The sequence below is a fragment of the Chelonoidis abingdonii genome, chromosome 11, assembly GCF_003597395.2.
Source record: "Chelonoidis abingdonii isolate Lonesome George chromosome 11, CheloAbing_2.0, whole genome shotgun sequence".
In the NCBI taxonomy this organism is placed as follows: Eukaryota; Metazoa; Chordata; order Testudines; family Testudinidae; genus Chelonoidis; species Chelonoidis abingdonii.
In genome coordinates, this window is record NC_133779.1 from 34,048,748 (window position 1) to 34,170,643 (window position 121,896).

The 121,896-nt window shown below is 44.1% G+C and overlaps 3 protein-coding genes across 5 annotated transcripts in view; 2 read left to right on the forward strand and 1 right to left on the reverse strand.

Moving 5' to 3' along the window:
* The window catches only part of ACER1 (alkaline ceramidase 1), a 26,734-nt gene extending 14,652 nt beyond the window's left edge, over nt 1-12,082 (forward strand). Inside the window, exons 4-6 of the mRNA XM_032806062.2 lie at nt 5,088-5,225; nt 9,359-9,496; nt 11,914-12,082. Coding sequence (XP_032661953.1) covers nt 5,088-5,225; nt 9,359-9,496; nt 11,914-12,082 — 445 coding nt within the window. The remainder of the gene's footprint in view (nt 1-5,087; nt 5,226-9,358; nt 9,497-11,913) is intronic.
* Nucleotides 12,083-35,133: 23,051 nt separating this feature from the next.
* On the forward strand, nt 35,134-89,590 carry MLLT1 (MLLT1 super elongation complex subunit). 3 transcript variants are annotated; one of them, XM_032783080.2, is made up of 13 exons: nt 35,150-35,268; nt 39,838-40,018; nt 43,680-43,762; nt 60,443-60,586; nt 62,883-63,008; nt 65,272-65,817; nt 74,870-74,957; nt 76,533-76,644; nt 79,108-79,207; nt 81,808-81,879; nt 82,723-82,785; nt 84,586-84,657; nt 85,151-89,590. In XM_032783080.2, the coding sequence occupies exons 1-13, from the start codon at nt 35,257-35,259 to the stop codon at nt 85,277-85,279; spliced, it is 1,728 nt and encodes a 575-aa protein (XP_032638971.1). In that variant the 5' UTR covers nt 35,150-35,256; the 3' UTR covers nt 85,280-89,590. The 3 variants fall into 3 exon arrangements, with proteins under 3 accessions (XP_032640571.1, XP_032638971.1, XP_074926966.1); XM_032784680.2 differs by lacking the exon at nt 82,723-82,785 and having other exon boundaries at nt 35,134-35,268; XM_075070865.1 differs by lacking the exons at nt 60,443-60,586; nt 62,883-63,008.
* A 5,201-nt stretch (nt 89,591-94,791) lies between these two features.
* On the reverse strand, nt 94,792-121,011 carry ACSBG2 (acyl-CoA synthetase bubblegum family member 2). The gene is made up of 15 exons (XM_032786656.1): nt 120,921-121,011; nt 120,444-120,561; nt 114,177-114,253; nt 113,404-113,642; nt 111,807-111,895; nt 110,824-110,944; nt 109,898-109,978; nt 108,897-109,046; nt 104,916-105,092; nt 103,839-104,020; nt 103,392-103,625; nt 101,387-101,604; nt 99,275-99,414; nt 97,926-98,172; nt 94,792-96,708 (listed from the first exon to the last, which is right to left on the reverse strand). Exons 1-15 carry the CDS (start codon nt 121,009-121,011, stop codon nt 96,599-96,601), a joined length of 2,274 nt encoding a protein of 757 aa, XP_032642547.1. The 3' UTR covers nt 94,792-96,598.
* Nucleotides 121,012-121,896: the final 885 nt, after the last annotated feature.

Below are 121,896 nucleotides of genomic sequence, written 5' to 3' on the forward strand. Positions count from 1 at the left end.
ATGGTCACTCTGATCGGCTGAGGGACATGGATGGAGCTTGGTATGCAAGAGGATGCTCTGCCTATCCCTGGGCCCTGTCCCCAAGAGCAGAGACTAGGGCCAAATCTGCCCCCAATCTCAGGCTTTTTGTCTGAGCCTCAGGTTTTGGGAGGCTTTCTTGGGGCTGCCACCAAAATCTCAGGACTGTTGGTTGGAGCTGGGTCACTGCATATAGATGCTCCCATTGCAGCAAGTGAGAAAGGGTCTCCAAATACTACGGTTGCCACCTTTCTAATTCCTGGTAACCGGATCCCTGAGGCCCCATTCCTGCCACACCTCTTCCTCCAAGGCCCCACCTCTTCCCTCAGGCCCCACCCCTTCTTCACCTCTTCCCCCAAGACCCTGCCCTCATTGCTTGCTCCTCTCACCCCCCACCCTGGGTCGCTTGTTGGATTGTCTCAAGGAGCCTGCTTGCAGATAGGAGGCGGTAATGACCTGTCACCTCCCACCGCCCTGCAGTAACTTTTGGTTCGGGTGTCATTTGAGGTTGCCAGATCCCTGAATCAGGCACCTGGCACCCTAAATGGCATCCAGAAGCCGAAAACCAGACTGTCCGGGTAAAAACTGTACAGGTGGCAAATAGAGCAGGGGAGGAAGGGTGCAGACCAACCACAAAGGAGCCCTGCGATTCTCCTGGTTCACTCACAGGGAGCAATTATTTTTCTCATGGCTTATTTTAGTACTATTTATTCTGGTTTTGCAGCACCCCCCCGAGTCCCAACCAGGACCAGTGGGCCCCATTGTGCGGGGCATTTCCGAGTCAGACTAGCACTATTGCTGCTTGTCAGTAATAAACGAATGGCAAACAAGTGGCAATAAAATCCATGAGCAGGCCCAGAAGGGCGGCTTAGGGCAGCCTCATGGCGGCAGCTCGGGATTTTTCATTGTGGGGTGAGAGAAGGGTTTAGGGGGACAGTCTGTCTTCCCTCTTCAGGCCAGTGAGACGGCCCTGATTGCGTTGCTGTGACTGCGCCTGGTGCTTTGCTCTCCAGGCTGGGCTTGGTGACACTTGGAGTTTGTCATTTCCAGGCACAAGACGAGGTCATCGGGAGTTCACCGCAGAGCCGTGGGCGGGAGGAGCTGGGGAGAGACCTTGCAAGGGATTTGCATGTGAATGCCCCCATGCGAGAGCTCTATTGTTGTTCAGCAACAGGCAAAATCTGAATGGGCTTGCAGGAGAAATCAAGGGCTGTCATTGGTGACAGACTCCTGGCACTGGGCTCAGTCCTGCAGGCCTAATGCAAGCAAAACTCCCACTGACTTTGCATCCGTCCTGCCCCTCCGGCCCTGAAGTTCCCACAAAGCAGAAGCAGGCCGTGCTTGCAGCTTCTTGTGGTCGTTTCCACTTTCTTTTCCTTTCGGAATCCCCAACTCTTCCGTGCCCACCCCAGGAGCCAAACAACCCAGCCTTACTCTCAAGGAGCCTTTTGGAAAATCCCTTCTCTCTCCCTCAGTCATGTGCCTGCTTTCTGGGAAGCTTCCCTTGGAGAACAGACATTCTGGGGAGACTCTGTTCTTGGTCTTGCTCTCCTGGGCTCCGCTCTGTTGCTGTCTCAGTCCAGCTGTCGCTCAGGTGACTCCTGCCCTCTGCCAGGCACAGCTCTGGGCCTCTCCAGGTGGATAAAGCATACCTAGGGCTCCATGCTGGGAGACCTCAAGGCAGGAGCCGGGTGCAAAGTCCTAGTCATCTACTGGTTTGGGCTCTGCCAAGGCATTCTGATAGCATGGGCCCGTAGGAGCATTTGGTTCTTTGGGACATTTCTCATGGGCCCGTCCTGGACATAAACCTGCCTCGAGTTTCTGAAAGTGAAAAGGCCTGGGGAAGGAGGAGGGCAATAGAGCATGGGACTGTGCCACAAGGATCATTCACTCAAAGCCAGTTGCAGCAGGCCAGCCTTGTCCAGGGCAGTGAGCTGGCTATCCTATCCCAGCAGCCTAAAGGGAAGATTTTGGCCACTCGTTCTCATCTCCCTTCCTGCGGAAGATCCCAGAGATTCAGGTGGGGCAGCTACCAGAGAACAAAATGTTGTTTGCCAACATTTAAACACAGGGGTTCCTTCCAAGAGTGATTCAGTTAATAAAACACACAAGGCTTCCTAGCCAAAGGAAGGCATGTGCCGTGTATAAAGGACAGAAAGACGGAACCACAACCAGACAAACTGGCAAAAGCAGGTGTCCAACACAAGGGGATACCTCTTGCCTGGTTGTAACCCTGCTTATGCCATTCTGGTGGTTCAAAACTGCCCTAAGCTGACAGCTGAGGATTCCCCCTGAAATATTGAACTCCCAGGAAGCTGGTGCAGCCAGATCCATGCTGGTTCTCTTAGCCCTCCTCCACGGCATGATGGAGGCACAGCCAGAGTGCATTGTGCTCCAGCAACCACAACTGGCACAATGGTCCCTTGGGGACCATTACAAGCTGCTGTCAGAACAGCTTTGAGGGACTGGATTCAACACTTCCTGACCCCGGCAGACTTGGGAACTGGAGCAGATGTACAGTTAACTTGCTCCCACCCACGCTCCTGTTATGCCCTCCAGGGTGTCTCCTTTGGAAGTGTCTGTAATCCCTGTGCAGTGCCAGGGCTGGTCTACACTACAGGGGAAAATCGATCTTAGATATGCAACTTCAGCTATGTGAATAACGTAGCTGAAGTTGAAGTATCTAAGATCAAATTACTCACCGTCCTCACGGTGTGGGATCGATGTCCGCGGCTCCCCCTGTCGATTCCGCAACTCCGTTCGGGTTGGTGGAGTTCCGGAATCTATATAAGCGCGTTCAGGGATCGATATATCGCGTCTACATGAGACGCGATATATCGATCCCCGTGCAATCAATTGCTACCCGCCAATACGGCGGGTAGTGAAGACGTAGCCCCAGTCACCTGCCCTCGCTGAGATGCCGTTGCTGTGTAGTCCTCGCCACCCCCTAACCTCCCCACCCCCAAGCTATGACTGCAGAAAGATCTAGGGAGAGACTGCTATGGTGATGGTAGCCCAGGGCAGACTTGCTAACCTGCTGGGCACTGTCCCTGTGAACGTGCACCTCGGTCAGTTTGTGCCTGGGGTGACAGTTAGCCAATTTCAGCTAAGCTCTGCCATGGAGTCCCTCTGAGGCCTTGGCCAAGTCACTTCCCCTCTCTGTACCTCAGTTTCCCCATATGTACCATGGGAATAAAACACCAACACCAAGCCCATGGGGAAGGGTGGGGTCAGGCTTAGCTCATTCATGTGTGCAAAACACTGAAAGGTGCTAGAGAAGGGCAACGATTCATTAATATTAACTAGGGCTGTCGAGTGATTAAAAAAATTAATCACCATTAATCATGCTGTTAAACAATAATGGAATACTGTTTATTTAAATATTTTTGGATGTTTCCTACATTTTCAAATACATTGATTTCAATTACAACACAGAATACAAAGTGTACAGTGCTCACTTTGTATTTATTTTTATTACAAATATGTGCACTGTAAAAAACAAAAGAAATAGTACTTCTTAATTCACCTAATTCAAGTACTGTCATGCAATCTCTTTATCATGAAAGTCGAACTTACAAATGTAGAATTATGCACAAAAAACCTGCGTTCAAAAATTAAACAATGTAAAATTTTAGACCCCACAAGTCAATTCAGTCCTACTTCTTGTTCAGCCAATCGCTCAGACCAACAAGTTTGGTTACATTTGCAGGAGATAATGCTGCCTGCTTTTTGTTTACAATGTCAACTGAAAGTGAAAACAGGCATTCGCATGGCACTGTTGTAGCTGGTGTCGCAAGTTATTTATGTGCTCGATGTGCTTGAGATTCATATGTCTCTTTGTGCTTCAACCACCATATTCCAGAGGATATTCCATGCTGATTACAGGTTCTGCGCGAAAGCAGTACAGTGCTGACTGACGCATATTCATTTTCATTCTCTGAGTCGGATGCCACCAGCAAAGGGTTGATTTTCTTTTTGTTGATGGTTTGGGTTCTGTAGTTTCTGCATCAACGTGTTGCTCTTTTAAGACTTCTGAAAGCAAGCGCCACACCTCGTCCCTCTCAGATTTTGGAAGGCACTTCAGATTCTTAAACCTTGGGTCAAGCGCTGTAGCTCTCTTTAGAAATCTCACATTGGTACCTTCTTTGTGTTTTGTCAAATCTGCAGTGAAAGTGTTCTTAAAATGACCATGTGCTGGGTCATCATGTGAGACTGCTATAACATGAAATATATGGCAGAATGCAGGTAAAACAGAGCAGGGGACATAAAATTCTCCCCTGAGAAGTTCAGTCACAAATTAATTTACACATCGTTTTTTTAATGAGCATCATCAGCATGGAAACATGTCCTCTGGAATGGTGGCCAAAGCATGAAGGGGTATACGCATGTTTAGCATATCTGGCATGTGAATACCTTGCATCACTGGCTACAAAAGTGCCATGCAAACGCTTGATCTCACTTTCAGGTGACACTGTAAATAAGAAGCAGGTAGCATTATCTCCTGTAAATGTAAACAAACTTGTTTGTCTGACCAATTGGCTGAACAAGAAGTAAGACTGAGTGGACTTGTAGGCTCTAAACTTTTACATTGTTTTGTTTTTGACTGCAGTTATGTACCAAAAAGAAAATCTACATTTGTAAGTTGCACTTTCATGATAAAGAGATTGCACTGCAATGCTTCTGTTAGGTGAATTGAAAAATACTACTTCGTTTGTCATTTTTACAGTGTAAATATTTGTAATAAAAAATAATATAAAGTAAGCACTGTATATTTTGTATACTGTGTTGTAATAGAAATCAATATATTTAAAATGTAGAAAAATATCCAGAAATATTTAATACATTTCAATTGGTATTCTATTATTGTTAACAGTGCGATTAATGCTGATTAATTTTTTTAATCATGATTAATTTTTTGAGTTAATTGTGTGAATTAACTACGATTAATCAGCAGCCCTAATAATAAGCCTTTCAGCAATTGACTGGGAACTTTCTCATCCCTGCATTGCTGTGAAATGTACAACCCCATGATACTCACCCCCATCTGTCTGTCTCCCCTTTCTCATTAGGACTCAGTTTGTCTGTCTGATGGTCATTGCCACCGTTGTCTGCACCCTGATGTCATTCATCAAACCAGCCTTCAATGGTTATCTGCTCAACAGCATTTCCCTCCATCTCCTGTACTTAACATGTCAAGAGCTGAAAAAGTAAGATGTGGGTTTTCTTTGTAGGAAAGTTTGTTTGCACTTTTATTGCATGCTTCTCCAGGGAAGAGTGCAGGGGAAAGCCAACACACACAGACACAAAGAAGTACCCACAAACGTTTACGTGCACACAAGCAAAGACGCACACACATGTACACAAATGTGCCCACACAGGCACATATACGGACACAAACACACACACAAGTGTATGCACACCCACATGCACACTAAAGCACACGCACACAAGCATGCCAGCACACACATGCAAAGGTACCTGTGCACGTACAAACATCCTCACACATGTGTGCACCAACAAAGAGGCATATACACCGCATCATCAGCTCTGCAATAAATCAAGATTTCCCAAGAAGCCACCATAAGAATACGCGAACACTTTGGATAGATGTACATCTGTCCATTCAGATTTCTTTTGCTTATTTGCTTTGTGCCTCAATCTGACTTTTAATAATCAATAGTACCTGTGGATGACAGTGGTGAAATTAAACTGGAAATCAAATTGGGGCTTTCTCCTACATTCTGTGAGGACCCTAAACCATGTATGAAATTAACAGAAGTCAAGCTGTACAAGTTTGTATAACCTCTGTGCGAAGGGCTTTGCAAGCCTGCAGTTTAGATCTGTTATTTCAACAAACATAAGCCAATATATAAGAGCCTGCCATGCAACAATTTGTTAGTTTAGAGCCGAGTAGGCAGAATTAGCAACAACTCAGTCATTAAGTCAAGCAAATGCCTTGAATCAATTACAGTATTTAGAAACTGGAACTAGTTTATTTACCAGGTTAGTGTTGTGGGAAGCCAACCAAGCATCAAGTTACAGCATGATAGTGGGTGCTGAATAGCACCCATTGCTGATAAGGTTGCAAAAGGTATTCCATTAAACCTCCTCTTTTCACTTACTCAGAACTGACCTCAATATTCACCCATTAGTGTCTGCCCCATGGGGAATTTTTTTAAAGCTTGCACTAAGCTCCTTCAGCTATTAGGGTGCCAAAAGGAAAACAAAAAAAAGCGCACTTTTCTCATCTGACAATTCTAACCACAAAATGAAAGGAAACTGGATATTGAAACCTACTTTAAATACCGTTAGCGGGAAAACAGTAATGACTGAATCCCACTCATAAGGAGACACTCACACAGGCACAGAAGAACCTAGGCGTAACTCAAAGACACAAATCTCATTTTGGTTCTGCCCATTAGGGGAAGGATGGCCCAGTGGTTAGAGTGCTAGCCTGGAACTTGGGAGGTCTGGGAACTCCCTGTTCTGCCACTGTTCCCCTTCTTTAGAAGGGAAATAAATAGCACTCCCCTACCTCACTGTGTGTTTGTGAGGATAAAGACATTAAAGACTGTAAGATGCTCAGATGGGGTAATGAGGATTGTATAAACAGCTAAGATAACATCTGAGTAAGTCTATCTCTACTCTAAATGATTGTATCCTAATTCTATTCTCCATGAGCCTGATCCAAAACCTGTTGATGTCAATGGAAAGACTGACTCCAAGAGGCTTTAGAACAGGCCATCAGTTCCGATTCAGGTGTCCCTAGAAAGATACAGGGCCAGTGCCTGCATTAAGGCCCCAGTTCAGCAAGGCATTCAGGTACCTGCTTAAGTACATCCCTATTCAGGGAAGTAATTGAGCATTTGCTTAAGTGCTCTGGTGAATAGGGATGGAGTGCTGTACTGAAGTGGGACTTACATGACACAAAAACCTCAGACACAAGGGGGGGTGAGATAATATCTTTTACTGAACCAGCTTCTGTTGGTGAGAGATACAAGCTTTCGAGCTGACAAAGAGCTCTTCTTCAGGTCTGGGAAACCTACTCAGGGTATGTCTACACTATAGGGTGACAAGATGTCCCGATTTTATAGGGACAGTCCCGATTTTGGGGGCTTTTTCTTATATAGGCTCCTATTACCCCCCACCTCCTGTCCCAATTTTTCACACTTGCTGTCTGGTCATCCTACTACACTAGTGCTTTGGTCGTTATAACTTGGATGTTGCTCAGGGGTGTGAAAACAACACCCCACTGAACAACGTAAGTTACACCGACAAAAGCACCGGTGTGGACAGCGTTATGTCGGCAGGAGATGCTCTTCCATCTACATAGCTACCACTGCTTGTAGGAGGTGGTTTAATTATGTCGACAGGAGAGTTCTCTCCCACCGGCATAGAGCAACTACCGGTGAGAGCCTACAGTGGGGCAGCTGTATCAGTACGACCTTGCTGCTATAAGCTTGCTAGACATGAATGTAGGGCTTGTCTACACTGGCAATTTACAGCGCTGCAACTTTCTCTCTCAGGGGTGTGAAAAAACACCCCCAATTGCAGGTGTTTTTTTCTCTCCCAGCACTGTGCCACGACCACACAAGCCACATTAAAGCGGTGCCAGTATAGACAAGCCCATAAATGTTACAGCTCAATACCAGGTGGAACGGATTGTTTAGCATAAGGAGTTAACACATATTTCAAAGTGAAGTGGCCCAGTAACACCTCTCCAGGCATAGTGGGAAAGGAGAGAAATAAGCTGTGGGGAGTGAGGGGGGAATTAGTGGGGATTGTTGTAATAAGCCATAAAGGCAGTGTCTCTATTTGGTCCGTGATTTTTAGTGTCTAGCAAAGTTATGAATTTAAGCTCCCAGGCTCGTTCAGCTCAAATGAGGGATGTAACTAGCGATGCTTCAAGGTGACAAGGGGCCGTCTAAACCTAACTGTCAAAACCCCAAGGAAATAAGAAATCATACTGAAAATGGAGAGGGAACCCACAGAACTGTGAACAAAGACAACTTGCCTTTATTTTACGGACCAGGCTGGACAGCTGGACCCCACTGACATTTGGGATTGACCCTCAGCCTCTCAGAGTGAGCTCATATATGCTTCGCTGCCCCAGAATCAGTAAGTTCAGGCTCACTAACCTGAGAAAGAATGGATAAATTATTGTTCCTTTGCAGATGCTCAGAATCTAGTGAGCCGGGGAAGGGAATCTCCATCTGTAGATCAGTGGCTCAAATCAAGCTTCTGTCAGTGTTCCCAGTTTGAAGCTGTTTGATGGCTTCTGTAGTGTGGTTTCAGTTCCTAATGGGCAAAAGCCCAAGCACATGAAACCACCTGCACAACTGGTATGAATGCACCCTCCTGTTGACAGCCTAAGGAGTATGTCTACATGGCAATCCGGTGTTGCAACTGCAGCACGTGGATACGTACCTGAGCTTTGTTCTACTTAGATCACAGCTAGCTTAAGTAACAACAGCAGTAAAGGCACAGCAGCACAGCACAGGTTAGCCTGGCCTACCTTCCTAAGGCTACCACAACTTTACTGCTACCTGAGCCACCTTTGGGCTAGATAGATCAAAGGGAGTTTCATATACCTCCTTCTCCTCATGCTGCAATCACTCCCCCTGACTTCTGTGCAGAAGTTTCCTCTGCCACTCCCCCCGCTGTACTTGTTCTGGGGACAGAGGCTGGTATTTTCAAAGGAGCCTAAGTGATAATAGTCCAATTGGAGTTAGGTTTCAGTGGTAGCCATGTTAGTCTGTATCAGTAAAAAAAAAAAAAAAAAAAACGAGGAGTCCTTGTAGCACCTTACAGACTAACAAATTTATTTGGGCGTAAGCTTTCTCTAAGGTGCCACAGGGACTCCTAGCTTTTTTTTTTCAGTTGGAGTTAGGTGCCTTACTCCCCTAGGCTCTTTTGAAAATCCCATCTGAAGGTTTCCAGGATTGTTAATATTGCACATTTCATCATCACCAAACCTGTGCTTAATTTGTAATGAAAAAGATGCTGGGGCTCAAGCAATTTTTTTACTTTCACAACTGACGCCGCAAGCCCAGACTAGCTGGACTATGAACTGCCAAGCCTAGAAGTGCCCGGGCTCAGCTCTGGTGAAAATTAAGCACTGCACACTGCCAGTTACATAAATAAAATCATGTCTGGAACAGCAGGAAAATGTGGTTTGTCCATTTCCAATGGGAAGCAACCAAGTCTTGCTCTGATCTGATATATCAAGGTTGGCAAATTAAATCTAAAACTCTTGCTTTTTAAAAATGTATTCTACACTGAAAGGACAATTTTCTCCTAACCTCAAGAAATCAATCTTTCTCTGATTCCTGTCTCCCAGGTGCAGTAACCCCCGTGTTCACCGCATAGCTGCGTTCATGGTCATGTGGTGGATGCTAGCCATTAGCTGCTGGTTAAGCGACAAGTGGTTCTGTGGATTTTGGCAGAGGATCAACTTCTGTTACCTTCACAGTTTCTGGTAAGAGTGGCTGCTTCTTCTCCAGTGCTGCTTTGACTCAGTGGGGAAGTCGCTATGGGGTTACTCCACAAGGGGAAAATCCATCTTGCTGGTTTCAGAATGGAATGCCCAGAGACAGCCTAGGGGCTCAGGAGAGCAGAAAGCACTGGGTGGAGGGAGAGAGGGGCATGAGAAGCTCCATGGTGATGTGAAATCAATATTAGGGTTGACAAATGATCCCTTAAAGTTATATTCTTCATCTTTTAATTCTTTTAGGCTGGGATTTCCAAAGGAACCTAAGGAAGTCAGGTCCCTAAATCCCACTGGATTTGTGTGCCTAACTCCCTTTGTCTGCTTTGAAAATCCCAGCCTTTACTTCTCGAATTGGTTGAAATTTTTCTGAAGGAGCAGTTGTCTGTTGGGAAAAACCTGATTCTGTTCAAACTTTCTATGGAAACCAGAGAGACAAGGTGGGTGAGGGAATATCTTTTATTGGACCAACTTCTGTTGGTGAAAAGAGATAAGCTTTTGAGCTACACAGATCTCACCTTCCGATCTGGGAAAGCCCCTGTCTACACTTAAAACGCTGCATCAGCGCAGCTGCTGCGCCATACCAGTTCAGTGAAGACACAATCTACACCAACAGGAAGTGTTCTCCTATTGGCGTGGGTATTCAACCTCCCCGAGAGGCAGTGTGGTAGCTAGGTCAATGGGAGAATTCTCCTGTCACCCTAGCGCTGTCTACACCGGGGCCTAGGTTGGTTTAAGTGTGTTCCTCAGAGGCGTGGGTTTTTCACACCCTTGAGCAAGAAGTATACCAACCTCATTTGCTCAAGCCTCAGAAGTGTCACATGTAAATACAAGGTGAAACAGATTGTTTAGTATTTGTATTTAACACATATTGTAAAAGACCATTCAAATTGAAGTGCCTAGTTAACACTGCAGACTGCCTGGATGGCTTTCTGGCGGCTCACCCACCTCCCAGTCTCCCTAGACAGCTGGGTCCCTGCGTCCCCGGTCTGCCATCTTCCTGGGAAGCTTCGTCCTTGGGCTTGGCCCAGAGTGTTTTAAAACATTCCCTCACAGTTCTTCCAAAATGGACTTTCTCAGCCATTTCCGTTCTGCAGAAACACTCACACTTCTGACTTTTTGTTCCAGTTTGTGTCTGAAGTGTGAAACTTCCTGCAGGATGGAAATTCCGGTTCCTGCACAGCTCTATTTATTTGACACTTTCTCCAATAAGGGCTGCATCCTGAGGTCCTGATTCAGTTTTTACTCAGGGTCTGTCTATACTATAGCCTATGTCGGCATAATTTGTGTCATTCAGAAGTGTGAATATTCCAACCCCCCAAGCGACCTAAGTTACACTGACATAAGCACTTGTGTGCACTGCACTATGCTGGCAGGAGAGCTTCTGCCACCAACATAGCTTCTGCCATTCACTGAGGTGTTTTTTATGCTGACAAGGACAGCTTTTTCCTGTTGGCACAGAGCTTTTTCACCAGATGCTGCAGCAGCGCAGCTGCATCGGTACAACTGTGCTGCTGCCGCGCTGTATGTACAGACATGGCCTCAGTCTTTACTTATGCAAAACTCAGTGAATGTGTCACACCACTCAAGATTTGGCCCTAACAATTGATTAAACACCGCTTAAGCCCTTGGCACTAGCCAAATGCATTCTTACCAAGCAGACCTTTACTGACACTGTTCTGATTAAATAGCAGTCTATGCCTTTTGCTTTCCATATGCTGGATCTCTTCTCGGGGAGCTGTATCAATTGTAATGTTTTCTGGATTCTCTGAATAACCAACAGTGAAGGAGAAGGATAATAATTTGCTTCCACAGGATTTATAGCTGCCTGAGTGGGTCAGTCAGTTTGTTCAAAAACTCTATGCTTAGGGAGCATCTCCAAATCTCCTCCCTCCACGCACCCACACACAAAGCTAAATATTATGAGACCTGAGATCCAAATGATCAGGCCCTGAAATCCAGAACATACAAGGCCAGACAGTATATGATTTCTTGATAATTTGGTTTTGATCTAACTGTGTAGCTGTAGCCACACTGTGGCTGGAATTATTCTAGCATCCTCCACATTATCAGGGCTCTAGCATGATTTCCCTCAGTATGGACTGAGTTTTGGTTTGAGAATCGGGAGAGGGTAATGACTGGGCCAAGACCTCCGATAGTATTAATTGGCCACTGCTTCAATGGAGCCACATGGATTTACACCAGAATCTGGCCTGGTTTGTGTCCAGCAAGGTGGTCTAGTGTGTTCTTCATACAAACCCACACCACACTATCCTGACAACTACCGTGTGGGTGGAATACCTTCCACCATCATACGGACGGGGCTGTGTCATTGCAGAGAGCAAGATTTACTGGCTTTGGTGTTGCCACTTGCTTTATCTCACCCCCATTCTTTGTTTCTTTGCCAGGCATGTACTGATATCCATCGCTCTCCTCTATTGCTGTCCCTTGTTTATCTACTTCGATTCTCGGTACGAGATACCTGCCTTTGAACCAGAGCTGGAGTACTGGCCTAGTGACTCCTGGCCAATTGCACTGCCCTATCTTGCTCTGAGGACACCTTACAAACGGTGTTAGGGCGAGGTGCTGCAGTTCAGATCCCTGGTGTATATTGGGACGGGGAGGGGGAGGAGTGCCAGAACACAGCCATTTCCTGCTAAAATACCAAAATCTCTCTGTGTGTTGCTTTGAATGGCTATTTGGGTGCCACTATGGTGATTGGGGTGCAGCATCTGATGCTGGAGACTGACTGTGAATGTTTTACTGAGGTCATACTGTGCACTGATCCCCAGCAAGAGGGGGTGACCCCTGCTGGAGGAATCACACTAATAAAACAGAAGCCAAAGTGCTGGCAACTGGCTATGGGGCAGATACGATTAACATTATTGTTATTTATTGATGTATATGCTACCTCTCAGGAGTGTTGTGTATTAAAGCTATAGACACTGATGACTGCCGGAACACATCTCTGTACCTAACTTCACATCCCTTGTCTGCGAGTCTCTTGCCTCTGTCTGCCATCTGATCCTGAGAGGGCTAGATTTTCCAAGAACTAGATGATGACTGGGTGCCCAAAGAGGGGCAAGGCACAAGAGGCCATTCCCTCTTACTGACCCTAGGTAAGAGCAGTCCTAGCAGCTCTCCGGAGCACAGGTGCTGCTCCCTTCTACTGTTACCTCTAGCTCTGCTAACCCTATAGGGGGCATCCTTGGCGAAGCTGCTAACACGAAAGGCTTAACTGGACATGCAGTCATGCTGTACTCTCTAAGTGCATTCTCCCAGCATGCCGTGTTTCTGCAGGAGGGATGGAGATGCAATCTCTTCTCGAGTCCCTCCTATGGAGGGTGCAGTTGAGCAGCACATCCATCACGGGCCCAGATCCTACCAGACACAATGTGGCCCTAAACCAACAGCACAGCTAGCCATAAAGTGCTCTGTACAATTACAAACCATACACGCACAGGAAAAAGTCCTTTCACTCCCTGCAGAAATGCAGCCATCTCTGTGGTGGGATGCCACAGCAACATTACACAGTGGCTGGGATCAGAAGGAAAGACAGTGCAACTATGGGCACAATTCTGATCTTACTCAGACTAATATTACACTGATGTACTTCCACTGGGTTACTCTGGCTTTCCACTGGTGTAAATGAGATCAGAATTTGACCCAATAAGTGGGTTGGGAAGGTGATTCTGTCTTCCTCTCTAAACCCTACAGTTCATTGTCCAGTACCAAGTCAGGAATCTGGGAGAGAATGGATCAAAAACACAGTATCCGCCACCCAGCTATACTTAGAGCACTTTAGGTTTATCCTTCTGTAGATATGTTCACTTGGTTTCCCAGATGTAACCTCCCCAGCTCCATGCCCCCACCCCAGCTAAAAGACCTTCTCAGATTACACAGAGCTATTTTAAGACCCATTTCTCTGCTCTCCATGGGGGAGCCAATTCTAACCACACAAAATCTACCATAAGCTATCACCCCAACTTCCAATCAACCCAACATCCAAGAAGATTCTGTCCACTTTCACAAGGTGTTCCCAGAACAACGAGGAGCTGATCTAGCAGCAGGTATGAACCAACCCAAACCAGAGAATCACAGGTGAGCAAAAGCTTCACACATTCCCAAACCAAAGACATTCTCATAAATTCTGAACTTTGGAATCTCTCCAGCTTCCTGCCCCTCACTCCCTCTCCCTGTGTTACATGCACACCAAAGCTGATGGTTTTTGATAAGGCACATCAAAATTATAGGTGACAAAGGGATCAGTCTCTCTGCCCAGCTGGGAGGTTGGATTAAGTACAGGACTTGGAGCCAGAAATTACTGAGAGACAGTGATTCCACCTATGGCTTGGGGTGAGTTACTTCACCTGTCTATATTCTGGGTAATGGGGGTAATACTGCTGACTCACCTCCAGGCGGTTGTTAAGATTAATTAATGTTTGCACAGGGCTTTGGCACAAAATTAATTACAGCACTGGGTAATTGCTCAGGATGGTAATCATGCCTCAGGTGTTTGGGAAGTCAGATACACAAACCAGGATTTGTTTTGATCTGATATGAAGCACTCTGTAAGTGCTAGGTATTATTATTATTAAATGAAGTGAGTTGACCCAGGCCTGGGAAACTTGAGTGATGACAGCATCTTCCTTTCCATGGCCCTCCCTACCAAAGGGAAAGATTTAGCAACAGTCAAATTCCCTTGCATCCCTAAGGAGCGGGGGGAGTCTGAGCTCAACCATAGGCAGCTACATGATTTAAAAAGTGTTACATCCTGTCTACACTAGTGGTCAAGCATGTGTTGCCTGACATGTTTTGAAAAGTGAGCTATTTTCCTAGTCTAGACAGGGACTTAGCTAGCTAGGTGTCAGAATTACTGTGCATGCACTGTCCACCTTGTGCACCTCAGCACCTGTTACCATTCATGAGACAGTTGCCCACTTTGACATAAGACGTACCCCTCTACCACACCCCTTTGACACAAGCCCTCTCTAGTCCCCTCCAACACAAGCCCCTCCAGACACACAATACAAGCCTCCAACCCACCTCTGGCAGAAACCTTACCGAATATGAACTGAGCCACTTGATACACACCCCTACACACCCCCATGAGAGGAGTCACTGTCACTCTCTTTGTTTCACAGATGGTGAAACTGAGGCACAGAGCAGCCCTGCCCCAAGTCAAGCAGCATGTCTGTGACAGCTGGCTCTCCTGACACCAATCCATTGCTGGAACCCCTAGGCCCCACTCCCCCCGCACTCCCCAGCATGCGCACACTCTCCCACCCGCTCTGCCAACTCCTGCGCTCCAACCCCCTGTCAGCAGGGAAGGGCTGGCTCTCAAGGATTAGATTTCACAAAGGGACAGCGCCCAGTTTCTTTGCCTTTCCTTGGAAGCGAGAAGCAGCCTGGCTTTGACTGGGCAGCAGGATCCTCTTCTCTAGCAGGATGCTGCCAGCAAGGAAGGGGAGGCAGAGCACCAACAGCCAGCCCCCTAGAGCCCTGCTCATCCTCCACTTACCCAGCACCACTGAGAGGATGAGGAAGAGCAGCGTGAGGAAGAGGAGAGTGATGGCCCAGAAGAGGCTGTGGCTGCTGACCAGCATGGCGGAGAAACGCGAGAAGAGAGAGCACAAGAGCCATGGAGTTGGCAGCCTGGGAAAGAGAAATCCACCTAGCACTCAGAGAACACGTCACAGCCAAAACAGGGACTATGCTAGCCCTGAGGGCTATGTCGGGGGTCATGGCAGCCCCTGGAGCAGCCCAGAATCAGGGAGGGGCAAGGGTGGCTCAGAGACACCCGCTTTCTCTCCTCCCACTCCTGGTCTGCAGCTCGGTACCTGGATTTATACCTCTCCAGCTCTTTCGCTACACTTCCCTCTCTCCTTCCCTTTCTGTCTCCTTCCATCCCCTTTTCTCCCACCCCGCCCGCCAATCTCCACATGGCCCTCCTGGGCACTATCCCTTACTGTGACACTCTCTGGCCGTGACCCAGCAGAGGATAGGGCAGCCACATGCTAGCCGTTGCCATCTGGGAGGGACAAGGCATTAACATAAGAACCTACGAATGGTCCTACTGGGTCAGACCAAAGGTCCATCTAGCCCAGTGTCCTGTCTTCCGACAGTGGCCAATGCCAGATGCCCCAGAGGGAATGAACAGAACAGGGAATCATCAAGTGATCCATCCCCTGTCACCCATTCCCGGCTTCTGGCAAACAGAGGCTAGGGACACCTTCCCTGCCCATCCTGGCTAATCGCCATTGATGGATCTATCTTCCGTGAACTTATCTAGTTCTTTTTTGAACCTTGTTATGGTTTTGGCCTTCACAACATCCTCTGGCAAGGAGTCCCACTGGTTGACTGTGTGTTGTATGAAGAAATACTTCCTTTTATTTGTTTTAAACCTGCTGCCTATTAGTTTCATTTGGTGACCCCTAGTTCTTGTGTTATGAGAAGTAGGAAACAACACTTCCTTATCTACTTTCTCTACACCAGTCATGATTTTATAGATCTTGATCTTATCTCCTCTTAGCCGTTTCTTTTCCAAGCTGAACTCAGGCACTGGTGTAAAGCACTTTGGGCCCCTTGGATGGTAGGAGCCAGAGCAGATTTAAAGCCCCAGCAGAGGGAGCTGCATTGTGCCAGGCCACAGCCACTTCGCAGCCTTTTCTGGCTGCCTACACAACAATGGTGTTGAAGATGGAGCTGGGCACGGCCGTGTCCCTGGGCCTTTCTGGGTGATGACAGTGCTGGTGATGAGGTCAGGCAGAGATGTGCCGGCCGCCAGGATCATCAGCCCCATGACCTCACTGATGCCAAAGGCTTCACTCGATTACAGCGAAATAGACACATGCTGAGGACTCGGTGGAGTTGTTCAGGCTGAGAAGAGGACACAGTTATTGGTCCCATCTCTCCATGTCCTCTCTGTGGGCTGGGAACGGCCTTGCCTCGCAGGGGCCACACTGCCTGGGGAGTCTGTGTCCCTGCACAAGCAGCAGGAGAGGATCTCTGCAGACAGCTTAAAAGGTGGCTCTGAATGGGGACCAGCTGCTGCAGTGGCTCACTCCCCACAATGTTACATGCCTCCCAGAGTCAGGTAACTGTGGGTGCACTTGCACTGAGAATGGTCAGGTCTTTCCGCACCTGTGGTCTCCCACAACTGAAGTAACAACCGAAACACGACATGGCAGACAGTGCTTCAGTGTGGTCACCACAGCACCGTGTCATCTCAATGTGCTTTGAATGGGGTTAGACAACAAAGCTCTAAGAACACCAGTGCCCTGGTGACGCTAGCTCCAGGAGAGCTGCATCGGTGCCAGGATCACTATGCGGAAGTGCCAGGAGAGCTCCCCTGAACACCAGACCTTTCAGCCCAACCCTGCTGGTTCCCTTTACCACCTCCTCTGCCACCACTAGATGTCAGCACTGCATGTAAAAATAGGTAAACATTTATGGCTCCAGAGAGAGAGACAAAGGTGCGAGAAATGAAACAGTGGGCCGGATGCTCCGTTGCCCTGTGCAGACGTATACACCAATACAAAGGAGGACGCTGTGGTATTTTACACCCACTGTGCACTCACTTTACCCTAGTCAAATGAGTGCACAAGCTGGAAAACGGAGCATCAGATCCCCTGTCTTTGTCTGCCTGGCTCGCTGCTCTCTTTCTCTTCCAGTGTGTCTCTGTCTCTCCCTCTCTTTGTCTCTCATATTCCATCACTGTCTGTCTTTCCCTCTCCCTTTCACTTTTCCTCCCCATTTAACTCTCTCTCTCTTGCTCACCCGCTCGCTCTGTCGCTCGCCCCCTCCCCCTCCCATTGCATTCTTCTGCTGCCTATTAATAACTTCTGCTCAATTGCACAGGTTGCCTGCTGGGCGCCCTCCCCGCCAATAGAGCGATCCAGCCCCAGCCACTCAGCATTCTGGCACCAAGTTCAAAAGTGCAGTGGGGCTTTTATCCCCCTCCCCCCTGCTCAAAGAAATGACTCTGTTGCCAGGTAACTTGGCACAGGAACAGCTGGTCACCTATGCTCCCCGAGCCTCTTCCAGGGGCTGCCTGGTAGGGCTGTGGTGGCGGGCATTTCCAAAGGTCCCTAGAGACACACAGAGGCCATACAGGGAAGCAACAATCCCCAGACTCAGCGAGTTGCTGTGCTGGCAGCTTCTGCTGCAGACAAACCCAGAGGCACAACCCCTGCATCCGACTGTAACAAGGGATGTGTTCTAAGCGCATTTACATTAAAAATTAAGTTACTGCGCTTGAGTGGGTGCCCCAGGCCTCAGTCACAACTAGGGGTGTGACCAAAATGCCCAGTCAAGTGAGAATGGCCTTGTGGCATCTGAAATCTTCATGGGTTTTTGGATGAAGCCAGATGCTGTTGCCAAGGCTGTGTGCTGACTCCCTGACCCTAGACACCTGTAAGAAAACACAAGGCTGCTTTAACGGGGCTGCAGGGTGTGCCCCCACTGGCATCCTCTTGCAAGCTAGCTTGGGAACAGCAGTGAACATGGGCTAAGCAGGGGAGTGGGTTCTGCAGGATGAATGTGACAGACACGGGGTGCAGATCAAACTGTCGTGCTTATGAACACATTATTAGAAAATGGATGGGATCGCCAAAGGGACAGTTCAGGACATCCTTCTCTGAATCAGAATGGATTTGTGATTTGGACCATGCATGGGGAGCAGCACCACCTCCAGCCCCTCCTCTCTGCTCAGCTCCTTTTCCAGGCCACAAGGTCACCTGATCCCTTTGTCTCCAACACCTTCAATTGGCACCTTTGCAGGGGAGGGGCCCAGGCCATCAGTTGCTAGGAGACAGAGTGCCAGGCATTTAGGTGCACTGGCCCTTTGCTCTGCAGCAATTACACACCCTTATCCCACCACCTAGATACTTAAGAACTGCACAGGGGACACTGAGGCACCAACACAGTATTCAGAGCAAACATTAAGAACAGTCCCAGTTCGTCACACTGGGTACTGAAGTTAAGCTGACTGGTCTATTATTCCCCTTTTTCCAGATCAGTACTATACTTGCGCTTTTCCAGTTCTCTGGGAAATCTCTCATCCTCCAAAAGTCCTCAAAGATAATCGCTAACGGCTCAGAGATCTCTTCAGCCAGTTTCTTAAGTATTCTAGGATGTATTGCACCAGGCCCTGCCAACTTGAAGACATCTAACTTGTCAAAGTAATTCTTAACTTGTTCTTTCCCTATTTTAGCCTCAGCTCTTACCCCATTTTCACAGACGTTCACTACATTAGTCATCTGATCACTGCTATCTTTTTGGTGAGAACTGAAACAAAAATATGGGCCCCAGGGTCACTTGGGTACCTCTACCCTGCCCCTATCTCAGCCCTTCACATGGGATTTCCTCCCCCTTACTCCCTGACTCCTCCTTCTAGGTCTGGGGTCACACTACAGGAAGATGACAGGCAGAAACATTTGATGGAATCTGGAAGATAATTTCAGACTCCGAACCCAGCTCCCCTGTGAGGGGCAGGACACAGGGAGAAAAATAATTTAGGAACAAGGGATGATGCAGAGGCAGACAGTTAATTAAAATTCCCCCCATCTACCCTCCACCTGGGGCCCTTGAGAGCAGAAGGAAAGCTCTAGCATCAGATCTGCCCTGGTGAGATGGGGGGCAGGTTTGCACTCACTGACTCCCAATGTCAGGAAGAGTGGTGCAGTATCATTTCAACCATACGCTGGCGTAAACAAGAGAAAAAACTCTCTCTTAAAATTCATTTTCACAGACTTTATACAACTAGGTATATGGGCCTCCTTTTTAGATTAGGTTCACTTCTTATGATCAATATTTTATATTGATCCAAAAGCAACATGCCATAAGGAGAATTCTCACCCCTGGCGTTTCTGTTGCTCATTTTCAGGCAGCGATTTGTATGGACCCCAAGATCTGCAGCCTAATGAGGAACCAAAGTAAAAAAAGAGGATAGATCATAATCTGTAAACATTAAATAATCTAGCTGTTAGTTGCTAAAATCACTTTGTTCACTGCTGACCAATAGATGCAGTGGCTTTTTGTGGCCATGCACCTTGATGTCCCTATTATGGCATCATTATATTGCAGCATACACACAATTATATGCAAATACTCACCACTTCTGAGCTGTTGACAAGTGATCCAGTGGACTGGCCATACAGTACAGTAATATATTTTCCCTATATGTCAGATGTTTCATGACACATTTCGCACATATATTTAAATGATATGTGACTGCATATAAAAATAAAGGGGCAACAGAATGAATCTGGCCAGCATTTGTGATGTTTACAGAATGTATTTTAAAGGCATGAAATGTGGCCAAATTGATCTTATCCTCCATCTATATCAAATATTTGTGATGTATAAGAAATACATACACCCCAGTGGTAAGTGTGTTTTACACTTGGGTGTTATAGCTCGAAGTAGGGAGAGCTGGCTCAGTAGTTCAAATAGCAGCCATGTTTATATCTTTAGAGGCCCCTGGTTCAACCCCTGGTATGGCAGCCATCACATATGTCCTACACTTTATGGCCCACCAACACCTAGAGAGCTGTGGTTCTGTGCTGCTGCACCGGATTCCAAGGCACCAGAGACAGCAGTCGCCGTTAGAAGCACAAGCACTAAGATGCCGTTATTTGGGTCTGTAACATTGGAAGCACCAGTTACAGTCAGAGCTACCAGCACCTAGCTGCCATACTGGGATTCAGGCATCCCAGAAATTCCAGTAATTCTGAGGTCTGTGGTCACTGCAATGCTGCCCTGACATCTGGGAACCTCATAAGTTCAGGCCTCTGTGAGGGCTGAGAGTATCCAATTGCCATGCTGGCTCTCCAAAGGTATCAGAAATGACAGTCACTATGAGGACCCTTGATAAATCAGACCCCACCACCACCATCCCAGTCCATCCCCCTTCCCCCCAGCAACTCGGACACTAAGGCTTGGGGCATCAGAAACATCAGCCAGCGTGAGGACCACCAACACCAAGCTGTCTGAGACCTTCTGAAACACCAGCAAGCATGTATGCCATGGTCAGCTATACTCCAGGGTACAGGGAAACACCAGTCACCATAAGTGCAATAGCCATGGAGATGCAGGGCCGCCCAGAGGATTCAGGGGGCCTGGGTCTTTGGCGGCGGGGGGCCCCCACTGCCGAATTGCTGCTGAAGACCCAGCACTTTGGGGGCGGGCCCTGGGGCGGAAGGACCCCTGCCGCGGGGCTTTGGGTCACTTCAGTGGCGGGTCCCAGAGCGAAAGGATCCCCCGCCGCCGAATTGCTGCCGAAGACCCGGAGTGGAAGAAGCTCCAAGGGCCCGGGCCCCGCGAGAGTTTTCCAGGGCCCCCGGAGTGACTGAAGGACCCCGCTCCGGGGGCCCCAAAAAACTCTCATGGGGGCCTCTGCAGGGCCCGGGGCAAATTGCCCCACTTGCCGCTCCCCCCCGGGTGGCCCTGTGGAGATGCTATACTCCAAGGCAGTATATTTTTGTATTGGCTTTTTTCAGGGGCTGATTCAAAAGGGGTGAAATAAACCTCCTCTTTTGGACACTGTTTGATCCATGTGAGCAGTTCACCATGGGCAGAGTTCTCAGCACTAGTCTGATTCCTCTGTTCGAAACTGCTGGTCACTGCCTTTAGGAGGTAGGGTAGTATGCTCTCCATAGAAAACAATATCCTACTTTCTGTGACCTTGTTTTTCTGTTAAAATGTTTAATTGGCTTATAAGTTATCAGGAAAAGCCTTTTTTTAGGTGAATTGTCAGCAGCAAACATACTGCTTAAAGGTTGCATCAGTCTGATATTGCAACTGAGCAGCTTCCAGTGAGACTGTCATCAGAGCTAGCCCGTGGATCAGCCAGAAGGAGGCACCTGTAAAGCAGACGGTGGTTTCTTCAGTACACTATCACCCTCCCATTGCATCAGAACTGCATAAGCTGCCAAGTGCAAGTCATGTGATTAGGCCTTTCCATGGCAGGATTTGCTGTCTATCATGCAGTCCTGCCAAGATATCTCACATTCAGTATTAGATGCGTACGTCAAGTAAAATGTTCGTTGTGGAGGATCTGGCTGGCTCAAGGGACTGATAATAGAAGGAGCCTTTCCATCACTAATTTAAATCCAGCATAAATCTGTAGAGTGTGACCAAAAGTGATTACCATCGGAGGCTGTTCAACAGTCTGTGCAACGGGAGTTGGGAGGGTCTCGGTTTAGATCCCAATGGACTAATGGTCACATTATAAAACCAGCCTCACCTTCGGTCTTAATTAGACCTCTCACGAGCAGTCTCAAGCAGAGAGGTGAAGGACTGAACAGAAGTGGAAAACGGATGGTATGCCTTTCCTGGCCATAAAGCTGGTCCCTCTAATTCAAGCACGTTAGCAGGGCAGCCTGGGGACACTCGCACTGCCTGTGCTGCATCTGCTAGAGACATGTTGTATTCATGACTGTTCATCTGGTTCTTTTCATCAGCACTAAATATACTGAAAGAAGAAAATAAATTCCATAGTGTTCCTAGTTACTCAGAAAAATTTCTCTCATCCTTCTGGCAAGGAGGGTGATTGCGCTTTTAACGTCTTTTGCATTTTTCAGTTGATATACACTATAATTTAGATTTTTCTCTACCACAAAAGAACTTAGTTAAGCTAACTATCTGACAGTGGGGTTTTTTCCTACTGAGTCCCTCACTAATCAAGGTTCTAGAAGAATTTTCAAGCTGTCAGTAATTTTTCCCAGATGCAGCTCATAGTTGCTAAGATATCTTTTTGGCAATCCAATTTCTTGGCTATTAACAATCTGGGCCTTCACTATCCTGTGTGCTGGAGTTAAATATGTGCTGTGAATAATGGGGGGTGAAGAAGAGGCATTGCACTTCATTTTAAACAGTAATTCCTGAGAGAAGAAAAAATATATTGCTGGGAATAAGCAGCTGATTAGTTTTTAAGAACTAACATGCTCATAAGATATCATGCATTGTCGGGATCACGACATACATCAACATACGGGAGTCCCTGAGTATTAGTACTCTAATAGGGGATATGGATCAGTGCTCACGTCACACTCTCCATCAGGACCTGGCCTGGGCCAGGGAAGCTAATGATCAAATCAGTGGACCAAATTCAGTGACGAATCCTGGTCACATGTCACCTGATGCACATTGCGCATACACTAAGAAGTACTAGAACATCAGAAGGATATATGGCTGCAGAACCAAAATTTCTCAGAACAAAGGGTAGTAACAATCTTTTCTCTGGCAACCAACATCGAAGTGTTCCTTGGAGATAGTGTCCTTCACCGAAGACTGTGGCATGAACCAAAGCAGCACACAGCCCCTCACTCTGCCCACAGTAACTGAATAATTTCTTGACCTGGGGGTCAAAATATTTGCTAAGTGTGTAAGAGGAGGATGTGATATAATTACTAGCAATATCACCCAGCAATTACATGTGCCAGGAGAAGAATGTTGAGTCCTTGTTAGTTACTGTGTTCGGGAAATCGATATCTATATCTATAAATATACAAACCAGAATCTCTCTGGTTCAGATGCAATTCTGCTATTTTTGAAGTTCTTCATCAATAATACCTAGCTGTTAAATAGCACTTTACATCAGTAGATTTCAAAGTGCTGTAAAAAGGACGTAAGCATCATTATACCCACTTTATAGATGGGAAACTGAAGCACAAAAAGGTGAAGTGACTTGCCTAAGGTGACCCTTTGGGGGGAAGGATAACTCAGTGGTTTGAGCACTAGCCTGCTTAAACCCAGGGTTCTGAGTTCAATCCTGGAGGGGGCCATTTAGGGAACTCAGGTAAAAATTTGTCTGGGGATTGGTCCTGCTTTGAGCAGGGGGTTGGACTAGATGGCCTCCTTAAGTCCCTTCCAACCCTGATAGTCTATGGTTCTATGACTCATCAGACCAGTGGCAGAGCCAGGAACAAAATCCAGATCTTCTGAGCCCCAGATCAGTGTTCTATCCACTAGGCTGCACCGCATGAGGAACAAAATGGCTCCCCAGTGAATACCAAGTTAGATGCAAAGTGTCTTAATCTTCAAAGCTCTTGCAGGGAACTGGTTCAAGCTATTAAACAGCATCCTCTTCAGGGTCACTACTTTCCATACCAGCCATGTTCTACAGAAACTGCAAATGTTATCTGACACTTGTGAGTACAGGAGATAGTTTTTCTTGCAGGCCAGACCACAATGACAGAACTCTCACTCACCAAAGCACAGAATGACAATGAAGTCTGGCACCTTCAGCTCAGAGCATAAAACACACTCCTCTTAGCGTTTCGTGCCCATCCTCAAAGAATCAGATAAAGTAATAATACACCAGTAATACTGATAATGATCAATATATCTCCATGGGTGTGACAAAGAGAAGAGGGATTAGACGGATGGCTGGATTTTATATAGGTCTCAAAATCAGTCACTCCAAAGTTTGGAAATACCAGAATTAAGGTTTCCCATATTGGGGCCTGAAGGTATTATGGTAGTTGGGGGGCGGGTTGGAGTGTGGGGAGTGTGAAGAACCTCTTGGACTCAGCTTTGGCATCTGCTCTCCCATTTCCTCTTTCAAACAGATCCAGGCACATGCTCTCAAAGGGCTCAGGTAAAGAAGCCTTTGAGCTGAGTGAGGGGGTGACGGAAGTGAGAGGTTCAGTGCCTGATGGCCAGTTGGCTGCCCAGAAGAGTGGGGTAACTGAGCATAGCTTGCACTCTGCTAGCCTGATACTCCCAGACTCTCCACCAACGCATCTGGACGCACTTCCCCCTTCGACATAGAAGAGTTTCCCCACCACTGGCATCAGACACAAGCCTGAAAGCTCCCAGGATAGCAAGACTTAGCTGATGCTACAGGGGTATATCTGGTCCAGGCTAGTGCATCTGTAGTGGTCAGAGAGGGTTTGTTTGATGTCCCTTTTGCACCCTCCCAGGAAGGGCGGAGATTAGTCTGTCCTTGGTATCTCTCCACTTGCATCGAACAAAGTGATCCAGTTGCTCTTCTCCATCCGGTTACCTAGGGAGGTGGTGGAATCTCTTTCTTTAGGGGTTTTTAAGGTCAAGCTTGACAAAGCCTTGGTGGGGATGATTTAGTTGGGGATTGGTCCTGCTTTGAGCTGGGCGCTGGACTAGACCTCCTGAGGTCCCTTCCAACTCTGATATTCTATGATTCCCTTTTCCACTTACACATGAACATTGAGAAAGTGTTTACATGAGAGATTTTTTCAAAAAATATCCCTCCTGGACTAGTCCTAACACCAGTTTATCTGATGGTAGTACCAATGAGAACCATAGTGACTTGCTTGGCTACATAATCACCCACCAGTTTTAACCCTGGTGGTAGAACCAGTGGGGATTATTTTGTAAAATTCTCTATTGTGGGCAAGGCCCAAGTCAAGGATTTCAGAAACAGAATCTCAGAAAGAAAAAACCTAAACAGGAATAAAGGAGATCTACCACACTGAATCTGCATATATAAATATGCAAATTAGGCCCATTTCTTATCCATGGGCACTGGATCTGCTGTAGATGACAGCAAAATAGCAACTCTCTGCCAGAATACAGCCCCCAAAAGAAAGAAGCTAATTGGATTTGCATCACCCACTGCAAAACCCAGAAGTTGCTGGAATGAATATAAAGAAACAGGAGCTCAGCCCATGGTTGTCTTGGAAGCTGAGACATTCAGCTGACAGCTCATTAATGTGGGACATCCCCATAAATTTAGAATCATTGAGAGGTCTGATTTGTCTACTAGCTATGCCTTCCCCAATGCTTTGTGCACATTAAATTCCTTATGCACTCCCATTTACTCATGTAAGCATTCCACCTTTGTGATCTTTTCAAATCTCATAAAGCACGAAGGGATAAGCACATCAATGAAGACCTCCAAAGAGCAGGCAGGTATCAGAGGAACTAATGTTGATAATGCTGTTCTCTCTGAGGCTATATCTACACTACAGATTTAAATGTTTATTAGAAAATATTAAAGAAAGGTGATACAAAGGGTTTGATGTGTCAGTCGTTGGTCATCGGGGGAAACATACAGAGCATGGGGGGACGCTGGCAACTGGTTACGGTTCAGCATATAGTACACACAGCCTGTAATGTCCCCAATGCGGGGTGTACGGTGGTTGGGGTCAAGATATAGTAGGGGGGCAGTGAGGGTACATCGCTCATAGAGTGGGCTACACACAGTCATGGGTATGAGTAAGCGGGCCGGGTAATGGGGACAGGGTGACCCTCACGTGGTGGGATCCAGATTGGTAAGTTCAGGACTCAGGGGATATGGTTTGGTAGGGGGGTTGTAAGGGTTTCCCCCTCCCCCCCGTGGGTGCGTGGAGCCACATCGGCTCACTCCTGGTATTGGCGGTGGCCGGTGATGTGTTCGATGTAAATGTCTCTAGACCACCGGATAGTGTCCGAGACCATCAGGCGTCTCATGAGTCGCGCATAGCGACGGCCCACCCCACAGGCCCTGAGCACACGTTCGTTCCAGGGGTCCCAGGCGCCCAGCGCCCCGACGATCAGAGCGTCGTACTACAACGTCCCCTGAGCAATGTAGCTTGGTGATCTAAGTTTTAGGTATAAATCCAGCCTGAGTCAGTGCTGATCTAATGCCTCAGGAACAGCGCTAAGGGATGTTAAATCGGGGCTGTCTTTCAGGTAATGTACTAAGTATGTTTTTAACAATACAGGTCTTGTCTATATTACAAAAATCATCTGGTTTAACCTCATGAGCAGAGAACAAACAACATTTGGCAGATGTTGGTTGTATTGCTTAATGCACTGCTGGCAGGCACTCAGGGTCTGTCTTCACTGCAATAGCTAGCTCGAGTTAGGCCAGGTCTACACTACAGACCTATATTTGTGTAACTACATCACTCAGGGGTGTGAGAAATCCACACCCCTGAGCGACATAGTTATACCAACCTTACCCCCCTTGTACACAGCCCTATGTTGACAGGAGAGCTCCTCTCATCGACATACCTATCGCCTCTTGGGGAGGTGCCTTAATTATGTCATTTATGCACTGTATATGAAGACAAGTCCTTAGTGTTCAAAACAACACTGGATTTACACAGTGATTTGATTAGCAGCACAGAGTGATTGAATTAGGCACTGATAAATTGTTGCATCCCCATAGCATTACTAGCTTCCTCATTTCAGCTTCGACCTCCTCCCTGACCCCTACTTCAATAGGGTACCTAGCTCAAGCTTAACACGCCACTTAACTTGAGTGAGAATTTTGTGTGCATAGGTGAGAGTTGAATTAGGGGTAACACTTGCGTTACAACTTGAGCTAACTAAGCTGTGAAGAGACACTCTTAGATATGATGGTGATAAGTGTGGTATAAATCCTATAAAGAATACTTAAAAGCTTAAATTCCAGTTGAGTTATTTACATTCTTAGTCATGCATCCACACTAGCACTGGGCTACCCTGATCGTGGTACGTTGCTCTCTGGGTCTGTATCCCAGAATTCCTGGCACTGTTCACTAGCATGGTGCTATGCCTTCTAACTTCTGGGCAATTTGTGCTCAGTATTGTGAGACAGAACCAGGGCTACTCAAAGGAACTCTGTGGGGAGCAGGAGTTAAGGAATTTCCATAAATTCTTGTTGCAAAAAACAGCTCTGTATCCAGAAGTTGCTCACTATGATATGGCTCACAAATGAACTGCATACAGTGTTCAGCACTACTGGTATGATAGATGACTTCCAGCCAAACTGATCCCTGGACAGTAGCGTGCAGAAAGGTGACCAAGCCATTTTTGCAGTCGCTGGTGTACTGTGGGACAGCAGTGGGAGGACTATTTCTATTTTATTCTGTTAGCACAGTAGTGAGATGGATTCACACAAGCAAACAGTTGATTGAGCTAATTCCAGTTAAGGTTAACCCCTACAAGAAATCGGGATAACTTGAACAGACTTGATAACAAGTGAAAAGTCAACTGTAGCAAATTAGTATGTGTGACGGGCACACCCTACTGGATGAAGAACAGTTCAATTGAGCTCTCCAGTCTAGACAAGGCCTAAGCGTTCACGTTGTTCTATATTATGAACATGTAATGAGTTCGCATATTACGTAGATTTGTTATGGGTTTCAGATGTCACTACATGTAAGTGGTAGAGCAAGTTTTGCAATAAGAACAACAATGAATAACAAACACATTTTGAAAGCTCAATTTAGTATAAACTTTGGGCTAAATTCTGCCCTCTTCCACCATGTAATTCTGTGATAAACCTGGAATTAGTCCAGATTTACAACCCTTTAACTGAGGGTAGAATTTGTCCCTTTTCCATACACACCTACCTAATTTGTGATACTAATTTATAAGTGATTTATATTATACAGTGAGCCAACAGACACATTCTATAGTTCATTTGGTGTACCTGCCTCTATCTACAGTATGGCCACAGTGGAAAGTTCCAGCATTAAGATATCAATTCAACTGATGCCAGTTCAAGGCCTTGGTCCTAATATTCAACATGATTCCTGGATCAAGCACATTATTGATCAAATTTTGATCTTTGGACTACTGAGACAGTTACACTCTCCTGGGACAATGGGGATCACAGACCCAAGGACGAAGTACATGAGAGCAAAGGACAGTCAAGGGGATGAGGCTGTGGAGCAAACTTCCAGAAATCAAGCGAATATGGAGGTTAACCACTGTTAGGAAATGCCATAAAACCTTCATCTTGAAAAACACATTTCCACCATAGCAAAACTGTCACTCACAATGCTGACGTCCCACAACGCCCCCTCTCCAGAAAAACCCTATAACAACCAAACAAAAAACCAAAACAAAATAAAACAAAAGCACCCATCACAAACCACTTCAAGCAGTGTTTTTACCTCAAAAAGGCAGGAGAAGCTACAGAGTCCATGAAGTCCACTAGGGACTTTTCTACTGCTATTGATTTTACATGGAAGATGCTCAGATACTATGATGATAGGAGGTCGTATAAAACTCTAAGACAGATAGATAGATATGTTGTCAGTTCATTTATGTGGCCATAACTGAAGCATACAATCATTTAGAATCCCGCTTTCTTTTTGTAACGAAATAATGAAGATGCATTCAAAGGACAGCTTCCTTTGTGGTCATTTAACATCCTCAGATATTTTTCACAAAAGTAACAGGGGTTAATCATATTGTCCTGGCCAAATTCTAATTTGGGTAACTGCTTTCAACCTCCTAAACTCCCCTACAGTTTCAACAAAATGAAGTATTCTCTTGCTCTTCATAAATGAAACTGCTGTATAATGGTATATCTCAAACTGACTGTGAAACCTCTGCAAAGACTACAGCTGATACAAATGCAGTTGCCCACCTCCTTTGTGGCTTAGGCTGAACACAGTAAGCCTTTGCTCCAGCTCCATGAACTCATTTAGCCTTTGCTCCAGTCCTACCACTAGCTCCTTCTGCTGCTGCCAGTTTAAATCCTAATCTCCAAAACAATTAATGGATCAGGTTCAAGCTTCATTAGAGACCATATTTCAATCTATGAATCATCAAGGCAGTTATGCTTCTCTGAGACAATGCAGAATGAAACACTGAGGACTTGACCTGGTCAGGAATGTCCTGGTGAAATGGTTTTATATCAGAAAATGTCAACTTGTTGGAAACAAAAATGTTTAAGAGAAGGGGTCAGTTTTGACGAATCTCTCAAACTGAACAGTTTTTGAAGAAAAAAAAAAGTCAAGATTGTTGAAACATCACATTCTGACATTTTAGGGGGATGGGAAATCATTTTTTTATTTCAAATGACTTTTTGTTTTGAAATCTTAATTTATATTTTAAAAGGTACAAATAAAATTTTTCAATAATTTACCAAAAGAAATGTTTTGATTGATCAGTTCCAACATTTTTCAGATTATTGGTTTATTGATATTTTTGAGATTTGGACATTTTGTCCTATTTTGAGACACGAAACATTTCAAAATCTTGAAAACTCTCACAGGATGGAAAATTGTTTCCCACCCAACTCTACAAAGTATTCTTGGTTGAGGGAATCCAGCTATGGAATGAACTTCCAGAGGAGATCAGATTAAACCAGAATCTGACCACCTGAACGAAATGCCGGACAATTTTCCTTTTTGATAAAGTTTTTCTATCATAACCAGAATGGTATTTACAACATCAGCCACCTCACTTCCCCCACCAGAAATCTCCAATCTTCCCTCCCCATGCAGAAAGATTTCTATAATCCATAATTGGTGTGCCAGAGACTCCAAGAAGGCCACACTGGATTTTGCTATTGCCAATCTATTTTATGTGGGAGGTGCTCATAAGCTACAGTGGTAGGTAGATGTACAGAACCTAAAAACAGATAGACTGATAGATTCTCTACTAGTCCTAGCCACATGCTTTATCATTCGACTGCAACATAAGGGTGAATGTACCTCAGAAAGGCAAATAATTCCTCCTAATCAGGAGAAATGTCAGCAAAAACTGAGGAAAATCTCTGCAAAATCCCCATAATTTTCTTCATATTTTCCATTCTCTCCCACTTCTGCAATGTACTCCTGTCCCTTGTGACATTGTGCTGCTGTAACCATGGGTATATCTACATTGCAACTGAAAGTGTGATTGGCTTGAGCAGGCATACTCAGGCTAGCTTTCATCTAGCTAGAACAGCTAAAAATAGCAGTGAAGGCATGGTTACACCCTTTGCAGCCTAGCAATGCAAATAAGTACCCAGGGTCCTGGATAGGCTTGTACTGCCCATGCGGAAGCCTGGGCTGTTGCATCTTCATGCTAGTTTCAGCAATGCTAGCTAGATTAAAGCTAGTACAGGTATGGCAAGTTGTAGTCGCACTTCTGACTGTAGTGTAAACTTACCCCACGTGTTGCAGGAGAAACATGGTGAACCTCATGCTCTGCAGCTTCTGTTGAGGGAGATTATGCACATTAGTTACACTGAAGGAGTAAGGTTAGATTTTTGCAGGCATATTTTGGAACCTAAACATGTTGACAATGCTCCTTTAAATAAACAACTGCAGGGAAAATGTTGTGTTCCCACTGTCATACTGGGATTATTTTAGAGACTATAGGTAAATAAAGAGGATCGCTAGCTCCTTTTCTTTCATACTCGGCTATGATTTTTGTCTTTTCCTGCCCTCTGATCCATTTTGTCATTCCCATGGCATGAGCATTATGTGAGCATTACTTGATGTCAGATCATTCTAGCTATCCTCAAATGATGTGTATTTTCCTTCTTCAGCATGCAGTTTTTGGACTTGATCCCACATTAAAAATTGGTTGGTCTTGGCAAGGATCCTTTCCTCTCTTACGCTCCTCCAAAAGGGCCTGAGCGAATCCCCTGGAAGTTAAGGGAAAGACTGTCAAATTAATTTCAGTGGGAGTTGGATCAGGACCTAGGTGAGAAGGGTCTCTCATACCTTTCTTAGCACTATCTTATCAAAATACTCATGCATTTTCCAATCTACAAAGATTCTAGAAAGCGTAATTAATTTGAATTTGTGTAGCAAATTGTTCTGCCCACTTCCCTTGTTCAATGATGTAGAATGTAATTCTACATGCACCACAAAATTTCCCCAAAGGGAATTTTTAAAGGTTTCCCTTGAAATGTAGTTCTACTCTGAAAAGTTACGCGGACTCTGGCTTCATGGGGTTCTGTGACTCCAGATCACAAGAAAGTTAGTTCACAAGAAAGTAGCCATACCTACATGAGGAAAAAAGGTGTATTTTAACGTGTCAGCTAACACAAGTTAGCCAACTGGTTTTAAATGCCTAGTATAGACAAGAAAGACAAGGTGGGTGAGGTAATCTTTTATTGGACCAACTGCTGGTGGTGAGAGAGACAAGTTTTCAAGTTTACATGGTGCTCTTCTTCAGGCTAGGGAACTAACTTAGGGGAAGTCTACACAACAAACTTAAGTCGACCTAAAGTAACGTTGACATACAACCACCACAGTAATTACATCGCTTTTGCATGTCCACACTACACTCCTCATGTCGGCGGTGCATGTCCTCACCAGGGGCGCTTGCACCAATTTAACTGTAAGTGCGGGGTAGCTTCTGAAAGGCAGCAACAGTTGATGTAAGCAATGCAGTGTCTACACTGACCCTGCATCGACCTAACTACATCAACCTAAGTGCTATGCCTCTCGCAGAGGTCGAGTTATTAAGCTGGCATAGTGGGCAGTGGGAACTACATTTTAGTGTAGACACAGTCAGGTCAACGTAAGCTGCCTTATGTCGACCTACCTCTGCAGTGTAGACCAGGCTTCAGAGTGTCACAGCTAAATACAGGGTAGAACAGATTGTTTAGCATAAGTAGTTTTATCATATATTTCAATGGACCAGTCAAGGTGAAGTGGCCCATTAATACGCCTCCAGTCATAGGGAGGAAAGGAAGGAAGGGAAAAGCAGCTGGTGGGAGCAGGTTATAGATTGTTGTAAAAAGCCACAAATTCAGATTCTTTATTCAGTTCATAATTTTTAGTGTTTAGCAAAGTCATTCATTTTAGCTCACAGGTTCATGTTTTGAGAGTGTGATGCAAGTTTCCTTTGAGGATGAGGACTGATTGAGTGATCGCTTTGTGAAAAGTGTTCACCCACAGGTGATATGGTTTTTGTCTTTTATCATTTTCCTATGCAAGTTCATTCTAGAGCGAAGTGATTGTCTGGTTTCACCCAGACAGTTGCTATCAGGGCTTTTAGTGAACTGGATGAGGTACACAACATGTTGTGACAGGCATGAGTAGGACCCTTGGATCTTCAAGAGTGCATTGTGGGGGTGCTGATCACTGTAGCAGTGGAAAGATGTCTGCAGGAACCTAGAGTTTACCTTGACCAGCTAAGACATATTCAAACTACAACTTGTTTTAAATACACAAGGATTTTAATTGGCGAGTTAATACACGTTAGCCACTCCATGTTAAAAGAATACAAGATCCTAGCTACAATGATCGTGTAGAGCTATCTGGAGTAAAAATCAATAAAACCTTATTTTAATCACTAAAGCCACAAATACAAATCGGAAGTACAAGCTCTATGGAGTAACACAGTGCCATTTTTACATAGATTAGAACCATACTTTAAGAAGAAATTTTCTCTCTCAAAAGTTAACTATTATAACCCAACCTGTGCATCTCTCTAACATTAGCTTTCATGTTCTGGTATGAATTTATTCAAAACACCATCATTTTGCACACAAACTTTACCAGGGAGAAGACTGGATGCAATTTATTACCCCCAGACCTGGCTTTGAAGCATAGATTTCTGACTAGTATGGGAGCAAAGCATCGGAGTATGTCAAAAATCCAAAATTTATTGAGAACCACCCCACTCATTAATTTATCACCTCCTTAGACCTCACTTCAGATGTGGGAATGTTCATGTTGTACGTGCTACATACATTTTCTCTGCTGAAATCTTCCTCATTCTCCAGTAATTTCAGATGGCAATAGTTTTAACTATGCTAGCTAGATTGGCTCTGTACTGAGTCATTGATCTATATTTTTTTAAAATTCAAAATGGCCTGGGGCAGAGTACAGAGAGGTCTTTAATAAAATGAGCCAGAGAGGTCCCGGGCAAAAGGTCAGAAGAGAAAATGGCTGAGTTGTAGTGAGCACTGAGTCCAGGAACAACTGAAAGCCAGAAGGGAAACTCATATTCAAAGTCGATGCAGGTGGTCAAAGACAGGAGAGTTACAATCCCTCCCACATTCTGAAGTGAGAGAATAGTCTGGCCATTGCATTGTGGGCTCCCTGGAGTTTAGAGGGTGGTAATTTAGGAAAAGTGTTAAAGAAAGAATGGCAATATTTGAGATAAAGAAAGATTAAGGAATTAAAATATTTTTGATGGGAGGAGGCTCAAAGAAAAGAAGTATCCTGATAATATTCACATACAGATAAAATGAGAAGTTGACAATTTACAGAGAAGGAAGATGTAGGATGAACAGTTCCAGAGGAAGAATGACACAAATGACTTGTTTTGGGAGCAAAGTTTAAGAAATCAATAGTGGAGCCTGAGACAAGGGAAAAAGAATACTCTGTTCCAAAATGGACTTCAGTCCTTGCAGCATGTAGATACTAAGGCCCTTATGATGACACTAGGAACTAACGGTCAGGACAGGGGGCTAGATGAAAAAGAAAAGTGTAGAGCTGGGAGTTATCTGCATGGAAGTGACGTTCACAATCAAAGCTATCAATGATACCGCCCATAAAAAGCAGCTCTATGGAGAAGAACAGAGAGACAGTCTTCAGACCCAGTTCCTAGAAGAGGGGTACATGGAAAACTAAGAGTAGCAGTTAGCAGTAAATTCAAACCAGGGGACAGTGATGGAGTCATTACTGTTACTTTGACAACGGAAATTAAACACTTCTAGTCCATTTTGCTCTGCAAACATCTGACATCAGGCTAATGAAACTGTTTCTGTGTCTAGAATAATTTAGGATCTTGGTTAATTTTTTGCAGATGTCACTAACTTACCCTCATTTTCATCCCTGCCTCTTCCCTGAGTTGGCTACACATACTATGTTAATGGATGACATGTATTTTTGTATGTTCCCCTACAGACTTCAACAAACTTTCAAAATGTGATGATAGTCAGGGGCTTATTTGGAGCCTTACACAACTGAGGAAAATAACTTGTCTTCAAGGCTTTAAAAAATTAAAAACTTTTGGTTTTTTGGTTGTAAACATGACACTCAAACTCACCAGCTGCAATGAGAACCACATCTGAGGAGCTTTTCTCAGTGAATTGCACGCCACAGACAACAGTTCCTTTCAGGAGCCTCAACCACAGCTGGGCTGGTGGCTAGTAACTGCTGCATCTAGCGCAGCTGGGCCTGTGGCTAATTTGCAGGAGTCACTTCGTATGATGTTGCATTGCCAAGGCTTCTTGATGTACAACTGAAAAGTGCAATCAACTTTTCTATGCCATTTTTCTCATGCACGCTAATCAGCAGCACATTGCCCTGTCTCACACTGGACTCATCCTCTCCATGGAAGATGAAGGGCAGGTTAGCTCAAGATGACACACTCCATGCTGAGACCAGCCTGTGGGGCAGGCAGGGAGCTGTGCTGTGCCTGGGGCACTGTGTTCTGGAGATCCTCTGCCTCCAGCTGGTTGAACTGGGGTGATTCATTTTGGGAGCTGTTGCTCTTGCCCTGGTGTGATGGGACCAGGGGCCCTGCAAGGCTGGTGGAGGCGGGGAAGGAGGGGGGGGGACAATGGGTGCAGTGGGGGGGGGCTGAGAACCATTAAATCACTGTCCACCCTGCACAGGATGGAAACCACTTCAAGCCCCAGGGTGCAACAGCCCCCCCCGACCCAGCACCTGTGGTGCGATGGGGCCCGCTGGGAGCCGCGGGTGGGAGCACAGGCCCCCCCCGAGTGAGTCTCCGCCCCAGGCCCCACGAGAGCGGCCGCCCTCGCGCCCCGCTCCACGCCGCCTCCAGTCCCCCTCCTGCCTGACCCCGGCAACGCGCCGGATGGCCACGCCCCCACCCGCCTCCTATTGGCCGCAGCGCCGGCCAGTCAGCTGGCGCCGGAGGGGGGCTGGCGATTCCCGACGGAAGCTCCGCCTCCTGAGAGCGAGCTGAGCTGCCATTGGCGGCGGAGGCTGTCCGTCCCGGGCGCGTCTGTTTCCGGTTCCGTGGGGCGGGCTGGAGGGGGGAGAGGCAGGGACTCTGCCTGTGAGTGACACACAATGAGGCGAGGGGCCGCGGCGGGGCCGTGAGGGGCCGGGACCGAGCGGGGGGAAGCAGCGGGCCCAGCCATGGACAATCAGGTGAGGAGGAGGAAGTCCGGCTTCCCAGACACGGGGAGAGTGAAGGGGCGATAGGCCTCTCGCCCCCTCAGCGGCATGGGGGGAGGGGCCGCAGCCGGGCTGTTCCCCCCCCCAGAGTCATAATTGGGGGGAGGGGCCGCAGCCGGGCTGTTGCCCCCCCCATCCCTTCAGAGTCGTAATTGGGGGGGAGGGGCAGAAGCGAGGCTGTTGCCCCCCCCCCCATCCCGTCAGAGTTATATTTAGGGGGAGGGGAAGCAGCGGGGGGGGGTTGCCCCCCCATTCTCTCAGAGTCATAATTGGGGGAGGGGCAGGAGTGGGGCAGCAGTGGCGTTGTTGCCCCTCCCGTTCAGAATCATAAAGGGGGAGGGGCTGCAGTGGGTTGTTACCCCTCTCATCTAGTGCTTAATTTGTTCCAGGGCTAAGGCCTGGCACTTTTCGGCTTGGCAGTTCAGAGCCCCGGCACCTCTGGGCTTGCTGCATCAGTTATGAATGTAATAATATGGCTTGAGGCCTGGCACCTCTTTCATTACAAATTAAGCTCTGGTTGCCCCGTCAGAGGCATAAAGAGAAGGGCAGCAGCAGGGCTGTTCTCCTCCTGACTGTCCCCTCAGAGCCGTAATGGGAGGATGGAGGAATGGCAGTAGGGCTGTTACCTGTTCTAGAGGAGTAATGGGATGAACAGTAGCAGAGCTATTGCCACCCCCCTTCTCCTACCCAGTGGCATAATGGGGGGGTAGGAGCGACAGCAGTGCTTTTGTGGGCCCCTCCCCCTGTGGCATAATGGGAGTGAGGAGCAGGAGCCCTCCCATCCCCTCTGAGTTATAATGGGGGGCAGCAGTGGGACTGTTTACTTCCTGCCTCCGCAGAAGCATAAGGGGGAGCACACAGAGGGGCTGTTCCACCCCTTCAAAGGCATAAGGGGACAAAAAAGGCCAGTGGGGTTATTGTCTTCTCCCATCCCCTCAGAGGCGTAATGGGTGGGGCAGGGGCAACAGTGGGGGGCTATTGCCTTCCTCTGCTCTCTCAGGCATAATTGGGGAAAGGGAAGCAGTGGGGCTGTTGCCCCTCTGCCCCTTCAGAGACATGGGGGGGATGATACAGCTGGCCTGTAGCCAGCTCACAAGGTACCCACACCCCCAGACATGGGAAGGGGAGTATGATGGATTGCAGCAGACCTGTTGCTCCCTCACTCACACATGAGCAAAGAAGGACAATATTAGTAGCAGGACTCTGTATATTGCCCCCTCCCACAATGAATGAGCAGAGCGACTGCATTGCCTTCTCTAGGCATTAGTCTGGGGGAGGACCAGTGTCAGCATTAAGGTTATTGTCCTGCGACTCTCCTTCACTCAGGCCTGCTTGAGGGGAAGTCATATCAGCAATAGTGCTGTTGCCCCTTGTCAGACACCGGGAGGAGAGGGAGAAGAGGTTGTGTTATCAACAGGGCTGTTGCTGGCCCTGGACATGGGGGGAGGCCCTGCATTCTCAGAACAGGTATTACTTTGCTTGGTCAAATAGGAGGTCAGGGCTAGAAGTTTATTTCAGATCAACTTTTTTCCCTAGTCTTTTTCTGTGTGTCCATGTATGTCTTTTGCCTGGAGTGTAACATATCCTCACAAGTACAGGCTTATGAAGTCATATGGGAGGCTCAGTTAGTGCTTGATTGATAATCCATAAGGAGGAGAGAATAGGTAGAGTTGATGACTTAAAAACAATTGGTACATCAAAAGAAAACTAGAGGGGAGGACTGAAGACTTTCAGTAAAATATTGTAGTGTATATTCATCCCCACCGTCACCAGTTGAACAGGGCTTTTTGTTTCCTGGGGGCATGAGAGGAATCTCTTCCTCCATAATTTCAAATGGGGCAAATTCAAATATTTTAGATGGGGAGGTTTTATTTGGATTTCCTTTCAGCTATTAACTGGACCTGAAGAGAATGTTGAGAATAATTCCCACTTGAAGCAGTTACTTTCTATATTTAATTTTCCCCTCATCCATATAGTTTTAGCTGACAACTGCATGGGACTTCTTCCTTACTGAAACTGAGGAACCTCCATAGGGTTGATAGCCATTTATACTTCCCTGAAAAGTAGAGCGTGTTGAATGAAGTAGCAAAATTTAAGGTGTAGTTGAAGCTACAGAGTAAAATGAATCTGCTGAAAAGAATTCCTGTTTGAACATCCTGGGAAATAAACTTGCTTTCAAGAGATTTCCCCCATGGACGTCAGAATTTAGGTAGACTATCTACACAACGGTGCATCACCATGTACTAGGTTTCCGTGTGTTGATTAAAACTCAGTTTGCCTTTTTCCTTGGACCTTCATGATTTTTAAGCCTAAAGAAAGGGAAGCATTTGTTAGGAAACAGAAATATCTGACAACAGAGCACCTTCATCTTTAATACTGAGGTGCAGCCCATGGAAATAACAGGTCCCAACGTGCAGAAGAAGAGAATGACCGAGCAAGATAACTTTAAGAGGAAGGTGACTCAAGAGACAGACGTTGGTAGAATGGATTAAGCAGTTAATTAGAAGAGCTGGTTCCTGGGTTTTATGGTTGTTGCATGAACTGTTGATCTCTGAAAGTATTTGATGGTGCAGATGATAGCTTGCAAGAAAAATGTAAAAATCTTTTTGCCTTAGAGAAACAATTTTGAAGGTTGGTTTTCTGGTTGAGCTACTGGACTGGGACTCAGGAGATCAGAATTAAATTCTTGGCTCTGCTATTGATTTCCTGTGTGATCTTCAGCAAGTAGCTTAGGCCAAGATTTCAGAAAACTCTCTGATTTTTGTCTGCTCTAATTAAGACTCCTTAAAGGGTCTAGCTCAGGGGTGGTGAAGCTTACTGACCCACTGAGCTGCATATGACAATCTTCAGAAGTTCGAGAGCCGGGGTGCAGAAGCTTTAGCCCCACCACTGCACTGCAAGGAGGAGGTCCTGAAGTGCCCCTCCCCACAAGTCTGGTAGGTGGAGAATGAGTGGGAGCATGGGGGGCTCTGCGAGCCGCACTTCAACAATGAAAGAGCTGCATGTGGCCCGTGAGCCACAATTTGGCCACCCCGATCTAGATTATCAGCAATTTCTGATAAAACACCTTCTGAAAACCAAGCCCCTTCAAAATGTGTCAAGTTTGGACACTCTAAATCACTATTGTCATACACTCAGATCACCATTTCACATATGGAAAAAATACCCTGATCTCATTTGGGGCCCCCGCATGCAGCTGTGATACAAATAATAACGTTCTCTTTAAAAATGCCCATCTGAGACTTGACTAGTAAGTTACACCCACAATTTATAAGTGAAATCAAATCCCTTATTCCTCCTAAATCTTAGTTGAGTGGGGATCAGAACCAAGCACTGCCAACCTTCATGTGGATCTGAACTTCTACTTGGTTAATCGTACACTAAATTTAATAAAATGATCAGATGGTCTTGGCAACTACATTAGTTTGTATAGGACGTGTATTCTCAGGTGAGTCTCTGGCTCTTCAAATCTCTCTTGAACCCTTTTGATGTGTTTTAGTTTTTGTGTAATTAACACTTACCTTCTCTCTCCTTCATCAACCTACCTCCTTTCACTGTCTCAGCTATAACTTGTCTGCAGTAATCTATGCATCTTAATTTAATTTCAGCTGTTTTTTTACTCTATGTAGTGGGCTTTTTTCCTGCTTGTATGGGGCACTATACCCATTTTTTTTCTAGTGTTATCTGTTTAATATTATTTAGACTAGACTTCAGAAACTTTAATGAGGACTAGGTCCCCATAGTGCTGGGTGTTTTACAAATACATGCAAAAACACAGTTCCTGCCCTTAAAGAGTCTTGTGATCCTTTCTCTGAAAGAGGTTACATAAATTATTTGGTAAATACACAGAACATTATAGTTACATTTTTTGGTAAATTACACGATTCTTCTACTAGCAAACACACAATAGTGTATTGTCTGCATAAGTCCATGTACATGTAGGACATGTAAATCAACGAATGTATGAAACTTATAATGCTACTAAATTCTAGTTCCTATGAAAATACATGATACTTGTGTCCTGGAACTTTACTAACCCAAGTGCTGTCAAAAAGCAGTACTGTAAAATTTTTGTGGGCTTTCATAATATTCTAACCCAGTGAGCAAATGCCTAATATTCTTTTAAAGATTATTTTACTAACTGCAAATGCTGTAAACTGTTGGGATCTGAGAGTCCAGTTGTTCTGCCTCTGTCTTCCTGAATGATCAATATTGTGGAGTCAGAACTTAGCTTACAGCTTAGTTGATATATCTGTCTTCTATAGCTGTATTGACTCTGCAGAGTTAGATGTGACTCAGGCACACGCAATAGATTTATGATGTTAGAAACCATTTTCACGGTCACTTTTTTTACTGACCACAATTTAGTTTTAAAGAATCACCATGATCTTCTGTGGCAACTTAATTTCATTGTGATACACTTAATTTTCCTCTTGTCCTTTTGATAATTAGCACCTTCTGTCTGTAGATCTCAAAGCTCTGTAATACAATGGCATGTGGCCTGTGTTGACCAGTGTCCCACATCTCTCTCTCTCTTTCCAGTGCACGGTGCAAGTGAAGCTGGAGCTGGGGCACCGAGCCCAACTCCGGAAAAAGCCCACCACTGAAGGGTTTACTCATGACTGGATGGTATTTGTCCGTGGTCCAGAACAATGCGACATCCAGCACTTTGTGGAGAAGGTGGTCTTTCGGCTACATGAGAGCTTCCCTAAACCCAAACGTGGTGAGTGTGCATGTTAACAATCATGCAGTCTCTTTTCTCTGGGGAATAGTCATGTAGTCTGGATCTGGCATTGCACTGTTGTTTCTGTGGAACATTTTCTTAAGGAGAAACAAAACACACATTGCATACACTTGAGTCTTGAGCTTTGCCACTTTTGTTTGAGGAAGTTTAGAGAGAATGTGACCTTTCCTCTAATGAAAGGGTCAAAGGTGAAATGCTTCCTCCCTCTCTATTTTTGTTACTGAAGCATTAGTATATGTTTGTTTTCAGAGCACTTAATGCCAAGAGAATGGGGACAAATGACTGTCATGTTACATGGTGGGAAGTGCCACTGGTGGTTATGCAGCTGTCTTAAGGGTATATACTTGTCATGGTTATTTGTGATACTCTCATCCTGTGAAAAACAGCTTGAAAGGTTATTGTTCTGTCTTAAACCTGTGCAGGTAATACATATAATGATGATGTCTGTCACTGGTTGGTGGCAATAAAATTGATGAATGGTAGGAAACTGGACTGCTGAACTAGAAACAAATTTGTAGAAAGACTTGAATAAAAGTTGCAGTTTGCTATGCTGGGATCCTTGTCAGCCAGCATAATTACCTTATAACAAACATCTTTATGATGACTATACATCTTTCCTAACCAGATTACTGTGTCACCCAGCACAAAAAATGGTAGGTTGTTTGTTTTCCCTTTTCACACTTACATTAAGGTTCACCATCATACCAACCTACTTTTCATCAAAGAGGGGTTGGAATAGAGGGATTTTGCAGTCCATCTATGCTATTCTTAGTAGGGCTCTGGAGCTGGGCCCCGCTCCAGCTCCAGGCAAAAACCTGCAGCTCCACTGCTCTGGAGCTGCTCTATGCTCCAGCTCCGGGCTCCGCTCCAAAGCCCTGATTTCCAGATTGGCCTGAAGGGTTGTTGCAAATGACTTTCTCTAACCTGGAGAACGAGATAGCAGTGCATGCCAGACCTTGCCAGCAAACAGGTTATTTTAACAACTTTAAAATATTGTAGAAACAGTTTAGTAAAATAATCTAAAAATCTGAAATCATTTCACGGTAGGATTTTAATCTGAAACCAGAGTTAAAACAAAGTCTATTGACCCTTATTTCAAACTGGCTTTTTAATTGTTGGGAATGCAGGGAATTATTGGGTTACATCTATCGGCACCCTTACTATAAAGTAAGAGTTTAGAAGTGGAAATGGTGTTAGGTTTGAGGAAATTGCCATTTCCTAATCAAGCTAATAATTTTAAATTCTTTGAGTGATGGGCACTATATGTATTCCACATGTGGGTGCACATGGGTGGCATGCGCCTGAGTTTGGAAGTGTTTGGTAGCAGTGTCCTTTGAACTCCACGTGCATAGTGTTTCCCCTCCTACTTGGCAGTTTAGGGTAGAATAGGTTGTCTGGGTTGACCTCTCTCCAGTTCCCTCTTACTGCTGCATGGCCTGAGTCAGAACCCCTGTTCCTTTGTGCTCTTAGTTTTTGCAAAAAGAGTTACTTCTGTCTATTTGTTGTAGATAATTGTGTATAGTTGTAGATTGTAGTTTTAGAGTAGATAATTTAGTTAGTAACGTTTTTCCCCTATTTGGGGAGTGTCCTCCCCCTCCTAGGACTATGCCCTGGATTCTGAGTTTTAAAAACTGTCTCTCTTGCCCTCGCCCAATCTCTGTGAGCGGCAAGCACCAGAGATGCCTTTGTTGCCTTGGCGAGGCTCACATCGTGGCTTGCTGCTCCATTCTTAAGTTCTTCCTGCCCCAAACTTGGGAAGCTTCGGAGCTCCGCCTTCATAAGTTCCTAATGGAGTAGGCTGTGCGACCACATGCACACACGGATCTGGGACCATTGGACCCCCTGAACAGTGGCTGTCACCAGCGGTGAGTGCCCCTACGAGCACCTTGCAAGCCCTTGGTCCAGCGATATCGAAGATGAACAAGCTCCAACATGAGACTCTCTCATGGGCACAAGAGAAGATCTTAGCTGCAGCCTGTTCCCACGCACAGCTTTTCCTACCTGAGCTGGGCAAGGTTGGATGAGATGTCGCGCGCGAATCTGGCTGGACCAGCACAAAGGCTTCCCTGGATGGAGGTTAAAGCTCAGTGCAAACAGGATTCAATGGTGACCCTGGTACCCATGTATCCGGAGTGCTCACTGGCATATGCACCTCCTATCCTACCATTGTCCCTGTGGCTCCTGGAGAAGCTGGCCCCACTGGTGTCTGCCTCATGCTTTGTGCCAGAATCTTCTCTGCTCTCAGTTGTCTGCTGGACTTATTTAATGAATCCAATTTTCTTTAATTTTTAAGGTTCATCTCACCGCAATATCAGGATTTTATTTCCCACAAGAAGGGTTTTCTCTTTTTACTCACCCTATGTCATTGAGATTAAGGGTCTGGGGAACCTTTACCCAAGGGTTAAGAATCCTACTCCAACATGGGATCTCAACCTTGTACACAGATATGGGAGCCGCATAAGGTTTGACCAGCTTCTTACTTGACTTATCTATGAAGATCGCCTTTCTAGTAGCTATATTTTTTCAAGAACAAGATGTCCCTGTGACTGCACCCAAAGTTCTTACCTAAAGTGCTGTCAGATGTCCATTTTAACCACTCTATCCACCAATATTTTTTCCTAAACCATATAAATCTCAGTGGGAAACTTCCCTTCCCATAGACGTATGACAGGCATTGATCTTTTATCTGGATAGGACCAAGCAGTTTTGGAAATCACTTAGACTGTTCTCTCTATCGCAAAAAGATCAAAGAGATCCATGATCTCTTAACACAGACTGTCAAGCTGGATCTCTGGGTGTATTACTGCTTTCTGTGATGCAGCTGATGTTTTGCCTCCCCAAAGAACTATGGCACACTTTATCAAATCACAGGCAATTTCCATGGTGTTACTCAAAAACATTCCAGTATCTGAGATATGAGGAGCTCCTACTTGGGGTTCGGTGCATACCTTTTCTAAATATTATGCCTTAGTCCATGCTGCCAGATCTAGTGAGCCTGTTCTGGTGTACTGTCTTCAGTCTTTTATACTTAATTCCAAAGCTCGCTTCTCCCTGTGAGGATACTGCTCGGGTGTCAACTGAAGTGGAGAAGCCCCTACAGACACTGCTTGAAGAAGAAGAAGAGGTTACTCACTTTGTGTAGTAACTGTGGTTCTTTGAGATGTGTGTGCTTGTGGGTGGTCCATTACCTGCCCTCCTACTTCTGTGCTTCTGACTTCTTATTGGACGCTCAGCTAGAGAAGGAAGTGAGTGTGGTTTCCCCCATGCAACCCTATATACCTTCATAGCTCAGCATGAGGTTGTATAGGGCGCACGTGCAGGCCGAACAAACACTACTAACAGAAAATCTCTGATTTGAGGGCTCAAGAGACCCACTTGCACCTGAAGTGGAGCACCCATAGGGCGCACATCTTGAAGAACCACAGTGACTGCACAAGGTGAGTAACCTTTTATTTTTCAGGGTAGCGGGCGAGCAGTTTTCCTACCCCTAATTAAGCATATGATCTTATTCTGTATTGTTATAAGGGTCAGAGCTTTGCCCTGTGTTGTCAGAGGCTCATTTCTCTTCCTTGTAATTGCTCTGATCTAGGATATTGTTACATTATGTCTGAAGCTAATGTTTGTTTTGCTTTTTTCTTAGTGTGCAAGGAGCCTCCTTACAAAGTGGAGGAGTCTGGCTATGCTGGTTTCATTATGCCCATTGAAGTATACTTCAAAAATAAGGTAGAGTCCTATTTGCCTCATTGTTTTGATTGCTTTGAACGGCACCAGACAGTTAAACTGCTTGGCAAAAATGTGCTAAATTATGTGACCATTTTGTGTGGTTTTTATTGCTCTGATAGACAGAAATTGACTCTGATTGTTGGAAGTTACAGCAAGCTTTCTGCCAGACTTTGAAAGGAAACACTCCTGTCTGGTAGAGAGAATGTTATATAGAAAGATAATATAAGGATAGTGTAGGAAGTTGTGCACTTGTCTAAACACAAGTTGGTATAGTTGTACAGATTCCCAAGTGGGGGTGCAGTTATATTGATATAAAGGTGTGTAAACCAGAATAATTTATTTGTCTTGCTGTACAGGAGTGAACTATAAGCACCTTTTTTTTATATTAGTATAATGTCTTCCATACTAAGGATTGTACTATTAATTTTTTTTAAATCACATCCTTAACCTAAAAAGTTATACCACTATTAATATGGTGTGTAGACACAAACCTAAGATTTGTGTGTCTTGAACATTGTAATTCACAATAGATACTATAGGTCTGCGTTTATGTTCATCCCAAAAGAAAATGCTAACAACTTTAAATCTTAAGATTCAACAATAACAATATGAAAGTTAAAATGTGGTACAATATTAGCTGCATACCGTGAAGATAAAGTTTAGTCCTGTCTTAAAAGTCCTATGTCACATGACTTAAAGAAGGTTAGAGAAGGGATTTGTCAAACCCAACTTTGCACTCTCTGGTTGTATATTCAATTTCAAATTAACTCTCTGTTGTGATTGAGTACTGAGCGTTCCCTTCTTTTGGTTACTACACACAAAATTTAGTGTGTATCAGTTGTTTATGTATAATATAGTTGACAGAAACCCAGAAAAGCTAGGAAATGAAACCATTAAGCCACCTAACAGTACATAACCTCTATTTCCTAACCCATGGGCAGATACCTTACCATTACCACAACTACTGTATACCACACACCAATACCGTAACTCTATCTGCTTTCCAGCACCTCCTTTACTGAACATATTAGGCTATCTCCATCCTTGCCTTCTGCACCTCTCTTCACCACACTACCTCCTCCCAACACTATTAGATGTGAATGTTTGGTGTGTTTGTCTGCTTTCCATTTGTAGCGTGTGGAGCTCTGATCTTTATTACTGAAGCAGTAATGAGCTGGTGAGCAAGTCCAATAAATCTCCCATGTTTTGCCACAGAAGGAGCACCTCTGACATAGCATTGGAAGCTTTTTTTGCCCAAGACTGCCGTTGTTCAGAGGCTGGGACATGGGGAAGCCCAAGGCATGTAAAGAAAAGTGGGGATTGCAGTGCCTGGGGCAGGAGGGTGGGTGATGGAAGCAGCTTTTCGCAGACCCACAAAAGTAATGAGATTTTAAATAGACAAAGTTTGACTTTTTTCCTTCTGAATTTTTTGAAAGCTTTTAGATGAAAGCCACACCTCCCACTCCCTGCACTCACTTTAGGTTCAGAATTCGCCTTTGAATACCCAAACAAAAAATGAGATCCTCTCCCCTTTGGCAGCTGGGAGGGAACTCTCCTAATCCCTGGTGTGGGTGAACAGTCATTCACTTGCTCTTCACTTCTCTCCCCTATCACTATCTTTTCCTCTCTTCCATTTTCCTCCCATTTTTTTGCCCCACTTGCATTCTCCCTCCATGTTACCTTATGATCACCTGTCTTTCACATGCCCTCAATCTCCCATTTCCCCACATTCTTTCTCCTTCACCCACACTCGATTGTCCTTCTTGCCCTCCATATTCTCTTGCTTTCCTTGTCTTCCTCCCCTATTCACATGCCGTCAGTGTCCCCTCTTTGCCACCTAATGGTATATAGGGCTGCCACCTTTCCTGAATATAGCTTGGTTTCACCTTTTTGGGAAACAGTGGGAGGTGGTGGTCATCATTGCAAAAGACTACTTAAATCTCTTCCTTCGCAGATATTAGGGACCTGGTGTCCATCTTAACTGATAAAAAGCAGGGGTGCTCTCTTTCCCACTGGGAACAATGGGAGATAGTAGCCATTTTGAGAGTCTTTGCAGAGAAGGAAATGCGAAGAGAGGAAGAGGAGAAGAGAGGAAAATCCCAAAGTTCTGGAAGTGGAGGAGAAACAGGAAAGAAGATTGGTAATCCTGCCCTCTCTTCCATGAGTCCTGCAAATCGGTGGATATCTGCTTTATATCCATGGACCATGTGTGCAGATCGGATGCAAATACAAATTTTGGCTTATAGGGAAGCATGCTTTCTTGCTGAGTGATGAAAGTGATATTAAGGCACTGAACAAACAAATAACTAAATCTTTATTACATAAAGACTGTATCCTCCCCAAGATCTCTGTGCAAACTTACTGATAGCAGCAGCAGGTCTGCTATATATTGTGGGCACATATAGTCCTGAATTTATACCACAGTTCATGGCTCATAATTAAATATGGAATTTGGCCCTCACTTCCAAATGAGTTTGATGCCCCTGCTTTAGCTTAGTTAGAAGTTTTGGATTTGATACAACAATCAGTTAGTGAAATGCTCTGTAGCCTGTATCTGTGCAGGAGGTCAGACTAGATGATCACGCTGATCCCCTCCGGTCTTAAAATCTCTGAATTTTGACAGTTTTGGTGAATGGTTGAAATGTGTCCACTTGGTGACTCGGAGGTGTTTGTCAGTTTTGACCCTCATATTGTGTTCGTGGTGAATTGAGAATTAAGACGAGTGTATTGAGGGGTAGGAGAGTGGAAACAAACAGGAGAGGCAGTGGACTTCTAATCCATGAGGGTACATCTTTTTTCATAGGTTGCTTAAATTTATTTTTAATTCCAAGGTTTTAGTTTCTCCTCTAACTCTTCCACTTTTCCATTTGGTTAGTTTCTGAATCATTGTTAAGATGGGAAGTAGTGGTTGTTGGAGCCAAGGTACTCTTTACCTTTTGCATAATGAAGCATGCTGCCATCTAGTACTATTGGAGAATCTTACTTTGAGAGTATCTTCAATGAGCTTCATCGGGTTCTTCTGGGCAGCCTGGTATAAAGCTGCCAGTAAACTCTGTCCTCTGCATTTTCTCGCTGGCCAGTTGGAGTTGGGAGAGTCAGCAGCCCCAGCATCACTATAGCTGGAGCATGTTTAATTCTGGTACCTCTCTGAGAAGGCAGAGATAGCAGGGTACTGAAGGTGTTGTTGGAAGCTGTTCTTACCCCCCACCCCATGTGGCCCTGCCTTGACTGTCTGTGTTCACCTTTCACTATACTGTAATTTGGTTCATCATAGGTGGGTGAATGATTACATTCTTGCCCATTTGATTTGGAAAAATATCCTATTGATCTGAAGGCAAATGATTTGAGTCCTCCACAATGTCAGAGTAGGCTCTGTGGGCAATAAGATTTTCATACCGTAAAGGTGGGGGGATCCTTTCATGGCTAATCTAGTGCTGGTGGCCAGCTAGAGCTCCTACCTCTTGAATCAAGCCTGAAAATAACATGGAAGGTTCTCAGCAGATCATGTGAAAGGCAGTTTTGTGAAAGTGAAATTGACTAATAGTAACTACCAATTCATTTGAGACTGTTTGACTGAAAATGTTAGCTTGCCCACTTCTATTTTTAAACCCTTTCTGTTTCTTCCTGGAATTGGATCAGTATGAACTGGTTACAGTAAAGGCATTGCAGTCTTCCTCCTACTCCTTCCCCTGAAATCTGGTGGTACTGAAATTTCTAACAGGCTGCTGCTTGTTTCCAAATACATATATCAGAACAGCACTCACTTAAATCTACAACATAAAATATAGGTACGGTTTGTGGTTTTCAACCACTTACAGTGTGGACACTGTCCAAATGATTATAAACTATCAAAACTAAAGAACCAAATACAGTTTCATCTTCTACCAAGATCGGACTGAAGATTTTAATGTGATAGGTATCAAAAACCATTGCATTAAGACCCAAATAAAGTTTTCCATCTTCAAACTGCAGTGTTAAAAAGAGAGATGATTTTCAATATTTGTATAATGGAATACATACTAAGAAGGGAGATGGGTGGGGAAGGAGAGATATCAATTTAGTTCTTATCCAACATTTTGCTTTTATTTAAGAGGTTTTTTACTTTGTCTAATATTTGTTTTGGAAGAAAACTTCTTTTGCATCAGCAAGTCTCCTTTAGGGTTTGAGTTAATTGTTTATGATCCAAAAGAGCATAACTAGGAGAAAAGGGATAGAATGAGTAAAGGAAAATTTTAGGCTAAATAGCAGGAATCTTCCTTTCAGTGAGATGTTTTAATTTTGTAGAATCGTCTTCCAGGGAAACTGCGGAGAACCCATTTTACCTGAGACACTTAAAACTTTACTGAAGAAAGTACTTTTAAGGTGCCGTAGGGGGAAATTCCTGCACAGATTGGGGGTGAGAAGGACTAGATTTGACCTCTTTCGTCTCTTATTTAATTGTAGCATGCTGAAAAAAACAAGAGTTTAGTTTACTATTTTATTTTGTTTGTGCTTTAAATCAGAACATCACGCTATGATCTTGCATTTTTCAATAGCATTCCTTATCTGTTTCTTAATCAGCCCTGCAACATTTTCTAGTGGGCTGCTGATGAACGGAGCAATATTTGTATTTCATCTTAAATTCATATTTGTTGCTGTGTTTTAGCCATTTTCCTTTTGGATGGACTGAAGTTTGTTCAGTATGGATATGTCTACACTACGAAATTAGTTCGATTTAATAGAAGTCAATTTTTTTAGAAATCGATTTGATACTGTCGTTTGTGTGTGTCCCCACTAAGTGCATTAAGTCGGTGGTGTGCATCCACAGTACCGAGGCTAACGTCGACTTTTGGAGCATTGCATTGTGGTAGCTTTCCCACAGTCTCCACCCCCCATTGGAATTCTGGGTTGTGCTCCCTGCTCAATGCACCAGATGGGCGAAAAAATTACGTTGCAGTGGTTCTGGTAAAATCGATTCAATCAAGGCAAGTCCACATCCCGGTGAGAGCAAAACCCAGGCAAAAATGTTTCTTCAACTTTTTTTTCCCTGATTACCTGTTCGATGACCTTACCAATGAGCTGACATGAGCACCGCTCCAGACACTATTAATCGTACGTACTCCCTGGGTGCTGCTGACAGACCGGTACTGGCTGCAGTGCTATTATGCAACAGCAGCTCCTTTGCTTTTGCAAGTTGGCAAAGACAGGTTACGAGCCTAACCTGTGCATTAGCTGCTGTTCATGGGTCGGCCCAATGGCTGGCTTCGGTGAGGTCGGTCGGGGGCGCCTGACAAGAATATGGATGGACATCCCAGGTCATTCTTTCTTTAAGGTTTTCTGTCTATAATGAAGCGTCAGTCCTGCTTAGTAATATGCTAGGCCAAGCCTACTAAAGCCGGCGGCAACATGGCGCTCCAGTGTCAGACGCCCAAGACATCCCGGGAATGATGAGTATATGCATTTATGGGGTGCCCCTTTAACAACACCCACCTGTTTTGAATTTAATTTCCTGTTTGGCCGGCGTGGTGAGCTCAGAGGTGACCATGCAGATCTCATCAGAAGTGGTGACCATGGAGTCCCAGAATCACAGAAGAGCTCCAGCATGGACCAAACGGAAGGAACTGGATCTGATAACTGTATGGGGAGAAGAATCTGTGCTATCAGAACTCCACTCCACCCCAGAGGACTGCCCAAGCAACAGGAAGCTGGCATTCAATAAGTTTTGAAGTGCAGGGTGGCCTTGTCCTTCCCTCCTCCACTTCCCCACCCAGTGCTTCCCTCACCCCTCCCGGGCTACCTTGGCAGTTATCCCCCCATTTGTGTGATGAAGTAATAAAGAATGCATGAATTTGAAACAACACTGACATTATTGCCTCTGCAAGCAGAGATCAAAGTGGGGAGGGGAGGGCGGTTGGATTACAGGGAAGTAGAGTGAACCACCATTCTGCATTTGCTCATCCTGTAGTTGGACTGCTCCTTACTACTGTCTAGGCCAGGGGTAGGCAACCTACGGCACGGGTGCCGAAGGCGGTGCGTGAGCTGATTTTCAGTGGCACTCACACTGCCTGGGTCCTGGCCACTGGTCCAGGGGGCTCTGCATTTTATTTAATTTTAAATGAAGCTTCTTAAACATTTTAAAAACTTATTTATTTTACATACAACAATAGTTTAGTTATATATTATAGATTTATAGAAAGAACCCTTCTAAGAGCGTTAAAATGTGTTACTGGCACGCGAAACCTTAAATCAGAATGAATAAATGAAGACTCGGCACATCACTTCTGAAAGGTTGGCGACCCCTCATCTAGGTTTCATGAGCCATGGGCACAAGGAGTAGGCTAGAATAGGTGCAACCGTGCGATGCTGCCGACTGGGAGAACAGCCTGAGGCAGAAGCCTCCAGCTGGCATGATATTCCAGGCAGGATTGAATCTCCATTACACAAAACTTAAAGAGAGAATGACCTGAAGTCATTCCCATTTTTGTCCAGGTGCCCTCGACCAACCTCACTGAGGCTGGGCAGGAGCACCCATGTCTGCCCAGGTGCCTCCGACCGACCTTGCTGAGGCCAGCCAGGAGCACCCATGGGACGATAATGATGGCTACCAGTCATACTGGACTGTTTGCTGTCCGCATGGCAAGTGGATGCTGCTGTGTAGCGCTGCAGTACTGCATCTGCCAGCAGCACCCAGGAGACATACGGTGACAGTGAAAAAAGGCGAGAAATTATTTTTTCCTGTTGCTTTCACATGGAGGGATGGGAAATTGAGGCAAATCGCCTGGCTGCTGATTATGTGCAGCCAGACACCAGGGCTACTAGAAGAGCACAGTAGTGTGCATCAGAGAAGCTTTGAAAAGTTCTGTTTTTCTTCTTGATTAAAAACCTGCCCCCTTGGTTCACTCCACTTCCCTGTAAATAAACCGCCCTCCCTTCTCCCCTTTGATTACCGCTTGCAGAGGCAATAAAGTCGTTGTTCAAAATTCATGGATTCTTTATTACTTTGTCACACAAATGGGGGGATAACTGCCAAGGTAGCCCGGGAGAGGTGGGGGAGGAGGGAAGCACTGGATGGAGTGGTAGAGAAGGGAAAGACAAGGCCACACTGCACTTCCAAACTTATTGAATGCCAGCTTTCTGTTGCTTGGGCAGTTCTCTGGGGTGGAGTGGGTGGCCGGAGCCCGCCCCACCGTGTTCTTGGGCCTTTGGGTGAGGCGGCTATGGAACTTGGGGAGGAGGGCTGTTGGTCACACAAGCTGCAGTGGCGCTCTGTGCTCCTGTTGCTGCTGGTCCTGCTCAACAATATGCTGGAGAATCAGAGTTTGATCCTCGAGTAGCCTGGGCATTGCTTCATGTCTCCTTTTATCATGCTGACATCACATCTCCTCTTGCATCCCTCCCCTTCTGTCCTCTCGTGTTCATTTTGTGCTTTCCTGCACTCTGACATTGTCTGTCTGCCTCCACACATTCTGCTGGGCTCTTTCAGTGTGGGAGGACTGCATGAGCTTAGAGAACATGTCATCGTGAGTGCATTTTTTTTGCTTTATAATCTTCGCTAGCCTCTGGGATGGAGATGATAGGGGGAGCGTTAAAACATTTGCAGCTGCAGGAGGGGGAAAAAAAAGAATAGTATTTAAAGAGACACATTTTAGAGAACAATGGGTACACTCTTCCACGGTGAACCAAGCTGTTAACATTACATAGCACGTATGCTTTCTTTACAAGGTCGCATTTTAACTCTTATATTGAGGGCCTGCCGTTTGGTGTGAGAGATCATGTACCTTTGTCAATATTGTACACTCACCAGAAGTGCCTTCGCTGCCTTCAAGGTCCATGAGCCTGCCTTGGGTGGGTTGGGAGGGTACTGGCTCCAGGGTAATAAACAGTTACCGGCTGTTGGGGAAAACATTTTCTCTGCTTCCTTGTTGTGCGCTAACTTCAGCCTCCTCCTCCTCGTTCCCTAAATCTGCATCCCTATTGCAGGAGAGTCCATTGATGGAGTCAAAGCACAGGGGTGGGGGAGTTGTAGGGGCACCCCCTAGAATGGCATGCAGCTCATCATAGTAGTGGCATGTCTGGGGCTCTGCCCCGGAGCGGGCGTTTGCCTCTCTGGTTTTTTGGTAGGCTTGCCTGAGCTCCTTAAGTTTCACACGGCACTGCTGCGGGTCCCTGTTATGGCCTCAGTCCTTCATGCCCTTTGAGATTTTTTTTTCAAATATTCCGGCATTTTGTCTTTTGGAACAGAGTTCAGATAGCACGGATTTGTCTCCTCATACAGCGATCAGATCCAGTACCTCCTGTTCGGTCCATGCTGGAGCTCTTTTGCCATTCTGGGACTCCATGGGCACCTTTGCTGATGAGCTCTCCACTCTGGGCAAACAGGAAATGAAATTCAAAAGTTTGCGAGGCTTTTCTCTCTACCTGGCCAGTGCATTGGAGTTGAGAGTGCTGTCCAGAGCGGTCACAGTGGAGCACTCTGGGGTAGCTCCCGGAAGCCAATACCATCGAATTGTGTCCACACTACCCCAAATTTGACTCGGCGAGGTCGATTTCAGCGCAAATTCCCTCATCGGGTAGGAGTACAGAAATCGATTTTAAGAGCCCTTTATGTTGACACAAGTGGCTGCGTCGTGTGGATGGGTGCAGGGTAAAATTGATCTAACGCTGCTAAATTTAACCTAAATTTGTAGTGTAGACCAAGCCTATGTTTCTTCAGCCTAAGTTTTCTTGTGCATCTTACTGCCTTTCAAGTATCAGAGGGGTAGCCGTCGATGTTGTAGGTTCTTAATCTGTAAACAGCAGCGAGAATTCTGTGGCACCTCTCTCGACTAACCGACGTTTTTGGGCGGTAGCTTTCGTGGGTGACATATTCCACTTCGTCAGACGCAGTGATAGTGGGAATTTCCAAGGGTTAGGTATTATATATATGCTAGCAAGACAAGCTAGAGTTAACGAGGTTAGTTCAATCAGGAGGCTGAGGACCCTATCCTAGCAGTTAGAGGCATGTTGCAACCAAGAGGAGGAGAAACTGGCTTCGTATGATTGGCAAGCCATTTCACGCCAGTCATATATAGTTTAGTCCACGAGCTGATTGTGGTCAAATTTTGCAGATTGAACTGAAAGTCAAGCAGTTTCTCTTGAAGTGGTGGTCCTGAAGTTTTTTTATGTTGCTTGCAGAGAATGGCCACCTTTAAGGTCTGATGCGGTATAGTTGTGGTGCCGGATGGAGGTTGAAGTTGCTCTCCTACAGGTTGTTATGCTAATATTGCCATTCCTTGATATCTGATTTGTGTCGTCATTATAATCCTTTTCCGTAGGTGGTTACTGTCCAGTTTGGTCCGATGGATATCATAGTCAGAGCGGGCATTTGACTTGGCAATTTCGATGGCGTATATTTTCATTTGGTTGGACGTGCAGGTGAATGAAACCAGTGGTGGTATGGCTGATCTGGTTAAGGTACCTGTGATTGGTGTGCGTGTGTAAATATGTCCGGGTCAGAGTTGCAGCATCAGAGGTTTGTATGCATGGATTGGTTCCTGAGGTAGAGTTTACTATGTACTGGTGTGCAGTGCTAGGGTGGGAGACATATGTTTTCACGTGACAGGTTGTCTCAGCTGCGGTAAGGATTGGAGCCTGCCACCAAGACCATGTTGAGAAGTGTGGGATCATTGATCCAGATGTTTTGTTAGTCTCCTGATGTATGCGTTTGTTGGAGGGTTTAGTGGGGTCTGTATGTGATGGCAGTGTGGAGTCTCGTGGTTGGTTTCTTTCTTGGGTTTTTTGCAGTTAGGAGCTTCTGAGGTACGTATGTCTGCTCTGTGATCTGTTTCCTATTTCTCACTGGGTATTGTAGTTTTTTGAGACTCTTGTGGGTGGAGATTTTGTAGTTTCGCTGGTCTCTGTGCTGAGGGGTTAGAGGCAGTGCGGTTTTACCCTCAGTGCTTCGCTGTACTCAGACAATGGACATGTGATGGCCGGGATGACCGCTGGCAGGCATGAAGGTAGGCAGTATCGCGCTGCCTTCGGGATAGGTTTTCGATAATAGGGTGGGTTTTATGTGCCCATTCAACTTCATGTTGCCGTCGGTGTTAGAAGTGACCTTCCTTGTAGATTGGTCCAGGCTGGGTTGATAGGTGGGGTGGAGTTTTGACAATGTCGGTTGATTTTATCTAGAGTCTCACTTCCCATGGTCCAATGATGAAGATGTCATCATGTGGTGTAGGTAGAAGAAGGGGCGTGGAGTGACGAGAGCTGAAGTAGGTAGCGTTGTCCCGGTCAGCCTAAAAATATTGGCGTTATTGTGGGCCATGCGGAGTCGCCCATAGCAAGTTCCTCGTCTGAGAGTCTATTTGTCATCAAACTTGAAATAGTTGTGGTGGAGTCATAAACGGACAGAGGTCAGCAGCAGTCTGTTGCGCTGTCGGATATCAGGGATATTCTGTCGCTTGTATTCTCATCTGTGTGTGGGATGCTTTGTGTAGAGAGCCTTTCACATCCATGGATGGCTAGGATGGTGTTTTTGGAGGTGACCATGCATGTTGTAGTTTCCTCAGGAAAATATATCTACACCAGCGACCCATCACAGGATACCTAACCGATCAGCCATACCATCACTGTATATTTTCTCCGTGCCGTCTACCCAATGGTAATTATGCGCCAATCATATCGCAGCAACACTGGCCCTGTATGTACATCGCCAAACTGGGGACAGTCACTACGAAAGGATAAATGGCACACAATCAAATATCAGGATGGCATATACAAAAACTGTGGCGAGCATATTCAACCTCCCTGCCACACTATAGCATACCTTTAAGGCGGCCATCCTGCGAGCAAAAAATCAGGACCAGACTTCAACGAGAAACTGCTGAGCTTCAGTTCATCTGCAAATTGACACCATCAGCTCTGGACTAAACAAAGACTGTGATGCTTGCCAATTACAGAACCAGTTTCTCCTTGGTTTTACCCTCTACTGCTAGAACAGAGGCCTCATCCTCCCCTGATTGAACTAACTCGTTATCAACAGGGCCTCATCCTCCCTGATTGAACTAACCTCGTTATCTCTAGCTTGCTTGCTAGCATATATATACCTGCTCCTGGAAATTTCCACTACCTGCGTCTGACGAAGTGGGTATTCACCCACGAAAGCTCACGCTCTAAAACGTCTGTTAGTCTATAAGGTGCCACAGGATTCTCTGCTGCTTTTGCTGCCGTTCATAGGTCTTCCAGTTTGATGCTCAAGGAGTTATGTGGTGCCTAGCCCAACCCGAGGGAAGGGAAATTTTGACTGAGGACATATAAAACTGTCACAAGAACATTAACCCTTTATTAAAATTTTAAAATGTCAGTAACTAATGAGGAGTAAGTGGCGGTAATTGACGGGGTGCAAATGAATGCTAGAATAGCGAGGAATCAAGCAGAATGCAATCCGATACGTGACAGGTGAGGGGAGTAGAGGTGTCCATTGAATGGGACTCAAAGTGGTTGCAGATTGGTTAGGACATGTCTTAAGCTTTGCAGTAGGCTGTTCCTGGTCTGCTTCTTTAATGGTGTGTCAGGATTAAGGAATTATTGTCCACGTGGAGTGGACAGAACCTCAGTTTCCAAGGCCTCTAATTGAAAAGATCCATACAAGATTAACAGCATGAAGGGCTGAGTTAACCCTTAGACTTGAACTTGAGTTCTAGCAAGTTTTAGCATTGCAGAGACACTGTTGAAACATCCCCACTAACTGCCTTCTTGGAGAGTTAGATCTGTCCCTTTAAGAAGGGACTTGGACTCTGCAAATGTTTTTCCATTTCTCTTATGCATCTGTTTGTCACTTCTTATAAATTAATCTTGCCACATATCTGTTTGAATGTGCTGAGTTGGCTCTTCCTTTCTTGGCACACTTATCAGCATCAGAGGTTGGGCTCTATATAGTGAGATCATTTGAGCCTACAACGGTTACCAGCCCTTATCTCAACAACTCAGGTAAATAACTCTGCTGAGTCCTCATGCCACATGTAGATGAGGCCTGGGAGAAGAGCAACAGTGCATGCAACTGTGCACCTAAGGCAGTTTCAGACAGGAAGAATGGAAAGCCTAGTTTTTTACTGAGAATGGCTATGAAGTCTGGCCTTGTAGACATACTGGGACTTTCATTTTACAATTGAAGGGTGAGTATCCTGTAATAAATCATGTTGTGGAGGTGCTCCTGGGCTTTCCTAGGTGTTTGGAGAGTCCTGGGAGAGAAACTGGATGATCTTAACATTTTGGGACCCAAAGGGTTCTAAGCTCTAGTGGTCAGTGAACACAGCACTGAAGAAATAAATACTTGCTAGCAGCTCTCTAGTTTAAGGCTGCTTGCAGTCATTTCTCTGGTACGATACCTTTTTTATTTAAAAATGCTTGTTTTCTAGAGTTGAGAACCTGTGAGGTACCAGGGTAGCAGCAGTGTTAGTCTGTATCTGCAAAAAGAACAGGAATACTTGTGGCACCTTAGAGACTAACAAATATATTTGAGCATAAGCTTTCGTGGGCCACAGCCCACTTCTTCAGATTCATAGAATGGAACATATAATAAGGAGAGAGAGAGACATACAAAACATGAAGAGGTGAAAGTAGCCATATCAACTCTAAGAGGCTAATTAATTAAGATGTACCAGTGGCTCTTTAACATAGCACTGAGAAACTAGATTTTCCAAAACTTACCTTAGGGGTTCCTTAGATAAAGATAGGGTCTTTAAAATCTATGTTATCTGTATGCAGTATGTTCACACTCTGTTTACCTGAGAGCCCCAAAACCTTTGTGCTCTAGCACAATCACCTGCAAGTTAGTCCTCTTCTGGCCTGGGAAGCTAGAGACTAAAAACTTGATTCCCAAGTGCTCTCATGGGTACTACTTCTGATGAAAGGCCAGCTGCAGTGACAGATGCTTGTTTTAAGGTTAACAGTGTCTTAGCTCTTACGGGGAGTGGCTTCCATATATTCTCTCTCTCTCTCACACACACTCACTCACTCTAGTATCTCCATGGCAAACTTCCAGAATCTGTGTGGTCTGAGAATTGCCGGCACTTCATTAGATCTGCTGAAAATAGGTTGACTTGGGCTAGAAGCCCAGGGCTTCTGTTCTTGTATAACATCAGCACTATACTGGGAAATGAAATTGCAGGACGTGATCTGTAGTAAGACAGACTGCTGTGAAGTTGCTGAATGTTATGGACTGAATGTGACATGCATGGAATGCATGCATGCAAGTATGGGATCTTCTGAAAGGCTTCGCACAGCTTCAGAAGAGTCCCCTTTGCTATGCTCAGTAGCATTTCTTGAAGCATTGCTTTCTGGGATGGTCCTAGGAAATGGAGTATCAATATACAGGATGATGGACAAATGTGTACAATGGTGAAATGGATTGGTGCTGTCCTGATATGGACAAGAATGCGTCTGAAGAAGCTTATGCCCAAATAAATCCATTAGTCTTTAAAGGGTCACCATACTCCTTGTTGTTTTTGAAGAATGCTTGGGTAGCTGTAGGGCAATCTCTGTGGCATACTCACTAATGAAATCTGGCATAATGGAAATGCAGCTTCCAGCCTACCAAGCCTTGTCTTGTGACCAAACAGTTCATTGTTACATAGGAGAAGATCAGGAAGTTTCTTACGGTCAGAAACATCAGAGAGCGTCTGCTTGGCCTTCAAGAGTGTCAGGTATGATGCTATAGCTGAGTCACTGGCAAATGTCATCCTGTGGCCATGTTCAGCAGCATTCATTTTGAAGGGATCTCTGAAAGGGATTTGAGTAGTAAGAGCTTATCAGGGTGATGACTGTAGTACCTAAACAAAGGGGTAGGGTAAAACAAAAGGACTAGGGAGAAGAGGACCCAAGCATGCCTCTCTCTAGGACAGAGATGGGCAAACTGGCCCACATCCAGCCCCTGAGCTCCTGACCTGGGAGGCTAGCCCCCGGTCCCTCTCTTGCTGTCCCCCTTTCCCTGCAGCCTCAGCTCACTCACTCTGTTGTTGGCGCAATGCTCTGGGTGGCAGGGCTGTGAGCTCCTGGGGCAGCCCAGCTGCAGAGCCCTGCCTGACCTAGTCTCTGTGCTGCGTGGTGGTGGCAGTGGCGTGGCCCGGCTCTCCACCAGCCACTGGTGCTCTAGGCAGTGCGTAAGGGAGCATGGGGAATTGGATAGAGGTCAGGGGAATTCGGGGTGGTGGTCAGGGGGCGAGGGTGTGGATAAGGGTCGTGGGGGGGAACAGGGTTGAATGGGGGCAGGGGTCCCGGGTGGGCCATCAGGAAGGACGGGGGGTTGGATAGGGTGGCAGGGGGCAGTCAGGGCAGAGGTTCTGGGGGCAATCAGGGGACAGGGAGAAAGGGTGGCTGGATGGGGCAGGGATCCCGGGCGGGTCGTCAGGAATGAGAGGAGGGGTAGGATGGGGTGGCGGAGGTCCGGGGGCGGTCAGGGAGCAGGGGTGTGTGGATAGGGCAAGAGTCTGGGTGGGTGCAGATAGGAGGTGCAGGCTGGGCCACGACTCCCTCCCCTAACCAGCCCTCCATACAATTTACAAAACCCGATGCGGCCCTCTGGCCAAAAAGTTTGTCTGCCTCTCGTCTAAGGAGCCAAAATCTCCCTTCCCTCCTTCAAGTAGGAACAGACTGTTGGTCTGAAGCAGGCTTCTCTGCTCCCTGTGTTTGTAAGAAAGAAGGCTCAGCCTGGTCCTTGAGGCTTTTCCCTGTTGTAATAAAAAGGACGTGTCTAATTTCAGTGGTGTCATGGGGACTCTTGGGCAGCAAATCCCCAGAAAGGAGAAAAGCACTTGAGATTATAGTTTAAAGGTGATACATAGCCTTAAATAGGCAAATGGAGGAAGGTTCTCTTCCTAGAGGCCATTATCCATGCAGTTTGCCAACTAAAACAGTTCTTTCACTTATTACCCCTGCCTGGGGTGCAAATTGGGCCGGATGGGCATTCCATTCTATTTTTCTAGCGAAATCTGTTATCATTTTACACCTCCCTAGTAGTGCTATATGCTACTTTAAGCATCATCATCTGAGTTAGGAGAACTTCCTGCTACCTCACTCAGGGTTGTGAAACATTTCACGCCCTATGTGATGTAGTTAGGCTGACCTAACCCATGCTGTAGATGCAGCTATGTTGACAGAAGAGGGAGTGGTGCATTAACTGCATTGACAGAAAAACCCTTTCTGTTACTGTAGTGATGTCTATACTACAGCAGCATATGTGCAGCACTGCATCTGTTCCCAGCAGTGAGTGTATTGTAGACATACCCTTACACTTATCTGTGTGTGTAATGTGATACTCCTGCAGCAAGCTGAGTCCTTCCATTAGCAGTAGAACTAGACACTGCCCTGACATATGCTTAGAGACTGATAAAGCATCACAGTGGCTGAGAATTCCCCTCTCTCTAATGGCTGCACTTATGTTAGTAGCAGCCAGTGATACGTGAAAGGGATGCAGTCAGCATAAAACTCGTATATAAAACCCTTATTTCTGTTACTAGCCTCACCTTGGATTACTGACTCCGTTTTAAACACCTGGTTTGTTTTATACCACTTACATAGTTTATTTTCTCCAATTGCATTATGATTGGATGACAAAAAGAAACTTTTGTGTACATCTTCATTTTCTGGTTCTCCTGACCTAGTACAAGGAATCAATTGCAGGAGACAGGTTTTTGTTGGTTTTCATAGCACTGAAGACAAACAATATTCGTATTGTCTTTTGTAAAACCTTTAACAATATAAACCTGGGAATTAAAACAAGTAAGTGTTTTACCATTTGCTAACCTAGTATTATCGACTCTCTAGTTCCTTGATATTACAAGGATGAGTGACTGAGGAGATGTCACTCCTGCTTTTTCTGAAGAAGATTAAGGAATTATCTACCTGTGTGGAAAGAGTTCCAGCAGTGCTCTGCCCCATACTGCCTGTCCATCCCGCACAGCAAATGCATGAGAAATCTCTTCACTGATGCAGCAGGTGGAACAAAATCAATTGGCCACAAATAGGAAAACAGTCTGACTTGTGTACAAATCCCAGACTTCATCAGATAAAGATGGTGCATTTACAGTACTTGGAAAGCTGAAAGGACTAGGGCATCTGCCCATTCATCAGCTTCCACCCAACTCATTCTGTTTTTATTTCAAAAGGGATTTTGTATATCTAGCATTCCTTCCCTCACAGTGGCTAATCTTTCTAGAACCTGCACTCCTTTGGAGTCCAGGACTTGTCCTTTCCCTAAATAATAAAGCAAAATATGTTTCTAATGGTGGTAACTATAGCTCCGTTATTCTCCAAAGAGGCTGAATAGACAGACTGTGTGTTTGTACCAAAGAGTGGAATGGATAAAATTTGCACCTTCTTTCTTGGACCTTGGATGCCTTACAAGACCAGCATCCCTGTCAACAATCGATTTTAGCAGGTGTCAGTCAATATCCTTATCTATAGATTGTCACTCTAGAGGAAATTCATGTCTGAGTGTTTTGGTGTGAGGTATTGGCAACTGTAATCATTGCAGGCATTTTAGAAAATGAGGTATTTGTACCTAGGTTTTGAGAAAACTTCGATCCGAAGATGAAAAACTCTGTTAAGAATGTGACATTCATTCAAGAGTTTATTCAGTATTCCTAGGACTGACCAGTTGAAACCTCTAACCTAGCACACTTGCTAAAACCCTTCATGAGTCTTCTGCTTTCTTGGTTTTAGGAGGAACCGAAGAAAGTTTGCTTCACATATGACCTTTTCCTGAATCTGGAGGGAAACCCACCCGTGAACCATCTTCGCTGCGAGAAACTGACATTCAACAACCCCACCAAGGAATTCAGACACAAACTTATTAAGGCTGGAGGGGTGAGTGCCGGAAGAACCAGGGATGCGAAGAGACTTTTAGTGAAAAGGTGTAGCCTACTAATTCTATTCTGGGGGTTCTCCCTGTACTTGAGACCCATCTGTTTTCTGATTAACTTAGCTATTTAGATACCCTTATTGTAAACAATCTCAACAGGACACTTGCTGCATTTGTCTTGGGGCCATCCCAGATTCAGGTTCTGGTGACCTAACTGAAATGCTTGTGTGGCTCACTGATGCACTTGTATTTTCAGTATAAATTTATCTGCACACTGTGCCAATGCCATAAACTTGCGGCTGCAGGTACCAGTCCATGGATGGTGACTTTTTTTTGTCCATCTGGCTGTTTTCAGATTGTGTGAGCTCCTTTTGTGAACTGGTTTGTGTCAATAACTTCCTCCAGATGTACCAATATACAGAAGGAGGCTCAAGAGAAAAGATATCTTACAGTGTTGCTATTCCTCTTTCCCACAAGTAGGCTTAATTGTTGGCATTTCTGGCCAGTAAGTGTCCCCTATTCCTGGCATCAGCTGCCTATTACATAGGAAGCAGAACCAGGGAGAAGTTCTGGGTGCCAGATTGTTTAAAGCAGGCTCAGAGGAGAACACGCCTCTGCATGTGAGAAAACATTCTCTCTCTGCACATGCTGGTGGGGGCACCAGTTGCAGAGGAGAGAGGAACCATTTCATCATGTCTGCTTTTTTAAAGCTGGTATGTCTGCGGAGAGATTAGAAACATGAAGTTGGAGAAATAGAGACTCAATTAAAATGAAAGGAAAAGAGGAGGAGGAAATGGAGAGAGACACTAAATGCCAGGAGAAGCAAAAAATGAAGGAAACTGAGTTGAAGGAGAATAGGAAATATGGAGGATCAAGATTGTGTGATGGAGAACGGAGGCAAATAGTGGTAAAAAGAAGTGAAAGCAGGTGAGAAAGGAAAAAGTGAAAGTAAATAGTAAAAGTAAAGTTATGAAGAAAAGGCTAGATAGATCCTTGAAAAGCTGCAATAATGAAGACATGGGCATCCATAGTGGGTACATTACTGCTTCTGTGGAAATTGGTACTGAGGAATCATTCACTGGATATTGCCAAATAGTTGTATACGGTCTAAGCAAGTTACTGTGACCCACGTTCCCTGTGAGATCTGGCAAATTTGCAGTCAGGGTTTGAATATTTGACAGTGAGTCTTTCCCTTAGTCTTTTTCAGCTGAGGTTGTAATGTGACAGGGTTTTAGGCAACACCTGATACATGACTCCAGTTCAGTCAAGAATCTCACTATTCCAGGTATTCCTAAATTAATTGCAAAAAAGTTGTCTACCTAAAACCATCTTTGTGACCTGGGGTGGTAGAAATAATCTTGTTCCATGAGGAAGTTTGTAAGCAGAAGATTCCAGAAGTGGAACTATTAATTTACTTGACTAAATTCTAAATCAGTCTACCCAGGAGTTCCCCACAAGTCCCACATCCTCTTGAAATGAGGATGAAGAGGAAGAGGCTTATTTCAGCCATAGGATAGTCTGAACACTATTTGTTTTTTGACACTTGTACTTTATAGGATTTTAGTCATGCATTTTTCTCGCACATCTCTAGGATCATCAGATATCCGAGTAACATCGTATCTGGCCATTATTTAGAAACTGGGTGGATCAACTATGAGTCACGTCTGATATGACACATCAAAAATCATATTGGTCCCATAGCTCATTGGCAAAAAAAATGTGGAAGAAATTTCTTTCGGCCCCAAATTCTCAGGGGAATTACTTTAGCCACATAGAGAGGAACCTAGGGACATTCTGGCCACTCATGGCTGTCCATATGTTGTGCTTCTGATCTTGCCAATAAATTGTTTTTCATGGACGTTTTTTTGCTGAAAGAATCCAATTATTTCATATTCTGTGAAATCTTGCTCTCCGCTGGCCCCCAGTTTGCGTCTAAACTGTTTAGGGCATAAGAGAGGCTGGTGCATTTTACTCTCTGTGGCTCCAGACTCTCTTGGTCATAGCCACAGTTATGCATCCTGCTTGTACAGAGGGTGCTGAAGTTCCCCTTAGTGGAACTGAAACTTGGCATTGCATCTTGCTCCCAAACTCATCTGTTTGAATGTTCTCTATTTAGACATTGTCATTGGAGCTGGGAATCTTAACTGGAATTATTCAGGAGATCTCTTACCTCTTTAAAGGGAAAAAAGACCTGAATAATAATAGCCAGAAATGATCAAAAGGCACTTGCTGAAGAGTACTCATGTTAAAATAGTCAACCTTTCTCCTTACTTATATATCATTTCTCTTCTTTATTACTAGGTGATGGTAATGCCAGAAGGAGCAGAAACGGTCTCCAGGCCAAGTCCTGACTACCCTATGTTACCCACAATACCGCTCTCTGCCTTCTCTGATCCCAAGAAGACCAAACCATCCCATGGGTCAAAGGTCAGTGAGGCATGCTGTATTTATTTTTGAGCATGGGAGTACAGGGGTCTGTTGCTGGAAATGCACCCAAAAGTGAAGTTTCCTCTGTAGTAACTAATTCTGATTACTTACTCTGAGCACCTAGGATTTCTTCTTCTTTAGACTCTAGTGTCCCAGGCAATTTGTGTTGTATTTGCTCGGTAGGATTCTCTTCCAAGCAACAGCATTGCGATTTCCTCAGCTTTTAATGGAGGAGGTACAGCAATCTGTAACCACTGTTGTCATCCTCTGTACCTGACATGTTTAAGAACCCTTTAAATGCCTCAGAGGAGCCTCGGTTTCCTTTCTAGTAGCTCACCTACACAGGCTATTATTTAATCCCTACCTAGTATAGTGACAAGTGCTTTGGAAATTCATAGATGAACATGTCCCTAGTGGAGTCCCGTTGAGTCCACTGCTCCTGTTTCTCTCTCGCACGCGCGCCCAGAATGCCTTTAGAATTCTTGTGACTTCCTTGCCTCTCTGAAGAGATTTTGAAAAATTAAAGCTGGCAGGATTTGTGAATATTTGTGAGCTAAGCCTACGTGCTCAACTGCTAGAGCTCATATCTTTAACTGAGGCTAGTAAAGCTTCCTTTTAAAGTCATTTCCAGTTGTTATAACTTGTTTCCATATGACTGGATATAGGGTAATTGAATTCAGCTTTTGCCCCCTGTCTCATGCAATAGCTGTGGTCAGAGTCCCTGAGGAATTCAACCTCCCAGCAGGAAGGAGAGGTTGACTAGAGAGTCAAACTTACTCTAGCAGTGTGAATGCTTGGGATAGCCATGTAAAGAGCACAAGATGTGCTGTACCTGATCAAGCCAGTGGTTTGAAGATTTTGATATGCTGCCTGCAGCAATAGCTAGTTCCCAGAGGCTCTAATAGAAGGTGAAATTCACCTTCAGCCCGAACCAGCCTAATGCAGCTGATCTTGTGTAGGTTTTTGTACATAGCAAGGGCAATTCTCTCATGATCCCCACAGGCAATGTGCCTTCAGGCAGATTTCATGTATTCTGTCAGTCTCCATAGCTACAAAAATGAATGGCCAAACAGAATGCTCAAATGACCTGAAGAAGAGCTCTGTCTAAGCTCGAAAGCGTGTATCTTTCATCAACAGAAGTTGGTCCAATAAAAGGTATTACCTCATCCACCTTGTCTCTCTAGTGACTAAAGAGTTTATTCCATGCTGTAATCCAGTCCTACTATATTTTCTCCATTCTTCTAAAGTTATTGTATTTTGGCTGTGTCCTTCTTCTTATAGACTGCAGCAGGAAAAATGACTTTGAATCATGTATTGCTTGTCTAATAGTGGCTGGTTTGATTTTTGGACTGGTATTAGATAGAAAATGCTGAATCGGAAAGAATGACTCTGACCATGTCCACACTAACAAGCATAGAGTGGTGCAGATGTCCTAATACACTGTGCCGCTGTAAGATTGCTCATATAGCCGCTCTATGCCGATAAGAGAGCTCTCCCTTCGACATAATAAAACCACCTAAATGAGCAGCGGTAGCTGTGTCAGCAAGAGAGTGTCTTCCACTGACGTAGTGCTGTGCACACGAGCACTTATGCTGGCGAAATGTACGTCGCTCAGATGGGTGGGTTTTTTTCACACCCCTGAGTGACATAAGTTTTGCCAACATAAAGGGTAATGTAGACATGGCCTAAATTAGAAATGCTTTCTCTACTGTCTCATTCCATGCAGTCATTCCATACATTCCTCTCTCTCCTGCTTCCATGATGGCAGAGCAGCATGTGCGCACTAATTGGGGCCTGTCATCCAAAAGTGGCAAAGGAAAATGATTCCTCATTATGCATTTCTATCCCCTGAGATAGGCGGGTCCCTACTGAGGTTTTTTTTTGGACTGCTTGTTAAGCTAAAGATCTGCTGTGGCAGGAAGCCTTGGATGTGATACAAGTGTCAGAGACCTCAGTCATTTTCCTAAGATTCAATATAGTATTAGTTTCATGCTTGATAGGTAAGGCATTTCTGGAGGGGGATGGGTGTGATCACAGCTTACTCTGGCAGGGTAAAAGATCTAATAAGTCTCTTCCATTGAATTGTTTTGTTCCTGAAATGTGTCTGTTTTAAAAGGACAGCTTGGTATAAAAGTTTACCTTATGTTTAACACTTACGTGAAGTAATATAGTCTTCATCATAGTCTGTGCAAATTTGGATTATAGTGCTGTACTGAGTTTCAGGTTTTTACGTAGCTTCTGTATTTCTGTCCCTAAATTTTAGGATGCAAACAAAGACAGTAGTAAAGCATCCAAACCACACAAAGTAACCAAGGAGCATAGAGAGAGGCCAAGGAAAGACTCTGAGAGCAAAAACTCCTCCAAAGACCTCGAACGAGAACAAAGCAAGCCTTTGAAAGATTCCTCTAGAAAACCAGCTGAGAACAAACTGCCTAAGGACGAGAAAGCACCTCCTAAAGCTGCTTTCAAGGAACCAAAACTGGCCCTAAAGGAGACCAAACTGGAGAACACTTCTCCAAAGGGTGGACCACAGCCGGAGCCAAAATCTTCCAGCAAGAGGCCCTCCAATGTGGAGTCACCAAAGCCTAGCGCCAAAAAGCAAAAAAAGAGCAGCTCCAAAGGGGTGAAGAACATCCCAGGAACTTCTCCCCGAACCGCGTCTTCCTCATATCCAGAGAAGAAACAAACCAAGGAGAAGATGAATGCCAAAGTGGAGAAAGTAAAATCTGAAAGTGAAGCCAAGGAGATCAAAAAACCTGTGGAGATGGAGGAGTCAAATTCAGAAGATGAAACTTCTTTTAAATCAGAGGTGAGAGAGGGTTTTTCTCCTACCTGGCCTGGTGGGCATGTTGCTTGGGTTTCATCATGAAAAAATGCAAACAAGATATAGTCTTTGATCTAGTCCTATTTCAAAGAGGACTAGATGAAAGTAAGATAATGAACTGTTAATGTGTGATAGTGGGGCCTCAGATGGAAGGGGTGAGCTGGGCCGGGGGCTAGCCTCCCCGAGCCCATGGTTCACCCACCGCCCATGTGTCTAAGTTATGGTCTGTCATTCAGATTTAGTTTCTTTGCAGTGACATTTATGGTACATGGTGTAGACCTGAATATACCTTCAACTTCTTTGGTGATAACATCATGATTTTGTACCCTGGTCCCAGTTAAAGAACTGAGTAAATAATTTTTCTTTTGGAAAAGCATCATAAATGTAAAAATAGAATGTAGTGATTTGTCTGAGGCTGATGGCAAGAACAGAGAATATAGTACCATTAGACAGACCTCAGAAACACTATCTGATGCTTGCTAGCCTAGCTAGAGGACCAAACTTACTAAGCGAAGGGGGGTTCTACAGATAGGCACCTGCAGTGGCTCCAGGATCATCACAAGGCCTCGTAATAAAATTAATGTATGGCCCCAATAATGGCTGAGTAGGTTTAGTTCTGTGGTGTAGATGTCTGGTGCTGGGATAAGCTCTACACCAGTGGTTCCAAAACTGTGGGGCACACCCTAGCTGGGGGGTGCAATGGAGGAACAGGGGGGGTGGCAGGGCCTGGGTCAGCTCCCATGATGGGCGTGGAGGGGGACCTCCGAGCCCTGCTCTGCCCCAGCTCCAGTCTGGCCCAGCCTCTGGCCCCCTCTCTTGGCTGCCGGCCTACAGCCCCCACTTCGGTCTGCGGCTCCACTCTCTAGCTGTGGCCCCCTGCCTGGCCACAACTCTGCTACCGGCCAGGGCGGGCCCAGACACACTCCATTACTGGTAAGGTGGGGGGAGTGGGGGGACACAAGGAAAAGTTTGGGTACAGCTGCTCTACTCTCTCTCTCTCTCTCTCTCTCTCTCTCTCTCTCTCTGAGCTAAGGTGTGAGTCCCTGCTCATGTAGACATATTCGTGCTAGGTCTCATCTGAGCTAATGTGCCAAAAATAGCTGGGGAAGCGTGGGTGCAGCAGCACATGCTAGCAGTACTGAATACAAACCAGTCTGAATCCCATAGGTACATACTTGGCACACTTAGCTCAGACTGCTGCTGCCTGTGCCAGCTCAGCTACATTACTATTTTTAGCATGCTAGCTCCGATGAGAGGTAGAATGAGTGAGTATATCTGTGTGAACTGGGAATCACACCACTAGCTCAGAGCGTAGATGTAGCCTTGGTAAACTGAGAGTTCCATTCATTCGTTATCTCTCTCTGTCTTTGATGGCTGCTGGGAGAGGCGAAAAGCCACTTTCACCCTCAAAGATGGTGGTTTACCTGTTCTGCATTGAATTACAGGAGCCTTTGGAGTGCTCCATTGGTGTATTCTGTGATTTGCTTTTCTGCCTGTGTATTTCAAGCAGAGAGCTGTAGAGGACTGGCCCATGGATAGTACATCACGTACCCTCATGCCAATTTGGCTGGCTATGGCAGAGGGCATTTTTTCGACGCCTGGCCCTTTGAATGACTTTTCCTCAATATTTAGATTCAGCATTAAACTCAGGAAGGGCCTTGGATGCCTTGGTGAGAACTGCATGGCATTTGGAAAATTGAAACAAGTGTGCAGAGAGCAGCATTCTGATTGTCCACTCGGTTTCATGGTAGAATGTCCATGCACCCTGCCGCTCAGGATGAAGCTGGTCGCGAACGAACTCCCTTCTTCCTGTTTAGAATGGAGTATAAAATGGCTTAGCTTCCCTCACTGTGGCACGGCGGTGGTCTTACCCACAGCAGTACGTAATACAGTGCTTAGATCTAAATAAGAGTTATGATTTTAAATTCCGTTGTTTTTATAACAGCCTCAATGAGAGGTGATACTTAAAAATAAACTGCTGGAGAGGCTTGCTGCTAAGGTAGCATTGGTGTTGCCAGTGGTCTGTAAAATAATCTGAGCCCAAATTTTGGTCAGCTTCTGGACACTTGCCAGAAGACTAAGGGCTACACCAGGGGTGGGCAACCTTTCAGAAGTGCTGTGCCGAGTCTTCATTTATTCACTCTGATTTAAGGTTTTGCATAACTAATACATTTTAATGTTTTTAGAAGGTCTCTTTCTATAAGTCTATAATATATAACGAAACTATTGTTGTATGTAATGTAAATAAGGTTTTTAAAATGTTTAAGAAGCTTCATTTAAAATTAAATTAAAATGCAGAGCCCCCCTGGACGGGTGACCAGGACCCGGGCAGTGTGAGTGCCACTGAAAATCAGCTCATGTGCCGCCTTTGGCACGCATGCCATAGGTTGCCTACCCCCCTGGCTACAGTCCATATGCACCAAATTTGAGACAGGTGTAGCTGTTGCTTTAAATATGGGGCTGTAGTTATGAAAGGTATTTGAGCAGTGGAAATTGGCAAAAGTAATTCAGCCAGTTGCAGTTGACTTTATTCATTTGTAACTGTAATCACATTAGTTAAAATGCTCTAATTTTTTTCTCATTCTTTTATCATGGTTATGTCAGTCATAATGTACAATATCCATCTGAGGAGAATATAGATAGAGGGGGACTTCAGGAGTGAAATGTTGACTTACCTGCCAAGTAGAGATTTTTGTTTTAAGAAAGAAAAGGGGGAAAAAAAAGCATTGTTACCCATCATCGCTTATTTGTGCTTCACAAGCTCAGAAGCTTATCTCTCTCACCAACAGAAGTTGGTCCAATGCAAGATATTAACCTCACTCACCATGTCTCTCTGGTATCCTGGGACCAACACTGCATGCTTCACATATAGACATAAGAAATAGGATGTGGTTGTAAGATTATGTGTGATGTGGTGATCACCTGATGTTCCTGGATAATCCCTGCCGTCCCAGGGAAAGGCAGAAAAGACTCCAGCTAATTTGTCTTGGAGGAAGTTCTTTCCAGGCTATTCCCCGTCCTCCGCACCCTCCCAATCAACTCAGGACCCATGCTTGAAAAGGCTTACTGGTCCTGAAAGCAGTCCTGGCAAGTAGTGTGCTGATGGGCGTTTAGCATGACTTTTATCAACCAAATCACTGGAATTACCTTTTTTTAATAGTCTAAAACCTTAATCTCTGAGATTTACAGCATTCAGAAGCTACAACACACTGGTTTCTGATATCAGCAGTTCTTGAAACAGTGGCCACCAAAAGTGAAGGTTGTGGCAAGAGATAGCAAGACAGTAATCATGAGAACCTGACTAAGCCTAATAATCTCCAGCTCTGGCTGTCATGACTCACAATTAGAATACCTTATTTTTCCAATGGAATGTGGCATTGTTTCTAGCCCAGATTGGAGCAGCTGTCCTCAAATTCTCACTAGCCACTTAGATCGGTGCCAAAAAAGTACTGTTCTTCCAAGATTGAACCCCTTGCCAAAGTAACTTTCAATTCCTGGCAAATTAATATGAATATCAGAGATACAACATGGGTGAGGTAAAATCTTTTATTGAACCAACTTCTGTTGGTGAAAGAGACAAGCTTTTGAGCTACGTGAATGTTGTTATAGCCATTGGAAACACTTTTGGGTGTAATTTTCTAATTTCTTGTGTTGACGTAACTTGTAGAAATATTAATGTGCATGGTGTGTATGAAGGGGATGGCTTCCCCTTCCCTAGTGCCATCAGAACAGATCTGTGCAGAGACCATCTCCCTTTCAGGGCACTGGGTCCAATCTAGGCAACTCCTTCCCTCAGCCATGTGGGCTCAGGGAAAGGAGACATGCCCAGGGTGGAGTCAATCATCGAACCAAGCCATCAGAAGCAGCAACAGCAGCAGGTAACTATGGACTTTGGGACATTATCTGACCATGCCGTCTACAGTTTTCATTCTAGACACACTGTCTTCTCTGCTGCTTAGCTCTGTGTTCCATTCTCCTTCCCCTCCACTTCTGAGTCACTTTGCTGAACCCTCCGTGCTTTCCTCATTACTGCTCTCTGCTTAGTATCCCCTTCCCTTTGGCTATTAATCACTTGTCTTTCCTCCTAATGCCGCCACTGCCCCTTACTACAGGATATATGAGCAAATCGAGTAAAATAAACCAAGTGCCCCATGGAAATTACGAACAAGAAAAACAAATCATGGCGCTAACGACGTTTACCCACCATAACGTCTTTTTATTCTGGTTTTATCCCTTCCTTCTATCCCTTGCCTGTTTAGATATTAAGCTCTTGAGGGCAGAGATTGCCTCTTACAGTGTGTTTGCATGTGGCGCTGTGTGCCTGGCACACACTGGTGCACCAGTCCTGTTTGGAACCTCGAGCTACTATTGCAGTAGGGTTTTTTGCTGCACTTCCATAATGAAGGAGCCCCAGTTGTGACTCTATAATTAAGGTTGTAAGGTGGTTTCCATTATCAATCTCATATTTATTACCATAACTGTCTGACTTTTTCTGGTGAGTTGGAGGAGTTATTTAATATATAGGAGTTTGGGAAAGCAATGTTTCTCAGTTTTCAAAATGTGTTCCAAAGTTTGTTTGTTAAAATAGGATCCTAAACATCTGAGTCCAGAAGTTTCAGGTTAGTTCTATTCAGTCAACTTGAATGCAGCTAAATGCATCACATTATATTTACAAAGGCTAGGGGCAAAGTTGAGTTTCTCATTACACAAAATAGAAGCTGAGAGCTCAGTCCATCACTGATCATTTATAAATTCTGGTGGCTAAGCAAAAGTATAAAATGGTAAGCTTGAAGTCAATGGCTCTTGTTCAATGAACCTATGAATTCACTGCACATCTTTTAGATATTATAAACTCTGAAAGTCAAATTGCTAGTGGTCATTGTTATGTTTTGGGCTAAAGAAATTCCAAGCTCCATTAATGGAATTTGTATATTCTGTGAGTCAAGAAGTCCCTGTTCAAGAAATCTACAATCTTAATTGAAACAGATGTAGCTTGCAGATTCAGTAAACCTATTCAGGTGTCATTGTGCATGTAGAACTACCTATGCAGTGTATATATAGGCTATGTACAATATGCATGTATATAGCAGGGAATGACTATTCCATCAATGATTTTTGGAAATATAAACAATCAACATTTTAGATGGAATAATTTTCCTGGAATTCACTGTAGCCAGTCTTATTCATAATGCAAACTCTGAACTGTTTAAATTTTAAAGCTGCTAAAACATGTACTAATGAACTGATATCTATTTTAAGAGCATGTATAAAAGTGAGGGAGAGATCACTCCCACAATCTGGAATGACATGAAGTGGAAATCTCAAAATAGACAAGTAAGAGTTGGGTCAGATTGTTCTAAAAGTAAAGATTCCTCTTCTTCCAGACTTAATATTACATTCTTCTCTATGGGTGAGGTGTTCCAGTGACTCTCTAGACCAGTGGCTCCCAAAATATGTGAAGAATACTTGGATAGGCCTCTCATTTGTTCTTGAGACTGAGCTTTTATATAAGGAAAAAATTTTCTAGCGGTTATGATTGAACAGAAAATCTTCAAAACCTGACAAGTGTAACATACAGTGGTGTCTGCTTGAATTTGCAAAGAGCCTGAAACAACAGTTTCGAGGTGTGAATTTCCCTATTTAAACTGGTGGGTACTAAATCAGATTACAATAATATTTCAGATGTTGACTTTAACTATTTCACTGCTCCTCGTAGTATGTAAGAGAGAAAAAGTAGTATATTATTAAAGTCTATGCCAGCATTTTCTGAAGTTGTGGGAGAGCATGGCATGAAGGACTAGCTGGGAGGCAGGGGAATGGGAGATGTCTTTTAACAACATGTAGCAGAGTTGCAGGGGATGATGTCTGAGTTTGGCTTCATTTTTCCTTAGTGAAAGTTCAGCTTTCACAAGTTTAGGAAACTTCAAAACCATGACCTTTCTATGAATTGTGGATGCTTTATTCCAGATACACGTACGTAGGTAGATAGATAGTTAGAAACACACACAATTCCACCCTGGATGGGGTGGGGAAAGGCAGCTTTAGGTGGTAAGGGAGTAGATCTCAGATGCAGTAGGTGACAGATACTGAGGAATATTGCAGGAGGAAATTAGTCTAATCAGTTCTACAAAGACAAATATTTCACTTAGCTGTTAACTTCAGCCCAACTTTAGATTGTCCGTGCTCACAATAATATGACAGGTAGATCCTCATCCAGTAGTCATAAACACACTCCTGAAACAATCTACTTGTCTGAGAAGAGGCCGTGTAATTGGAAAATAGCTTTGCCGTAGTCACGCTTTAGTCAGTAGTTTGGTATTTTTGTGTGCCCAAAACTATTGACTGAATAGGTATTGGCTGAAACTAGCTTATATGATCCCGTGTCATAAAACAGAGATCACTTAATCTAGGGTAATTTGAAACTGTAAATGCAAGGCAAAAAGACCTTATCATTCAGGACAAGAGCTTCCCATAGAGTGAAGCATTTTAAGCATATTTCTTTGATATTCTGCAAGGAGTAAACTGTAGCAAAGTGGTGTGCAGAGTGTGGCTGCCTGCCTTAGTAAAGTGGAATGGACCAGGGAGGGCATGTAACACCTGTGCTGTGCACTCTTCACTGGTTGCCAGTCGCTTGGGTACATTCAAGATGTTGGTTTTACCATCTGTACATTTCTAAATCGCTTGTAGCCCATGTACCTCAAACAGGTTTTCCCTGTGACTCAGCACAGCTAGGGTTGCTGGAAAGTCTGATTGAAAGGGTCTTGTACAGTGTCTGGTCAGATGTACTGACTGGACACACAACTCAGGTTGCCTGGGTTGGGGAGGGATGTGAGGAGGCTCAAGTGACCAGGGAGAAGGAAGAGGAGTGACTGGGGTGGAGCCTCAAGGGAAGTGGAGGAGCAAGGGGAGGTTCCAGTGCTCCTGCTATAGTGTCCAGTTTCGAAAAATTAGAAAGTTGGCAACCCTAAGCACACCTCTTTGTTCACCTGGAATGCTTCAGTTAACTGTCCCAGGGAGGCTCAAGGAAGTGGGGGGCAGTGTGGGATTTTTTGCTTTTTTTTGGTTGTCTCCTTATTCTTGGGGAAATTTTTCTAATCTAAGCTGAGCAAAGTGTGCCCAGCTACTGGAGTGCTGAGTGCCTCCCAAGTGTTTGAAATAAATGGATGCTAATGAATGATCCTTCCGCTAAGTAGTTAGTTGTTTATGGGCCAAGAAGGTGCAGTGCAGGGGAAGAACACCTGTTAGTTGGTCAGATACCAGAGTTATCAGGGTGTCTCCCAGTTCAAAAGCAGCACCTTGGGGAGAGTAGCAGCACCACCTGTTCCCAGCAATCCTGAAGGAACTCTGCTGTAGTTCTTTGGTTTCTGCTTAATAGGTTTAATCCTCATCGGCAAATAAGTGTCTCGTGAACTTTCTGACCCTTGCTGCTATATGCCAATGTATCAAATATACCCACTGTTAAAATGTTTACTTTGCCATGGAATAAATTGTAACTATAGAAAGATCCTATTTAACACTTGTATTTCCCTGGTTTTGGTATGAGATACATGCATCTCTGGTGTGCTAGATAGTAAACCTACAACAGAAAAAATATATAGAGAAAATACCTTCATTGCCTTCTTTTGCTAATGTTGAAAGCTGACATGCATGTTGCCGAGTCCACAGCACGCTCCTGTATAGATTATTTCCTGGTATATACAATATATTAACCAATAGACGAGCCGGACTTTCAGACTCAGTATTCCGTTGCATGGAATAATAACCATTGGTTTTCTAGGAATATGCACAAATTAAAATGCTGTTACCTGGGAGAACTACCAAGAAATAACACTTCATTCTGTTACACAGAGGAACTTTAAGTAAATCTAGACCCCAGAGGACTCTCTCTTAGAATAATCCTTACAACAAATCATTTTAATTCTCTCTCTACTTTCTGCTGTTTTGGACTAGAATACTTGATTTAGCCTTGACTGCCACCTTGTGGTCTCTGGTACTAAAGAATGTGAGTGCTCTGCAAATATCTGATGCTAATGAAACACTGTAAAAAGATTTTAATATTTAATTTCCAATGTTACTTATAGCACCTATTAAAACTCCTATCTACTTGTCACAATTTTATACTGTTTGCTTCTTGTATTTCTGCTTGGAGGAGTGTCAGTGAAGTTCATTTCACTTGTTTGGTCAGTTTCATTTTCCGGTTCTCTGTTGGAGTGGCAAACAGTTCAAGGGAATATTTAATTGTTTTCCTTGGCATTTTTTAAAGATGAAAACCTTTTTATTGATCTTAGCTTTTGTTACAATTTCTGTAAAAATTTAAAGTAGAGCCAAATCACAGTTGTCTTCTAAAGCAGTCACTGCTAGGAATGCTTAGTTTAAAGATATACTGTCAGTTTAAAATATACAGTTCTCAATAGAAATATTCCAATTTAAAGATCAATTTAGGGTATGAGGATTAAAGTAATTTTAAACATTTTAATTTATTTTTCATGATTTATGCTAGTTGTTACTTTTTGCACTTCATCTTTCACAGTGAAAATAGATTTTGTATCCAGTTTCACTTCCAGGTTGTCACGTACTATTTCATGCCTTTTGAGATGGTTTGAGACTCATTAGCGCGGGTGCTGTGCATTGGAAGCTTGTGCTGCTGCTGTTTCAGCTGTCCTGGGGCTACATAATCCCAAAAACAATCAGCCCAGAATAGAGTGACCAGAGAGTAAGTGTGAAAAATCGAAGACCTTTTTTTTAAGGAGTGTGGGGTATATAGTTGCCTATATAAAACAAAGCCCCTAATATTGGGACTTCTGGTCACCCTAGCTAGTCCAGAACCTCTAACTAATAATTAATTAATTGAAATTGCATCTTTTATGTTTTTTAAAAAATTAGTGAGCAGTGCTGTAGATAAAACAATGTAGAATGGAATGATGTGATGTTCCTGATCACTGCTAGACCATGTTGCATTCTTTTCTGTGGATTGAAAGGTTAAGATTTTTTTCTTTTTTTTTTTTTTCTTTCTTTTTACCTTCTATGGGGGGTGAAGTCTGTCCACTCCAGTCCTTCCAACTCCAGTTCCAGCTCAGACTCCAGTTCTGACTCGGATTTTGAACCATCTCAGAAACACAGTCAAGGTGTGTTGCAAGAAGTGATATTCTTCGAAAACCTTCTCACTTGATTTGTATAAAATGTTTTTTACCATACATTACAGTCCAGGAATTCCCAAGGGGGATATAATAGAGACTAAGGGGGGATATGGTAGAGGTTTATAAAATCATGAATGATGTGGAGAAGGTGAATAGGGAAGTGTTATTTACCCCTTCACATAACGCACGAACCAGAGGTCACCCAATGAAATTAATAGGCGGCAGGTTTAAAACAGAAGGAAATACTTCTTCACACAATGCACAGTCAACCTGTGGAATTTGTTGTCAGGGATGTTGTGAAGGCAAAAAGTATAACTGAATTCAAAAAGAATTAGATAAATTAATTAAATAAGTTAGATAAGTTCATGGAGGATAAATCCATCGATGGCTGTTAGCCAAGATGGTCAGGGATGAAGCCCCATGCTCTGGATGTCCTTAAGCCTTTGATTGCCAGATGCTGGGACTGGATGATGGGATGAATTACTTGATGATGATTGCCCTATTTTGTCATTCCCTTGGAAACATCTGGCATTGGCCACTGCTGGAAGACAGGATACAGGGCTAGATGGACCATTGGTTTGACCCAGCATGGATGTTCTTATGTTATCCTTTTTGCACCACCATTCAACAGACAGAAGTTAAACCTGCTTCCTAAAGACTATATAAGGCCAAGGATGTAGCTTGGTTTTGCTGAATGGAATTGATGCATGTTGAATTTACTATGTGATTTTATGCAAGGGAAGAAGTAGTACTTTATGTAAACAAATATTTGTTGCTTCGGTAGTTAATCTATGGGCACTGAATATCTCTGGAACTGGCTCTTTCCTGCACAATGTGTTGGCTTCTGCTTTTATTTAATCTTCTAAGATTTTTGTGATCTGTTCAGTTTAAGAGGTTTTAGTTTGTAAATTTGTTCAGCTGACTAAAATCTCATGGCATCACCAGGCATATGACTTTATCCCACAAACTCAATTTGTCCCAATTAATAGAAATTGGAGATGGTAAAGACCTATTAATTATATCAAGTTCATGCCCTTGCCAATGCAGGTGTGTTCCCCTTATTATATTTCCAGTGCTTTGTTCTGACCAGCTTTAATTACTCAGTGAGATGGAGCATCCACCACTACTTTCAGCAGTCATAACGAGCACTGTGGTGCTGCAGATGCCACTTCTTGGGTGACACTTAAAACTTGCCTGGTGTGCACACTGTGAAAAGTGTCTGTCTGTTTTTATTTTAACATGAGCAGGGGGAGTAGGGAAAACCCTTTAACTTTTAAAAAACTTTTTATATTTTAATGTCCTTTTTCCAGTGAACTATGTTAGAAAACTGAATTTCAAACACTTCTTCACAGAGAAACACAAGCTGACATATCCTCAGATAGAACTTAAACATCTGTGACACCTGTGTAATAAATCGTGACTCTTCTGGGTTACCTTAGGGATAAACTAAGCCAAGTTTAGTTTGTAGCAGTCAAATAGGATTCTGTAGCAATCATGCTGAAGACATTTTGCATCTGTGTTAAACTGCTTTTCTCCCTTTTCCTCTCTTACCTCTAATCTCAGGCCCCCTGCGCACCATGGTGGAGGATCTACAATCGGAGGAATCGGACGATGATGACACCTCTTCTGAGGAAGAGGCAGCAGTCAAAGCTAACCCAGTCAGCCGGGATTCCAGGTGATAAGGGGATGAAAGATGCCTAGTCACCTCTTCATTTGCTTATGTTTATATGTCTATGTAACTTCTATGACCATAATTTTGTAAGAGAAAGGAAACGAGGGCACTGCCATGAGTGCTGGAGGTGGGCGGGGGGTTGAAAGGAACAAATTCACGGAGGTTTAAAGAAGAGGGCCTTGAGCAGTATTATGTGCTGCTAGAGTCAAGGTCAACGAAGTGACTATGGGGACTTGATATGGTAGAAAGCCCCTTAGACTTGAAAAGGAAGCAGTCATTAGAGTCTTGTGGGAGCCATTTCGCTGGAATACGGAGGACAGAAATTGAGCTGGAAGAATGAGAGGAGAGAGACGAAAGGGAGGAGGTCAAGGTGCTTGGAAATAGACATGGGTGACAAGGCAATGAGACACAGAGGTTGACTGAAGACTTCTGCAGAATCTAGGCTTTTTAAGGGAAACCTTTAAATCTTCCGCCAGTGCAGAGTTGTCTTACTGAGGCTGCAGGCAGCCTGTGTAGTTCTTATTTGCTTTGCATTGCAGTAGCACGTAGGAGCTCCAGTCGTGGACAATGGCCCTTCAGTGCACTGTACAAACAACAAAATAAACTCCCGTCTCTCACCTTCCCCTTTAATCTCACTGCAGTGTTGATACTAAGGCCTAATATTTGTGGTGGTGGTGTAGCTGTGTTGATCCCAGGATATTAGAGAGACAAGGTTGATGAGGTTATATCTTTTATGGGATCAACTTTTGTGGGTGAAAGAGACAGGATTTTGAGCCACACAGAGCTCTTCTTCAGGTTCCAAAGCCTAATGATATTTTAAATGTCAGCACTGACTCTTTAATTGCTGATGGTTTTAGTGGAGGGGATGCTGTAGAGGTAGTGTGAAGCCTGTAGGCACTGGGAACTTGGAGATGCTGCAGAGAAGAAAATGCAGAAGGGATGGGGTGGGGGGATACAGAGAAAAGAAGAGATGGAGTAGAAGTAGTAAGGATCCCAAAGGGAAGCGTAGCTTTCCATGGAGTGATGCTGGAAATGACTACGGTAGTGAACAGATGATGATTAGTAGTAGCAGTAGTAAATATTTATTTTATGGTAACACACGATCAGGATTGGGGTCCCATTGGGCTGGATGTTGTAGAAACACAGAAAAGAGACCGTCTGTGGCCTATGTGGGACTTACACACTAAATAGACCAGATGATAAACTATCATTAACGAAGGGGGAGCATAAAGGGTTTAGAAGCACAAGCCCAGCTGACTTACAATGGGGTTTGTTATCCTAACTTCCTTAGGTGGCTTTGAAACTCTTTTCCTAAACTTTCTTATTTGACAGCATATTCTAGCCTGTGACCATGGCAGGGACTCTGCTGTGGACTGGAAGCAGTAATTCATCCTACACTCAAACCATGACTCAGGAACCATAATTGAATATGAAATTCATCTCTTTCCACTGAATGAGTGTGATCTGGAAAGACTAGAGAAATGGCAAGGCTGGCTGGCTGTGTAATCTTCTCTTTACCTCAGGTTACTGATACACAGCCCAGAAGTGATTCTAATTCCTGCTGCTGATGCTCGCTGATTAGACTGTGCTCCTGCAGGACTTGACCAAAAGCAGTTTCCTGCTTTAGTCAATGGAAATAGTTGGGTTTTGTCTGTCTCCCCTCAGAATATGCTGCTGTAGCCAAGAGCTGGAATCTCCTGTTGGATACATGAAATCAAGCATTTAGCCCAGTGGTTCTCAGACTTTTTTCTGGTGACCCTTTCACACAGCAAGCCTCTGAGTGCGACACCCCCCTACACTTATAAATTAAACACTTTTAAATATATTTAGCACCATTATAAATGCTGGAGGCAAAGCGGGGTTTGGGGTGGAGGCTTGCAAGCCCCCATGTAATAACCTATGTAATAACCTCATGAACTCTTGAAGGGTCCTGACCGCCCAGTTTGAGAACCCCTGATTTAGCCAAGCAGCAGCTGTAGGTTTTGAATGGGGCCCTCTATCCACCACAAAAAGATACTACTTTGATTAGCTTCTGTCTATATCATAGTGACCAAAAAGGAGTGTGGAGGTTTTTAAGGGTCTGTCACTTATGGTCAACCTGTATTTAAATACAGTTGAAATTGTGGTGCTTTTGCATGTTTATACACTGAGAATGAGCTTTCAGTGGAAATTTCATGATTTTCCTCCTTATTCATTGTAAATGTTTAGTGCGACTTGTGTACAGGACCAACAGCATTGCAAAATGTTGAGCTTCTGTATGGGAACAAGTGCAGTAGCATGTCATCATTTGGAATATATTATTCATTCTGAATTAGATTGAAGTGTGCTGTATTGCAACCGCACATTGACCAGAACAGAACTGCAACCTAAACTACAAAAAGGTTTTTGATCCATGTATTTATCTTATAGCTAAATAGCAGTTTCCTACTAACTGGTGATGTTAATTCTATGCTACTTGCTTCTCAGATTGAGTCTTAGCGACAGTGACAGTGACAACAGCGCGGACTCCTGCCTGCCGAGTCGAGACCCCCCTCCCAGTCAGAAACTACCGCCAACTAATAATAAGGTACTTGCATCGTGTCGATACCCACGTTGCTCCTTTTTTGGCTTTGGGTTGGATCTGCATCTCCTAAACAGGCAAGACTGAACACCCTGGGAGCTTTGCCTGTGGAAGGAACTGCAGGATTAGGCCCTTGAAGGCTCGTGTTAATTGAGGGGGGGCACTATCAACTTGACATCTAGTCAGTTTCAGAATTCAGAATTCCAGGTTCTACACCTGCTTGTGAGACTCCCTGCAAATATCCCTGGTTTGACATTCACATTTTCTGACTTCTTAATTTTGTGTTCTCCCCAAGGCAAACTGACTACATACAAAGCAAGCAAACTGGAAAAATAGGAATAACTTTTACTCTAGTATCTTTCAATTACAGTAATCTGAAGTTAATTATAACAGTAGTTGATGAAGTATTTTGAGTCTGAAGTGATTTGTTGTGCATTTGTTAACACAGTGAAATATGGCTCCTTGGAACTCAGTGATGCCAAGAGAACTGTGTGGTGATGGAGAGTAAATTAGGTACAGCCATTAATGTGAGTTGCCAGCCAGAGATGTCAGAATTTTGGGTTGCATCCTGTCTCATTGCAGCAATGATAAGACCGTAGTATATTGCATGCAGTTCTTAGCATCTTGTCAGCAAAAGGTTAACAAATTGGATGGAATTCAGAAAATAAGATTAATTTTTATATTGTAAGCAAATCTCTCCGTCCTCTCATTAAATAATTGTTTAATATTCCCCTCAGGAAACAAAGGGTAGGAATAAATGGTCAGTTTTCAGAATGGAGAGAAGTAAATAGCGGTGTCCCTCAGGGGCCTGTACTGAGCCCAGTTCTATTTAACATATTCCTAAATGGTCTGGAAAAAGGGGTGAACAAGAGGTGGCAAAATTTGCAAATGATACGTAACTACTCAGGATAGTTAAGTCCCAGGCAGACTGCAAAGAGCTACAAAAAGATCTCTTAAAACTGGCTGACTGGGAAACAAAATGGCAGATGAAATTCAATGTTGATAAATGCAAAGTGATGCACGTTGGAAAACATCATCCCAACTATATATATAAAATGATGAGGTCTAAATTAGCTGTTACCACTCAAGAAAGAGATCTTGGAGTCACTGTGGAGAGTTCTCTGAGAACATCCACTCAATGTGCAACAGCAGACAAAAAAGCAAACACTGTTGGGAATCATTAAGAAAGGGATAGATAATAAGACCGAAAATATCATATTGTCCTGTGAATACTGTGTCCAGATGTGGTCGCCCCATCTCAAAAAAGATGTATTGGAATTGGAAATGGTTCAGAAAAGGGCAACAAAAATGATTGGAGTATGGAACAGCTTCCATATGAGGAGTGGGTAATAAGACTGGGACTTTTCAGCTTGGAAGAGATGATGGAGGAGGACTATGATAGAGGTCTATCAAATCATGACTAGTGTGGAGAAAGTAAATAAGGAAGCCTTATTTACTACCCATAGCACAAGAAGTAGGGGCCACTAAATGAAATTAATAGGCAGCAGGTTTAAAACAACCAAAAAGGAAGTATTTCTTCATACAGTGTACAGACAACCTGTGGAACTCTTTGCCAGAGGATGTTGTGAAGGCCAAGACTATAACAGGGTTCAGAAAAGAACTAGATAAGTTCATGGAGGATAGGTCCATCAATGGCGATTAGCCAGGATGGGCAGGGATGATGTCCCTAGCCTCTGTTTGCCGGAGCTGGTAATGGGCGACAGAGGATGGATCACTTGATGATCACCTGTTCTGTTCATTCTCTCTGGGGCGCCTGGCATTGGCCATTGTAGGAAGACAGGATACTGGGCTAGATGGTCCTTTGGTCTGACCCAGTGTGGCCGTTCCTGTGTTCTTAAACACAGCTTAGATGATGACTAAAGAGTGCTTACAATTAGCTGCAGGGCAAAAACACCAAGATGGAAAAGAATTTTTTGGGAGGTCCATTAGAAATAATGTTGTGAAACTAATAAGTGGAAAGTGCATTCTAAACATCAGAAACAGTTTTCTAAGCGAGATCTTTTGAATTGTGGATTGTTAAGGGATGGAAGCCCGATTGCAAGCCAGTGAAAAATGGGCAAAATGCTGGACATACCCTGTAGGGAACAATTCAGTGCTACTCCTAGGGAGTGGCCTAACGACCTATAGGCTATGACTGCCCATGGTTTCCTGACAGGCTTCTCCGTAGCTTGTTGGCAGTGTGAATCAGTTTGCCTCTGCTTGCAGTTGCCTGGGGAGCTATTCGTAAAGGACTTTTTTAGTTGTAAACTTTTTTTCGTATTATACAGTTCACTTCTTTACCTAGCACTGTGAAAAATAAGAGCTGTCACTCTAAGTTGCAGAGCTACTGAGGTTGTGATCATTCCCTTTGCCCAAATCGATCAAGGCAGCAAGTGTTTCAAGTCTTTTATCAATATTTAGTGATGGAGAAACTTTCCCCCTCTCTGCCCTCAATCCTTGGTGCTGTGGATTCCACAACTCATCTACTTCACTGCCCAGGTCAGCCAGAGGATTTCCTTCCATTGGCTGCTATGCAGCCAAACCATTACAGTTCTGCCCTGCCTGAATTATTTTTGGTCACAACTCACTATTTTTTTTCCCTTCAGGCCTCTGGAAGAAAGAGTCCAGAATCTTGCAACAAGCCAGAAAAGATCCTGAAGAAGGGAACATATGACAAGGTACTTTTGCCTAGGGTAGGCATAGCATAGTATTGTGGGATGCAGGAGGACATTTCTTCATGAAAACGAGCTCAGGAGGAGTACTTGCCCCCCACACTGAAACAATTTTGGCCTATTAAAGGCTTGCATCCTGAAATACTGGTGCTGGAAGTACCGGCTCAAAGTGAGGTGATAGAAATGTTATAAGTGTTTAAGAATTAAGAAATGAACCCCACATCCTTTCCATATGTTGCCTCTTACAATAGTTCTCTCTCACTTTGGTCTTTGTTGTTCCCTTTGGCCACGGTGACAGGGCAGTTTATAGCTGTGTTTGACCTTTGCCAGAATGTTAGAATGGCAGTTCGATTATTGTTTCATGCTCTGCTTGCTTAGAGCCTTGCACTCCTGAGAACTTTATTTATCTCAGTGGATGTCCCTTCTTTCTCCTCCCTGGGGCAACTTAATCAAGTTTTTTGAACCAAACACACTATTTAGCTTACTGAGATGCTAAACAGTCAACAGTGATTGCCTCATTTCTTCTCTGTTCTGAAAGGTCTCAGTGGGAGAACTCTTCCTATGTAGAAATCCTTCAAATGGCCATTTAATACCTTCATTTCTGAGCCACACATCATATTACTAAAAATCAAGCCGGTTTCTCTTCTGCTTTAATATTATTCAGCCAGAAGAAAGGCGATGTTTAAATATTAAAGACAATGTGTGCTTGTGATCTTGCTAGCAGAAGGGTCAGAATACACACTTTCAGTGGTCAGCGTAGAGTGTTCTGGGTGAGACGCTTGTCCCCAGGTGAAACTTCAGGGTGCTGTGCTAAGGTGTATCTCATGACTCATTTCTTTGCCTTGGTAGGATTGCTTAAATGAGCTCAGTTTTGCTGGTTCATGCATGAATAACTCTGGGACAGCTTTACAGGTAAAAAATCTGTCCCCTGATTGAAAGCACTAGAACAGTGGTTCTCAACCTATTTACCATTGTGGGCCGCATATGCAGCTCTCTATATGTTATGTGGGCCACATCCACACAATATACTTACTACCTGTACATCTACCAAACACCAAAAAGGTTGAGTATTTGTCATATGACAGCAATACAATTCAAATTGATATAGTACCTTTCATTTCAATACTGGCAAATGTCTACCAAGAGCATTTTAAATTAGCAAAATAAAACATTAACTTAAAATTAATTAATTTACTGTAAGGGTGGCCTGGCATGGTATATTGCCACCCTCACTCCCGCGCTGCTGCTGATAGCGTGACTGCGGAGCCTGCCTGCAAAGATGGGGAACCCTGGCTGGTGCGGCATGCCCCCCAGGCAGGGACTGTCCCTATGCACCCAGCCTCCTCACCCAGGAACTGTCCCCCAACCAGGGAATGCCCCCACTCATAACCCAACCAGCCTGGGACTGCCCTCCCTGCCCCCACTGGGCTGGCATACATGCCTGCCCTGCAGAGACAGAGTGCCCTGTCCAAGGCAGAATGGCGCCCCCAGGGACCGTCTCCTTCTGCATCCAATCCACCACCCAGGTACTGCCCCCCAGCAGCTGCACCCAGCGCCCCCGCCAGGACTGTCCCCCAGCAATCAATCTCCCCATCCAGGGACTATGCCTCAGTATCTAACCCCCTGTCCAGGGACTGCCCCCAGCCACGAGTTTCCCCCACCTAGAGTCTTTACCCCATGCACTGGTTGTACCCTCGCCCTGTGGCCCTAGTTCCCTGTACCCTCGCCCTGCAGCCCCAGCGCCCGCTGGTTTACTGTCTTGGCGGCACACAGCTCAGCGTGCTCTGCCCGCCTGCCTCTGCGGCCCTAATGCTGGGGAGCCTGCTCCAGCAAGGGTCACTGGACCCGCGGTCCTGTGGAATGGCGGTGGGACACTGAGCACCCTGGCCTCCTGATGATGCTGCTGGGCCTGATGCTGCACCTCCCCATTTTTCGCTCGCACGCACCCCCCTTCTGGCTCTGCAGATGCCCCTCCCACTCTGTGGATATCACGTGGGCCGCAGCTGTGTGCCGATTGGGCTGCAGGTTGAGAACCACTGCACTAGAGTGTGCTTACAGAGATCTACCCTCTTGGCTGGCTTCCCTGAAAGTCTGGTCTGATTCTTAAACAACTGAAGTGGGTGAGGGTATAAATGTCCCTGTTTCCCGGATGTGGTATCAGTGAAACTTCCTGGGGAACAATGATTTAAAAATGTTTCTTCCTCAGTTTTGGTTGGAAGCTTAAAATGAACACAAACTAGTGTCAATGTATTGCTAGAATCCTATCATAGGTGAGACACCTACTTGGTATTGTATTTTGGGGGCACAGGTGAGCATTTAGCACCCACTGCTCATAGGACACTAACATGGAAGTTCACCAAGAGATATTCAGCCTGATGCTGGGGTGCTCTAAGTTCAGAGGTTCAGATCACTTCTCACAAGCCATTTGTTTGGAGGGAGACACTTAGTGGTCCACTATGAAACATACCTGGCTGGACCCAACGCAGCTGGATTTCAGTCAGTTTAATTTCCAAGCAGATGATAGTTGATTAATTAGACTTCAGAGGAGGGGCTGGGAGGTTTTGGGGGGGAAACGGGAACAAAAAAGTGACAACAGGCCCTCAAGCAGCTGCCCAAAATTTTCATTGGGGAAGTAACTGCTTTGCTTCCCCGGCAGTGCTGGAAACAGACCGGATGCATTGTTTTATTCCTTTTTACCCATCTCTTTCACAGGCCTACACGGATGAATTGGTGGAGCTTCACAGACGGCTAATGGCGCTGCGGGAACGCAATGTACTACAGCAGGTAGAGAGTGTGTCGGTTTTGTGTTAAATTACAGCCTAGATCCGTGTAGAGTAGGTGATCGTCTCACATCACTGCTCTAACTCAGACCCTTTGTGTTTTAAGTGGCACTTGTAATTTTCCATTGCAGTGGGTGGTTCACCACAAGTGACTGATCCCTCTTTATTAAAGCAAAAAAAATGTAGAAAGAAGCCAGATACGCATCGAGAGCTTGTATTAAAAAAAGGTTGAAATGTAGATGTGGGAAGGGGCCTGTGTACTATCTTGTTCGAGCCATACCCAACTTGGGCTCCTGGGAGCATCCAGAAAATTAAAATACCTCAGAGAGATTTCAAAGGAAATGGCCGCCCAGTGCCTCTTTGTGGCTGGGCATCCGTCCCTGCCAGGAGATAAGTTATCTTGTGAGTGTGAAGGCAAGGGAGGGGGTTTGATTGGGCCCTTCCTTCCAAGGCACTAGGTATGGCTGAATCTGACCTCCTTGTTCCTTTCTCTTCAGATTGTCAATCTCATTGAGGAAACTGGGCATTTTAACGTTACCAACACAACCTTTGACTTTGACCTTTTCTCCTTGGATGAAACGACCGTCCGTAAGCTGCAGAGTTATTTGGAAGCAGTGGCAACATGACGCTTAGCCTTGGAAGCGGGCTACTTTTGAAACCAGAAATCCCATCTCTTGGTACCAGGAAATAAACCCGTGGAACTAGGCCTTTTTACTCTCTCAATTCACCCGAAGCACTGCCTTAGAGAACAGCCATGCTCTGTGAATGCACAGCCTGCTGCACTTTTTTCAAACAAGCACCCATATTGCTGAGTCTGTCCTCCCTCGCGTTGTAAATACACTTGGCCACAGGTACTGATTAGAGCAAAAGATGTGCTGCTCCCAACCACACAAGAGTGTGACCTTTTTTGGTTTTACTTCAAGAAATTGTGTCTTTAAGAATACGTTTTCAAGCGTCTCTGAGAGCTGAAGAAATTTGGACAATGCTTTCTTCGCTAAATCCAGGGACCAACTTGCCCGCAGAGAGACTCAATTGAGTTAGATTTCTCCCAGCTCGGGGAAGAATTGTTGTGCTGTGTAAGCAAGATTGGCTTTTACAAAGCTAGCCACGTGACTTGCAACAGAGAATGGGTCCTGTTGGTCTGTTGCGGAGGAAGTGGATGGTTGTCGCTTTTGATCATCTGCAAGTTCTAGAGCGGTTTGGTACAACGTATTGTCTATAATCTGACCCCTGGAAGGCATCATTTCATGTGCAGGGTGCAGGGCCTTATTCTGTGTTTCAGCTTCTCAGAGAGACTGAGTTTGTGCTTTTTGAAGTGGCGTCCAGAATCTGCTGTCTCCCACTGGGGTTTTGAGACTTCTTGTTGATCCAAGCCCCTAAACAAAGTCTCACTCCTTTCAGTCTGCTTTAACTGTAATAGGACTACAAACCTGTAAGCTGTATATTTTATATATATATATATATATATATATTATATATATGTATGTACTGTATGTATAAGAAGGGCCTAGTTGGGTCTTAAGATTTTAAAGGTGTGTTTTTTCTGTTATGTTTTTTTTAACGATAATGGCGGGGGGGTGGTTAATAAGATTTGACTTGTTTGTTAAAATGCCTCTTGTGAACAATTTTTAGTGTATGAAAGCTGAGCAGCGATCTTCAAAGCGTTTTGTGCTCTGGAAGGGACTTACCTGTCTCACTTTCATTCTTCAGTGTTTGAATAACTTTGCCAAAAGATGTCATTGGTTCTTGTTCTGTGTTCTCAAGGATGAATTTTTCCTATAGTGGCCCCTATAGTAGTGGCTATACTCTGGGAAAACCTAAACAGGGGAGTATTTTATCTTGGGACACCTTTAGAAAACTCAAAGATCTTGGACCTAGTGAAGTCAGGTTTTTCTCTCACCTGTTCAAAAGATGGCAGGAAATGGCAAACACTAATCCTAGTTAAACTATCATTGACTTCCAAATGAAGGTGGGAGAAATACCTGTCATGTCTTCAGAAATATATTAAACCCTTATTTCCTAAAGTCAGTATTTTTAAAGAAATAATTTTCACTTTTCCAATCAAGTTTTAAGCTTTTGCCAGCTATAAATGGGCTGCTGGCAGAGAGCTTTGGGGAAAGCAACAGTTCAGAATAACTCGACACGGACAAACAAACCTCTTTAAAAGATCCACGTGGGAGCTGGATGAGGTATAAAAGATCGTTCTAAGGCTTCTCCCATGTGCTGTCCCACTTTTCAATATGAAATTGTAGTCCCTTGTTTTGGATGTTCCCTTTCTTTATCATGGAAATGTTGCAACTAATAGATTTAAGTGGCAATATAATGATAAGCTTGTTTGAGTTGGGTCATGTTGACCTGATTCCTGTCAGTTTTGTCTGTCTACCATCTGTCAAATGTCTTTATAGAAACGTCAAGCTCATGCTAGGTCTAGGCCCTGTCACGCTGACGGTGATCTTATCTGTTTTGTTTGTTTTTTCCTGATGGACATTTCCACACCTGGATAGAAACTGTGTACAAGAATGTGCTATGGCAAGGTTAAGAGGATTACCAGGAAAGGATGAGACTACAGTGCTATCTCAAGCTCTGCAACTGGATATGGCTAAGTGAAGGAGGTCGCACCAGAGACTTAGCTTTTTAATGTTCTGCAGATCCCTTGGGCTGTTCAGGGCTTAGTGAGTACATTTAAACTATAAGAGTAGTCAGTGCTTGTTGAGACTATTTTTGATGGAGAGAGTGAATTCTGTAATGTTGCATTATGTCCAAGCCCACTCCCAAAACTTTTTGGGTGTATGGAGAATGGCTCCAGGTATTCAAAGCCCCAAAATAACCTTGCTCCAGAGACTCTAGCCAAGGGATGTGTGATGAGTGAGGCCTTCCCCTCTATGAAACAGTAACAGCAACAGTGTTAACTGAGCTGTTTGTGTGGAGAGTCCCTAAGACTTTCACCTCCTCTCTTCTCCCTAGATCAACTTCTTTCCCTGCTCCCAAATCCCATTTCTAAATCAACTTCACCCCTAGCACCCATACTTACTGTATTGGTCTTGGGACTACGTAGCTTCCAGATCTATAGCACAAAGGACTAGAGAGAGGCAAGCAGACACTTCCCATCGTATTAAAAACAGAACCTTCATCGTGATGCTTCTCAGCTGGGCCAAGGAGCAAGAGTCTTGAGGCTGTCCCTGAACATAGCTGTGCCCTGTGGTAGTGCCTAGGGCTCTACCTGTGGCCACTGTGCTGTCTGTCCTGGATTTTTACTTTGCTTGTGAAATTTAACAAGTATTACTATTTCATGGGAATCTTTTTTTATAAAAGGTATTTTACATATGAATTTTTTAGACTGTTTATAATAATCTGGGAAACCTGAAATGGAAATATTCCCCCAACGATAGTGTTCTCCTTTGTGTGCGCCTGCTGGTTGGTTACTAACAGTACTTTGTTTCTCATAAGTACTTTGCCGGTATTTTACCAAATCATTGGGTTTTTTGGGGTGGTGGTGGTAGGATTGGGGACCACATGAGGAATTACTCTGCAAACAAGGAAAAATTGCTTAGATCGTGGACCTCCCAACCTTTGTGTCCCCGCTTAGTTCCACTTGTAGATTCTCTAGTAGGCTGACTGCTGTTCTGAACATGCCATGTACAAGTGTTTGTGGATAACGTGTTTGTTCTTGTCACTCTTGAGAGCATGGATGGATAATTGTAAAATAGAAAGGAGATTTTGATACTGCTACTGATAGTACCACTACAGATCTGTACGACGATGCATAGTAACATGCGTTGTTTTAAAAACATGCAATTGTCTGACTGTTTTAGCCATAAGGATTTTTCCAAGGAAAATGGACAAACCTCTAGTTTACTCGAAATGTCCTTCAGCTTGGTATTAAGAGTGTGTACAAGTAATGATTAAACTGAAGGCTTTCAGAGTAATGTGGATGTGAGATCAGGGCATAGCTTTTTCCTTTGCCCTTGGTCTATATATAAAAGGGCAAAAAAGAGGTCAAGAACACTGTCCAGTTGTCTTGGTCTGATCTGTATTAAGCCTTGAGGCTTTCATTACTGGCATTTACTGTAGAAATGGACAAAAGGTTGTGACCAGATCACAGAATGCCAGTTAGGAAGAATATTGGACACAATAGTAGTGTAAAATGGGCTTCGATGTAGTCAGCCTGAATATATGGAAGTGCAATGATTTAGCCACAAGTTCTTATACTGCTCTCCATAGTGGGAGCATCAGAACTAGTAAGGAGCTATGATGCAACAATCTAGGACCCGTTCTTGTCAGAGATCTTTAACTTATTTTGATGGTAAAACATTTAAACTTCCCCTTATGGAGCTTGCCCCATCATATTCTCTGCATGCAGAGACCTGTGTCATTATTGGTTCAGTAAATTTCAAATGTAATGTTGTCCAGTGGCCACTAATGGCTTTACATGCACTATAGCACAGTTGATATACTCAAAAGAAGCTTCCTTTATCATTTCAGGTGCCTGGCACTTGCTAGTTGACATTTTGAAGTGTCAAAACTAGACACAACCATTGTGCACCTTGTAATGGTTATTACTTTTAAAGCTAAATTGAAATCAGATGGGTATTGCTTTCATGAGGCATGAAATAGCCATCAAGAACTAAAGAGATGAGTTTGCACTCCGAAAAGTGTGTAAGTACTTCAGCTTCTAGATTTTTAATTGTATTCTCCCTGAAACCCAAGGTATTAAATACCTTGTCATTTGAAGATATGAAAGGTTGTGCTGGGAAATGAGTTCTTCACTCAACTAAAGAAATTCATCTGGCCCCCAGGATTAAAAGAGAGAAGAAGAATGTTTGTAATAAGTTACAGGATTGTTTCTGTCCTGAATTTTAAACTTTTTGTTAAATTTGTGGAATTATGGAGGAGTTTTCTAGAAAAACGTGAAATAAAGTAAGATGGAAAAGTAAAAATTAAGGAGTATTTTGTTTCTCTGAACTTTATTCCTCCAACTTGGAAAGGAGATGCTCTGTTAGAGAACGACCTCTACTTTGTAAATCTGCTTCGGAAAATATTTCCCCTGAGAGAAATATGGAAACAGTGGCCTTAGCTTAAACTTGAAATAATCAACTTAATGTGATTCCTGCAACTCTGCCCTTCCAGCAGGATCAGTAATACTTGGAATATGTATTAACTATAATGGAGCAAATGACAAGTCTCTAGAAAACACAGAACGGGCACAAGTGCTAAATATTATCACACTTCTGAGTTACTGTTCACCATTCTCCTATAACTCATCTTCACCAGTGTGGTTGGGTGTGTGTAGTGCATTCTGATCTGACCTGGATTGGCCATAAAGGAGCAACTTGTTGTATAGCAGTAATTGTCAGTGAGCACTCCACTGTCCAGGCAGCTTCTGCTTTTTAAGAATGCTTTCTGCTTATTTTTATGAGAAATGCAGGTCTTATCTGCTCTGGAAGAGGTTATGGGACACAGGAATTTGTGATTATGATACTAGTTACCAAGGAAGGGAAATGTGAGTGAGAGGGAAGAGAGTTTAAAAGAATTCAAGTTTTAATATTCAAAAATTTCACCATGCAAAAGAAAAGCTATCTAGGAACCAACAGATTCCCATCACTGCAATAAGATTACCCTCAGATTTAAGAATTTATGCTCACGTGACCCCTAAAGGGAAGAATTATCCCAGTTTTACAGTTGGGAAACTGACTTGTCCAAGGTCAGAATCTGTCAAAGCTTGTAATCAAACCAGGCCTCCTGAGTTCTCAGGTCAGCAGCTTAACCTCAGGATTGTGCCATCTTTGTTAGAGGCTCCATCTTCCCCCCTCCTCCTCACACCTCCCAGTGCCTTTCAGCAAAACCAGTGAAGTCCAAACTTGATATTTAAGTTGGCAAAACAAGCAGGAAAACGCCCCCAGCCTTTGGCTGCCTTTATACAACACAAAATGAGATGGAATAAAACCCAATTGTCTTTCCTTTCCAGGTCACCATTTAAAGATCTCACTACACTTTTACCTTGGAAGTTAAAGTATTTGCATGGATTTGAAACTGTATGTTGGCAGGTACAGTAGAAGAATTTTATGGTGAACGTTCAGTGCTGTTTGTTCTACTGTAAAATTTCTTGTAATCAGTCACACTAGGACCATTATTTTCTATGGGGTTAGAATGTTTTCTAATGTGTAAGGATACTGTTTCTTGCTGGAATTAAGAGTATTGTTACTAAAATTCCCCTAACAGGTGTGTTCAGTATAGTATTAAGATTTATAAACCTTAGAATGCATGGCAGGATTAAGCACTGCCCACCATTGTTTATCCCTGCTTCTGCCATATGATACTAACTTTGTCCTCTTTGTTCATGGGCAATGAACACACCCTAATAGCAATGCATAAGAAAATGAATTGCAGGAGGCAACCTGCCCTGTGACTTGTCCATCAGATTTAACAGCACTGGTAGCAGGTTGGTTACAGGGTGGCTGGCTTATGCTCAAACACAATTCTCCATGATGGCAGGACACTGCCTGTCTCTGTTCCAGTGGTTCTCAACTTGCAGCCCAATCAGTGCACAGATGTGGCCCGTGTGACATCCTCAGAGCCATGTAGGTAGCATATATACTGTGTGGCTGCAGCCCACAGTGGTAAATGGGTTGGAACCGCTTATCTTATCTAACAAACACTCCCTGTCTCCAGGTTACAGTATGCCACAGACAATACAATGCTAAATTAAGACCCAATTTTCTACATGGATTTAAAAACCATTGACTTAAAGTAAGTCTTAACTATTGTGGCTCTTATTAGGCTGGACAGTACACGTGGAAAAGTTTCACTCTCTTCTGTAGATGCAAGTCCCCTGGGCTTTGCGTGTCTGACCAGGAAGCCTGCTCTATGATTGTACAAGTAAGCTGAATTTTTCCAATAGTTGCTTAGTGAGTATTGTCATGGAAGTATTACCACATGTGCTACCTGAACCCCTTTGACAGATGTGTAGCTAAAAAAAATTCAACTGTACAGAATTTTCCCTGCTGCCTCATCAGCACAGAGCACCACACTTTAGGAACAGCACTGGAAGCTTGGCTCTGAGTTAAGAGCATTCTGCAGTTTGTTCAAGCAACCCCAGGAGAAGAATTTTGGTGCTGCTGGCTCTATTTCCTCATCTAGTAAGAGGGGGATTGGCAATACTAAGTGTCACCAGGAGAAAGGAGAGGCTGATGGGGAAAGTCCCCCCCCCTCTTCCTTGATCCATGTAAAAAGGTAAGTGAAGTGTGAAAGGTAGATCAAGCCTTTCTAGAGTCAGGTGATGTTTTGTAAATGTGACAGCACTCCCCACTCCAGGACAAGGCCATAAACATGTGTTTCAAAGAGGTTTTAGATAAGTATCCAGAGCTAAGGCTTATGGGTCAGAAGAGAAACCCAGCCTCTTTCCTTGTGGGCAGGTTCTCTACCTTCCTCAAAGAGCTGGTACTGGCCTCTGTATTTGACTGAGTGGAATTTAATTACCTAGATCCCTCTAAAGAAATTAATTCACCAACCAAGCCTGTCACTGCTCTTTCCTGGAGTTCATAATGATTTTAATCACTTTTTAAAGCTAGTATTTCAAGACAGCTGAGTTGCACTTCTGCAGCTCCCAGATCTCTCGCTGCACTTCAAGGGAGAAAGGCCATGGAAAGTAAGGTGCACAGGCTCTTTAGGATGGTATTTGAATGGAGTTTATTTACAACATGAATACATCCTATTCCACCCCAAACTTTAGGGCAGCTAGTGTATTTGGTCATAGGTTTCAGAGTGGTAGCTGTGTTCTACATCACCAAAAAAAGAGTCCTTGCCTCTGATAAAGTGGGTTTTAACCCCCAAAAGCTTATGCCCAAATAAATGTAGTCTAATGTGCCACAAATACTCATTTTTGTATTGGTCATATACACAAGGGTGCTAAGGTAGAAATTTCTTTGATGCTACTGGAACTAAAGTCACCTCCCCCACCAAGTTCTCTAGACAGAGAGACTTGAGTCCTAAATTGCCATCTTAATAGGGAAAGGCTCAACTGCTGTTTTGTATGAGTTGTTTCTCTTATTCTTTTACACAAGGTAGCTAACACCCCTCTCCCCCACCCTCACTTTAGGCTGGAACCTGCTTCTATAGACCATATCTCTACTAGGGTTGTCAAGCAGTGAGATTTAAATGGTATTAATTTTCAAATTGTATTGTAATTGAAATCAAAGTATAAAGTGCTCACTTTAAATATTTGCACTGAGATTGTATTAGGTGGAGGAAATATACTATTACTGTAATGCAATCTCTATCATAAGGTAAACTTAATTTTACATTTGTAACTAACTGCATTAAAAAATAAAATGGAACCTACCAGTCCACTCAGTCCTACTTCTTGTTCAGCCAATTGTTTGGACAAACAAGTTTGTTTACATTTACAGGAGATAATGCTGCCCTCTTCTTATTTACAATGTCACCAGAAAGTGAGAACAGGTTTTGCATAGCCTGGTTGTAGCCATTATTGCAAGGTATGTGATGTGCTAGTGATTCATATCCCTTCATACTTCAACCACCATTCCAGAGGATGTGTATCCATGCTGATAATGATCTGAGCAGACCAGACATGCCACCACCAGTTTCTGCATTGGAGTGGTGTTCTTTTAACACATCTGAAATCATACTCCACACTTTGTGCCTTCCAAAATCTACAAGGGACTTCAGATTCTTAAGCCTTGGGTTGAGTGCTGTATCTACCCTTAGAAATCTCACATTTGACAAAATGTAAAAAAGTACCAATGTGCTGTGAAAAGTGTTAAAACAAACCTGAGCTAGGTCATTATGCAGCGTACTTAACATGAAATGTGTAAACACAGGAGACAATTCTCCATGTGTTCAGTCAAACTTAATGCTTTTTTAAAAAAAAGCACCACACACAGCACCACATAGACACACATCCTCTGGAATGGTGGCTGAAGCACAAAGGGGCATACAACTGTTCAGCATATCTGGCATGTAAATGCCATGCAAACACCAGTTCTCATTTTCAGGTGAGATTGTAAATGATCAGTCAGCAGTATCCCCTATAAATGTAAACAAACCTTTGTGTTAGCGGTTGTCTGAACAAGGAGGAGGAGGATTGAGTGGACATGTAGGCTCAAGTTCTACATTGTTTGTGTGCAGTTATGTAACCAAAGGGCAGGGGGGAAGAATCTACATTTGGAAGTTGCAGTCTCCATATGAAAGTACTACAGTACTTTTGAGGTGAATTGTGTACAGTGCAAATATTCATATTTATTACAAATATAAGTGCTCATTCTGTCTTGTAATAAAATTTGAAAATGTAAATTATTCTAAGTGATTGATCATAACTCAGCTGCAATTGAGTGTGTAAATTAGGTAGATTAACAGCTCTGTTCTCTACACTGCAATTAAAGACCCACAGCTGACCTTGCCAGGTGAACATCTACAGTGGAATTAAGCAGTCCCTTAACTGAAGTCCAAGCTTGCTAGCTCTAGGAGTCTGAGGTAGGAAGGTTGCAGAGCTCAAGCTGCAGCCAGAGCCTGAACATCTACACCACAAGCATAAGAGGCTGTTTGAGTCCAAGTCACTGACACAGGTGGCCAAATATGGTATTAACTGAAGGGTTCACAGGGCTAGATGAAAGTGGGTACATTCAATGTGTTGTCCATTAAACAATTCTCCAGTGCTTTGAGTTTGCTCTGCTTCTACTAGTTAGTCAGCTATAGGGCCCCATTAGTTTGGGCTAGTCATTGTCCACTGCTTGCTTTTAGGCTTCCTCCTCCCTAAAGCAGGAATTAGCTATGCAGGAGGGGCACTGGTCCTTGCATTTAAGTTCTAAAACCTGACAAAATAAAGATTCTCCCCCTACTTTAGAGGCAGTGAAGGTTGTGAGTCACTCAGGGAAAAAAAAAATCTTGGGAGAATGTCAGCATTATAACCAAACAGGATGTGTAGTTAGGGGGTAAGTCACCTCACTTCTCAGATTTTATGAGAACTTGCTCTGTTCTACATCATTTACTATCCTATGAACCAAGTTAGATACTCAACTTCCCCTTCACCACTAGTTTGCTGGTCCAAGATAGTTTTACATTTTAGTTAAATGAAGCCTGTGTGTTTAGTGTGGCAAGTTACTGAAACACTATTTGAGACAAATGAAGTTCAGATGTTTATTAAGCATTCCTTAAAGTTCAGACATTTGTCCCATGAAGAACATAGTTACAGAAGACCAGTCAATGGTACAAGTGCTATGCACTAGATCCAAATTACAAAGATATGTACAGATATGGAATCTTCACTGCTAATTCCAATTTGTGAATTCTTGTATAAGTGCTTTAAATTCCTTTCCTAGGGCCCCCACCCCAAGCCATCTTGCAGATAAAAGGTTTAGCACAACAACAAACCCTGATGTATAGCAAACAACTCTGCCATCCCTTGAGCCACAAGTCAGAATAGCCATTTAACCCTTGTTTGCTGAAGATGCCTTACTGTAATTTATACATACACATTCTTCTGCCTGACATATCCACTCCAGGCACTTGACACAGGTAATGAATTAAAGAGAGACATCAGTACAAGTTTAAAAGTAAATAAAATGATTGCACTTTTGTCCAATACTTCAGACTCTCATACATGGTTCATATAGTGGTGTTCATGATCAGATAAATACAAGTTCCTCAAAAAAATTAGACCTTTAAACATTTAAACTCCCTGAAACTTAGTTGGAGTTAAGCCTTCATACAATGATAAATTCCTGCAGGACTACTGTATCATAACTTGTTAACAGGAGGGGGTGATCGTTTATCTTTACTCCTCCAGGCAGAGAGTAAACTGATATGCCTTTCTGCTCAGGGGCACCTTGCCCGATGTGAATAGGTTCTGCAGTAGTTTACTATAAGCATCCATGAATTCAGTAGAGGGGCCTACAGTGCAAGACAGCTTGAGGTTCTAGAAATTCTAGACACCATGTAGATAATTCCCCCCCCCCCCACACACACACACCACCAGCTGAACCTCCCCCTAATTAACTAACCCTTTTGCCAGAAAAGACAATACCAGTCACTGGAGCATTTCCTAGTTTTCTAATACATGCATTAACTTCTCTTTTCAAAAGAAGAGAAGCCTTTAAAACAGTTCAGTCCATTACAGTCCTAAAAGTGTACTTGAAAGAAGTCATTAAGACCTTTTCCTCAACCCCCTCAAGCATACTATACCATAAAAACCTAGAAGTTCAAGACACATTATGACTGTAGGACAACTGAGGAACAAGTCAGAAGGGACAGGATTTTGACAGCTCTATCAGACTCCCTTTGCTGGAATGCCTCTTACAACACATGCAGAGTATGGTTTCAACATGTTTATGGCTTCATGAGATCCCAACCAAAAATCTAAGCCCATATTACACAAACAGTGAACCAAGTAAACCTGTGATTTCTATGCAGTATGCATACAAACCTTTATATGCTGTGTATATTTACTTACAAATTTCATTGCTATTAAAAAAGTACCCGAGCCCTCAAGTGCAACACTATAAAGAAACCAAAGGTTCCTGCTTGTGTTTTACATTCATTTTCAGACAAAAAGACTTTGGTTGAAAAATAAGTTACAGCATGGTTTTTACAACACAACGACTACACCACCACCCACAGTACTATTTAAATATTTTAACTAACTTTTGCTGAGATGGTTTGCCCATATACAGTGGGCAACTGACTGAGATGACCATGGACATTAGGAAAAAGTCCATCCAAAGAGAAACGAGACATTAGTGCAGTATCACCAATAACTAGAGTCAGGAATGTATACAAATATTCAGTGATTGCAGGGCTACAATATTAAACCTGGTTTATTTCAGAGACCCATTTATTCCTTCATTTGGAGTTGAAGCAAGAGCCAGCACGCACACTTACACAGCAGAAGAAGAGTTGGAGAACTGGATTTTGAGACCCGCAGTGTTCCAAGGTTACTTTGAAAGCGGATTTGCTGATGTGGTTGCCACATCAGTGTACAGCTGGTCTATTTGCTCTTTATACATCTTTGCTACAACAGGCCTCTTCAGTTTCATTGTTGGACCTGTAAGAAGAGGGTGGTAGTGGTATTTTAACTTATTTATCCCAATAAGGCCAATTCCAAAGTTTCCTCTTGAAGCAAGGCTGTTTGTGATTCTAGGGGAGTGCACAAAGGGCAGTTGGGGAAACCACAGTAATAAGGGAGACTTTCCAAGTTGGATGCCCATCTTGGAACAGGACAATCACTTGACATCAACTTCATATGCAGGGTGGAAGGCACAACAAACTGCTGCCCAGGGCAGTCTGTACATGTGGAAGAAAGCAGCAAAGCTGCCAGTCTCAGAGCCAGGGAGAGAAGGCTTAAGCCCTGTCTTCCCACACCATTTATACCGTCCAGGGGCTGAAGTGAACAAATGCCTGGTCTTGGGCCCCAGCCTACCAGCCACCACAGTCATTTGTCAGGACAAGAATTGAATTATTCTTGGAGTGGGCACCACAAAGGGGGAGGTGCATGACAGCCTGAGGCAGCTTACTGCAATTCTCAGGGAAGGAGTTGAGGCTCTGGCACATTAATTAAAAGAAGGTTACAGTATTCAATTGACATTAACCAGGTCCCTTCACATGGTGGAATTAAGGAGCCATGCAAATGGCCACCTACTTGTGCCCCTCAGGTCCAAAAGGGTAAACTACTAAGTGGGAGCATGTACCAGAAATAATTAACTCCAAGAAGTGCAAGTTATTTCCATGCCTCGGGGAAGGGGGGGAGAGGAGGAGGATGTTCACTTTGAAGCTTGGACATTAGTATCCAAAATCTTATTTGTTCAGCTGCTGCAGATGTAGCAACAAGTTGTTACAACAGGATGATACCAGAGTGCAGGTGGTTACCAGCAAGGCTTGCTGGGTGTTGGGAATGAAATATTCAATCCATCCCACTCCCCAAGATTAAAAGTCACATCCAGTTCCACCTACAAGACAGACAGCATCTCCCCTCATTCCTGTCACTCAGAAACCTCTGGTTACTACATGTCAGACTTAAAGTGCCAAAAGTGGCTATTGTCTACCTACCCAGCTGACAGGCTCCTGCAGTCCAGTTGTGTGAGTGTCCAACACAGTGGAGCACACCCTGTACACTCACAGGGCAGTTCAATACTGCCTTTAGTATCATAATACATGCAAGAGATCACAGCACACAGGACTTCAGGGCAATGAGATGTGCCACCACCTAGTCTGAAATCAGGAGTCCTGCATTTGTTTCAATATGCAGTAGGCCAGGTCACTTACCTAACTCTCCACCAGCTATTGAGAAGTCCTTTTCTAGAAGGACCCACTTCTGTACTTTCTGTGCATTTGAGATTGCTTTCTCATTGACCAATGCAATTCCCTTCTGGATAGCAGCCTCAACAGCTTTGTCTTTGCCACCTACAATGTCTGAGACTTTTGTAGCTTTGCTGCCTAATTTGAGACAGTATGCTATGGCTTCTGGAGTAAGGTCATCCTGCGGTTCCCCTGTTTCTTCGTTTACAGTGCACTGTTAAGAGGAAGGACAGAACATTATTTCACTGGTTCAACAGTTGTACATTAACTACACTGTAGAAAAAAGTAGTTCTTTTCTACAGTCACATTGTTATTTAACCCAGAAAAGTTATTTTCTATTACCTTGGCTGATCCTAAGCAGACAGCCAAAATCACGTCACCTTGGTGCAATAGTTTACCAATTCACTGAAGCTTAGTAGTTGAAGGAGATTATGTTCAAGTGAAACCCCTCAGATCTCAGCATGCTGAGAACAAAAGAATTGTTCAGCACCTAGGCTGCTCTAGAAGCAGGTAGAGAATTTCTATGACTAATTTTGTTATAGCTACAGTTGTGGTTCGTGCTCTTCCCCACTTAATTATTGGGGGGCATTTCTAGCCTTAGAAAAATAAGTCATTGAATCTGGGAGAGGCAAGCAGCACTGAAGTACTGATACACAAGAATGCAGCACAGGCTTCCCATACTGCTTTGTCATGGCCTCTTAACAGCTCTGTACCCAATAGCTCTTATTATGAGGAGTGGGAACTGGCCTCCGGAAATCTAGGGCTCAATCTTCCTTGGTGTAAAAAAAAAAAATAAAATAAAAAATAAAAAAAATTGAAACTGGCATTTTGCAGGATGTTGAGCTTGTCATTACCAACCTGGGAAACAAAGCAAATCAGATTTAAAACAAAGAAGCTACAGCTTTTTACTGCTATGGTGGGAGAGGAAATCTAGGAGACCACCACATTTTCCTTCTTGCATCTTACTGCTTCCATGTCCTCAGCTTTAACTCCCTTCTATTTTGCTGAATATGTATCAGAGAGAAATTGCACCTCTTCATAACCAAACTATAGCCACAGAATCTAAACATGAAGTCAGAGTTGCTCCCATGTACTACTCAAGTCAGGTCCTTGTAATGTAAGGTTACAGCAGGACATGCTCAGATTAAGTTTGTGAAATGCTTATTTGCAGGTATTGATATGATTTCAAAACCTCTCATTTGACCATGACAAGCCCTCTTAACTCTACTTCCAGAATGCAGCCAGCCATTCTGGCTAAGGTGATAGCTCATCTTATTTTCTGGCTACTTATCAGGAGATAAAAGAACGAACCATACCTTCAGAGTTAAAAGCATAGCAAGGAATTTTGCTTTGTCGCCAACTACCATAGCATTACTAATTATAGGAACAGCCTCCTTTACAGCATCTTCAATTGGAACAGGAGGGATATTCTCCCCTCCAGCAGTAATGATGAGCTCTAGAAGACAGTTAAGCATATCTGTGAAAAATGTGATCTTTCACTGCAGTTCCAGTTGTGCTTTGTGAAGTGTAGGTTTCAGAGAAATGGACATGTGCAAAGATGACAGCACTTGCACCTTAGCCAATTTCTGTCTTGTAACCACAAATGAGAGAATGTGTCCCTAAAAGGAATTTAATAAAGACATACATGGTCTACTGTGCTATTAAAATATAGCAGTGAATGACAGATTTGAAATTGCTGCAGAGGGGAGTTTCACCATGCACTGGAGAACCTAGGACTCTGCAGAATTTAGGTACAGTTTAGTATGTAGTACATGGGGCCTTGAGTATCAAGTTATTTCTGTGAACCTTTCAACAGCTTAGTACTGCAAGATTCCCTGGGACGACTGTCATCCTGACTTGGGAAGATTCTCCCCATCCTAGTTGGATCTGCACATTAGGAAATCCCAGAGGGGAACCAGGCTCCCCCCCACAAGCAAAGAGACTAGCTGTTTGTCTGCATGCAAAGAACAAAAGTTTTCAGTCCCATCTACCATTAATTGTTCTCTTCCCCATCCCCTCCCTTGGCCTTGTGCTCAGGTCCTGGGGAGAATCCACCATCTGAGATTATGGAGATTGAGCTCTTGCTGTAGGGGTCATTTGGAGCCATGAAGCTGTTGGTACTTGACTGTTCACCACTCTTTCCCTTGAAGGAAGGGTCTTGGGCCATACTTCTACACCCCAGGCATGGGAGGGACCCTATTTAACCCAGTCTTTACCAGAACTCTAGTGCTGGTAGCTAGGCATCAGAACTGGAGGGGGACCCAGAGGCAGATTCTTCCCCTGTCTGTGCCAATGCAGAGGAGTGCCTGTTTGGTACTCAAGACCATCCATATGTATTGGGGGGGCGGGGGCGGAAGATTAGCATCAGTCTAAAATGCCCTGGAGCTGTGAGACATGAGGGGGGGGACATTGCTACAGTGGCTCTGAACTAGGCAGTTTCAGACCCTTTGGGAAAAGGATAAGGGGCCTGCAGGGGACCAAAAAAAAAGTTGGTTCTTCCCTCACAGTAGCATGTAGGGGGTACAGATAGCACATACCCATGCTAGCATGGGTATAAATAGCTGTACAGATGAGGCAAGAGAGACTTAGATGGGTGGGGTATATACACCCCCAAACCCTAGGGGAGATACCCTATATGACCGCAATATGGCCAAGCAGTGCCTTCCACATCTATGCTATTTTTAGCAGTATAATGTTCTACTGCCAGCATTTCCCTCCCATCCCCATAAGGAAAATGCAAAACTCCCCCCCTCCCCCTGGACAAACCCAAAGTACGCTTGTGTTACTGACAGCACAAAAAAGGTGGAAGGATCAACTTTGTCTCTCTGAAGAGGGCACACTAGATAATAGATCACTGATCTGCTTTTGCATGTGTCCTATAGTAACTTGATTTAATCAGGTGTCCTTCATAGCAAGGAGTTATATATACAGGCCACTCCCAGGAACTGCTTCCCTTAATAAAATTTTATATTCAAATAGCTGGCTCATCTGACTGTGAAGGTGGATGACATGGTAAGAGCTAATGCTACCATAGCCTGTTGAAATAAAGTTATTTGCCAGCCTAGATTCCCTCGAGTCAGACTACAGCTAGCAAGAGTCAGTTTTAGACAACTATTGTGTTGCAGAGCAGGCCACTGGCTCTTTAACCCCCACCTATTGAAGTCTTGACTTCTACAATTTGTTTTCTAGCTTTGCAGCATTTTTTTTTTTTTTTTTTTTTTTTTTTACACACACACCACATTTAGAATACTCTACCACTGTTAGCATATCACCTTGATGCAATGCTAGGTCATAAGTACCTCTGGAGGAGTTTGTGCCACCTAGTAGATACCAAGCCTTGATAGAGGCCTGCTTATCTTGCAAGATTTAAACAGTTCATAGCACAGGATGGTGCAGCCAGACAGTTCAAACTAAGGATGAGATATTACCTTTAATTCTTCCAGTGATGTAAAGGAATCCATTCCTATCATGCTTGCCAAGATCACCTGAATGTAGCCAGCCTTCTTCATGAATTGCCTCTTTGGTTTTATCTTCCATGTTCAAATAGCCCATAAAGATGTGTCTTCCTGAGAAACAGATCTCTCCACTGCCATCGCTGTCAGGCTTGTAAATCATTGTCCGGCAACCTGTAATCTCTTTTCCACAGCTAAAAGAGGGACAGTCTCCTTAAGATTCAGTATGCTAAAAAGCTAGGAATCTAACAATTCCTATCAGTACCACTTAAATGTAAGCATTTGCACAAAAGGTCATGAGCCATATACTCTGGTTGTGGCGTCACATCTTTCAGCAAGGAATTCGTTTATAAGCTGCCTGTCAGTGTAGTGTAATGAGACCTACAATGGATCAGATATTAACCAGATTAGTACTCACTAGACCATGGGTGGCCAAACTTATGATGCTTTGAGCCACATACAATAATCTTCGGAAGTTTGAGAGCTGCGTGTATCTGCTGGGGCTTGGTGCTTCACCCCCACAGGAAGTGCCTGCCAGAGCTCAGGGCTTCAGCAATTTGGCCACCCCTGTACTAGATATTTAGGCCAGGTTTACACTAGGAAATTAAGTCACTATAACTATGGCTATAAACTGGCCATCAGGAAGTTTAGACTTGAAATTAAGACAAAGGTTTCTAACCATCAGGGGTGTGAAGTTCTGGAACAGCCTTCCAAGAGGAGTAGTGGTGGCAAAAGACATATCTGGCTTCAAGACTAAGCTTGATACGTTTATGGAGAAGATGGTATAATGGGATACCCTAATTTTGGCAATTAGTCTTTGACTACTAGTGGTAAATATGCCCAATCGCTTGTGATGGGGTGGGATCTGAGTTACTACAGAGAACTCTTTCCTGGGGTGTCTGGCTGGTGAGTCTTGCCCACATGCTCAGAGTTTAACTGGACTGCCATATTTGGGGTCAGGAAGGAATATTCCTCCAGGGCAGAATGGCAGAAGCCCTGGGTTTTTTTTTTTGCCTTCCTCTGCAGCGTGGGACATGGGTCACTTGTTGGAGGATTCTCTGCACCTTGAGGACTTTAAACCATGATCTGAGGACTTCAGTAACTCAGACATAGGTCAGGGGGTTGATACAGGAGCAGGTAGGTGAGATTCTGTAGCCTGCATTGTGCAGGAGGTCAGATTAGATGATCATAATGGTCCCTTCTGACTTTAAAGGGTGTCAGCTCAGGGATATGAAAAAATCCAGACCCCCTGAGTGACTCAGTTAAACAGACCTAGCCCCCAGCATAGACAGCACTAGGTTGACAGGAGAATTCTCCTGCTGACCTAGCTACCACCTCTCGAGGAGGTGGACTACCTACACTGATGGAAGAAGACCTCCTATTGGCAGAGGTAGTGTCTTCACTGAAGTGCCACAGCAGCCAGACTGCAGTGTTTTAAGCACAGATCTTCCCTTGGTTTTCAAAATATTGTTCTAGAATCCCTGAAGTTTAGAAAATTGTAATACAATTAAGGTATTTATTCCAAAACACACTAAATACCCTGGCTTGAGATTTCAGAGACTAATATATTCACAATGATCTTTCTTACAGTTTAATACATCCAGTAATTTTATCAAGAATTGTGTGCCAAAAAGTTATGAGAAATAAAGTGACAATTCCTCTTTTACAAGTTTCTCTGTCCCTCCATTTCTCATTTGTACCATCTAGAGAGCCTGGATGATTTAGGCTTTAAGACAGAGCTCCTGTTCTACAGGCCACTGGCAAGTTCCACCTTTCCTGTACCTCAGCCTCACAGTTAAGAGCTTGCTCCCAGTCCCCTCTTACTGGTGGCTAGCTGATGCTGGTACAGGCTGAAAGGGGGGAGCTGCTTGCCTCAGCAGAGGGTAGCAGTGATCCAAGTTGTAGATAATTAGTTTCTCTCATACCAGAAACTCTCAAGTTCTTTATGCAAGAGTTCCTCTCCACAATGAGGAATACATACCTAGTGATTCTGAATGCATCTGGAAGAGAAATGGTGTGAGGTCCACAGCTCTCGCTCATGCCATACAATTCGTACACAGGAATGTCAAGACTCAAGAAAAACTCTAGAGTCTCTCTAGTAATTGGGGCAGCCCCAGTGTAGCACTTTGTGCATCGATCCAGTCCAAGACCCTTCCGAACTTTTTTATACACCAACTGCCTGGCTAGACGGAAGTTCACTGGGAGTTCAGAAGCCCTTTAAGAGAAGAATTGAAAGAGGCTCAGGTTAATCTATCTTGTCATCCTAGACAGCCAAACTTTAGTTTCAGAAGACGCTCTTAACTTTTTACTACAGACCATAAATTAAAGATAATCCTGCATATTACATTTGCTAGCATCCCATCAGATTAGAGCATAATATGCTGTTAGGATCTACAGACTGCATTTAAATGGCTTTTAAAAAGTTTACCCATTCATCCGTTTCAGGTTAGTTTGTAATCCTACTTCCTTAGCCCATGCTGCCACTTTTCTTCTGAGAGCAGATGATTTTGCACCCACAGATTTCATTTTTTCTTGTATTTTCTCCCAGACACGAGGAACTCCCATAAAAGCTGTTGGTCTCACCTCCCGTAAGGTGTCTATCAAGCTGCCCTAAGTGAAGTAGAATTTTAGATGTGTAAAGCCACTTTTATTCAGAAGATGGTTTCTTGTTGACACCTAGATTTCCTTCCAAAAGCCACTGATGGATTGAGTCACTGATTATTAATGAGTAGAGTACTCTGTTTCTAGAGTACACTCCCATCTTCAAGGGGCACAACCCCATAATCAGCACCCATTTCAACTTTCAGGACTCCAACTCACAATATGCCATAATGCCACTACACTATGGACTCCAGATTAGTGTCAAAAGGTAGGTGCCCCCAGAAACCAGCCTCTTGTGCTCAGCAGTTAGTCTAGCCCTGAAATATTCATACTAGCCACCTTGCTTTTTTGTATTGCTAGCAGCATGGAGGAGTTTGCTTTCTGAGTGCTAGTCACAAACCCTGGTTTTCAACAGCCAGGGCATGTTAATGCCCCTTCCTTTGACTTCAGATGCACATGTGCCAACTGTCCATCAAGGGCAAAAACCTGGCCCTTCACATGACAGGGTAGAGATTTTCTCCTGGGGAGATTTTGGAGTATGACAAGTAAACCCACTGCACTACTCTATTAGAAAGGGAAGTTGCAGAATAGAGTGCCTGGAATGACATTTGAGGACCTAATATAGTCATACAGATTCAGAGTGCATGGTCACCTTGTCCATCTTTGTACCATAAAGCAGACAGGTGAACAGATGTCAGAGTTACTTGCTAGTGTGTCAAGTTTAAGAGTCTGTTTTAAGTTATAAAAACAGTGTTATTTACTATTACTTGGGTAAATGTAATCTGAGTTTCTTGGGATTTTGTCAATTTGTTCATGGACAACCTAGGTTTCCTCTTGTGACAACTGCTAAAAAACTGAGATACAGCCCTGTTACTGTCTATAAACATCTAAATTAAGTCCTTACCTTCAGTGCATCTGGTTGAGCAAAGAAAACTTGTGCACCAAATGTTATCGGCAACCAAATATCAATCATTTGAGCAGCAATATGACTGAGGGGAAGGTAGCTGATCACCAGCTCCTGTTGTTTTGTAGCTTCTGTCAGTCCTACATAGCGCCCTGCTGATAGTGAAGTCCAAGTTATCTGAAAACAGAAGCACCCCATGGTTACCATTCACACTAGTGGTTCTGAACAAGTTTGCAAGGCACAACACTGATGTCATTTAATGTTGTGAATTGCAGAGTATCTAAACAAGTATGCTTTGTGTGCGTTTTAAATCCACTAACCACTTCACTGAGTTTCTCCCTTTTCCTGGTCTCTTTGGCTAGTTTGAAGCTTGTGTTTAATGTAATCAGTTAGGGCTCATTCTGATTTCCCCTCAATCAGTTAAGGTTAAGTGGGTAACAGTTAGATTACTAGATTCCAAGGCCAGAAATGACCACTGTGATCATCTAAGTTACCTCCTGTGTAACACAAGCCATAGAACTCTCAAAATAATTTTTTTGAACTACAGATATTTTTCTAAAAGATCTGCTGATCTTAATTTACTAGTTGCCATTGAGTAAGAATCTAGTAGGACTCTTGGTAAATTGTTTCAGTGGTTAATTGCCCTCTTAAAAAAAAAAAAGAGTGTCTCTAGCTTCAGTTTCCAGACACTGGATCTTATACTTGTCTCTTCAGTCTAGCAGACAAAAATCAAGTGTGTTCCCCATAGGTACTTGTAGGCTGACCAAGTCACCCCTTAACCTTCTGTGAGGCTAACTAGATAGTGCTCCTTGTCGGGGATTCATGAAGGGAATCGGGTGTTGCAATGCCTAAAAGTTAAGCACCATGATGTTCAGCATCTAGAAAGTCAGAGGAAAACAGATATCCACAATGCCAAGTTAGGCCTAAGCTTCCTCTATAAGAAATGGGGAGAGATAGGCACTAAGAATGCCCTTCACAAAAGCCATGTTAGGTGAGAAGCCTGCTAAGACAGCCAATGGGAGATGCTTATCAGAGGGTGTGTCCTAACCCCTGCCCCTCTGCAATAGGCACCTATCTCTGCTTAGCAGTCCATGAATGGGAGCTGTCCATCTGGAGTTAGGTAGCTTAGGCACCAAAGTCATGTCTCATGAGAATGAGTTAGACTCTGCCCCACTCTAACAAAGTGGCTGGAGGGGGTGATGCTCACCTTACAAACAGCTTCTAGCTCAGAGGTTGGAGCATGCACCTGGGAAACAGGAGCTCCAGCTTCAATTCCCCCTTTGGCAGAGGGGGAGAAGGGAGCATGTGAACAGGGGTCTCATAAGTGTGCTCTAGCCACTGAGGTCTGGGATATTTTGATGTGGAGCTCCCTCAGTTTCTCCTGAGGAAGCTGTTCCACTGTGTAAATGAGTGACTGGACCCAGGAGGGGAGTGTCCTAACCACTGGACTACACAGTCATTCCCACTCTCATCCAGTGACTGCCCCACATCAGAATGTCTTAGCTCAGTGGTGGGAATTGCACCCGCATCTCCTATAATCCAGGTGAGTGCTCTAGCTACTGGGGCTAAAAGCTAAAGTGGGCACCACCACTACCCCTTCCTCCAAGGAGATTTTGAATGAGAGCTGCTCCAGTGGGCTTGCTTGGAGGCCACCTACGAGAAGATCTGCTTTCAGCCACTATAGCCGCATGCAGAGCCTGGTCTTTCCTGCCTAAGCCCAGTCTAGATAGTGACTCTAAAATCAAGGAAATAGGTATTCAGATGCCTAGATGGAGGCAGCAATGCACATGTCCAGAGCATGAAACATAGGTGCTGAGGGAACTTTTACCCTGAACAAGCTTAGGCACCAAGTGAGTTTCAGCACCTACAGAATTCAGCAGGAGTTGTATGGATCACACTGGAGCCAAAACTGGGACTTAGGCACTTGAGTAGTTTTGTGGATCCCACACATTGAGTCTATCCCATCCCTATTTTTGAATTGTGGATACAGTAGTCCAGCCATGGTCACAGCAATGACCAATTTTAAAAAAATAAGTTAAACCCCTTTAGTCTTACTCAACATTCTCCCATTTATGCATCCAAGGATTGCATTAGCCCTTCAGGTCAGTGTCACACTGGGAGTTCATGTTCAGCTGATTATCCCAGGAAGCAATGACTCAAAGATTTGGGGTCATTGTGACTAGAGCCCCCCCATCTGGTGTTATGGTCTGCTTCAAGTAGCTGTTCAGCCCCCTGCTACTGGAAGGGCAGTAGTAGGCCTCCCCCCTTATACTGCCTTCAGTCACCTCTGAGAAGAGGTATGTGCCATTTATACTCTGAGGAAGCAGAGAAGGAGTGTCACTTATGGGCAGTTATTTCCATCATTGCTTACAGCAGGGCAGTCTTGCACTTTGACAGGCTATTGACTAGATGGACCACTAGTCTGGAAATTCTCATGTTCACTGTTGGGTCTGCTCAGGCACTAAGAAAGCATCCTGGACCCAATACTGAATTGGTTTTGATCAAGAGAACTGGGCAAGGACACTTTGTGTATGCAGGAGCAACTTCCAAAGAGAAAGCAGAGATTAGAGCTGCCATGACATCAGTCACTTTGTCCTCAAATTGCCTTTGTCTCTGTGGCCAATACTATTCCACTTTCAGTCTACAGTCACTGTCTGGGAGATTGCTTTTTGAAACCCTTCTTAAGCTTTAAGCGTACAAAAGCTGGGACTGGAGCAAACTGTATGAACTTGCACTCACAGAAGACAGTCATGACCACAAAGCAAGCCTGTCCAATGCTTTTGAAGTTAGGCGAAAGCCTCAGTTTTGGTCTGACCCATACTTATCCTTCCTCACACACATTAGGTGTGGCCCTTGAGTTCAAGCACTGTGCTTTTCAGAGGCTCTCTTGGTATCTTAAGAGATTCACCAGCTGAACACAGTGTAATCTCAAAACAGATGTTAGGGTGCTTATTCCTTTACCCTCTCACTTTCCTGGTCCAGAGAGCAGCAATACCCAAAGTCCAAAGGTGCAAACAATTAGATGTTTATTGGGGGTAAACTTCCAGCACGTATGATTCCAGTTTCCTTCCTTAGTGTCCTCCTTCCCAGCTCTGACACCAGAGCCTTGCCTGCATCCCTGTTCCCATCCCCCCCTTAGCAAAACATGATTCCAATTCCCCCCCCCAGTCCTCCCCCCCACCATACTTCCTGATTGATTGCAGAATATGCATCTGCAAACAGATTCACGAGATGCTCCTAATTTGATTTTTTGTTGGTTGACTAGTCTCAAACTACACAAGCTGTGTAGAACAGCACTAGTTATATTAGGGAAACAAGTTATCCCAAATTATTTCTGTCACCTCTATGCAAAGGCCACCACTGAGAGGAGTATCTAGGTTAGTGGCTCTGCCATCCCATTGATGGAAGGTGAGGGTTCATCTTTTCATTAAAAATAGCACCGCCCATGAATGTTGGCCAATGTTAAGCTCTGTAAAATGGGTACACTGATCATTAGATCTCACAGCTCTTAATGTCTCTTCTTTGTAATTTGCTAGCTATTGGGCCCTACTGTTCATTAGTGCTACTAAATCTACAAGAAACCCAGCAACAGTTTCAGTGTCCTGATCTGGTTATGGAAGAGTTAGTCTGTCACTAATGTGACAAATGGTTCTTTGTATTTGGAGGACAAAATATGCCTAATATTTCTTTCCAGAGATCTATTCTGCCCAAGCCATGGGTGCTTTGGACATATACTTGTGGGACAACATAAGCAAGATTCCCCTCACTCTGACCAGAAGTAAATGAATTGACAAATCTTCTCTAAAAAAGTGGTCTTGAAAAGAGAAACTGTTTCCAAGTCAATTTGTGTTTGTTTCAATTATGTCCTAGTGTTAAAATATTTTGGCTATTCTTCCAACCTCAACACTATTTAAAATAGTGCATTCCAGAAAAATCTGAAAGCCAATAGCAGTTCTTTTACTTGGAGGCAAGAATACTTACATTATCATGACTGAGCATAACTCCCTTTGGCTGTCCAGTTGTTCCTGAGGTATATATCAGTGTACAGCATTGGTTAGGCTTCTGGGATTCAATGATCTTATCGAGCTGGGAATCTGGATCATCACTGCCAAGGCTCATAAATTCACTCCACTACATTCAAAAGTAAAGAGCTTGGTCAGGCTTTATACTCTTTCACATACGCAACTAAGCTGTCTGGAAGGTGTGGGGTGGGGTGGAGGGATTTAAATTGGTGAAGACCACAACTGTTTTTCCAGAGAGATGTCATAGGTTTACACATCTAATTATATCTTCACTTAGTCCATGGAGGTCTTTCCATCAAGAATTCACTTGAATTATAATAGTGTAGTATATATAGCTGTGGATGCAGGGTGTGCATGAGAGGAATATGGGTGTGGCCCGAGCACTGTGATTTTGTTCTACTGACACATGAGACATGTTTTGCGGGAGTAATTTTAAGGGAGCTTCCTGGGCTGGAGTGATGTTTTCATTGAGTCTTGAATGTGTTGTGTCTAAGGGCTTATTTAAAAATGAGACTGGGAACACTTGCAGGAAAGCCATTTTTGTGCTTTATTGGAAATGGTGACCCTCCAGGAGAATTGAGATAATGACCTACTTCTCCATGGCTTCTGTGTAGTCATTACATCCATGCTACACAGTTGTGAAGTTACTACTTGTGAGAGTGGAGAATTCGTATCTTGTAGTATTTCCCCCCCACCTCCATCCACTGCATACAAGTGTAAGCGATTTATGAAAGAACATAATAGAAGATCAAGAACTTTCCCCACTCCAAATTGTTCCCTAATGAACAGGGTAGGGCCCCTCCATGGGTGAGCCATGAGAGATGGCAGTGGGACAGTCAATATTACTCACTACAGCTGGGTGTTGAGAGGTGTACTTGCAGCATCAAAATGTAGCTAGTTATTCAGAGGCATTTAGTATGCAAGCAACACCTCAAATGTTAGTTAAGTAACATTACTTACAGTGTAGAGATTTGGTCTCTTCTCCTTAAGCTCTCCATTGTACTGGATGATTGCTTTCAGAAGAGGGAGCTTGTGCTGAACCTGCAGTAAAGAGCAAGCAAGGTATCAGAGTAATCTAGTGTTTCTTGCAACTTCCTTTCAGCTTGAAATATGCAACAGAACTTTCTGATGAAGCTATTGTCTTCAGACTACGGCTTCATCCACAGTTGAAAGTGCAGCCACCTTTGGAGTGGAGAATATTAATGCTACTTAATGATTGAGAATCCAACAGGATTCTCAGACTATTTGAACCGGAGGAACTTCAGGTAGTTAGGAAGTAATTATCCAGACTGAAGTCTTACAGGAAGACCTTGATTTCCAGAAAGCATCATGCTATTTTTTAGTGATGCTTGATTTTTGCTTGTGGTATTCTGTGACTGTTTCAGAGCCTTGACTAGGAATGTAAACCATGTGTTTTAACTTCAATTGCCCTTCAAAGTTGCTTTGGCTACCAGCCCCCACCCATCCACCTCTGGAAAGTAACAGCCCAGGATGGATTGTTTGATTTCAGTCTTCATATTGACCATTGCAATCATCTTTTCACTCTAGTCCCAGTTTGGTTTCCCTGCCCACTCACAGGAAGGCTTGCAAGCATTAGTAAGTGTGTACACTCCACCTTATCCCTTTAGAGTGCTACACGCACACCAGGTGCAGCTGAAATTGCAAGGGGAAGTGGGAGTTCTGCCATCTGCTGTACTGTCAAGTCCCATTCATTTATTCTAGCAAACCAAGAAATGCCTGTTTCTGGGCTGGGGATGGAAGGGAAGAGGGCACACACCCTACTGTAGGGCTAGGGATGTAATTTAAATACTTGCTTGACTATCTAACCCAGACAAATGCTTTCCATATGCCACTGCCACCCCTTAACTCTATAAAAAGATACTTACTTCTAGAATTTTCTCCAGCTGTTTATGATTCTCCACAACCAGGATATTAGCACCACAGTTCTCCGCTACATACTGGCAGGCTTCAGGAGAGTTTGTGGTGTAGATGCCAACAGCAAAACCACTATAAATCAGAGTTAGAGGGTAACTAGTCAAGGATTTCAGCCTCAGAAGTTGGCCTCTCTACAGAAGAGCCTTCCCTGCTCCAGGATGTAGACACAGATTAATCTAAACTCCTTTTTTGTAAGGAGGATCTCTCCTATGTGTTAAATTCTAGAAATTGAGATTACATTAATGAAGATTTATAATTTGTATTTTTCGAGGAGCCACAATATACTAGATTCTCTTTGCAGAACCTCAGCTCAGTTACAGGTCTAGTAGTCCCCTCCCTCCCCAACATGAAGTGCAATGAAACAATCTTTCAGACTAGCATATTATTGCTTCAGCTCAGCATTATGGAAGCACAACATCCTCTAATCTAGTGGCTCTCAACCAGGGGCCACGAACAGGTTTCAGGGAGTCCACCAAGCATTAGACTCGCTGGGGTCCAGAGCAGAAAACCGAATCTTAACTGCATAGGGCTGAAGCCTGAGGCCCTGAGCCCCACCATCCAGGGTGGAAGCCAAAGCCTGAGCAACTTAGCTTTGTGGAGCCCCCTGTGGTGTGGGGCCCCAGGCAGTTGCCCTGCTTGCTACCCCCTAACATTGGCCCTGGTTTTTATCTGTCGAAAAAAGTTGTGGGGGGGGGGAGCTCAGAAAAAGCTTGAGAACCCCTGCTCTAATCAAGCTATATATGTATCCCTCTAGTCTGGCTTGTTCATTTGTTATTAGAGGTGTAATCTAGAGAGTCTAAACAAATTTAGCCACAAATAAGGAGTAGAGGCTTTGACATCAACAATTGTTTCATCATCATGTTTTTAACATCTATTGGCATCTGAAAGTGTAAGAGTCTTTATAGTGCCAGTGCAAGCTAAATTGGTTTCTTACCCAGCAAGAATAGCTCCAATGTCAGCAATAAACCACTCTGCAGAATTAAATCCCAAAATGCCCACTCCATGGAAACGCTCCAATCCCAACTGTAAACAAAGATCAGATAGGATAGGACTTATTTCTCTTGGAAAATTAAATGCCTTAAAATGAGTTAAGCCATATACACTAGCAAGTGTACAGTGACACAGCTGTACTGGTGCGTTGTAAGAGGACTTGTGTAGCCATGCTATGCTGACAGGAGAAAGCTCTCCTGTCGACATAAAACCACCTCAACAAGTGGTGGTAGCTATGTATGTCAGTGGGAGAAGCTTCTCCCACCAACATAATCCTGTGCACACCACTATTTTTGCCAATGACATGTAGGTTGCTTGAGTGTGTTTTCACACTCATGAGCAACATGGTTTTTGCCAACATAAAGTGGTAGTATAGACATGGCCTTAGGACTCACATTAAAGAAATTCCCTGAAGATTGGCACAGAACCAACACACAAGTTGTTTAAATTTAGTCTCAAGATATTGTGTTTTGTTCAATGCTGACACAGTGCAAATGCAGACTCCCAGCAAATGCAATAAGACCACTTCATTGGCATGAAGTAATACATTATAGTTTAAAGACCGGATCAGGAATCAGAACTCCTGAGTTTAATCTAGACAGATATCAGCTCCCTCTCTGGACTTAAGCAAATTTAAAAAGTGGCAGAAACAAAATTAGGAGGCACTTGCATTTAGTATCTTACATAGTTACTTTGAAGGTTAGTCACATTTTAAATTAAAAGTATCAAGTATCAGTAACATCAAGGGCAGCCCTCCTGACTCCATTGAAGCCCAGGGCTGGTTTGCTATGGACTTCGATTGGACCAGGATGTCACATCAGAGCCTCCTGGTTTTGCTGCAGGAACTCTTATTACACACTTAAAAGGGCAGGAGTCTGGGATTTCAGAGCTTCTTTAAGTTGAGCAATAGGCTAACAGAAAGCTTGTGATTTTTAGTTTGACAAATCCTCTCTAGTCATGAGTGAAACCTGGACTAGAGGTCCAATCAGCCACAGAGTTCCTCCAAGAGGGTGGCACACAAGATGTTCTATGCTAGTGAAAAGCCAAGCAGGAAGTTTTGCAGCAACTTTTCACTCTTATACAAAGGTCACTTTTTCCAGTTGGGTTATTTCCTTAGTTTTGAGATTTTTATAAAATGGACAAAACGTTTCACGGACAGTAGGAGACACTCACATATAGTGACGCACTGTCAAGGAGAAGCCCCTGCCAGTTGCTGAGAAGTCTAAGAGTAGCCTGACCTCTTGGAACCAGACTTGAAAGATTACACTCCAGAACAATCACATCCTTGGTTCTCATTAGTTATTGCAGCAGAGTACACACAAATAGAACGAGGCTTGGCTGGTAAGTTTGAGAGTTCTGTAAGGTTGTCTTGAATGTGGGTGGGAAGGAAAATTAAACATTTAAATAATAAATGTGTCTAGAAATAACCCACATTTTTAGAGCTAAAAAAGTTACATAACAGAATAAGCCAGGTTTGGAGTTTAAGTTTAAGTTCCTTTGAGGAATGTTATGTATATCCATAAAAGTTCTACAAGACATACCTTAATAAAGCTTTTTGCTGCCTTCCGACATTCCTCATAGTATTGCTTATAAGTTTGCTTTATCCACTTGTCACCCTTCTTTGATGCGAGGGCAAAATAGTCACCATATTTTTTAACAGCTTCCTGGAATAGTTCATGAACAGTCTTTGGTGTCTCACTACCAATACCCTGTTGTTCTAACCTTAGTTTAACTTCTCCATCCCGTCGTGTTGTCCATAGGCCTGAGGCAGGGGATGAAGCTAGTATTGAATAAAATAAAAATAAAAAGGTGTCAATGTAATGCCTTGCATTTAGATTTCCTTCTGCCAATGTGAATTGTCACTTATTTTGTACTTTGGGCAAGTTGGCAGATAGGTCAGATTCTATTTTGAGACTGGAGTTTTGCTGAAACTTAACTATATTCAAACTGTGTGCAAAAGAACGAAATGGGAAACCTGAAACCTCTCCCTCTCACTACTCCTTGTTAGAAGGGACGTGAAAGTAGTAGGAGGGTGCTAGCACAGGACCAGCTGGCATCCTCCTGTGGAGGCCAAACTCATTCAGTCCCTCTGCCCCAAGGGGCTTATCCACTGGCACAGTGTAGTGTAACATTTACCCTCCCTGAGGACCACCACCACTGCAACCCAAACTAAATTCAGCATGGTTTCTCAGGAGACAATCCTACAGGTTAAGTTTTTTTGGTTTTATGGCATACAATTTTGGAAGGCAACAATTTAAAAAGTTTAGAGCAACTTATTTGATAGGAATGTTATAATCATAAACTTTTTGCTTACCTTTGGATCTAAACATATCTAGCTGAGATTCCTCAGTGTTAGTCTCTTCAGTTATTTCAGCTCTATGGTTCTCAGTTCTGCAAGCAATAGCAAGTACTAAGTATTGGATGTTATTTTAGTACACTGACCTAAGTGTACAGCATATTCTCACAGTTCTCAGATATTCTTTTCAGTTTCATAATTTAGTTATGCCAATCCCTTGATACCAGGAGGGGAATTTTCCTATTATATTCTTGGTCCCCAATATTCTGGATTTAAGTTTGTTGTTCCTTTTACTGATAGTCTATATGGGGCTAACATAGCAAGACAGTCCAAGCCTCAAAAAGTTTACAATCTAAATCCAAAGTGTATGTTAACACAAGTTTGAACACAACTTGTTTTGATGCTGACATGAACTGATTACTTGCATTTCCAGGCAAGCTCTGGCTGAACTCATAAGCTTGGCAGCTAGGAAGACTGGCACAATTGGAAAAACAACAAAAAAGGACTTCCTAAGTTGTGGACTTAAAAAAGCAGATGCCAGAAGTGGAGGAGCTCTTTTCTGCTCCTTCTAGGGAACAGGTCTTCCCTACTCACTACTACAGAGAGCCAATCCAGGACACTTGGCCCCAGCAGCTTTCCCTGCTTACCACTCAGATTAGTGGTCACCCAGCACTCTCTCAGGAAAGTCCCTAAGAGGCCCTCAACTTCCCTCAGAAGGATTCAGCAGTCAAAGTAGGTAAATTTTCAGCGCCTCCAACACAGCTTTTTCTTCAAACTCTAGTATGCTTCAGGCCATCAATAGTCAACAGAAGCCACCACATGATGCCAGATGTGTCAAAGGAAGGTGAAAGAAACCCCTTTGGTCTGATTAGTCCATTAAGGGAAGGTTTCCTAAACACTTATCAGTTAATGGGTGGCTTTTCTCTTGAAGCATGAATGTTTATATCCCACAGGTCCATAAGATGGAATGCAATAGATCCTCTGAGTCACATAAAAGTTAATTTTGACTCCTACTAAGTTGTTTGCCTCAATAGCGTCTTGAGGTCTCTTAGCCCACCATGCATCTCCAGATGCTTTTTAGCACATTACACATACACCTGCCCCTCACACACACAAATCTCCACCTCTTCTAAAAATCCATGGAAGTAGCTTTGCACAAATCATACAATGTTTGATACCTGTGTTAGGTGGCCGAAATAGCCACCTAGTGTTTCACCATTTTTATGGTCAACTTAGTCTTAGACATAACTTTGAGGCAATGATCAGAGTTCGAGGGAGTCAGGCAAACTATATATAGTTAGGCTGTGAGTTGATCATGACTTGCCGTGACCTCTGTAGCAGCCCAACCTCAGGCAGCCCATGGGGCATTCACACCAGCTGTTGCTGAGGGGCAGGCAGTGACCTGAGACTGCCCCAGCAGCAGGTGATTTAGTGTGGAAGTGGGTGAGGGTTCTGGGCTGCACTTACCTTGAGGGGGGCACCCCAGAAGTGGCAACATGTCCCCTCCTCCCTCAGCTCCTAGCTCTGTGCACTGCCTCCGCCCACAGGTGCTGCCCCTGCTGCTCCCACTGACTACAATTTTCAGCCAATGGGAGCTGTGATGCTGGCAGCACAGAGCTAGAAACAATGGGAGGGACAGAACCTGCCAGCCCCGCTAACTCCCCCAACAGCACCTGTGGTGACACCCCCCCCATATTTAGTCCAGGTATAGTACAAGTCATGGACAGGTCACAGGCTAAACTTCCCTCTAAGCTATGTAACAGCCTATTAAATGCCATGCAGGCACTCAGGGCTGCAGTGGGGAAGAGATTCCTCCCCCCAGCCTGCACCCTAAACCCCTCATCCCTGCCCCTACCCCAGAGCCTGCACCCCCAGTACCTCAACCCCCTGCCCCAGCCCTGAGCCTCTCATCACCAGCTGCACCCCAGAGTCCACACCCCCAGCCATGACCTGTCTATGACTTACTAAAACATTCAGTTAACTATAGTTAATTGAGTCATCAACATAATGGTTAAGGGGTCATCCCACCATGGTGCTGGGCAGCATCTCTCCTCCAGTTTCAACCTTGCTGGAAGACAACTTTTGTAGCAGATGGGGAGCAAGTGAACTCCACTATACCCTAGTAGCTGCTGATAGGAATGGAGAGACTTGGTATTCTTCCTCTCCAAGACAGGTTTATTTATCAGACCTTCATCTCTCTGCCCTCATTAGCCAGATATGTTTGGCATAATGAAGAATCTGCCAGCAGTCACATAACTCACCTTCCAGATAACTGAACTGGAAGCTGAAGTCTGGCCTGGCCTTTGGGGATCCATGTACCACTCACCAGAATGAGATCCCTTGAGCTACAAGTATAACTGTTCTGCTCTCCTAGTAGTCATATGGATGGTGCTTGCTCCCCTGCACTCTACAACACGCCATTCATACAGTCACCTTAACTCATATTAGTCAGCCATGACTGCCAGGTAATCTAAATAAAGGTCATTCCCTCCCTGCCCCAGATAGAAGGGAATATTCAGTCTTGCCTTCTCAAATTGCCTTCCTGTTTTTCTAAAGTCTGTCACTCTGATATCACTGTGGGTTCATAGGCAGGTGAGCACTTCGTGTCAGTACTGAACCATCACATCTCCATGAGAATTCAGATAAGGGGAGAGTCCCACCTTTTGTTCTGTTAAGTACTGATCCACAGTTTTCAAGTGTGGGTATCCCTTGATGTCCACTTCCAGAGAATTTTCTGAGCAAATGCCAGCCTTCTAAAATTCACTAGGTTCTTATGACATCATTGATGTCTGAATTCTAGGCTGTCCCTAGCCCTAGGTATCAACTTTGGCCCTACATGCAGGCAGGGTCACTAGGACACTAACTGTTGCTATAGAAATAGCAAATCGTAGCCAGATCATTGTGACATACAAGAGTCCTGGCACATGATTGCCTGTAGGCAGGTCTGTAGTTTTAGCTGTTAGCTTTAGTATGAGACAATGTTGGTCCCAGGCATGTTTCTGTTCCTGATTCAGTCAGAATTCTGCCCCCCCCACCCCAAAATTCTAGTATTCCCTTTTGGAAAAGAAACTGAACAGTTCTTAAAATGTAGTTTTCTGGAGAAAAACCATAGCACCTCAAATGCCAGTATGTGTATCACACTGTAAAAATGAGCAAGCTTGTTCATTATAGTATAGAGGTGACTGTTTTAATTGCCAGGCAAGCAGATGGAGTGGGGAGGGCAGTTAAAAACAAGTGTTGACATTTCACAGTTAGTACATTCAAAACCAGTGACAATCAGTAAAGTTCAGTTCTTGTCCCCATCCCTAGAGTTCCATGGGTGGGTGCACAATTGCTGTATTTGGAGGCTATTCTCCCAAGATCCACCAAAATAGAAGGATTTAAACAGATTCTAGTCTTTCAAACCGCTGGAATTAAGTCTAAGGTAGCTATTTTGATAGTGCACAATAAATCAAAGCTTGCTTCTACCACTATGTTTGCAATCCAGAACCAGGAAAGGAGGAAGTAATCAAGTCTGTCCCTTTAGCTTGCTCTGCAAGCTATGGAGTCTTAACTGTGGGGCCAGCATAAAGCACACTTCATATCAATTTGCACTTCTATTGCCAGATTGGCATGGGTAACTGTCACGAAGAGTCATTTTGCTGAAGTGGCTGTGCATTTTATAGTAGTTTAGGAAGTCAAAGCAAGGGGGAAGGGAAGAAAGACTAAGGACTGCTTTAAAATCAGGCAGATAGGTACATAAAACTGAAGGCAAATGAGAGGTTGCAGAAACTTCTCACTACTTGCTAGGGCATTTGGTAGATCTAAGCTAGCAGAGGATATATTAATACTGCTAAATGGATGCAGAACCACTGAAAAGCCAGACTGGTCATACTTACTGAATCTTATGGATCAAGCAGTAAGGCCACATCATTAAGAAAACAGGAGGGGCACTGTTGCAGTATTTGCAACTAGTAAAATTTACTCTATTAGCAGTACAATGAGGTTGCTTATTAATGGAAGGAAGTTTGGGAAACTATCACAGGGCTAAGTACCACCATCTTTTTAACATGGTTTGATATTCACTAGCAAGATGTGGGTGGTTTTTGTAGCAGGTTGTGGCACTGGAGTACACAAATACACACTATCACAGCACAAGGTTTCCTTTTGATTGAGCCTGAAAATCTCAGGCTCTCTCCATGTGCTTCAAATAAAGCAATAAGATTTTAGGCAGAGTCTCTGGAGAGTTTGGCACCTAAACCCCACTAATTTCATTGTATTTGGGAGCCTAATTCTAAGGCTCCTTTGGGAAAAAATATCCAAACTTCTCCAGCAGCAGTTGGTTTGACAAGGGCCTTATGCTACAATTATGCAGGAGCAAGTGTGAATGAAATATAATCTTCTGCTTAAATCAGTCTTAACTGAAGATTAAAGTATTTTTTGCAAGGCATTTCCCCATTGGCTAGGGTTCAAAGCTATACACAAATCTTTGTTCCAAGCCATCTAAATGAGGGAAGGTTTTATGGGCCAGGGAGTCCTAGCAGACCATAGGTTCACCTGACCAGCTATAGAGTTCTCACCTCAACCACCACAGAAAAATGACAAGGAAGAAGAGAAGCCATAAGAGTGGTCATGTGACCCTCCCCTAGGGTTACTAGAGATCCTGATTTTATCAGGACTGTCCTGATATTTGCCTGTTTGTCCTGCGTCCTGACTGATGTTTGGTTGGGACATGAACTGTCCCAATATTTTGTACTCTGGCACCCAGGCAGAGGGGGCTCACGCCCTCCCTCCCAAACTCAGTCCCAACCCTGTCCCATTGGATCCCTCCCCAAATCCCCACCCTGGCCCCACTTCTTTCCCCAAGCATGCCACATTCCTCCCAGGCTTGCATGAATCAGCTGTATGGCAGCACAAACATTGGAAGGGAGAAGGTAGAAATAGGATGCGGCAGCCTGCTCAAGGAAGGCGGAGGTGAGCTGGTGCGGTGAGCTGGTGCTGTGAGCTGCTAGTGGGTGCTCAGCCCACAAATTTTTCCTAGGCTCTGGTGGCCCCCCCAATATTTCATGTCTCATCTAGTCACCCTCCCCAGCAGTATGTTTCAGAGCAGCTGTCAGATGTAAATCACTGTGGGGCAGGAGACTGGATTGGGGAAGACCTGGCTGGTGGCTCCTTCCCTGTGCCTGGCTCAGCTGCTAGTCCTGGCTGGGCTGGAGAGGACAGGACTTCCTCTTCCCCTGCATGGCATCCAGGGCTGGGTCACAGCCACCCCAAGATTTCTCATCCAGCTGCAGGAAGCTCTGCAAACTGCCCCTGTTTCCTGCACCCATCATTCCTCAGCTGCAAGGGAAGGGATCCCTGTACAGGGAAATGCTTCTCCATCTGCCCAACCCCCATGCATCCAGACCCTCCTGCTGAACCTCACCCCCCAATAAGCTCCATTCCCCCTGCACCTGGACCATCCAGTTGAGCCACCTGCACCCAGATCCCTACCCCACTGATCCCCACCCACCTTCACCTGGATCCCCTGTAGAGTCCCATCACCAGTGAACCCAGACCCCTGCCCCAAAAAGCTCATGCACCCAAATCCCCCCTCCTCCCCACCCCTACACCTTGATCCCCCACTGAGCCACCCACACCCAGACTGCCCCACACAGAACCCTCTCAACCCACACCTGGATCTTCCCCCTGCTCCCGCATTAAGCCCCTCCACTCTTGGATCCTGCCTTGCTAAGCCTGCCTGCCCACACCTAGCCTGGAGGGGCAGGGGCATTTCGGGGTCCTTGAGCATGTCAGGGTTTGGTGCAGCCTCACCCAAGTCCAGGTCTTCAGTGGGAAGTCACTATGCAGCTCCCACCTCTGTGTAGCAAGATCCCCCTGACTTCTCTCATATGAGAGACAAACAAGATGTACTTTCCTACATCCTGGACATTTCCCTGCAAACAGCCGATATTTGTTTACAGTATAGCAACATTCTGAATACAGACATGCTAAGTATTAGACACAAATGGCCAATGCCTTTCTACAGATATAAATTCTGCCAGAGTTAACATTAAATGTACACTCTGTTACAAGAGACGTTCAGTCTGCCTGCACAGAATGCTTTTTCAACATGCTCCAAATGCATAGTGTATTTCAGAAGCTAGTCACTGCACTCTGTAAAGCAAGTTCTAGTCTGCTTTTACTTCCTCACAGCATTAGATTTTATAGTACAAGCCCATGTTAATGTAGATCGTGGAAACTATCATAGTTGTCAATCAGATGGGAATTAATCCAAGCAGAATTTAAAAAAAAAAAAAAGAGAACCTGGATGCAGAGTTCACCATGACATCACTAGGAGACACCTCACATGACACTGGAACATTCAAGTTAGAGGCTGCATCTGCCAATACAGTACCCATTTCTGATTCAGACAGCATTGTTCCTGCAAAAGATTAAAGTGACAAAGTGATAGTTTAAAACAGCTTTAAGGAAACCAGTTTGTCAACATTTTGTTATCTGAATAAGCCAATTCAATCAACTGTCACTGAAGGCAGCAGTATTTGTATTTGCAAAAATAAAATAAAAGAGCCTTTATCTGGTCCAGTAGTAGGATGGCACTATAAAAATATATTCTATGAGATTTAAGAGTTGTTAGATTTCCCACCCCCCCCAATTCATTTTTAAAAGAACAGTATTTGAACTGCTTACAATTTTGAACACTTCATTAAAAGGTTCCCATTTATATCCTACACTGTTTAGCCAGAAACACTGAATTTAGATCTTAACCCCAAAAAACCTAACCAGAGTTATGGTTTAGAGTCACACAGTGCATTGTCTGTGCTTTTGTCAAGTCCTTCTCTGCAGTGTCAGCATAAGCACAAAAGTGTAACATCCTTTATTTTTAAACTAGTGCCCACCAGGAAGAGTGATAGCATCTTATGTCATGTGTTCTCTGCATTGCAATTGGAAGTAACCCATCACCCCACATTTCTCCTTATATGGAAAGGCTGATCATGTGTTTGTTCCTCCTCCCCCCTGCAACACAAGCACATGCAATTAGTTTCTTAGAGGATGCTGGCTAGTTTCCTTTTTCCTGCCTGGAACATGTTCACAGCAGCTGTGATGTGGTCACAGCAACAGTTACTGTACCTTAGGCAGTCAAGAGAGCCCTTGCATGCAAAGCATCCATTACATTTGAACACGAAGTGTGCACAATTCATTTTTGTAATAATGACAGTTTAGTAGCTGCCTTCTTCCTGAGTGGGTTTCATAGTCAGCATTAAGTGAATGTATTGCTATTTTGTCTTAAAGGTCGAGTTTGTGCATCTACATTAACCTAATGCTAGAAGGGTCAGTTTTACTTGAGCTGGCATTAGTCAGTACATAGGCCTCAAACTCAGGATATTTGGGTTGGGCTTTATTTGCTCAGAAGAAAATCATCCTATAAAAAGGAGGAAAACACAATCCTGTTAACTCCTTTAAGAGTCATAGTTCTCCATACTATCTATTATATATATATTTTTATCATGCAAGACATTGCAACAACTTTAAAGTTGTCAATATAAAGCACCACTGATAGCATAAAAACCCATTTATCTGAATTTTAGGTTAAGGGCTGGTTGCTTTCCTCTAGCTAGTCTGAAGCAGAGTCTGCTGAACTGTGGGGCTGAGGGAAGAGGGTAGTAGCAGCTCTGAATCACTTTGCTGCATCAGAACAACTCGTCAAAATATATTGTATGGCTACTGCACCATGGCCAATCTATAGTATGCTAGACTC

What these genes read in the sequence shown, in the direction of transcription:
- ACSBG2 (XM_032786656.1), bottom strand. Translation starts at nt 121,011, where the DNA reads ATGTTACACTTTTGTGCTTATGCTGACACTGCAGAGAAGGACTTGACA. An exon ending in CAGCAAAAAGCTTTATTAAG is followed by an intron (nt 111,896 to 113,403) that starts GTATGTCTTGTA and finishes CTTTGTTTACAG; the next exon opens with TTGGGATTGGAGCGTTTCCA. An exon ending in AGCTGGAGAAAATTCTAGAA is followed by an intron (nt 109,979 to 110,823) that starts GTAAGTATCTTT and finishes TCTTTACTGCAG; the next exon opens with GTTCAGCACAAGCTCCCTCT.
- MLLT1 (XM_032783080.2), top strand. An exon ending in CCAGTCAGCCGGGATTCCAG is followed by an intron (nt 76,645 to 79,107) that starts GTGATAAGGGGA and finishes CTTGCTTCTCAG; the next exon opens with ATTGAGTCTTAGCGACAGTG. An exon ending in TACCGCCAACTAATAATAAG is followed by an intron (nt 79,208 to 81,807) that starts GTACTTGCATCG and finishes TTTTCCCTTCAG; the next exon opens with GCCTCTGGAAGAAAGAGTCC.